At 43.1% G+C, this 144,179-nt stretch overlaps 2 protein-coding genes across 2 annotated transcripts in view; both read right to left on the reverse strand.

The window, feature by feature from the left end:
• C10H5orf47 (chromosome 10 C5orf47 homolog) overlaps positions 1–1,100 on the reverse strand; it is a gene marked incomplete at its 5' end in the record, with an annotated part of 6,595 nt that extends 5,495 nt beyond the window's left edge. The window contains one exon of the mRNA XM_090065027.1: positions 942–1,100. Within this exon, the coding sequence (XP_089921153.1) occupies positions 942–1,100 (159 nt within the window). The remainder of the gene's footprint in view (positions 1–941) is intronic.
• Positions 1,101–13,333: 12,233 nt separating this feature from the next.
• CPEB4 (cytoplasmic polyadenylation element binding protein 4) lies at positions 13,334–83,428 on the reverse strand. Its single transcript, XM_090064677.1, has 8 exons — positions 81,045–83,428; positions 67,675–67,756; positions 33,598–33,771; positions 24,127–24,216; positions 23,343–23,461; positions 22,277–22,391; positions 21,846–22,027; positions 13,334–17,772 (listed from the first exon to the last, which is right to left on the reverse strand). The coding sequence occupies exons 1-8, from the start codon at positions 82,167–82,169 to the stop codon at positions 17,545–17,547; spliced, it is 2,115 nt and encodes a 704-aa protein (XP_089920803.1). The 5' UTR covers positions 82,170–83,428; the 3' UTR covers positions 13,334–17,544.
• Positions 83,429–144,179: the final 60,751 nt, after the last annotated feature.

Below are 144,179 nucleotides of genomic sequence, written 5' to 3' on the forward strand. Positions count from 1 at the left end.
CTTTCCAAAATCTCATAATGGAGTTATCACTTTAATAAATATGTCTCTCTCTCTTTTTTTTTTTAACTTCAAGTACTAGGTGAACCATGAACACCGCATGCCCTGAAGGCTGGGAGGGCACGGTGAGCTCCTGCAGACAGTGGTGACACTGTTGGCGGCAGGAGTGTGGCAGCAGCAAGCGGGGAGCTCCTGCAGGTGGCCGCAGCACTGTCAGCAGCAGGGCGGGGGGAGTGGCAAGTGCCAACCAGTCGGTGACTACCTGCAAACACCATCGGCAGCAGCCAGTGGCGATTGTGAGCTACCCACAGATGCCTCCAGTGGTGATGGTGGCGGCAGGGGGTGGCGAGCGGTGACAGCCTGCAAGCAGTGTCGGCAGCACCTTTTTGCAGGGGGTGCACCAACACGCTAAGGGGGTGCATGTGCACCCACGTGCACTCCCTATGCATCGCCAGTGAGATGAACTACTCAACAGGACCAGAGAGATATTTGTGATACAAAATGTAATTTTGTATTTCTACTGGTCAACTACTCTTTTGTCAGGTTTTGCTCTTTGGAACCTCAGTGGCTAAAATTGATAAATGGCTACCAGATTTCATCCCTAAGAGCCATCTGAGCAAGAGCTTGTAGAAAACCCTGGCCCCAATCTTGAAAAGCAGATAAGCACAGAGTTTAATTCCATGGGTCTACTCATGTTCTTCAAGGTAAGCACAGGCATAAGGGTTTTGCTGGGTCCGAGCCAGAATTCTCAGGTTCTAAGGTAGTGCCGATAAGTATATTTTTCGTTCCTACAAGTAGAATTTCCTATACCAAAGTGCTGTTTCAGTCTTAGCAACCATCTCTCTCTCATGCTTTCTGACACATGCACACAATACAGACAGGAAACCATGTTCTTAAATGTAAAAATCAACTCTTCTGTTTAGATTAAATTCCATACTTTCTACCTTTTCCTTTTTCCTTTTTATTGCTTTGCCAACTTTTTGTGAAGGGACAGGGAAACCAAAGGGATCCACCTGATTCTCTTGAAGATCACCTGTGAGAAAAAAGCAAAAAAAATGAATAAATAAATAAAAAGGCTTGTATATTCTATGAAGTTGCAGGTATCAAACTAGTCAGCGTCTCCATCTTTCTAATGTTGTACTATATTTACTTCCGGTACTAACAGCCTATGAGATATCAGAATGTTCCTATCACATAATCCAGATTGCCATCTTGCTCACTTCCTTCATTACAATTACTTTGAGACTATAGCAGTTGATGTCTCATAAACCACTTAAGACAGAGATCAATATCTCATAATGTCTGGAAATGTAGACGTTAGGCTTTCAAGGTGGTACACTTACTTTCTACAACTTGATTTTTTTTTCTTAAGATGGTAGCCACCAAAATTCTATCCAAATTGAAGATTATAATGAGGATGTTATTTCAGTGTCTGATATTTCACCATTCCTGGTACTGAAATCACTTTTAAACAGCAGTACAAATGGCTTCAGCAAAGATTCCACTTTTATATTCAACCCACTGTGACTTTTTCACAAACTCTATTAACTGCAGGATGATTCAATGGTTAGAAAAATTGCAGACTGTGAATTCAAATAGAAGAACTAGTATCATGCTTAGGGAAATGATTTTCTACATTTGCTGAAGTTGACAGCATTTTCAAAACTCAGGATTAATAGTTAAGTGACAATAAGAAATTCATCTCCAGGAAAACACAGGTTCTCATTTCTAGACCCAAGTAAAATCCCATTTTGCATTTCATTCAATGGGCAGCATTAAGAGAGAGAGAGAGTGTGCACGCATGCATGTAGGGCCGGCCTTTTGGGTGGGAGACCGCTCAGGACACCATGGCCGGGGGGTGGGCCTGGTCAAGAGGTTGTAAAATGAAAAAATTCAAAATAAATCATGTAATGTGACATAGTGTGACAAATTTCTTGTAACTTAGCGGTTCTCTGGTTTTGTTATTTCATTAAACTTGGAAGGGAACAAAATGTCACAAGAACCTAAGATGTCAGATGTTATTTTTTTTTATATATTTATATAATTTATTATCTGAATAAAATTGAATTAAATTTAATTTGGTGTCATTTCCTCTTTTGTACTGTTTTAGTAAATTATAACAAACTTCTGAGATTACAGCTTAATTTCTAAACTTGTGGTAATACTACTACATACTTTACATACTTAAACAAAAAGCAAAGGTGCCAAAATGCAAGTTCACCCAGGGCTGGCTGTGTGCATGAGCGCGAAAGAGTGACACCATTTTTTTTTATTTGTTCTAAAAGTGGAAAACTGCCATAAGCAAAAAAAAAAAAAAAGCAAAAAAGGGCAGCCATTCCTGTCCACACTACATTCAGGCCCAGGCCCCAAGCGGGAGACTCTCATTTACCAGTGTATAAGATTTGAGGTAAAATTAGTGAATTTTTGACTTCCCAGGAACTTAGCCAAAATGCTATTTATACCAACTGTCAAACATTGTGGTCTGCTGCTTCTGCTGCAAACCATGTGCAAGGTCCCTCAAAGAAAATCAACCTGTGTACGTGCATTAGGGTGGCCATCAGGGAGGACAGTTTTGGTTTTCTGCTACTCTGTCCTCTATTGATACGAAACCCAACATCTTTATGTCCTCTATTTTTCTCTTGAAGATAGAAAGGCTTCCAGTTTTGTATCAATAGAGGACAGAGGACAACTAGATTGTCCTCTGTGATAGCCACCCTAGCGTGTGTGTGTGCACTTGCATGCACGTGCGTGTGCACTCACACAATCACACATGTATGGTGAGGACCTCAGTCCTCGAGCAAGCTGCATTAATATCACTGCCAATGCCCTGTGGCTAGGGGAGAGGGGCTTGTGGAGGCCTCAGATGTAGACCCTGGGGCCTCTGAGTTAAAGGAGCACAGGTTGTCAGACGCCCCCAACCGCAACCTACTTTCTGCATGTCCTCTTTTTCCAGGATAACACGTCCCACGTCCCTGGCTGAAGAGGCCTGTAGGAGCAGAGCTCTTGGACATTTTCCTGTTGCTCGATAGCAGCTCAGTCCCGTTCTCCCTGCACTTGACGGCTCCCCCCGCCTGACCCCTCGGTCTCTGGGCAACGGCACAGAAGCCAGCTCCCTCAGGACCTGCCCTAGATGGGAGGCCAGGCAATAGCTCGGGGCTACCCTTGCGCCCTCGCCTATGCCTGCTGGCAGCCAGGGCCTTGTCCCTAAACCTCAGGGCACTGGTGGGGACCTGCTGCCTTTTGTGAACACCAGCACCGGGGGACACGTGTCTGCCTAGGAGACTGGGAGTGGCAGCGGTCTCCTCATGGCATCTGCGGCCACCCCTGTATTGGATCACAGAGCCGCAACGGTGGGCACCAAAGCTGTTTACGTAAACCATCCGTATCCGCTCCTGGACAGAGCCAGAGCCAGGCTTCATGCTCAAGGCAGGCTGGATGAATCGTGGGGGAGGAGAGGGTGGCACCGGTTCTCCTCACACATGGGGGGTGTGCGTGTTGTGGGGGGGAAGCCACCAGATGGGGCATCATGGGAGAAACCACTGGGAGAGCCTCATGGAGGGTCTAGTGGAAGGAAGTGACCCCTCCCCCCCCCCAGCCTCCACCTTTAGCGCAGCCCATTGGGATTTGGGGGCAGGAGAGAGCCCACCATGACTGGAATGGGAAGTCTGCCACTGAGTGAATGGACACGAGAAGGGGCATGGAGGGCTGGCAATGGGCAGGAAAGGGGAGATGGAGAAGGGGCATCAGGTACTGGAGGATGTTTCCGCCATCATTTCCAACAGCTCTTCAGAGGTCTCCACTCTGAGTTCATTGTCCTACAGCAGGTGGGAGGCACAGGGACAGGGCAAGCCATTTGTGAGCTGTATATAGGAGCCACCACTCCAAGCTCTGCATGGCTGGGAGTTTGCAAGAACACGAACCGTTTCTGGGTCGTAGGGGAGCAACACGTTAAGAGACAGGAAAGTCAGGTCACTGCTAAACTGCAATGACAGCACCAGGAGTGTTGCAAACTGCTATGAAAACTTACCAGAACAAGGCCATTAATCTATTCACCCAAGCTTTGCCTTGCTGCTGATGGTGATGGAAAAGCTAGTCGTGACTTAACTTACCTGTCAAAAAAAATCGCTGGTCCTAGAAAAATAGTAAGATTCTTGTGTGTGTTAAGACTGGATTCAAAGTTCACCACCACATGCAGTTTGGTTCGCACTGTCACCATCATCTGGAGGCGTGGTCATTTATATTGTATACCTGTTTTGACTTGCAAGAATAGCAAATACTATTTTGGCTCTTTTTTTTTTTGCTTTTATAAATTGTTAAAAGTCACAATAGCAGTAGAATTCAAAACGGGCCCTAGCCTGCTTCAGTTATTAGGGCTAGAGCTGGGAGGCCGAGCTGCCAGTAGAAATACTAGTTTAACCAGTGTCAACGTGGATCCCTGAATTAATTAGTGCTTTTAAATTATTATATTCTCAGCCTTGGCAAAGCGTCAAAACGTTACATATCCTGTTCCTGAAAGAACGCCTATTACGTTCTAAATTCCTTATATTTGAAAAGTTTCTCACTATGCCAACAGGGTTTCAGTGCAACTCATCTGTTTCATAAACTTTTACGTAACATGGGACTTTCAAATGCATTTAAGAGTGAAAAAGTCCTAATGACATCTGCTTAGTCACATACGCACCATTAACAATTCCACTTGGGATTATTTCACAATGTTTCAAAGCCTTGATTTACCTGTCTGAAAGAACTAGCAGTGTTACAAGTTAACACTTGGGAAACGGCTCTTTTATTTTAATGCAGCGTGAGAGAATGTACTATTTTGGAGAATATATTTCCCTTGCAGACTGCTCTAGAACCAGGTGATGTTATAAGGGGTGCTTTTCCATATATTGGATTGGCTTTTGGATGAAGTCTATAACTATAAAAGTGGTTTTTTTTTCAAATGCCATTTTGAGTCCTTCCTCTTGAAATGGCACCGAGTATCGAAATATGAACAGCGCAGGTGGAAAGAGACTGTTGTTCACATATACTCCACAAGATGGCAGCCTTACCTATGGAAAAGACAGTATAATGTTGCAGAGCCTGACAGTTTGCCAGAAATATTATTTTTCAGTGAGAGAAGTACAGCTATGGTAGCCCCCAAATGCCTGCCCCATAAAAATAAGATTACATGTATATAATACAGCCATCACTTGAACCACATCCTGCAAAAGATAATGAAACGCTTACCTAGCCACAGTGCCAAACAAACCCGGAGTCCTCTCCTTCTTCCCAAAATGTCTGAGTAAATTAATAGGATTAGTAAAGAGACTTGTGTGCTAACGAACTCCAAGGAGGTGAGCCAATTCCAGATCCAAAAGCCATGATCCCAGAGTGTAAATTAAATAGTGTCACTTTAATCAGGTGAAAGTAATAAGGCACAGTGGCTCAACCCCTAAAAACACAGGCATTTTCTCCTGACATGAAAATAAGTAACCTCCATTTTGATTATCTAGCCATTTTACACTTCACATGGAAACCTGATGCTGTATATTTCTGATCAGGAGTCTGGTTTGCCAACTAGCAGACAGCTTCCCTCCTATGGCCCCTTCAGTAGTCTCTGTATTGACAGTCAGGAGAGTTGTGCCAAGCAGGTGGTATTGCTCCACATCTGTGCTGTAGTGTTCTCCTGCTCTTTGTCATTTCAAAGGCACAGCCCTCATGTGACAGGTTTTGTTCATCCTTCCCCTACCACTATGTTGCCAGAAGCAGACCTGATTTGGAAAGCAGCCTATGCCCAGCATCCCATTTTAGCATCTTGAAATGACAAGTAGATTTGCCACCATCTAAAAATCACAAGTATGTGGGTACAAAATGGCCATCTGCTTGCCAGGAACTCTAGAATTGGAAACTGTCTCATTTTAGACGTACAAATTTACTACTCCAGCACAACAAAAAGGGCCACCTCACTAACCTTTCTTCTAGCTGATTCAAAAGCAGTTATCAAAAAAAAATTAAAATATACAAATGGAGCAATTACTTCACTGATATATATCTATATCAACATTGATGGACAGATAACTATCAGTGAAATAATTGCTCCTTAGTTACTCCTCATTTTAGAATATATAGAGAAGTCCAGCACCACAACTGATTGACTTTTTTTGAAGGAGGAGTCCAAACACTGTGGAGAGGTCATATATGAGTCAACATCCATGCAAGCTCCAGCCTTTGTCCTTCTGCCCATACTGGACTCCGCATAGCAAGATGTTGGCAACAATTTTTGAACCAGCTGCTTCACTGTGCTCCTGCACCATCTTAAGGCTGGAAGCTTCATTGCCAAGCTGAAGAAGGGTCAGAGTAGTGACTCAGTTGCATATACAAAAGCTAAAGTTTAGGCTCACAACTACTTTTTGTATGTAATATATGTGTTGTAGAGGGAATGGCAGTCTTCATTCCATTTCTGAACTCAGGCCATGGTCTTCATCAAATATTAATTTCCAGCACTGGATGAATATTTTATTAACCCATGCAATATAAAGACATTTTGATCTAGCCCAGTGGTTTTTAGTCTGTGGTCCATGGAGACCTGGGGGTCCACAGACGATGTCTAAAGTATCCACAAAAGATGACTATAACCAAAAATATGTGAATACCCACACTTACAGTTCAAAGGGGTTCGCACCTCCATTTGAAACTTGCAAGGAGTCTGCGTGTCCATTCAATGTTTTTAGGCGGTCCGCAAATGAAAAAAATTGAAAACAACTCATTTAGCCTATCAGTATATTATAAGGCTTTCTTCCTTTGCTTTTGAGAAAATGATACCACATGAGGTAGCTGCTCATTCTGTAGATGGTCATTTAGAACCAGCATCTGCATTTCACTGGTGCTACAAATGTCAGGGTAAGATCAGATCTGATGCCTGCATCCAGTTTGCTCCTTTCTGGGTCATTAACTTTGTAGTCCAAAAAGTGAATCTGTTATTTAGGGATTTTCTAAGTTCATGTATTTGAGCTTTAAGTCAATTCTATTAAACCTATCCTCCTTGGATTATCTTTTAAAATATCACCTTGGAAATATTTTTGGCGGTGGAAGCAAAGGTGGAGGTGGCCACTATAGTAGCCACCCCAAATAAACTGTGCCAAAGAAGAGGAAGTAGTCAGAAGAAATGTTATTGCATGCATGCCGGGTGATTTATCTGCAATCCCTTCTTCTGATAAGAAATTTCATTCTCTTGTTTAAAAGTCTGCCATTTTCCTGAGAGGTTTCTTTGCAAATTTAGCAGACTTGGACAAAGTACCTACATGATTCAATATAGCTATGGGACAAAAAATGAAGTAATATTGAATAAGCAATTTCACCAGCTTGCTAACTTTAAAGTGCTTAACTCTGAAAATAGTCCTGTAACAGGGACTGGTGTGTGAAAAGCATGCTATTTGTAAAAACAGCTACAATCAAACTTCATTAATTACTGGTACACCCCCAACAATCAGCACATATGATAACATACCAGTAGCTCCTTACCGCTCCCAAAAGATTTACCAGTAAATCTTTGCAAAGTCACCATAGCTAGCCATTTTGCTAGGACTTGGTTGACTTACAAAATATGCTGGAAGTCATTTACTAGCGTAACTAGGATGCACTGTGAATAAAATAAAGACCATGGCTGATCAGTAAATCAAAGTGATGCACTATCCTTTGTTTAATTGTGTTTATTTAGTTACATGCTCATTTGCAAAATTCCATAATTCACTGTAGGTTTCCTAGCCAATAGCATACTTAACAAGGTTCTGCTGCAGAGCAAAATATTGTATATATTATACACAGACACCCATAGCCAACTCTGCCATTTTACTATCCCAGTATTCATATTCTTTTATCTGAAAGGCTACAAGAGAACCTTACAAACCAGACCTAAAGGAAATTATACCTCCACCACTTATTTAATGCATTTGCCCACTAAGTGATGACCTACATAAAGGTACTAAACAGATGGTAAATAACCACAGGCATATTTGATATATAAAAGCTTGAATTTCCCCAGAACCTTTGTGCATCTCTCCCAGTGTTAGCAGGCCCAGAATGAACACTGAAATTCAGCCCTCACCTTGCAATGAGTATGACACACCATGAAGTATTCTATATTTAGGTAGAAAGCAAGGTGTACCAACTACAGGTAATACTACAGGGGAATTTTGATGGACAAAATGGATTACTAAAACTGAAGATGGTGGAAGATCAGACTTAGCAGACCTATTGAGCGAAAGCGCTGTGATCTAGAAGACAGGATACAAGACTGACAGCCAGGACTTGGGTTCAGTTCCCAGTTTTGCCATTGATTGTGTACCCTTGACCAGTCTTGTAGTAGTAGTTCTCTTAGTCTCAAAGCAGAGCTAATGAGATCTTCCCTTGGCTGTTTTAGATTTGTGGCTGTGGAGGGTGGTGAGTTTTATTACTTTTCCTCTTGACAGTGTAACACACCCGTGCAAAAGGATACTACCATAACTTCCTAACACCTAGCTGGGGGCTGTGAGTAGACTCAAACAGGGAATCGCTACATTTATCAGGACCCTTGCATCCAATCACCAAAAACCTGACTTTTCAGAACCTTTGAGATATGACATGATAACAGCCCAGACTATGGGTGAAGGCTAATATAAAATAAAGGTCTGCATCATCAATACAGTTGACTGCGTACAAGAGACATATACTCCACCTACTCGTGAGACTAAGATTTCCTAGTATCTTTCCAAATCTACACAGTCACATTTTTCAGGAGACAGCGATGCTGCCAAAAGAGAGGAGCTTCTGTCTCAAGGGAACTCTGCAAAGAAAATTAAAGCAGTTGCCATTGTGTCCCCTCATCAACTTTTCTGAAAAACCAACCTTTGAACAACCTTTCTTACCAGTGCTTGAGAGCTAAGGCGATTCCACCAATGTGTACAGAGCAGCTGCCCTGCTGAAGCCAAGCCAGCAGTTACTTTAATGTAGTTTACGATAGAACTGATCCTAACAATACCATCTGAGTTATTTGACTATAAATATACTAATGGGCATTTTATGCCCGAATTCAGAAAAGCAGTTAAGAGCATACGTGTCCATCTATACACAGGACACTATTTAAGCACCTGCTTAGAAGTTAAGTCCTATTCTGAATGTGGGCTTTAATGTTCTTACATACACCACCAGATGCAACTATTACAAAGCACACTGATCTTTGGTCTATCACTCAGCAGTGCACTGGGGTGGAGGTTTAGACTGAGTATGTAGTTTAAATTAAAACTTGACCAGAGTTGATGGAGACTTAAAAATAAAAAATAAAATATATTTTGAAATGCATCACAGTGTGCATGAACTAATACCCTCTAAAGAGATTCCAAAACTACATCCCAGATAAAGTGATATGCAGCAGTATCTATTCTGCCCTATACACAGATTCAGTATTCTTCCTCAACCTAGCAGGGGAAAGCCATCAGATCCACTTCATTGCATGAATTCACTATCAAAAATACCAAATGACAAGTCTACAATTTCTTTATATAGAGTTCTTTATATGGAATTCTAATTGAAAAAACCACAGCAACAAAATTCATACAATTCTAATGTAAAAGGAGGGTGTGTGCGGTGGGAGGGGGAGAATGCACGTCTGAAAAGGCAGCAACAATGAAAAGCATTTATTTTAGAGACTGCATAGAAAATGTGTGCTAGGAACTGGATGGCCCTGGGAGCTGGTAATAAGACATGGAGACTTTCAGCCCCAGGTATTGGTTCAAGTCTGAGTTCAGATTGGTGTGACCAAAGCAGTTATTCTCCAATATCTGTTTAATGGTCCATGTGAAGTGAGCTGATAGTTTCAATCCATTTCCAAAGGGAGAAAGAACCCATTGACAAAACTGCCACAACCACCAGTCCCTTATTAACAGCCCCAGCAAAAGGGCCATGATTTGAAGTCTGAAATGTCCTTGATAATTGCCGTAGAAAAAAAAAATGAGGAACACTGTTCCTACACCCAGGCATGACCCGTGTTATTGTGTGTGCTGTGCGCTTAGGCTCTTAGAGGACTTCAGGCTTGGTGTAGCTGATCAGTATCTTTCATGATCATTAAAAATTAAGGGAAAAAACATCCAGTGCATGCGCACATCACTGATACAGCTACAGAGCTCACTACAATTTTAACCCCTTTTGTTTAATCTCTGGTGCTGGTTCACAGACACGTAGGCCTGCAGGATTCTGGGGGGAGTCTCTGTTGACATTTGCCACGAAACCGGCAAGGGGAGGACAATATTGTCAGCAATTCCACAGACAAAGTGAGTGCTGTGGGTCTCACCTATTTAAAAATATCCATTAGAAAGAAAACTAGCTATTTAGAACTTGGAAAACATCTACAAGCCCTAGACAGAAGCAAGCAACTTGTAGTGTTGGTATCACAGACACAGGTTATATTAGATAGGATTAACAGGTGTTTAGCATTTCAGTAAGAATCCAGCACCACCTCAGCAGGGATTTAAGATTGAATTTATTTAAACAACCAATTCAATCTTTTTTCAAATTAAATTTATCTGACTGAAAAGACAGCTGCATGTATATTCTCACCCCAGAGGCTGTTTTTCATACTGACAGACTGAATCAGCTTATTTTACAGAGGAAGAGATGTCAGTGTTTTTCCTCTCATCTATCCTTGCCGAGGCTCTTATTTGTCTTTGATTTCCTGTAGGCAAGCAATGTGCCTTTGGACTGGCCTGAGCCAGCTCTCCTAGCACTGAATAAATATCAGCCGAAGAGTCACAACATACATTTGCTGGATAGTTTCAACTAAGCAATCAAATCTGGAAGCAGAGAAAAACTCTTTAAAATACAGGATTTAATCTAAAGCTGTATTAAACAGGTTTTGCACCTTCAATCCAAAATGAATCTCTCCCAACTATCAGCTCAGGGAGTTAAAGTGGTACCCAACAGAAAACTCAGGCAATTCATTACTTATGCAGTCTACAAACAGCCTCTGCAGAAGGAAATATTTCACGATTGGTGTGCTGAGGAAATACTGGAGTTCTATTCATTGCTAACTTTTAGCATCTGCTCATGCTATTTCATTTCTAATAGCTTCAGGACAGAATCAGCCCTAGAAGTATGTTGGACATATCTTCTTTCCTAAAAAGTTCCTTCTGAGCAAGTCAGTCAGGAAATAGCAAAAAAAAAATCTATTCCATGTAGCAGGTGGTATAACCCTTTTGCAAGTAATTTTACCTCACCATACCACAGTTGCTTATTGCTCCTAATGCCTTCATACCTCAGGTGTGTCACGAGGGAGAATTCACAGCATAAAATATTTCACGATGCTCAAACGGAAGGCATTAGAGGGACAAAAGTATGTAATATCACAACTAAAATACCCATCCCAATACTAAAACAATTAACGTTTCCATTTGCATTCTAATAAATACCTTTTGGTTTAAGGCAATTAGGACTTCCTAAGGATCAGGTAGCAATTAGTTAGGAAGGAATACCATTGATACGGCATCAGAAGAGAACAAAATCCCACCTGCGGCAGCTACGTTTGCAGTCCAGAAACACATTAACAAATAAGTAAATAAAAATAGCAGTAGCTGATAATGCAACTTCTCTACAAACACCTGCTTTCTAAAAGATCATTACCTCTTCAAAACAGGTGTCAAAAATGTATTAGACTGGCATAAGCCAACACACCCCTAATTCACAATACCAACAGAAGGAAAGCCAAATCACATGTTGAAAAATGGTGAATGCTGTCTAGCACTGATTAGCTGGCACAAAATGCAGTGATGAAGAATTCATTACTAATGAGACAGATATGCACATTTCTATATCAACTGTGCTTCTGACCCAATTAGCTTGCTGACAGTTTTTTTTTTTTTAAATATCTGTTTTCAGAGACTGGGGGATAATTTAATGAGTTAAAGGATTCTTGGTGTTAGGACTAATAGTGAACATCGGTTAGCACACAATATTGTGCAAAAGAATTAACTTGTACTTTCCATTGTAAGAATATTCTCTATTTTGGGGAGTTCAATTTCTCATGAAATACACCTGTATTTCAGTGCATTTTTGACCAGCAAAACATCAACTTCCTTACTGGCCAATTCGGTTTCTCTAAAGTTGAGATATTCTTGTCAAGACACAAGTGCTTAAGTAGTTTGGGGAAATCCTGGGTGCCATGGAGACATTATTCTGAATCCTTTGTGCCTAGGCCTCCTCTAAATAGTCCCTGAAGGGTAAAAACAGAAGCAGCTAAAATTTAGACAGAAATTTAAGTGTCAAAAAAACCTCTATCTTATGGCTTATGACCTATCTAAGAATTGTTTCTTTAAAAAGGGAAGCTCAGTACAACACAGAAATAATGGGACTATTAGATGAAAATTAAAACTAATCGATCGAGCAGTGTCAGAAGCAGTTCTGAGCCACTGGAGATGCAGAGCCTCAATTATAAACCATCGCGTAGACTATGTCCAAAAAAATCTAGTTCCTCTAGGAACTACAAACCATACTTGTGAGACCCATGAGAAAAAAAAACCTGCAAGAGCCCTTGGATACTGCCCAGATTTGACCAAGTTGTTTTTGACGTGGTCTGCACAATGATTTCTAATTGAGACTCTGCATTGCTAGTGGCTCAGAACAGCTTCCAACATATTGCTCGATAGATTCATTCTAATTTTCATCTAACATTTCCATTATTTCTGCATTGTACCGAACTTCCTTCCCTTTGCCAGTTAATTAGTAAAAGAAGAGCAAATGGAAGCCGTGACTGAACATTTGGCGGCTGTACTTTGCAGCCTTCAGCACAGCAAATAGGCCATATATAAAAATAGATAGCAATGGTGCTGAATCTGCAGAAGGGTCACTCCAAAGCTATACGACACTCCACCCAGCAATATCAATCTTCCATAAGCACCAAATTCACAAGATATATAGTTAGCATGTACCTCTTCCCAAGGGTGACACGTGGACTACAAACAGTGGAAGACTGTTCTTCTCATAGCTTGCTGTTAGTGGGCAGCCTGACTCAACAGAGCTAAGTTCTTATCAAGCAACACCCCACCACCCATTTCTGGGTTTGAAATTACCATACTGAGTACTCAGCTCACTTCCATTTTGTTTCAGTCCCTACAGCACTTGGTATCTTCCAGGATCAATCTCCAAGTGAAGAGAAATTTTGACTTGAGCAGGCACTACAAAATCTGGCCTAGAGAATTTAAAGCACACTGTCTATGGCCAGACACTTGCAGGATACTTCACTGGGTCACACTGAAGGATAAACAGGCTTCAACCACTAAGAGCAACTACTGCTGCTTTGTGTTGTACAATAAATAGGTTAAGAAGGAAACTGAGTTAAAAGTTTTATTCATTCAACATCTCACATTACAAATATTTAAAAATTATATGCATACTGGTATAAATAGTCATTTGCAAACTATTTAATAACATTAATTTTCCACTAGCACTTCAACAAATGAACTCTTTAAAAAAAGTAACTTGTGTTATATAACTTAGAGTAGAACATACAAAAATATGAACTTAAACGTGAAAATGACTTTAATAAAAAATGAATTACCCTTATTTAAAATGCTATAATAAATACTACAACCTCCCCATACACAGTAAAAACTATATGGAAATTCAGCCAAGTAGTACAATTAACTGACATACTTAAATAACTTTTCCTTCTGATAATATGAGCAATACATTGGGGGAAAACATATTAGGGATTAGTAAAAACTAGACACCCACTTGCTAAAAGTTTCACTTCCAAAAAATATAACAAAAAATCTGATGAAAATTATAAAAACTAATTATACTTTAAAATTTAAAAATATAAAAAATAAAACAGTTGAATACAATATTGTCCCAATTCTTACAATGCTATCACAGTAGCTTTAAAATAAGATAATAAAATAAAGCAAATGACCAAAACCTCTTTTATTCCATTTTTTAAAAATAATCTCAAATTTACATTAGTAGAAAGATTGATTTCTGATTCTTTTCTTTAGAAACACCAGCAAGAAAGAGGATTTACTAGAACAGTAGAAAATGACATTTTTAAATGTCTGCAATTAAAAACAAAGAATTACACTGCAAAGATCTTCCAGAAGTCTGAAATAAGTATTGCACATAACTTGAAGTTAACTTGCCACAATTCATCACATTCAAGTTTTAAATCACCTTTTAACAGAAGGTTTCAACTCTTCAAAAAACAAAAAAGGGGTGAATTATCAAGTCTTTCCAACAGCATCCTTATAAAACGTTAAATTCACTCACTGCAAGTTTTAAATTTGCATTCTGCAGAGGTCTGTGTATGGAGAAGTATATACTATACCAAAAAGCACGGGGCAGTGGGGTTCCTTTACATATAAAATAATCAGAAACACTTTATTTTACATTGCAAAAATAACCATGTAATTACTCTGTAACTACATTGTAAATACATGGCCAGTGCCATGCTAGTAAGATAAAACTACATGCTTATTAACCCCTTTGCAAATTGAAGTGATACCCTAAGATTTGTAAACTAATTACATGTTAATTATTTTTGGAGTGACATGGTAACTCCAACTACAAATCCCATGTAATAGGAAAGACATGAAATCACTATTTAAGTACAGAGTAATGTATATAATTGTTTATGCCCTGTAAATTGAAGTGTAACCAAATAATCTGTAAACACGCTTGTCACACAATCACAAGTGAATATTAGTAGAATAACAATTTCTTACATTAGTCATGCATATTAACATTACATGCCTGCTACCTAGCAGGGTCTCTCTTACTTTTTTAAATATAATTTAAAAGAGCAGACATTTCTGCATCAAACATCTAACATCAATTTGTTATTAATATTAAAAATGGCTAAACATTCACCAAAAACGTCTGCATTTGTGTATAATTTTTAAAAACTTATTAAGAAGCGGTAGACAATTCTGATGTTTCTTTACTTTTAAATTCCTACACTATGTTGATGCGTTTAATTTGAGGGTCTAAAGACAAACAGTGTCATTTGTCACTTTCATGCTTTTTTCTTTAATTCTCAACTTTACATATACTATCTCTTAAATTATATGTACACCAAATATCTGGTGCTGGGCTAAGATGTTTAAGCAACATGCTTTCTTTTCTCTGCAGATTCTAAAATAGCATTGCCAGTGCACAACATCCATAATTCAAAATGTATGCAGAGCACTGAAATGTATAAAAAGCAGAATATAAGAAAATAAAATTTATTAAAATTATTTATATTAAAAAATGAAGTATATGAAGATCTCTCAGTAATAAAAGTACAAAAAGCTACTCTTTGCAATATGAAAAATTGAGGTATTGCATAAAGAGATATCCCGTCAGTGAAAAGTGTGCCTAAAAATGCTCACTGTTGGAAAAACAAGATATACAAAAGTAGTGCATAACAAATATACATTATGTGCATGACAAAATAAGTTAGCTACAAAAACACTGTACCGAAATTCAGCAGGTCATGTACAAAGGGAAAATTATTATTCAAAGCTAGTTCTCAAACAGTGTTATTTCTTGTAATGGTAACCCATCTCACCTGTTTACTGGGTAGGATCGGCACAATAGCACACCCCAAGCCACCTACAAGCATTAAAAAAATTAAAGGAACATTCCAACTATAATTATGTACTTCAGAGAAAAAAAAAGTCCCTGACAATCTACACAATAGCACTCTCCATTTGTGTTACTGTTGTCAATATTTTCAGGGATTTTGTTAAAAGCAGCTCCCAGTTCTAGACTTTCCTAGCAGACAGCAAATGTCTCCATTTTGACCTTTGGAACTTGATAAGGTATTGTTCATTAAAGCCTGTAATCAAAATAAAAACAGCTTCTCATAAAGATAATCTGGGGGAGGGGAGTTCACAGAGCAGATGTTTTCCACAGCAGTGCTGAGGCAAGTCTTTGGTTTGAGAGCATCTAGGATGGTACCATGCCAGTCAGTCAGTTCAGAAGATTGCCACTGAATTAGTCTTATTTTGCCCTCTGCTACACACACAAAAAATTTAGAAAGCTGACTGGGGCATTAGTTAAAATTCACTTTTTCAGAACTACTCTCCTTCAAGAGACTATTTCAGACTAAACCCCTGCCCCAACCCTCAGCATTCAGTTAACATGTACTGTGTTAATGCACCTCTAGGTAGAAGTGATTTACAATAAAGCATGCATTAACTCTGCAATGTTGGCACTTCAATTACTGTGATTCTTTTTTCCCCATACTAAGTTCTGAAGAAGAAAGCACTTGGTTAGGATTCTCTCTAGAGGAAGAATAAAAGACACGTACACCTTTGCACCTCTGTAGTTTTACACCTCTACTTCTTCAGCAAACAGTGTAAATCAGACTTGGAGACGAGTGATGCTTTCTATATTACAGCTAAATTAGAGGATATTAAAACTGACTTTACATCCAAGATGGAAACCAATTAGCAGCCAATTTTAGTTCGTGAGACATACTGGAATACCAGAACTTAGATAAAATCAGTGATATCCTTGAGGTATCTTTAGGTTTTTTTATTTTATTTTTAATGTCAAAATGGAGAGCAAAGGCTGACCCCTGATGAATGTTAGTAGATTAGGATATAGAGTTATATATAACCATCAAAAATAAATTCTATATATCTGTCCTTCAGGAGAGGATATGCCAGTTTACTAGTTGTCATTAAGCTAGCTTTGGTAGGATTTCTAGGGCTGTAACCAGACAATTGAGTTCTCTGTTTTAAGAAAAAATAAATAAGTGCACTCCCCCCTCCCCCCAACTCCAAAGAAGCTTTACCCAACTTACATTCGGGAATTTTTAAAATGCAGTAGTTTTGATGAAAAATAGAAGCTCTGCCTATCTGATTACTAATCTGGATGTGGTTGGAAGTCGGAGGCACGGTGAGATATATACTGTGCTAACAATTTAGCCTCAAAACCCCTAACAGATAAAAATAATCATTGTTATAATGCTGCTTCAACTTTGCTCATGCATTTTTGTTGCTTTAAACATGCTCTTTCCTGTTAATAGGTAATTGCTAACTTTTTCCATCGCTGTTAAGATTTCAAATTAAAAAACAAGAGGCAAAAAACAGGCTCACTGGGAGGGGTGGGGAAGAAAAGTGTCAGAATAGTCTGATAGTGTTATTGTTGCATGGTTATTTTAATAAAAGTATTCTTATGTTCTTTATTAACAATAATTTAATTAAAAACCAAAATACTCTATTGTTTCATTTCTCTTATCTTATTTTTCTCTCCTCTAAGAAAAGGTTGCATGAAGTAAGGGTCCTCTTGATGCCAAAGACAAGAGGCTGTAACTTCCTTGCAACACATTATCAATATGAAAAGGAGTACCCAATACAGTTTTCAATTACAAGATTCTACAAAATACCTATATTATAGGTCATTCTTTCATTATACTATTGTTAAATTACAGACCACTAGAAAAGGACATGCTATCTTGAATAAGAGGGGGGGCAGGGATGGGGAGGAGGGGCACAATCAGGATAACAGAAGAGTGCACTTATTTTGAGGCCTGCATATGAGCACTGCAGTAATCATTTAGTTCCAGCGGAATGAAATATGTCTTGGGCGATCTCCTCCCTCCTTCACCAGGGGCTTGTGGAATTCCCTGCCAGCGCGTGAATGGATAGCAGCCCAGCAATATTCACAGTAATACTGCAGACAGGTAACATTAGCACAGAAAAATGGAGCAAATTTTCCACCGCAACGGGCCCCCTGACATTCATCACACAGCTGATCATCCAAGACATATGGCTTAACTTCCACCTGCAGCCAGAAAACAAGAAGAAAGTTTATAATACTTGACGACCGTATGGGTGACATGCTCACTTTAGGTTATTTAATATTTGCATTATGGTACGGCTGTGAGGCCTGCTCAGGATTCAGTGGTGTTAAGCACTGTATACCCACACAATGAGAGGCAGTCTTCTCCTTCCATATTATATTTGCTTGTTGGCATTAAAGACTCTCAGAAAAAAAAGGTGCAGATGCTTTAGGCTGAAAGAACAACCCCACTTCATATATTTATGGAGGGAAGAAGCTAACTGCTATAACTTGGTGCTGGACAGGCATTTCACAGAGTCTAAATGAACTCCTGATTCTGGTTCACAACATGTGTGTACAGAGATTAATATCCTGGAGAACGCTGGGCTTTATTTAAATCGAGCTCACACTCAAAAAGCGTTACCGAATACCTTGTCAGTGAGCAACATGAACCGGTTCCACAGCACTGAAATTGCAGCTTGAGGTTGCAAATGTCTACAAATTTCAGTATGAATAACTCTTTTTTTTTTAATTTCAATTTCATTCACAGCCTTTACCAAGTTGGTAAGGGTAGTGCATTTCCTCCTCCTCTGGGCCTTAAATTTAGTGTGCTCAGTACACACACAAGTTATCTGGCCAACACCAAGGGAGAGGACTAAAATAGGTTCAATTCCAATTACACACCTGATACTACACAAGAGCACCGAGATGCAAACCAGCCTAATGCACATCACTAGCTGGCCCTACAAACAAGCTAGAAAGCAACTAAATCTTCCACAGCAAGGGAATCCTCAGCTAGGAAATAGTCTTCAGCTACTTTAGAACCATCTCATCTGGCTCGGAAATAATCCCAGACTATGCCCCGTGATATAGGGGAAGGAAGAGGAGAGGTGAGAGCATCCAGCATTCTTGGAAACTTACCTAGTAATGACCCACTGGAACCTACCAGCTGCATGTGTCAGAGCTGCTCATAGCACTGGTTCTCAACCTTTTTAGATTTGTTAGACTTTCTGGAAAATGCCAGCTCTTAGTTTTTACTTGGTTTTTGACTATGGAAAAATTTGACAGCAAATGGTCTATTGCAAAGAACTTGGAAAGACCGTAACATGCCAGGATGATTTTAACACTATGAATTCCCGTTAAAAAGAATCTCTGAGTTTATCTTGTGAATCAAGTTTGCACACTTAACAGTGCTAATGCTGCATGGCACCCTTGAAAGGTCTCAAGCTGGGAGGTGCAAATGCAGCATGAGAAAGTATATCCACTCTAGCTGTAATCTTGCTAGCTCAGGTACCAAAAGCAGCAAAGCTGTGAGAGCACAGGCTTCAGCATAGGCTGCACTGGCATGCCGAAAACTAGTGGCCCTGAACTCAGTTGCTGAAATCTTTTCCATAGCAGCTCCACTGTCCAACTGCTAACTTAAAACTAGCTTAGTTCTGCCTGTATGTGGTGAAATCACACTTCCCAACCACAGTGCAGAGCTGCTCAGCTACCTACATTTTGCTGGGGAGTAAGAGAGAGAGGAAGGAAGAGGAAGGAAAAGGGTGGGCAAAGGTGACAAGGGACTTCAACCCCCTCAGAGCAGCCCATGATTGTGAAGGCACTAAGTACCTGACATGCTTTTTTGTTTCTCCCTCCGCTTGGACTATGCAATATAAAACTACAGCTTGCCAGAATTCCCCTTTGCAGTGGAGGTTCCTGTTCTAGTTATACTTCCCCGTCTCCTCCAGTACCTGTTTAACTGATTGTTTCCTTAACTAACATTTCCTACTATCTGTGGTAAGCCTAGCATCTCCAACATTATCCCATTACCTATGTTTTGCTGGCTTAGCAATGGCCTTTTCTCACCTCTTCTCTCTCGGGAATGGAATGTCAATTGGTTCAAACCCCAAACATGTCAAAAATCGCTGTGTCCTTAACTTGGAGCAGTAGGACTTAAACAGCGCAAACACCATCATAAGCACAAGTAAGCAACCAAGTGACAGAGTGTTAGCTTGACCTCTGAACAATGGAAAGGAAGGAAATCAAGAATTAAAATTCTGTTCCTAACATCCTTCATATCAGCCAGACTGATGACCTGACTCCCCTGACCAGACAAAAAAGGCAAAGAATACCCTTAAGATCAATTCTCATTCCTCCCACCACATTTTCAAAAGTCAGCTTCTGGCTCTTTGGTCAGCTGTCTTCCATGTAACTCTAAATGGAATCAGCTTTTTAGCTGGTTACACTTAGGCAAGATTCTCGGTGGTGACTGGCTTTCACCAAATGCAGCTGAGAGTAGGAGCCACAAACATGCTGTTTTGTCCCTTTTCATATGGCATTGTCATATGTAGGCCCTATCACCTATGCAATTTAAACAGTATTGCTGGCTTCTGTGGGCCAGCAACCCAAATATGGGCTAGCAACCAGGGGTCATGGCCATATATAAATGTCAGTGCAGGCTATGTCACTTCCCTGATGTTGCTACTCATGCTAACCAGCCATCAATCCATAATTCAGTGAATCCAAATGCAGAATGGAACTAGCCTAAATTACAGCAAACACCCAAAACCTATTTTGGGTGGCTCGCTTTCTGTTGCTGGGTGCTGCAGCCCCATTATAGGCACAACTCTTAAACCAGCTGCTTTAGAAAGGTGCCCTAGAAAGAAGCACATGGCATCATTGTTGGAGGTCTCCCAGAGCATACAGTATTAGAAACTGGTACAACCTGTAGGGCATCTGGCTTTTTGTATTTCATAGTTAATTCATCACATACACTAAACAGAAACCGCTTGGCATTGTCTTCTCCTGCTCAGCATCAAACGAAGACTCACCCAGTGGGAACCACAGCATCTGGAGCCCTTTTTCCACCACTCTGCTCTTCTATAGTGGACAGAGACCAGGGCAGGGCAAAGGGTAAATGTTTGAAAGTATCCAACATTAAAAAAAAAAAAGAAAGCAAATCCTATGGCAGCCTGTGGCTTCCTTTCTCCCAGCCAAAGACATGTAGGGAACCTTGCTCCATTCCAGGGAAGGTGTGAGCATACTATGAACATAATCAAGACTGGATATCCAGAGGAATACAAGTTTTGATACAATTACCAGAGAAGAACAGCAGAGTTCCTTCTTGCATTTCTTTTTAATGCTACAACAATAGGGGGAAGGAGACAGAGATGGTTGTGCAATCCTTGCTCAAGCTATCAAGCACTTCAGTGACCAACCCCACTGACTTCAATGGGACTATTCATATACATGGCTGCTTATGCAAGCAGAGGTTACACAACTGGACCCCAAACGATTTGTTCAGAGCCACAAAGAGAGCCCATATCAGAGCCAGGACTGGAACAAAGGCATTCCCAATACCTGGCACCATGCTCCAAGCTTAAACTACAAAGCCTTTGAAGTCAGAGTGGAAGCTCCAGTCTGCCATCTAGCAGTAGTGAAGGGCTGAGGTGATGCAGTTTTTTTTCCCTAAGAGAAATATAAAATGAAGCTAACCAACAATTATAGCAGGAAGAACTTGAGATCACAGCACTAACTGGAGGGAGAGACCTGAAAACTTAAGTCAACACGGCAGAACACTAATACCTTATGGTGGGAAGGGTGACTGCAAAGTTATATGCCTAGCAGAAAATTTGCAAAGTGCTCCTATGATGCTGTTCTGGGAGTATGCAATACGGTACACATTAACAGAGAGGATCAGATTCTGCCTGCTTTTGCATAGACACATAGCAGAGAAGGAGAACGTAAAAACATTTTCTTCCTGAATAGCTGCCTTATTCTGTGTCTCTGCACCAGATCAGCCTTGATGTAAAGCACTTCATTTTTCCAAAGGGATATAGCAGCTGGCATGCTCCCTTAACATGCCAGGGAGGTAATCCAAATGCTTGCTTGAACTTCCAATGATCCTTGAGCTGCGGCTCTGCATTGGTGCTTATTCATATTTTGAGCTATACTTAAATAGCAAAATCTTGCCCTCGACATGCAGTGAGTGATGTCACATTTACAGTATTCAGTGACATTTATAAGGAAAAACATTTGTAAAGGCACCAAAAAACAAGAAAAAAAGAAAAACCAAGCACTTGCTTGGCACTTACCCGTTTATCTATCTCTCCATGCTGCAACTGAACAAAGCGGGCACTGATAGCAGCTATGTAACTTTGTTGATTAGAAAATGCAACCCGCCCAGCTCCTTTGGGGTACTTCAGCTCAGGATCTGTGTCAATTCCAGCATAGCACACACCTCCATACAGCCGGTCCATTATCATCGCAAGTTCCACTAGACCAGAAAGTAAACACAGACCATTGTATGGATTTTGAATTTTCTAAATCCCTTTTAAGCCTTACTAAGCAATAAATACACACATTGATTTGTACTTATGACTTCAGCTCCGCTTACAGTCATATAATGTCAGGAACAATTTAAATTTCCTCATAACATCAGGGTTTCCCCCTATCCCAGCTGTCCAAATGATATTACAGCATAAAAAACATCAGCATACCGAAAGGTGTAATACAAGCAACTCACCTGCTCTCAAGGGCCGAGGAACACCACCAACGAAAATGGTTTTTCGTGGGTCCAGAGGCTGCGAACCATCCATCACGAAGTCGCTATCGCTAAGATTCCAAGGCCGGATCTGAACCTACAGGCAGAAAGCTTTCATTTTTTTCTCCATTCCTAATTCAGACTGAGGTTAGCATTTTAGCAGTAGCAACAGTTACAACGTACCCCCTTAAGGATAAACTTAAACAGATTCAAAGTTGTTGTGCCGACTCCACTTGCAAACTGTACAAGCGCCACCAATTAGAAGTCAATATTAATAAGCTCTATTAACATGACCCATGCAGATCGGCTCTTTCTACTTGCTTGTTATTTAACTAGTATTATAACCAAAGATGCTTCCTGCTATGGCACTATATTATCAAAACTCATCTGTACTCTGCTAACTTCAGAGATGCACACGCAGCCAGGCCACTGGTGGTGTTTTCATACAGTCAACCGTCAGCATCAGGCTAGTCACTATCTCAACAAAACAGATTCTAATGGCGCAGTTTATTTACAAAGCAAAACTAGTTGTGGTGTTTGCCAAACAGCCTGATGTGAAGCACACAAATGGGAGTCTATTTACTTCAGTACGTTTTGAACTGGGCTCACAATTGCTGTAGTACAAGTATTTAACTCATTATCTAATAGCCCTTTTTCCAACGTTAGTTTTTTCTCTATAGAGAAATGTATTTTGAGAAATGCTTTGTATTCCACAGTGCGTAAATAATCTTAAAATATCTGATTATAAACATGCTGTGCACACTGCATCACTGCAGCTGAAATCTAGCAAATATTTTCCAAACAAAGGCTTGTGACAGATTACAAAACCCCCGATGAAAATACAAGGCATATGACTTATAAGGTGTTGCAGGTAAATGAAAGAATTTAGAAATGCCTGTCTACTAAACTGATCTTCCTTTGAGGACTCTCTTTACAAATACAATCAAAGCAAGTATGTCTGAAGCCTGCAAATACACATGCCAGCTGAAGTACACAATTGATAGTTTTCTTATACATCAGCTTTTGTAGCAGTGAAAATTCTACCTACTGGCTTGTCTTTGATAGTGGGGCTGGAGACACAAAGATAGAGTTTTCCATCCTCTTCAATACATGCATCAATCAGAGCCTGTACAGAGCTTTCATCTTGAAACAGCAAGAATGCATAGCCTTGGGAGCAGATAAAACACAGGACTTAAAACTGGGTTTCTCAGAAATTTAATTTTCAACTGGTTTTGGATCTTTCATGTAATTACTGAACCCCTGGCATGCTGACCCCAAATGGCAGGGACAAAATAAGGAGTAAACAATAAGACCCCAACAACCTTCCCTCCATCTCCACTAAGGCCAGAAGAAAAGTAGCATTGCTATGAATGAAGCATCTGCAAGTACAGTTGTGAATGAGGCCCAGTTCCTCCCCTGGCTACTGTGGGGAATCACACAGCCTCTTGAACAGGGCTGAACATGTGCAAAATGGCAAGGATAAAAAAGCCATACTGGGGCAGACTAAAGGAGAGAGGAATGAGAAAAAGCGCCATACTGAGGCAGACTAAAGGAGAGAGGAATGAGATGAAGGCAGGACTGAAGTCAAACACAGGAAACGAAGTAAAAATAGCTGAACAATCACAGAGAACGTGCTCCGCAGCCTACCACCTTACAACACCCAGGAAGATACAGAGGGAATTTAAAGGTTTTTCTCCACATTAGAGATGGGGGCAGTTCACAAAAAGATCTATTAAAAAATGTATACGTCACATCCTCAAATGGACAACTGGGACCACTAATACTGCAGTGGTCCTTAGGATAGTGCTTATGACACCAAAATCATGACTTACCTTTAGGAGGAAAATAGGATTTGCTTTCTGCCTTGTGAGGCCAGTCCACAATCAAAGGACCAAAGCGACGAAAACTAGCAGTGATCTCATCTGAAGGATGGAGAGAGAAAGAAACAAACACAAATGAAATAAAGAAGAATCCACTAAGCCTAAATCCCTGCAATATAACCAAATATTTTGCAGCCTGAAGTGGTTTAAGCAGTGATAACAATGTTTACAGGAGGAAGGGGGAAAACTTTTGACTCATCAGAACATACCTTAGACAAAAAGGCTGTTCAAAGATCGCGGGTTTGTCTCTATTAATGGTTACAAATCAAAGATTACAGCTGAGTCCCAAGAATGAAATCAGTGAATCTAAACAGTTACCATAACCTTGCTTCAGGCATTCTCCCACATAAAGAGTGCAGAGCCCATGAATTGCTGACCAGCTGCTGAGCAGTCACCTCTGCCAATCTGCCTTGCAACCGCTAAAGGTCTGGAGAACAGGGGAAGAGTCACAGGACTGTCATGCCTATTCACAGCACATGCTTGGGCCACATATGGACACATTATCTGAGCTTGACCTCAGACTAACTTATAGGAAAGCCTGCAGAACAGTTATGTAATAAATGCATCAGAGCAGGCAGGCAGCATGCTACTGCAAAACATAGCAATAGCTGCATCTATTATTTCAGATCTTCCTTCCATTACAAAATTTTGCTAAACATTTTACATTTTCTGGAGCTTGTGACAGTGACAGTCTTCTGCTAATTACAGCACTGACCTTTGAGCCTGGGCAATTTTTCTAACTTCTGGTAACAACAAGAAACACTTGCAGGAAAAACTCTCAACAAGAATAAAATGTCCTAATCCTGAAGTGGGATTGTTGGTTGTAGCTGCATTGGTCTAAGGATATAGGCAGACAAGATTCCCTAATCCTGAAGTGGTTTCTTTAGAAGTCTGTGCAATTTTGAGTAGCAAACTTCAACCACCTTGACACTGCACTGCCCAATCCTAAATCAATGTTATCTCAGATTTGGGGCACAGAGCCTTTTCCCCACATTAAAATCAAATTATTTTTGTCAGGAATTACTGCATAACCTCTCAGATTCCCCCACTGTCCCAACTCCTTCCTTCAGGGGCACTGGCATGAACTTGCCTGACAACTCAACTGTCAATATCACCATAAAAAACAATGGTCCTTTCAAGAGAGAGTATCAGCAACCGTGGATGACAGTCCTTGCACTGCAGGGTTCATTTTTAGTACTCAATTTTGAGTATTTTCCATATACACCTTAAACTCATTCTTAAAAGTCTGTGAAGATGTCACTAGTTTTGTCCTCCCTGAAAGCTGTCCTACATTTAACTGATCTCTACTGGGATGGAGACTGTACTCAGAATTGTAGCCCGCCCCTCTGTATTGGCAGTTTCTCTGTATTCTATGCTTTTCTGAATCAGGGTCAGGAGAACCTTAAAATTTTTCAGTGGGGAGACGGATATGAATGACATGGAATGCAATTCTTATTTGAGTTGGCAGGCATGTGCATTCAGCAGAAAAGATCTTGAGGGAACTGAATTAAAAAAATTAAGTCTTCCTGCATTAATTTAACCAAAAGACCCCCTACTGCGGTAACTAGGTCCCCACACAAGCTGAACTGTTCACATGCTCATCAACTCTTGGAACATCAAAAAAGAATCACTTAAAAAATCTATTAGACTATGGAGTAGTACATTCCCCATAAACGTTCTATTCAAAATGTCATGTTCCATTTGACCCTTTAAATGCTAAAAGCATAAGCCATAGAATCATAAAATCATAGAAATTAAGGGCTGAAAGGGACCTCAAAAGATAATTGAGTTCAACCCCCTTGCTCTGGTCAGGAATACTGCTGAGACCAAATGATCCCAGCAAGGTGTGCGTCCAGTCTTCTCTTGAAGACATCCAAGGCTGGGGACTGCACCACCTCCTTGGGAAATTTATTCCAGATTCTGGTCACCCTTACCATACAGAAGTTGTTCCTTACATCCAACCTGAAATCATCCCCTAACAGTTTAAGGCCATTGCTCCGTGTCCTCCCCTGGGGCACCCTAGTGAGCAGTTTTTCTCCCAGCTCCCAACATTCACCCCTTACATACTTTATATATGACCACCAAGTCACCCCTCAGTCTTCTCTTCCCCAGCCTGAACAGTCCCAGATCCCTTAGTCTTTCCTCACAGCCTTGTCCTCCAAGCCCTTAATAATTCTTGTGACCCTTCCCTGGACCCTTTCAAGATTCTCCACATCTTCTATGAAGTGCAGCACCCAGAACTGGACACAGTACTTCAGCTGGGGTCCGACCAACACAGAATAGAGAGGAAGTTTCACTTCCTTAGCCCTGCTCACAATGCATCAGCTAATGCATACCAGTATGCTTTTAGCTTTGACGACTACAACATCGCACTGTCAGCTCATGTTCAACCATAACCCCAAGGTCCCTTTCAGCCATTGTGCTGGCCAGGACACCGTCTCCTAATCTATATTCATGTTGCTTGTTACTTCTCCCCAGATGAAGCACTGTACACTTACTAAACACTTATCCTTACTAAACTGCTTCTGGTTCCGCTCCACCCACCTTTCCAGCTTCTCTGGATCCTCATGTATCTGCATCCTATTCCCCAACGTGACTGCTTTTCTTAGTATCCCCACAACTTAGTATCGTCCACAAACGGGCCAGCATGCTTTCCATCGTTGATAAAGGCGTTGAACAGCATGGGGCCAAGAACCAAACCCTACAGGAAACCACTGGCCACCTCCTGCCAGGATGATACAGACCCACATCCACTATAGGACCCATGGTAAAAGCAGCCCTTCTTTTGACAGGATATCAGGTTGTCATATCACAGTAGCTTACAATTCAATGTACTCTAACTTCTTTCACCAAAGCAAAAAAATTAAAAAATAGTGGATATTAAAACAACATTCTGGTCAGGAGAAAGCCACAGAATATGAATTTTCTAGATTGCAGTTGTCATAGATCTTTAGCTACAGCCCCTGCTACCTCCATATCACAAAACACAGAAGTCTGTGGTCAGAGGAACTCTGCCAGAGCTGCACACTTTGTAGGTGGGTTTTTTAATTGAACACTCCAGTGTTTTCCCCTTCGCAACATGCATGGTGGATCCACTACACATTCTTGGCTCCTCAAACATATATACCTCTGTATTGATTCTTAAACACTGCCAAAAGAAGCCACAGTGACACTTTATATGAGGAGTTGAACGAAGAACCAGAAGCTGCTAGGGCTTTAACAAACCTAATAAAATTACTGATAATGTAACAAGAACATAAGAACTGTCATTTACTGTGTCAGACCATAGGTCCAACTTGCCCAGTATCCTATTACACAGTGGCAGAGAGTGGATGCTGAAAGAGAGAGTGAACTGGGCATGACCACGGGGGGTTTTTTCCCCCCCACTGTTCCTCCCTCATTTGCAGCCTCCAGCATTTAAGGTCTAGAAATTCTAGTTCAGAGGCTGTATCCCTAACTCTTGTGCTCAATTACTACTGATGCTCTTTTCCTCCACGAATCTGTCCTACTCTTTTCAGTCTGGCTGTCAGCTTCCACCACATCTGGTGGCAATGAGTTCTATATTTTAATGAACAGCAGAAACTTCTTATGCCTAAAGAAGAGTGACTGCACCTGAAAGCTTGCTAAGAACTTTTTTCCACCTACTCAGTTAGTCTAATAAAAGATATCACATTAAAATGTCGGCTTGTTTGAGTGGATGACACACTGGGTGAAAAAGAACTTCCTTTTGTTAGTTTTAAACTTACTACCTACCAGTTTCATTTCTGACACCTAGTTCTTATATTGTGAGAGATGATAAATAATCAATCCCTATTAACTTTCTCTTCACCACTTAGTATTTTGCAAACCCTTATCATACTCCCCTCAAGCATCGTTTCTAAGCTGAACAGGCCTAGCTTCTTTAGGTTTCATCTCATATGAAAGTCCCTCCATACTAATCATTCTTTTTGCTCTTCTCTGTACCATCTCTAGCTCTTCTATGTCCTTTTTGACATGTAGGGACCAGAAATGGGCACAGAATTCAAGGGGTGGACACAGTATGATTTATAAAGGGGTATGATGATACTTCCAGTTTTGTTTACAATTCTCTTAATAATCCCTGGCATTTGCTTTGCCTTTTTGATGGCAGCTGCACGCTGAGCTTAGGTTTTCAGTAAAACTGTCCACAGTGATTCCAAGATCTCTTGCCAGTGTGGTAACAGCTAGGGTAGTTCCCATTATAGTGTAGGTAAAGTTTGGGTTATTTTTGTGAAGTGATGCACCGGCGCACTTACCCACATTAAATTTCATCTGCCATTTAGCTTCCAATTTGCTCAACCATGCCAGATCCTTCGCAGTACCTCACAGTCTGCCTCAGTCTTTACTAGGCCTGAGCAAAGCGGCTAGTATTTGCTTCGGATACGGCCGATTCAGGGGCGATTCAATTTGGAGATTCAACTCAGTGTCCTGAATCAATTCAGGACAGTGATTCAGTAGAGCCCCTCACACAGCATGAAGAAGTGGGGTGCAACAGGGATTGCACCCCTTCCCGCTTAGCAGGAGCTGGTGAGTTAAGCGTTTTGGTTTTGTTTTTTTAAAGAGTTGGAGGGTCAGGGGGTGCTCAGTGGGGCTGGGGGACCAGGCAGGAGATGGGTCCTGGCAGGGGTCCCCCCATGGTCGCCTTCCCCCTCCTTCAACCATACCCCCCACACACACTTACCGACACAAAGTCTGGGTCCAGCTCCCTGCAGCGGTGCATGGGGACTGCCCAAATCTCCGAAGCTCTCTGAATCGATTCGGAGAGGTTCGAATTGATTTGGACCTTTTTACTGGTCTCCTGATTCGATTCAGATTTGGAGATTCAGCCGCCGAATCGGGCTGAACCTCCTCTAAATCTAACTGGCACCTGAAGCTTCGCATGGCCCTAGTCTTTACCATTTTGACTAATTCCGTCATCTGCAAAAGTGGGCACCTTGCAAGTCTACCCTCATTTCCAGATCATTTATAAATAGGTTAAAACAGCACTGGTCCCGACACGGATCCTTAGGGGACTCCGCTGTTTACTTCGTTCCATCCTGAAACCTGACCATTTACACTCACTCTTTGATTTCTATCGTTAAAACAATTTCTAATCTACAAGAGGACATTCTCTGTAATCCTATAACTACCTAAAGGGGGACCATGTCAAAGACTTTTTGAAAGTCCAGATATACTGTGTCAACTGGATCATCTCGGTCCACCTCCTCACTGCCACACTCAGAGAACTTAAGTAGGTTGGTGAGATGTGATTTCCCTTTGACAAAGCCATGTGATTCTTCCTGAGCAAGTCACATTCATCCATGTGCTGAACACAGTTTTATTATGATGATTATTATTGTTGTTGTTGTTGTTTCTAGCCATTTTGCAGGAACTGAAATTAAGCAAACTGGCCTGCAGTTCCCCATGTCCCCTCTAGAACCTTTTTTAAATATTGGAGTCACATTGGCAACTCTCCAATCCTCTGGTACCAATGTTGGTTGTAGTTACACTATAGTTAAGAGGTTGGCATTTTCCAATTTAAGCTCCTTCAGAACACTAGGGTGAATGGTCTTCAGGTTCTGGTGATTTTCTACTGTTTAGTTTATCGGTTTCTTCTACAACCTCATCTACTGAAACCTCAGTTCGGGTCAGCTCCACTGGCTTGTCCTTAGTGAGGAGTGGATCTGGTGACAGAATTTACCTGATAACTTCCACAGCAAAACCAGATGCAAAAAATTAATGTAGTTTCTCAGCAATGGCCCTATCATCCTTTAGCATCCCGTTTACACCCTGATCATCCAAAGGCCCAAATGACTTCCTGGCAGGTTTTCAGCTCCTCAAATTCTTTCATAGCTTGTCTTATTACAGTTTTACATTTGATTTGCCAGAGTTTAGGCTTTTTATTTTCCTCATTAGGATGCGATTTCCACTTTTTGAAAAAAAATCTGTTTTTCTACTTATTGTCGCTTCAACTTTGCCATTAAATCATGCTGGTTTTCTTTTGGTCCACTTTTCTTTCTTTTTTTTTTTTGGATTTGCAGCATACATTTTTTCTGTGCCTCCAATATGGTTTTCTTAAGCAGTTCCCATGCTGCTCACATGTTCTTAGGGGCCCCTTTTACCGTATAACTAGCAGTCTCATTTTGGTATAATCTCCTTTTTTAAAATGAAAAAGTATTGTGCTAGATTTTCTTGTCGTTTCCCCTCTTACGTGGATGTCAAACCCAAATGTATTGTGGTCACTACTATACAGCATCTCAGTAACACTTATCCTTTGCATCAAATCCTGTGCACTACTTAGGACTAGGTCAAGAATGGCCTTTCTTTTGTAGATTCCAGGATTAATTACTCCAGGAAGCAGTCTTTTATAACTTCAAGAAATGTGGTCTCAGTCTATTTGTGGATAGTTGGAAGACACCCATTATTGCTGCGTTTTCTGCTGTCTCAGCCTCTCTCACCTCCCTTAGTATTTCTAGTTCACTGCTACTGTCCTGGTCTGGGGTCAACAGTCAAACCCAAGGGCTAGGGACAGAAGTTACACATAAACTGGTTTAAGTGATCAGAAACTGGTTTAAAACTGCAACAGAATGTAAGTTCAGGGCACATAAACCAGCTTCATAATGGCCAAAGCCAGTATGAGATAAACCTAGCTGAATGTAGTGTCAGACTTAACTGATTGAGGTCAAACACATTAATGAAACTTCAAACCATGAAGGGGTTTGGGACAAAGTTAAACCACAGCCCCCTCCAACATCCCAACATGCTCTGCAACCCTGGGCTGTGTTGTGCTCTCTGCTCCAGAAGAGCAGGGTTGGCCCTGGACCTCTGCTCCTTAGCCAGAGCAGGGAAGGGGCTGTGGGCAGGGAAGAGGATTATTCCCCCGGTACACAGCAGTCCCTGCTAGGCTGTTCTCCGCTCCCTGCTCCTGTGGTAGGGACACGGCCAGCCCCGACAGCAGCGTGAAGCAAATAAAGACAGGGGTTTAATCCCCCCTCTGTCCCCCATCAGTGGCACGGACTGTGTCAGGGCTCCCCCACTTGCTGCTACAGGGATACCAGCTCACATGGCTCCCTGAGGCAAAGGGGGCAGGGTGGGATTTATTCCCACCTCCATCCCCCTCTGCCCCCACAGGACCACAGCCTCCACCCATCAGTCCCTGCACAGGATAAACGGTGGAATAACCCCCCTCCCTGCTTTCTTCGCCTAAGGGAGTCATGCCAGCCGGCCTCTGGCCACTCTCCTGCCCCTGCCACTGGAGCAGCAAGAGGGGTAAGCACCCTGACAGGGCAGCAGCCCCTGTGATAGTGTCCCAGGAGCACAAGCCTCTTCCTGGAGGGAGTGCTGCACTGTGGGTGGAAGTGAGGTGGACAGAGCAGCTGCAGACTGCATGGGGCGAGTGGTGGTAGAGTGATAGGGATCTATGGCCACTCCCCCTCCAAGCCCTGGTGCTGCCACTTGCCCCAAGCAGTCTGCGGCAGCTCTGCTCAGATCCATGTCAGTGGGACAGGGAGCGGGGAATTAAACCCCCTCCCTGGCCAGTTCACTTGAGGCTACTGCTGGGACGGGTCATGCCACCCACCGCTCCAGCAGTGTGGGAGTGGGGGAGAAAGAGAACTGCCTGACAGGGGCTGCTCTGCCCCAGCTGGACCGACCCCAGCTAAGGTCCCAGGGAGAGAGAAAGGGTGGAAATAAACCCCCTCCCTGCCCCCTTCACCTCTGGGGGCCATGCTTGCCAGTGCCCAGCTACATCCCTACGGCAGCAAGGGGGGACCCTGGCACAGGCTGGTACACCCCAGCCAGGCAGATCCCAGCCGGGGTCTGTGCCACAGGGACAGGGGGCAGAGATGGGTATTAAACCCCCTGTCTCCATTTGCTTCATGCTGCTGCGGGGGCTGGTCATGCCCCTGTCGCTGAAGCCATGAGCACAGAAACAGGAAATGCCTGGCAGGGACTGCTTCGCCCTTGTCCCTCCAGGCACCCCTGGGCTGGGGTCCATGCAGGCCAGGGTGGGGGTTTAAACCCCTCCCCAATCATACTCAGGCCTGCCCAGGCCCGCCCCTCCCAGCATAGCTTCATTGCAGCCCAGGGCTTCCTCTAGCACCCCCTGGGTTCTGGCCTGAGCCACTGCAGGCATGTCAAAAATGAATGTCTATTTACATGCAAATTTGTTCAATCTATGCAGATTAGACTAACCTGCAAAGATTGAATCAATCCAGGCTCTGTCTTTTTTGAATGCGTGTCCCTAGCCAAGATGTACTACTTTTATTTTCTTTTTTTTATTCCTACTCTAAACTTCTGATTCCTGTCCAAAGTTTTAACGTGTTCTGAGGCAAAGGCAGGACTTTATCCCTTACTTCTGCCTTCTCACCTACTTCAAGTTCTGTCTTAAATGCGAGCAATATACAATTGAACAGTGTTCAAATACTAAAGTGTGGATGTTATCAAAGCTCACAGGGCTGCAAGACACTCAAGCAGCACAGTTCAGTGTGAAATGTTATACAGCTCAAGTGGGGGGAAAGCAGCTTTAAAACAGCTTTGTGAAAAGAAACTTTTGAAAGAGTAGGTTTTTACACATGCAATATCATCATGAGGCAGAGGGAAAACAAAAGAAACTGTTAAATTCCTCAAAGAGTAAACAGTAAATATTATCCATCTGATCTCTACTTTGCACCTAGATTCTCATCTAATGAAGGGATGACAGGCAAGATACTGCATCTATCGGTCAGGACATAGCTGCTGAACAAAGACCGTTTCAACAATAACACCTCAAATGTAAAGGTCTCCCTATGGCCAACTCCTTAAACAGATCAGTCTGGTTTTATGGTATATAGGACAGGGGTCAGGCATCTACACAGCCCACGGGCAGAATCCAGGCTGTGAAAATATCAGATCTGGCCCATGGCAGCTGAGGAAATAGGCAGCATGGTGCAGCTGAAACAGCAGAGGTGGTTTCCCCAGGATGGTACAGTTTGCCTTGTTCCATCTATTCCCTCAACAGTATTTGCTGACTGTCCAAGATGCAGAGATTTGTGGCCCCCAGCATGGAGCCAGGCCACAAGCAATGGCCCTTGGCAACAAAAAATTGCCAATCCCTAGCATAGGAAAACAAACAGCTGTCTCACTTCTATGTTATAGCTAATTAGCAGCTCCTTATTTGCAACTTCAGAGTCACAACATATTCTGCGTTAGGATATGCATTGCTTGTCTTCTAACAACAGTCATAGAAGCTAGGGCCCCACAAGTGCTGGGGCTCCTCAATACCACTTTGGGTTTGGCTCACAGTTTGTAACACAACAGTCAAACACAACCTCCTCTTCCCTTCCCTCTCACTACCTCTAACTCATAGACAAAAAGAGTACATGCCATCATTGGTTACTTAAGTCTGTCTATGCCAGTATTTTTGGTTGCATGCATTTCTAAGCATACCTTCATCAATATCTGGTGGCAATCCCCCAACGAACACCTTCCGGGAATACCGTTCCACCCTTTCTCCATTTTGGTGAGAAAAGCAGTGTGGTGATCCTAAGCCACTATGGAGAGTCTGGTCCCCACGCCCATCATCCAAGAACCCGTCTTCCATTGGAAACAACGAAGACTGACCTAAAAGAAAAAGAAGGAAAAAACAAACATACTAACAGAACAAAGCATACACCAAGATAGTAGTATGTGAGAAAAAAAAAAAAGCAAGCATTCACTACTTGCTGTATAAGCAGTACTGCTGCTTGCAGCCTTCTCCTTTATTGTAGTAATGGGGATACTGATCATTGATATGCCATTTATTTCACGTAACCTCACAGTTTCTAATATTCTACAAAGATCAAAGTGTACTATTACTTAAGGAGCTCAAAAGAGATCTTTTCTTGTATTCAATTTGTTACTAAAAATTTTAAAAAACTGTTATCAGGACCAGCAACACAGAATTTTCCCAAAAGCTACAGCTCATCTTAATTCCACTGCCTATTCCCCCTCCCCTCCACACACACACCCCCTAAGATTTTTTTTTTTTAAATATATGCCAGACACACATTATATAAGCTTATATAAGGGACTTCCCAACTGTAAATACAACGACGTCATGTTTCATTTCCCAAACAACCGCTTATGCATACAGAAGGTAATTTCATAGTACAGCAGGTAAAGGACACACCAGCTAAATATATTAATTTTCCATGTCACTCAGTATGAAAATATTTAAATCACAAGTCATCCACTTGTAGATAACCCAAAATACTTTGCTAAAAAAAAGTAAGGTCACTGCAATTTCCTGAAAGTGATGGCTAAAGAACGTTTAAGCAATACTGTCTCACTCCTGGAGTAGATGAAGTTTACTTAGATGTTACACAAGAAGATTCGTTAATGGCCTCATTCTAAGAAAACATTTTGCAAGCATTCTTTCCCTACTGAGACAGTAAGAGGTCCTTCTACAATAACAGTGCATAATTCTTAAGTAAGATTCTTTGATTTATAAATACAGTTGTATAGTAATTCAAACAAACTGATCCCTTGAACAATATTTGCCTTTTATATTTGGTTACAATATACAATAGCTGAAAAAAACCCGGAAGATAAATACTGGCCAGTTTTCTAATAATAAACGTATTGGAAAAACAAGCAACATCAATATGCAGAATGTGAAATGTTTCTAAAATAATTTGTTTTTCCACAGATTACTATGCTGCAGAAGGTCTTTCAAATTTCATTACGATGTCAAGGCAGAGGTATCCATTAAAATGGTGCATCATTGCTATACAAAAAATAAAAAAAGATATAAAATTTCCCCTCCTGATCTACAAGTGAATATATTCAGAACGTTAAAGAATACTGATCAAGTCTTAGTTTCACCATTCAATCTTTTTTCCTGTGTGCCTCTTTACTAAAGGAACCTTCTGAAAAACTGACAAAATGGAATCATATCAAATCTCCTGACTGTTTGCTTTATAGCTTAATAGCTTTCACAGTTATTACAGTATTCTCCCATTGATCATCTGATTATCTATTTGTAACTATTTTGTCTATTAAGACCAGAATCCTACAGATATGGATGGAGGCAATGCATAACTCTGCATGCCTATGTAGCCAAGATGAAACCAGGGACATTTCCACTGTATGCTACATGGCTCAATATGCATATCTTTGCAGGATCAGGGCCACCCAGTGGCATGCTTATATATATAGATATATATATAGATATGCATACGATGAGTCATGTTATGCCATGTCAGGAGAACTGTTAGCACTCAACTAAAAATAGAAGCAAATGTAACTTCTCTAATGGCATCAGTCATAAATATATAGAAGAAAAAGGACCATTTAGCTCTTCGGTGTAGTAATTCATGTAGAGGACACGTATGCTCAACTGAACCCTGGCAGTACTATTCTGGGGCAGCATTTAATTCAATTCAATTCAAATGTTTGTTGTGGCATGCAGAGAAACTAAGCAAGCTAAGCTTAAAATGATGATTTCAAATCCTATCTTTTTAGGTTTGCCTAGTTAGCAATTCCATGTTATTAGTGCCATGAGACATTGTCAACATTAGAAAATTAAATAGGAATGTTGTTACCTCGCCTTCTCCCATATGTCCTTGCTGCATGTCAAATGAGAAAGAAAACAGCCTTTCAAACATTGTTATAAAGGACCAAAAGCTCTTGTTTCATCTCCTTTATGCTAGCTCAGTGGTTCTGAAGCCTTTGCACACTGCAGACCACTCAAGATGGCCTCCACCACCCCCAACTTCCCTGTACGTGCTCTGTTGCTTGGTTATTCAAGTCAAGATCAGGCTTGCAAAAGATAAGAAAAGAGACTTGCTTTTTAATACACTTCTTTTGGCTCCTTGATTACATTCTCATTTTGCACCTGTGCTCTTTAGTGTCCTGCTAGACCTGGGATTTTAAAAGTAATGAATTGCACCTCATTGCCCTGGGCACTACGTCACTTGTCACTTTGATTCTGCTATCCAGCACATTTGCTACCCCTTCCCATTTTAGTAGCCTCTTATATTTTATTGTGGATTAATTTTATACCAGGAAAACATTTAAGAGATACAGGGTGCAAAGAAGTGCTTGGACTTTTAATTTTTGAGAACAGGATGTTGACAAGCTTCTACCGTGCAATTGCTAGGAGGAAGTGAGCTGGAAACACGACGTATAACCAAAATAATGCTGCATAACAGCTCTATGGGCCACTTGATCTGTTTTGCCAAGCTTCAGGGGTCTTCAGATGTCAGTTCAAGAATCCATACGCTACCTTATTATATTGATGCTACCTCCTGCATTCCCTCTTTTGCGTTCCTCTCCAGGGTGCCTGGGGAAACATTCTACCATCAAAATGGTTAAAATGATCCCTATATTAGCTTCCAGAAGCTGGTCTATGAGGATATGGTCAAACTCCCTACTGAAACTTGCACATTTTATTCATCCTAAAGATAACACAGTTCAAAATTCACATCTAACCAATGCTTGCCCAACACAAGTTTGGAACATACTCCTAATTCTCTTTTCTCTTCTCATTCACAATCTATCTTGCAGATGCACAAGCCATGAAAGCACCTAGATATTTTTAAATCCATTGCATGTATTTTCCCCTTTACAGGCAATATATCAAGCCAAATTCCTGCCTGTTCCCTTTACATGGAAGGATCATGCACACCACAGATCCTAGGCACACTCCCAGGCACTAGGAATGACAAAGCCCAGATCCACAGTTTAGAACATCTCTCCCAAGCTATTTGCAGATATTTTGCACAAAACTAACAGCATAAATTGAGGACTTAAGAACAGAAACGAAGTACAGTTCTTATAGATTATTACTATAGGTATTTTTTTTTAATTAAGAAATCCAAGATGCTCCTATAGATCCTGAAGAAGTGAAAAGTTTAAGTTTCTCTTCCAAGCAACAACCGACCAGTTGTTTGGCAAGCTGGCAAGCGATCAGAAGCCTTTATACATTTGGAGAATGTGAAGCATTTTCAGAGTGCCCATCCTATAAAGCCATAAAATATTGTTTGTGATCTAACAAAACCAACACACACACAGCCCTCCTTGTTTGGTGCCACAACTCCTGAAAACGAGCTACTCAACATAGCTGTAATTCCTGTCGAGGGCTTGCAACCACTAAGTCAGCAGGCTCCTTGCTCCTTTGCCACCTGTGTCACTAGAAGCCATTATCAATATGAAACGGCAACTAGCCAGGGGTATTTCTTGTGACAAATACTGCCAAACAAGTTTGGAGAACCAACCTCCAAGCTGACAAACAACTGCAATCCTTCTGTATTTCTCACACAGCAAGCCAAAAATAAAAAAAATAAAAAATAAATATAACCAGGACAAAGAGGAACTAAAAGATACAAGCAAGTCACCCTATGCTGCAATAGGACAATGTGTGTGGACATTTTAAATTTTTAATTCAAAATATGGTAGTTTGTCACATTTATTTTATCAAATCAGAGCCATCTGACATGTCAAAATATTCGCTACAAGCCAAAGATATCCCAGTGAAAGGCAGATGTTAACCATCTCTGCCTATTTGTTTCAGAGCCAATGACACTAGTATTTTGTGCAGCTTAATGTTGTATTTGGTAACTTCTAAAGTATGACATTAACGCAAACTGTATATGGTACCCATTTTCCATGTAAGACTGGAAAGTGGACAAAGAGTTTAAAAACAGGATGGTCCAGTACAAAACAGAACCAGTGGCCACCCTAAGTAAGTTACATCCTTAACTGTAATGTTTAATGGATCCTGATGGACTCATGCTCCATAACTTCTTCTAATTCTTTTTTGAACCTTGTTTAAAACTTCAACGAGCTAAGGAGGATAGTTGGAGAAGCGCTGAGGTCCCGGAGGGGAGGGGAGCCAGGTGTCCAAGGACAGTGGTCGCTCCTTAAGGAGATGATTCTCCAAGCCCAAAGGAAGGTAATCCCAATGAGGATCAAAGGGAGCAGGAGAGCACACAAGCCTCCATGGCTCACCAAAAGCATCCGGGAATGTCTCCTTGCTAAAAAGGAGCCTTACACCTAATGGAAAGAAGGGGTCATCACCAGGGAGGACTATTCTGTAGTTGCTTGGGGATATAGGGGGGTAGTCAGGAAGGCCAAGGCAGAGATGGAACTGGGACTAGCTTCCCAGATTAAGGACAATAATAAGTCCTTTTTTAAATACATAGGGGGTAAAAAGAAGGTCCCAGGTAATGTGGGGCCCTTGCAGGACGCATTGGGAAATGTGGTCGTCACACCAGACGGCAAAGCTAACATGTTTAACGATTTCTTTGCTTCCGTCTTCCTAAGTAGGGACCCGAACAGCCTCCTCCCTGCTGGGCCCCCCTCAGGCCCCGGGGGAGGCACACCTGGGCCACGGGTTAGCGAGGATTTAGTTAAGGAGCTTCTGGAGGGACTGGACGTATTCAAGTCAGCCGGCCCGGATGATCTCCACCCTAGAGTTCTAAAGGAACTGGCAGAGGTCATTGCAAGTCCCCTGGCGCGGCTTTACGAGCACTCGTGGTGCTCTGGTGAGGTACCGGAGGACTGGAAGAGGGCCAACGTGGTTCCTATCTTCAAAAAATGCAGGAAGGAGGACCCAGGAAACTATAGGCCGGTTAGTCTTACCTCGATCCTAGGCAAGCTGTTTGAGAAAATTATGCTGGCACACATCCAGGAGGGGCCAGCAGGGGACTGCATGCTTAGGGGCAACCAACACGGGTTCATCAGTGGCAGGTCCTGTCAGACCAACCTGGTGGCCTTTTACGATCAGATCACCAGGTCATTAGATGCAGGGGTAGCAGTGGATATAGTCTTCCTCGACTTTCGGAAGGCTTTTGACACAGTCTCTCACCCTGTTCTCATTAAGAAACTGGGGGGCTGTGGTGTAGACACCCACACAGTCAAATGGGTCACCAACTGGCTGGAGGGCCGCACCCAGAGGGTGCTAGTGAATGGGTCCTTCTCGGCCTGGAGGGACGTGGGCAGTGGGGTTCCGCAGGGCTCTGTCCTCGGGCCCGCACCGTTCAACATCTTCATCAGTGATTTGGACGAGGGGGTAAAAAGCACCCTGTTCAAATTTGCTGATGACACTAAGATGTGGGGGGACGTGGGCACACTGGAAGGATGCAACAGGCTACAATCACACCTAGACAGGTTACAAGGGTGGGCGGATGAGAATAGGATGGGTTTCAACACAGACAAGTGCAAGGTGATGCACCTGGGGAGGAACAATCGGCACCAGACCTACAGGTTAGGGAACTCCCCTCTTGTCAGCACGGAGGCGGAAAAGGATCTTGGGGTCATCATTGACTCCAAGATGAGCATGGGCCGGCAGTGTGGGGAGGCAGTTAGGAAGGCCAACCGCACCTTGGCATGCATCCACAGATGCATCTCGAGCAGGTCCAAAGAGGTGATCCTCCCCCTCTATGCGGCACTGGTCAGGCCGCAGTTGGAGTACTGCGTCCAGTTCTGGGCGCCACACTTCAAGAGGGATGTGGACAGCATGGAGAGGGTCCAGAGGAGGGCCACTCGCATGATCGGGGGCAGCAGGGCAGGCCCTACGAGGAGAGGCTACGGGACCTGAACCTGTTCAGCCTCCAAAAGAGAAGGCTGAGGCCTGTTATAAACTAGTCAGGGGGGACCAGCAGGCATTGGGGGAGTCACTGTTCCCCCGAGCACCGCCAGGAGTGACCAGGAATAACGGTCACAAGCTGACAGAGGGTAGATTTAGGCTTGACATCAGGAGGCGCTACTTCACGGTCAGGGTGGCTAGGGTCTGGAACCAACTTCCAAGAGAAGTGGTGCAGGCTTCTACCCTGGGGGTTTTTAAGAGGAGGTTAGATACACATCTTGCTGGGATCGTTTGACCCCAGTACTCTTTCCTGCCATGGCAGGGGGTCGGACTAGATGATCTGCTCAGGTCCCTTCTGACCCTATGAAACTATGAAACTAGCAGTTTCATCTCAAATAAAGCCTCTAAGGAAACATCTACCAGCCATGAAGTATATCTCCTGGATCTCAGACAAAAGAACAGCTGCCTACAGAGTTAAAACTGAGACTACATCAGTGCTCCTTTGTACACTTGTATCTTTATTGATCAACCTAGATCTTAATCCGGTATCACCCTAAACTTATGTGAAAAACACCCAAGGCGCAGCTCACACAGGAAAATTCAGTGAAGGCTTAAACTTTATCCCTAACTCACTTTATTGTACTGCTAGCGTGTACTATACTGTTATGCTGAATGGAAGGTGATCCATTATTCTGAGACCAACTAAGAAGGAGACTATACAAATCAGCATTGCTAGACATGCAGGATAAGTGAAGGTATATTATTCTATGAGGGGGTTTTAAATTTTCCCCAAGACCTTTACTAACAAGTTTTCAACGTTCAGATGGCAATTTCAACGTATTAACTCAGAAAAGGTCTTCCACAAAAACAATGGCTAAGAAACTGAAAAACACCAATCACTTGTATTCTGCCTTTGCAGCTTCCGATCCACGTAACCCACTCAACTAAAGAACCACACTAAAATGTATTTAACTAGAATACTTCACTTGCACAGTAGATTTTATAATTTCCTCTTATTCCAAGACACTCAGGGAAACACCTATCCTACCTAAACTCAACTCTTCCCCTGCCTTGGTCTCCCCTTCCCGCTGGAACTTCATGCCATCTCTCATACCTACGTTCCAGTCATGTGTCCACCTCTCCCTTCATTATGGAGATTACAAAGCTACCACCATACAAGAATAAATACATAATTCACTTAACTTCCACACTAGTCACAATATTTTGCCCATTTCTTTCAGCATAACAAACATTTGTTATCTGAGTATTATTTGTATGCATAAACCAGCCTCTTTTGATCCCACTACTCACTTTGCAATAGAAAAATACTCTGTTGAACTACAGCAGAAATGAAGAAGGGGAATTAGCTGCCAATGGGATGCCATTGAAAACCTCGAAATTGCCAAGAGACAGCCAGTTTCAAGGCTGCCAACAATGCAGCCCTCTCAGCACCCTGCAATTCATAAGGTGTTGCTTACAGTAAGTTTGGGTAAGTTCATAACCTTCTTCTCATTCCCAAGGTTATCCATTTAAGTGGAAAATGGTGCTATTTAAGGAGCAGACGGTATGCTTGTTCCTTCAACTACACTGACAGCTTGTGGCTGGCAAGACAAAGACCCTGGGGGAAATGGGAGGAAAGGACTGCCTTAGAATTGTTTAAATTCCTTAAGCCATGAACCTCAAATAACCTGTGTGTATGGGAGAATTCTTGCACCTGTGCAGAGCCTCTGTGATTTGTGGATATGAACCACACGCAGGATCACAGCCTTAATAAACAGCATTGCAAAGGCAAGATAAGATGGCTGGGGAAGATGGAAGGCTGTTCTTTGCTTAAAGGCCAGCATATAAAAGAAACAGATACCAGAAATTATTCTCCTGTTAGTATGTTCCCATTTCAGTGAACAAACACCATCCTAACTTCCTGAGGCCCTAAACTAGACAAAAGACTTATCAGTCTTTAAATAGAACACTTGTTAAATCCTTGCTTCAACAGGGCAAGCATACCATAGTTCACATATACCAAAACACAGTTCCTACTCCTTGGCTGCCACTCCAAATACACATCTTTTACTAGATATTAGTTATTAATATGCTCTCTTATTTCTCTCAGCTTCGACACCTAAAAATAAAATAAATAAATAGGTGAGCTTCATTAGTCAGTTTCAATTAATTTCAGACTGCCATGTTCTAGCAGAATGGTGAGCCTGCAGGAAAAAGTATTTATTTTAAAAATAAGGGACAAATGTTCCTACTGAGTTTGGATTCCACAATCAAGCTGCTTTTACATAGCAGTCACTGTAGTCAGACTGTAATCCAACTGCATCCTTAACAAGCATTTTGACCACTGCAAAGAAAACGAACAGTCCATAAATGTACCTCACTAGCTAGTTTTTAATTCCCTCTCAACCTATACTAGAAACACAGCCAGAAATAAAGTGACAAATCAAAACACTTGCCACTCTGAAGACACTCATAAATTCTGAATACTGCTGTGGCAGGGTTAGGGGAATCTGGAAATAGTAACTAGGAATGCAAAAAGGTTTGCCAATGATGTCCAACAACTTCTTTTTATAATAAGTAAATAAGAATAAAACAATTGAATAAGACAACATTTATTATGTAGAACATGCCAACCAGGGTCCTGAAATCACTGATACAGTCCCCTATATGAACATCTCTCTGAAGTTATTGTCTTGTTTTCCAGAAGCTTAACTCCTATAAAATAAATGAGTCTCCACCTGACTTCTAGGGGTGTGCAAAGCGGACCCTATTCAATTCAGGGACAGTGATTCAGTTCGTTTATTTGGGTCACTGTCCCTGACTCAATTCAGCTGAATCCAAATCTGAAGATTCGATACTGATTCATGGAATCAGCAATTCAGACAAAAACAGCTTTAAAGCTTGAAGTAGCAGACACAGCTTGTGATGGCTGCGAAGCTGGGGCACAAGGAGTGTCCCCCAGGAGTGCAAGGGGACCCTGCACATGCTCAGCAGCAAACCCGGAAGTGGACCAGAACTTCTTTCGGTCCACTTCCAGGTCTGCCAGGGAGTGTGCTGGGGCCCCCCCGCGGCCACCCCCAGCTTGGAAATCAGTCACAGGGAGACCCCGGATGCCCCCCCCCAGACCAGGAGACACCAGTTACAGAGCCAGGGGTGCGGCGGGAGGGGGCTGCATGCTCCCCAGCAGTGGACTGGAAGTGCTTCTGGTCCACTTCTGGGTCTCCTGCACTCGGGAGCCCCCCCATGCTTCTGTGGGACACTCCATGTGCCCCAATATCACAACACTCATAAGACCCTGCTACCCAGAGGTATTTAGAAAAAACATTTAAAGCTGTGTCTATTTCAGAATCGCCAAATCTTTCCGAATCGACTTGGAGGGTTCCGATTCGATTCGGAGAGATTAAGCGGTCCTCTGATTCAATTCAGATTCAAAGATTCAGCCACCGAATCAGAAAAGATCTCGATCATATCGAATCAGGGACCAAAGCTTTGCAAAGCCCTACTGACTTCAGGAAGGAATTGTTTACTTTAAAGCACCAGATGCAGGTAGGTCATCAGGAGGCTGCAGGGAGCCTGGAACACTGGCTTCAAAGGTATGAATAAGAGTTCAGTCAACTGCCAAATTATTTCACTAAGGAGTTAACCAAGGTGTCCGGGAGTAGTTATTAACATTGATGACATACATTCTCTCACTTCTCATGGAAGGGGAGATCACAGAGTGGCCATTTAGGAGCAATTTATCTTTTTTGTAGCCACAGTAGATGCCATTTCAGAGATGTCACCACTTTTCCCTGTCCTACTGAAACCAAGGCAGAGCTAAGCCCAATGGAGTCTATAGATATACTGAACCCTATCATTCTGCTAGCCCAGTAGAAGTCAGGGATCACACATTATCAGACTTTTAACACCTCCACACTCTTCTGAGTAGCAATTAGTTCTAGTAATTTGTGCAGGTAGAGCTTATTTTGTTGGCAAAGCTCCTCCCCCACCAACTGACCCTAGAAGACAATCAATCATGTTGCACCATTCATAGCTGAAAGCTGGAACAGAATCACCCAGTGAAAGGGAGAGGGAAGATATACCATTGGCAGTCATTAAAACATATTAGAGACATGGACATAAACACAAGAGTTCAAAATCACCACATGCAGAAGAGGAGACAGCATTACACCATCTTACTATCAAACCTTAAAATGGCTGATCCCCTCTCACCAATCCCATTGTACAGTACAAGTTACACTGTACGTTTAATCCACTTAGTTTTTTCACTTACTCCTCTTCAAGGTTTTTAGACAGTATTAAAGGTCCTGTGCACTGGCTAGCCAGTTTCATTTCTATTTAAAATGTAAAGCAATTGTAAATGCCTTTTGAAATTTTACAGGATTGTTTCTAAAAGTGAAGTACTATTTTTTTTATGTTATATGAAAGATGTATAACTTCAAGGACATTCTATTTAAGTAGCTGAATTTATCCACTTTTTTCTGCAAAGCACCATACTGACAGCAAAGGCCTGCTTTTAAAACATGAGGTGTAAAACTGTACATGTGCTTTTTGTGATTGTGCACATAAGGGACCACCATGGGCCATAAGGCACAGCAAGAGACCATTAAAAACATGAACTGTAGTAAATGTATGTGCAAGTTGGACATCCAATATTTTTCAAAAACAGGCCATAAAGCAGGCTATGATAGCAAGAATTCACTGTGTGCCTGACTGTCTGCAACAGCAGAAAATCGGTTTTACTAGTTTCACAACTAAAACCTATTTCTGCAGCTTTTTAAGTCTTATTATAGACTTGGGCTTTGACTGATAACAAACAACTTATGCATGCTAAAGTGACTAGAATTTTATTGGTAGTGTTGAGGTGATGCTGTTGCTGTGATAATATGCAAGAGGCAAGGATTCTTGCAAGTAACATCTTTTATTGGACCAACTGCATGGTTGGGGTAGACACAGGCAAGCTTTAAAATATCACAGTACCCTTACTCAGGTCTCAGAGAGAAAGATGTAGCCAACCATTTCACTCCCAGAAGCCTGAGGAAGGGCACTGTGTGTGATACCTGAGAGCTTGTCTATGTGCACAGTTGGCTCAATAAAAGATATCACACAAAAGAATTCTTGCCTCTAGAATTTCACTGTCATTTATATTTTTTCCTTTTCCTTGGAAGACAAGGAAGATTACAATTTAAAAGCCAGATTCAGCCACTCATTGTAGCTCATTGCTGCAAGACTGGATCCACTGGATTCAGACACAAAAACGGTGGTACTCAGAGCATGTCTTCATAGTACAATGCAACATCATGTTGAGCTATCCAAGCAGGCTTCAGAACCAGAAAACACAGCCATGTCAGCAGAGCAGTCTGCCTAGTTTGTTAGCCAACACAGGCTGCACCAGTGCTGGAACCTGAACTGATATCTCTGCCCAGTGCACAGAGTCATTCAGACATACAGGTACTCCTCACTTAACATCGTCCTGGTTAACATTGTCCTGTTATTATAGTTTCATAGTTAGTAGGGTTGGAAGGGACCTGAGCAGATCATCAAGTCCGACCCCCTGCCATGGCAGGAAAGGGTACTGGGGTCACACAACCCCAGCAAGGAGATTGTCTAGCCTTGTCTTAAAGACCCCCCAGGATAGGAGCCAGCACCACTTTGCTTAGAAGTTGGTTCCAGATCCTATTACGTCGCTGATCTATTAGAGAACATACTTGTTTCAAGTCACGCAATGTTTGGTTATAACATCGTTTGGCCACCACCTGCTAGTACATAACTACTATGACGTAACCAATTCACTTAAAGTGGCACTTTTCAAGAACGTAACTACAACATTAAGTGAGGAGTAGCTGTACCAGCTTGTTCAGAGATAGCATGGTCAGCTCTGCACAGCACAACATGGTATTGTGCGGGCACAACTTTCCTCATGTTATATGGCATCTTATACCAAGAATAGGACTTCACAAATAGTCTCCCATGGGACGAGAGTAATATGCTCAAAAACCCACTGCCAAGGTCTTTTTTATTTTCCTAGAGGTCGGGGTGGGAGGGGGTTAAGAATAACTGACTCACAACAAAATTAGCAGTACAAAAAAACCCTGAAAGTTCAAGTACCAGCCACTGTTCCCAATAGGCTTCCCACACTTCTGAATATTCAGAGCACCATTTTCCTTCAGAAAGCTGTCCTGTCCTGAAAAGAAGTTTGCTTCTACAACTCAAGGGCTGAATACAAGGACAGTGTTATATGTAAATTATAGAATATGAAATTATGTGTAAATGCTTTGGAGAGGACAGGAAAAATAGTTTTTTGCTGGTTAGAAATTTGTCCAATCCATTATTGGAACATTCAGATCACTCAAACTCCTCTAATAATAGCAGTGAGCATGCATTTTGAAAACACTGCACACATGGGCTGAAAATTCCTGTCTCAGTCCATCATATATGTAGGAATAGGTGTGCATATGTATTTTTAAACAAAACACCACAATTGCGTACAATTTAAAACCAAGAGCTCCCTCCACCATACACAATCAGGAATAGATAATTAGCACAGATGCTGGTGTGAAAAACAGGTATACACCCTTTTCAGAGGTATTTTGCTGTAGGTACTGAAAACAATAGCCTTTTAATGCATCAGGATGTAATGAATGCAGCCGATCAGGATATACTGTGAATGCCTGTTTTGCTCTCTGAATGCATTCTATCTGCTGCAGCATCACTGAAAACAATGGGTTTTATGTTAACAGGTGTGGCCCTGGAGACTCACTCCAAGCTGGCTTGGGAAACAGCAAGCATGAATCAGATGAGAATACTGCACTTGTTTATTACTAAGAACCATTCATATTCACATTCAAGAGTTTTACAAGAAGGAGCCAAATTTGCTACCACAGCACTTCAGGGAATCAAAATCAGGGAAATGATCCTGCTCTTTCTGTATAGTGAGCAAAAAGGATTCTTCATATCTAAGCAAAAAGAACCATATCCATGGAAATGGGTGGTCCATCAAACTAGCCTCTCTCAAGGCCAAAAAGCAAGCTGGAAAGTACTACACCTACCCAGTATTAACTGAAAGGCTAAAAGAATTAGTCTGAAAAAAAAGTAAAGCCACAACATACTTAAGAGTGAAAATATAGGACACATTACATGACAGACTTCCCTCTTAGAAGTATGAAAAAAGAGTCAATCTAGCAAAGTAAATACTAGCATAAAATTCAGACAGCATCTGAAAACCCACTGACACCTACAGGAGGTATCCATGCATATATTAAATGTAATGTCAAATATGCCATAAACCCCAAAAGTACAGTTCATTTGACTCAGCACAAACAACACAACTGCCTTTCAGATATACTGCAATCAATCTTGCAGAATCCTAAAATCCAAAACAAGCATGCTGCAACATTTTTTCCCTTTCAGCTATTTTAGGAGGAACACAATGTAATATAAAAATCCCTGTGGCTGCAGCCAACACCCTGCTTTGGTAGGTCTGCAGATTAAGACATTACTGGATATTTTTCCCATGGAAAGTTGCACGCTAACTAATTAGATAAGTCTACAGTAACACACAGGCTGCTTTTCAGACAACACTAGCCATTCATAAACTGAAAAGGAAATAAGAGGTCACATGCTGGAAGTTTGAAAGAAATAAATGGGTACGAAATCTCCTAATGTGAAAGACTGTATCCCAAATTTTAAAAATGATTCTCCCAGACTTGTCCAGGGGAAAACAGCCGTGCTTGAGATTAAAAACTTGCCGTATAAAACTAAGGTAAACTGGAACAAATAGGTTGGAAAATGGCTGCTATTCATCAAGCATTTAGTCGCCAGTGAGTAGGAAAACCAAGTCCATCTACTTAGCATTACTGGAAAAGGTTATACTAGCACAGCACACATCTGACACTTGCTCATCTAATACTCAGTGCTTATTTATGGAAGCCAGATCAAATGCTGGAACATGAGAAAGATTAAAGAGAACTGTATATATGGCTAAGATATGAACCCCATTCAATTTAACTTCATCGTCTGTAGTGAATCTTTTCAAGCATCACACACTTTGGGTCTTGGAGATACACATGCTCAAGTGAGCCTATGGTTCAATGCAACTGAACCTGCACGAACGTTCTAGTAAAAAAAAGCTTCCAGGTTTTATCCAGACTCCTCACACCTGTAAAACGTGGCACACTGGCCTGTCTGTAACAACCATTTCTAAAAACTTGCTAAGCTTCTAACAATACTGATAAACAGGAGAGCAGTGGGTGCATCTACACATGCAATTAGTGAGATGCAACAAACTCCGGGGCAGTTTGGTGCCAGAGTTTATTGCTCCCAGGAGCAGCATTTACATGTGCACCTAGACCACAACATGTTGAGCTGTGGCAAAGCAGCCACAGTTGGAAGGGGAACACAGGGACTCAGCCTGCCAGTCTGAAGCTGCTCTGCCCTGGCTCAACAGGCTGCAGAGGGGCTAGCTTGGACACAAAGGTGCTACAGTGCGAGACTAGCTGGCAGGCAGCCCCCCGCACTGTAGCATCCTCATGCACCACCCAGCCCCAGTCACCGTCTACACATTTCAGTGCACTATATAAATCCACCATAGGATAATACTTGTCCCAAACAATACTACCTTACAGTCAAGCTAATTAAATTTACTGCACCCTTATAGGGGCTCACATGTAGACAGTGACTCTTTACTGAGGAGCTAATTAGTCAACTCTGCAATAAAGTGATGCACCCAGTTTTAACAACTACTCACACTATGCTTTAGTACCTTGAAGGGCCAGAGAGAACTGGTTACCCTGTTTCACATCTATGCTTTGTGGCCATGTATAAAAAGACCAGGACTTTACTGAACTTTTACAATACAAGGCTGCAAGTCTGATTAGGATAACTTATTTTACATTCAAAGGTAGCAATACTCTACAGTTAGTTTTTTTAGTTTGACATTAAGCAACCTCCTCTCTCTCCTAAACCCTGCTGAGGAAAACTTCAACAAAGACTTTCGGCACTGAATCTTTTGAAGACATCCACACTGATGCACAATGATTTCTACCAATATACCCGCGCTGACTAGTTGGACTGGTTTCATGGGGTAAAGAAAAAGAGGCCAACTGATCATAGCAGACTGATGGCATAATATTCTCTAATGGACAGGTTCGATCATACCGGGCATTTTATGTGCACAAATTTGAAGGTAAAGCTCTTAGAGAATGGATACCTATCATTTAATGTTAATTACAAAGGTTCTGGTAAAGCTGAAAGGAGCTCACTTTTTAGGTCTTTAAACTGCCAATGCATAACAGTTTCTCAATAATGAAAAGATTCCATGCTGCTGTTTCAACACACCATTTATCCAGGCAGAAACACTCATCCTCTTTTATACTCCTGCCATCAGGGATATTATGATATCCTGCTTCATGCAACCACGGCACTATTTTATGGACTAAGCCCACAAAAACTGATCCTGGACACACCGTAGTCACTTCTCAGCTACACATGACAATGAACCAAATCCTGGTCAAACTTAGAGGAAAGCTTTCTGCTGTAAACTAAGGAGTGCACTTGAAACCACTTCAGAACTGTACTCCCATTAGTAAATCTATACACTACACAATATACCCCATCTCCTCAAATCCAAAACAAGGTTGTTCCCCTGCCCGCATTCGACATGGGGGGGAGGGCCCTTGTCTTGGACTGAGTATAAGATGCACAGCTGCCGCAGCTCTGACTCCAAACCCAACCCAGGCTCAAGGCTGGAACTGAAGCTGGAGCAACCGCCTCCCTCCTCACCAATTGTAGATGCAGCAGCACAAGAGCTGCTACAGGGCTAGCTCAGGGTCAGAACTACCCTATGCTCTGTGACCCAGGCCAGAAAGGGACCAGAGCCACACCTGACAGTAGCAGCAGGGGGGTCAAGGATGCCAAGAGCTGCTGGTGGGGAGAGAGAGGAAGGAGTGGCACCACAGGGCAGAGGGGGCAAGCACTTGCTCTTCCCCCCGCCCCCCACTCCCTACCCCCTCTGCAGCTGTGCACAGGCTGAATTCAAGACAACCCTTCATTAATTAGATTCTATACATGGAAAATTATAACAGACAGTATACATTTTCCATGTATGGAAGCTAATTACTAACGGGGAGGTATCATCTCACATTTAAAGTAGTTTTGGATTCGGGTAATTCAGTAGATTGTTGTTTCACAATTCCACATTTACTAGCTATTCTGATTGACTGAAGTAAGGCACCAATGTTAAGCAGATCCAAGATGCATTTCTCTGGTGATTCTCTATGTGATAAGCTAGCACTTAATGGCAAGGTGCTATTTGATCCTGAATGTAAATGGAGTAAAAAGTGGCTGAAATGGCAATCTGGAATGTTATGTGAGGTCTTTGTTCCTTTTTTAGGCATCCTCTTGCTTCACTCCTGAAGCCCAAAGGATATAGGTATAGGTCATAAACCTACATAACTGTAAAGTCATTTTAAAGTAATTTCTATGTGGAATGGATGGACTTCCTGGCAAGAGAGAAAAAACAAGGAGCTCACACACCCCTCTTGGCCAAATACTTTTGGCAAGGCATTATTTGAACCTGTACTTAGCTTTTGGGGAGGAAGAAAGGGAAGACATCTGAAGAAACTGTGAAGCTTCTTCACAAACCTTACATTCATAGCCCACGATTACATTCACTGTTCTTAGTGTCTTTATGTGGAGCATTTCCCCTCAAGCAGATGTTGGTCTCTTCCTATACCAACTACTAAACAATTTAAAGAGAGGCAGGCTGTACTCTTCCCGTGCTTTAATGAATAACTGGAAGTGCAGTTCCTGCACATGATTCATGGCAAAGGCTGGTTTTACATCAACATGTACTAGCAGGCTGCAGGATTTAAACAAGTATGGCGTTTTATGGACAATAATAGGTTCAAAGTAACTTACTATTGCCTGTGAAAAGAATTATCATATGCCCATTTGGAATATTACATGAAGTCTTTGTTCCTTTTTTAAGCATCCTCTTGCTTCACTCCCAAAGCAACAAGGAAACAGCAGTACAAGCAAAGCTAATATCAAATACTCAGCTCTTTGCAGCAAAAGCTTCCCCATTTCTCATTTTCACAATAACGGGTACAGATAAGAGGGCTGCTATTTTACAAGCATTAATTCATGCGGAAACTGCCTGCCTCACACACACTTCCTTCTACACACAACAGTATCATAAACACGGATTCTCTCTCTGCACTGCCTATGTTCTGAATGGCATTTATTAGACTTTTGGTAAAAGCTTAATCCTAGTGAGGCCAATCATGACATCCTGTTGAGTGCTTTTCCTGGCAAGTCACAGAGTAGTACCCACCTGAAGAGGTGCCTTTTAACCTCTCCTACAACAGATATTACTTGACAGTGTTTTAAATGCTGTCACTGTATTTGGCAACAGAAGTTTCCTTTGTTCCAAGAGTCAAATTTACCCTTTCTCACTGTAAATAAAATTTAGCCTGATATCTAAAACTGAACATCTGCAGTTTCCAATGACTTCAGCTAGAGCTGCAAGTGTGCCACACATCTGAAAGTAAGGCCATCAGTGGTAGATTTAAACAAAGAAGAAAAAAAGAAAGAAAAAGAGAAAAAAAAAAAGAGAGAACAAGAAAAAAGAATTCAAACCAATCAATTTGGTTTATTTTACTGTTTAAGGCACCATGCTAGGAAGATAACATATAAATACATTAAATAGGTGTGTTTAGATTGCTCTCCTCAAAATTATTTTCACTTCCAGCTAAAGTCAATGATAAAGCTTGTTCCTCAACACTCAAATTCTAGTCTTCTGAAATCTTTCAAGGGACTTTAAATAAATAAACCAACCTGTCAAATTTAAACGTGATGAGCAGTCACTCTTTACACACAACCTATTTGGGCCCATCTCGGTATGCAATCAGAATTAGTTTGCATTATGTTTTTAGAGGCAAACGAAGCCATGGAAAGAGACTGAACGAGCTTTTGCCACTGGCTGTCATGTACATGCTGCCAAATTTAAGTAGTATGAGGTCTCAATCTCACCAAGGCAGGGCTAGACTTTCTTTTTAAACTTACAAATGATGGGAGAGTTTTACATGTATTCAATGTGAAAAAGTTGACACGGATGACACAAAAACTATTTATCAATTTAAAAATGTTTGGAGTTCTTTAACCCTGACAGCCAAAATACAGCAAAACCAGGGCTATACAAATATTTTTAGGAATGCATAAGTGCATTTTCCTAGTAGAAAAGAGAATTCACAGTAAAAGCAAGCATCTTAACAGGAAAGGAATTCAGTCAATATATACTGTGACATCATGTTTCTGAATCGCTATTTCTGTTCTAAGCACTGTTACTCAGTGTTTAAAACTTGTTTTCATCTTTTTTCCTTTTAGGACTGCCAGACATTAACTTCTTTAAAAGATTTAGTTTGCAAAGTCAAGCAAAGTTAGGCAATGCCAGCTTTTACGCTTCCTTGCACAACCTTAATTTGACCTTTGTGTCTATCCATTATGGTGCTGCCTTTAATTATGTGATCACACAGTGGAAAAAAAGACAAACTGTGCAGAGGATGAAAAGTGTCCAGAAGCCCTTATGACCACTGTGAAGACATACCCATATTTTAATCAGCTGTTTGGAGAAACTACAAATGATTTGACAGAGCACTCTTGCTATCATCCTAGAAGCCAAGAAACAACCCCATATTACAGGGCTACATTTGTGCCTGTATGAGAATACTTTGCGCAACTTGGCCAACTTCACGTTCCAGTCAGGAAACAAATAGTTGAAGATGCATCTAGGTATACAGAAATCGTCCAGATCGTAGAACCAGCGTGCATCATGCCTGTAATGTAACCAGCCTGGACTCTGTTATTCTGAAGAGGATATCTACAACATCCCCTCAAAAGAACTGCACTCCTGCAATCAAGAGGAACACAGAGGCCTCCTCTTTAGGTAATGTAGACCCTGGTTCCTTTTATATATGCCGCTAATGCACACTGCGTTCTTGCCCTTCTGTCCTTACTACCTTTTCTGCAGCACTGAGCAAGTTAAAAAGTAGAAAGCAAATCAACCCCTTCCTTGAAGAGCTTCCAATCTAAGAGAAAAAGCTGATCCTACAAGAAAAAAGGCATACGTAAATAATTGCAAAATAGGGGAGGGGGTTTGAAAGCAGGGAGGAAAACATGTCAAATAATACTCAGGGTGCTGCTTAAGGTTGACTGATTGAAAGATAACCCAGAAGGGGCAACGACTCTCAAGGAAGTTAGGCAAGCTATAGGCAAGAAAATTATATGAAGCCTGCAAGGAAAAGGGAAGTGTGGATTTAACCTAATACAGTAAAGATGTCTGACACGATCCCAGACAAGATTTTCAACATTACTTCCACTGACTTCACTGGCACGTGATGGGTATTTGACATATCTGGGGGAAAGGGGAGGGGGTGGCGGGGTGAAGAGGAGGAAATCAAACCACTTATTTAGTATTAATACCATTCCTGAGTATCGTCAGCTTAGAAAAAGAATATTTTAGATAGACTGGAAGTTTAGGTTGATGAAATACACGTGAAGGTCTAGGATTGCTAGATCACCTGGAGATTTTGCATTAAGAGGAAAAACTATCATACCTGAACCAAACAATGGAATGCATTACATTTCACCTAGTACACTGGAAAAAATGGCAGCTATTAGAGATGCTTCAGAGAAGGGTTAAATAATCTCAGATGACAAGAACCTCCAGGCAAGTTAATAGGAACCTTCTGCATTGACTTCAATGAGAGCCAGGCCTTTAATGCCCTGGGCAAATTTTACTGTTCCACAGCAGTATGGGAACGAATTTCTTACCCTTAAATGGCAGCCTGTTCATGCCCTGAAGCATGGGACTGGATGATCCTTAAGTTTTAGGTCAGATAGCATAAATGCAGGTGTTATTCTTGCTTAGGTGGATAATTCCATTCATTCTCAATATCTTAGAGTAGGAAGTTAACAAATGCTTAAGTAATGTTTACTGACACTTTGCCATGAGACTGAATCTCTGGTTGGTTTGAGGTTTGCATTTTCGAAAACTCTTCAACGTCTGCATTTTTAGAGGAATGAAAGCTTCAAATGAAGTATTTTTAATTAAAAATACCACAGCAAATGCTGCCAGACATAATTATCTTCCTTTACTTGTCAACCTTAATTTCATTCTGACATGCACTTGGCACAAGCCAGACCAAAACTCCAAATGTGGTCCTAAACTAAGCCAGAATGTCAACATATGGACAAAGGCCAAAAACTCTCAGATTAACACTTCCTTCTAAGAGACTTACCGTACCCTAAAACCTAAGTTCAGTACTGACATATATTAAGGAATTAATTTAGCATACATGGCAATTTACCTCATATAACTAGGAATTTAAAAAATAAAACAATAACTGGTTCATTTTCAAATCATTTTGATTTGGACTACATTACAGTAGTCTCTAAGTCTGCTTATACCCATGCTCGGGGGGGGGGGGGGGGACATTTTAATTAGAGCTGTTCCTGGACAGCCACTCTAATAAAATGGCTCACTGTCACATGTATTAAGCCCCTGCGTGTTTTAAAATGGCTGCAGAACACATTATCTGAACTCAATCAACAAGGTTTAGATAAAACACCCCTGTGGCCATTTTAAAACACACCCGGGCTAAATACACCTGATGGTGAGCTAACACTGCTGCGTTCCAATTAGAATACGAACAAGGACACGTACAAGTGACCTAAATATTGGCTAACTGCAAACCAATTTTAATCATAAAGATAATGTCTTAAGTGTCAAATTCCTGGGATTTTTATAATGGTCTCAGGGTCAGGAAGCAAAACTGTGGAAAGGAGGCTCAGATATCACTGAGATGGGCATTCTTTAAAAAATGAATGAAGAGCTTCAGTTTTCATATGGTAAGGCTCATTTTCTGAAAAATTAAGTTTAATTGACTTTATCTCAAGTTGGGTAACCCAAAGCTTAAAAGATACCAGCTCCACCACCATCCTCCTCCTCCCAGTCCCAAACTTCAACGTCTCCTAAGTCCTGAACTAAGTCTTACACAATAGAGTTTCTTGGGGTAACTGGAAATTTCTAGTCCATATTTCTTTTCTAGATTAAGGGATACATTTGGATTACATTTCATCCACACAAACTCCACTTGTTCCAAAGTTACACAATTCTAAATTAAAACAAATGTTGTCCTTTTGTTTTCCTAAGGCCACAAATGTATAGTATAGGGCTGGCCAAAAAAGTCAATCATCACAACATGAATTATATTTCAATTTTATCTTTAAATGATTTTTTAAGCCCTGATTAGAAAATGGGGAAACTAGCTCTTAAACAGATTCGAAGCCTTTTGAGAGTTCTCACGATCTCTCTTCTTCCCTAAGTATCTGGATTGTGAAGTATGCCAGTTTTGTGTGCACGCCAGTTTTACACGTACGTTATAAGTAAAGCATCTTAATTATGCAAAAGGCTGATGGGGCCTGCATGTGGCCTCAAGCATACAGTACAGCCATTTTTCCAGTCTCCATTTTTGCTCACTACTTGCATCACAGCAACTGACGTAAACAGCAGTCCAGACTCCAGCGTGCTACCAGGAAGTAGAAAACAAACTGCAGCCATTAAACAAAGACTCAAAGGAGCCTCAAACAGGCTGCAGTGATCTATTTCTGTATAAACTAATGAAGAGGTTCCCCACCCCATTCCCAGGGGGAATCTTGTCAATTTGCAGCCGCTTGAGAATAAGGCAGAAGAATTGCTAGTTCAGTAATGATGCATGCCAAAGGCCAGTAACCATGCGAGAAACCACAGCGCAAGCACTACTATTCCCTCCCCAGCCCCAACCTCAGCCTCCCCCATAAGTTACCTTGTGCTGGAAAACCTTCATGCACATACAGGACTGCAGCTTCTGCTGCAGGCACTTAAGAAAATAGCAGCAAGAAGACGAGGAGAGGCAGGGAGAGCAACAGTATTTGGGTCATTCCATCAGAGTAGTCCCTGCAGGGGGGACTTATACGTTTTTTTTCTTTCTGCTTCCTGCCCTTCTAGGCAGATCCTGTCCACAGAAACTAAAGTTGGCTGTCACACTGACTATGTTACCCATATTTCAGTATACAGCAAAACTTACAAGGACTTCTCCACTTCTCTGTGCGTTTAAAATGCCCTCTCACCTGCATTGCACAGGACTTGGTATCACCCAAGCAGCTCGGGGAAAGTGAGCATTGAACAAGCAAAGATACTTTCTTCCATGGGAATTTTTTGCAATCAGTAAATACTGTAGGCTCAGAAGCCAGAAAAGGAGGTTCTGTTTTCTTGTTTTCTTTTAGGAAAACCCAGTGACATTCATCCCACCCCCCGGCCCAGTCAGCTCTGATATTTTTCAGAGGGAATTTGACACATCATTGATTTTTCTAGCTAAAATTATTCATAGCAAAGCCAAGCTGCATCGTGTTCCATGTCTCTTCCATGCAGATCTAATGTTGAGCCCGAACAACCAGATTCTACTGCAGCTACACTTCGGAGGCCTTCCGAGGAAATTTAGGCAGGGCCAATTTAGGGAAGGCTGTAACAGCAGTCTGTCCTGATCCTGCATCTCTGAGTAGTCCATATGTGGGCTGCACCAACCTGCCTGCCATCTTCATAGAAGGATCAGAAGCAGCCAGTATATTAATTTAGTGTCAGAATTTAAAGTCTTCCTGAACTATCCATCTTACATGAAGTATATAGAAACAGTCCAAATAGTTTGGGTACCAGAAGCAGCAAAGCTACATTTGGGCTACAGGAAAAATCCAATAAAACATGTAAGAGGGATGAGAAGTGAGTGCATGTGCATACAGAATAAAAATGAGTGTGATGTAAAAATAAAGCAATTAGAATAAAAGCTTGCAAAGCAAGAAAGCAAGGGACTGGGAGTTCAGCTACACTTGGTGAGAGATCGCATGCTCTGTCACAAAAAGCCCCCTAACTTCATTAAAGCAATGGATAATTATAGGACAGGCAACTTCTAATTGCCAAATCAGAGTTCATACAACCTGGCAGAGCTGAGGTAGCATAAGTCCTACTTCATTTATTTCAGAACATAACTTAGCTCTACTAGATTGCCGTACGTTTTAGAAATGTTTCAACTGGTTGTAATTTCTATTCAGTTCTCAACTCAACTTGAAGATCCCACAGGGCTCTCCATGACTATGCAAAAGTATGAGTTCAAGGACTCCACAATTTACCATGCGTAGCCATCATTTAATACAGTAATCCACCAACACTTTGCAATCAGAGTTTGATCCAGCTGTCCCAGCGCAACAATGATGTAGTTCATTTGCAAGTATTAAATTTGATCTACTTATGTTTCAAATGAGTCATTTTTTTTTATTTTTTTTTACAAACTGTTCAGGCAAGAAGAGGCTCAGAGTGAACTGGTCATTCTGCTTGTTCATAAACAAAATTGGAGGTTGTAGCGTGCCAGCCTTTTAGTGCACACTGCTGTACAATACAAAAGGTATGTGGTCAGGAAGCCATGTTGCATGGCGCAGAACACCACACAAAGCAAAGGTCTGCATACCCTCTGAGCCCTGGAAGGATAGTTTCTAGCTCCCAGAGTAAGTCCAGGGGACAGCTGCTTCTAACCATTAAGTCTGACATCGCTTTGTACAACAAAGCTGGACTCGATGATCTTCCAAGGTCCCTTCCAGCCCTAATGTCTATGAAATCTATGTAACAAACAAAACACCCCTCCCACTTCCCCCCCTAAAAAAAAATTAATAACCAGGTTTTTGTATCAAAGATGCCAAAGGTACACACCCATCTAATCCAAACTATAGTCTTAATCATTTGGCAGCCATAGGCCTGGGATGATCATGTGTCTCATTTGCACCGGGACAACCTCATTTTAAACATTTGTACTAGGGGACCGGTCAGTATCTGCAAACTGATGCTTTCACTAGTTTCCTCCCATTTTCAGACACTCCCCTAGGCCCCCAAAATAGCTGTATATGCCAGAGTGCAACGGGAAGTTCAACAAATACGGTTCCTCTAAAAGTCTCACCCAGGAATAAGGTCTACTGTACTAAATTTTTCCCAAATTTAGTATTTTGGGAATACTAAAATTCTAAGTACTAAAAGCCTGTGACCAGGGAACAGGGACTGCCAACAGGGGAGCAGTTTGCAGGCAGTTCCCAGTCCAATTCACAGGCAGGAGTACATACCGTGTAGAAGTACACAGGAACCTCAGACAGACTTCAGATAAATGAACAAGGAGGGGGGCTACTATGGGAGTGATGAAACAGAGCACAGCCAGGGACCCTGCCCTGCTGCTGCCTTTGGCCTGGAGCTCCTGTGAGGCCTCAACCCAGACAGGCCCCTTGGATGGGTCAGCAGTGCCCTGGCCTCACGTCTGCAGGGGTTGCCTGCCAGGAGCTCTGAGGCCTGGGGTAGAGTGGGGGCTGGGGGTTCCCTTGCCTGTCCCACATGTGCCCAGATTGAGGCCCTGGAATGGCAAATGAGGGAACGCCAGGAAGAGGTGAGCAGGCTGCGGGGGATCAGGGCTGCAGAAGATGAGATTGATGGATACTTTCATTCTTTGCAGGATCAAGCACCCAGCACAGAGACATCATGGGAGAGTCCCAGGACAGCTGAATGGAGGACAGTCACCTCCAGAGCTAGACAGCGTGCGGCTGTGACTGCTTCCCCAACGCAACTGGGGAACAGATACAAAACCCTGACAGCACTGGAGGATGATGCAGCAAAGGAAGCCGCAGGGGAAGACATCCACAACAAACAGCAGGCAGGCTGAGCAACAATTGAGCAGCTGGAGGAAGAGACACCAGGTCATCATTATGGGCGACTCCCTCCTGAGAAGCATGGAGGGGCCTCTCTGTCAACTGGATCCCACAGCATGGGAGATTTGATGGTTACCCAGCACCAGGATCCAAGACATCCCTGCGAGGATTACCAACCTCATCCAGCCCTCTGATTGCTATCCCATGGTCCTCATCCATGTGGGCATGAATGATGCGACCAGGAGTAGTCTAGACCATGTCATGAGTGACTACAAGGCTCTGGGGGCCAGGCTTAGGAAGTCAGGGGCACAGGTGGTCTTCTTGTCCATCCTTCTTGTCAGCGGTTGCCATCAGCATCAGGATGCCTGCATCAGGGAAGTCAACCTGTGGCTCTGGAGTTGGTGCCCTCATGCATGTTTTGGCTTCTACAACCATGATCTGCACTTCCATAAGAGACACATCCTGGGATGAGATGGTCTTCATCTCTCTTCTAAAGGTAAGAGTCTGTTCTCTTACAGGCTGACTGATCTCTTATGAAGGGCTTTAAACTAGGTTGGTTGGAGGACAGGGAAGCAGAGGATAAGGAGACCCTAGGATCAGCAAGTCACAAGCAATGCACTGGATCATCCCAGGTAAGCACTTAGGGGCTCGACAGATATCAGGACAGGGCACCCATCATCAGGCTTAGATGTCTCTACACTAATGCTAGGAGCATGGGGAACAAGCAGGAGGAACTTGCACTCCTGATTGCAAGCAACAACTTTGACCTGGTTGAACTGAAACCTGGTGCGACCCTAACTCACAACTGGGCAGTAGGCATTGAGGGTTACAGGTTGTACAGATAGGATAGAGTGGGGAAAAAAAACAAGGGGGTGTGTTGCTCTCTATGGTAAGGAACAATATACATCCTCTATAATCAAGATGGGGTCAGAGGAGGGCCAAACTGAGGTACTGTGTTTCAGGATACAAGAGAGCTGGGAGAAAAGGGACTTGGTAGTGGGGGTCTACTATAAGACCATCACACCAGGAGGATGAGCTAGACCTGGAATTCTCCAGACAGCTCTCAGAGGCTGTACAGTCAAGACATGGGTGACCTAAACTACCCTGACATCTGCTGGGAGGAGCAGTCAGCCAAATCTGACTCAAGGAGGTTCTTAACCTGCATACAGGACCTCCACCTAATGCAGGAGGTATACAATCCCACTAGAAGAAACACCTTGCTGGACTTGATGTTAGCTACAGGGGATGACCTGGTGGGGAATCTGCAGGTACAAAGTAACCTAGGGGATAGTGACCATCGATTGATTGAATTCACTATCCAGAGAAGGGTGGGTAAACTAACCAGCAGGGCTGAAGTGCTAGACTTCAGAAAGGCTAACTTCAACGTGCTCAGATTGGTCAGCGAGACATTGAAGCTCAAGAGCATTGGCAAAATGGGGGTCCAGGAAAGGTGGTCAATTCCTCAACAAAGCGATCCTTACAAACACAGAAAGAGACAATTCCATTGCACATAAAAGGGGGCAAAGGGGCTAGGAAGCCCTCTTGGCTGAACAGAGAAGTCCCAGAAAGCCTAAGGGCAAAGAAAGAGGTATACAGGCTGTAGAAACAGGGGGTAGCTACCAAGGAGGAGTATACCTCCCTGGCTCGCACTTGCAGGGATCAGTTAGGAAGGCCAAAGCAGGATTAGAATTTAAGCTGGGGACAACAATTAAGGACCACAAAAAGTCCTGCTTTAGGTATACAGGGAGCAAAAGGAAGGTGCAGGGTAGCATAGGACCCCTACAGGACAAACATGGGCAATTAATAACAGAGAGGGAGACAAAGCTGAGCTCTTCAATGAGTTCTTTTTATCTGTATTTCTAGACATGGACCAAGACAAATCTCCCAACTGTATCATAGATAGACACAGGAGGGACACCAGCCCACCAACTGTTAGCACAGACTTAGTGAAGGGGCACTTGGAGGGGCTGGAGGTGTCAGATCAGTGGGCCCAGATGAACTTCATCCAAAGATGCTGAAAGAATTGGCTAGTGTCATAGCAGAGCTGCTGGCACAGCTGTTTGAGCACTCATGGTGCTCCAGTCAGGTCACAGAGGAAAAGGGCCAATGTGATTCCTATTTTCAAGAAGGGGAGGAGGGAGGAACCAGGAAACTATAGGTCAGTTAGTCTCACCTCTATCCTTGGGAAAACTCTGGAAAAAATCATTAAGGAATACATTTGTGGGAGCCCAGCAGGGGAAATAATACTGAAAGGAAATCTGCACAGATTCATTAGAGGTAGATCCTGCCTGATTAACCTTGTTTCCTTTTATGACCAGGTCAGAAAATGCTTAGACACAGGAGTTGAGGTATATGTCATCTACCTAGACTTTAAGAAGGCCTTTGATACAGTATCTCATTCTGTTCTCATAAATAAACTGACAGGCTGTGATGTAGACGATTACACAGTCAGGTGAGTGGCAAATTGGCTTAGGGGTCACATCAGAGAGTGGTGGTGGACAGGTCAGTATCGACTTGAAAAGATATGGGTAGTGGAGTCCCGCAAGGCTCAGTCCTTGGACCAGTGCTATTCAATGTCTTCATGACTTGGAAAAGGGCGTGGAGAGCACCCTGTCCAAGTTTGCAGATGATACCACATTATGGGGCAAAGTTAACACACCAGAGGGTAGGGAACGGATCCAGGCAGATCCGGACAGGATGGAAAAATGGGCAGAACGAAATAGGATGCAGTTCAACAAAGACAAGCGCAAAGTGCTGCACCTAGGCAAAAAGAACCACCAACACACTTACAAGCTGGGGGATGACCTTCTCAACAGCACAGCAGCAGAAAGGGATCTTGGAGTCATAGTTGACTCCAAGATGAACATGAGTCGTCAATTTGACAAAGTGATCAATAAGGCTAACTGCACTTAATCCTGAATTAGCAGATGCATGGGAAACAGGTCCAGGGAGGTGATGCTTCCCCTCTATGCGGCACTGGTGAGGCTGCAGTTGGAATACTGCATCCAGTTTTGGATGCCACTCTTCAACAGGGAATCTTGAGAGGGTGCAGAGGAGGGCCACTCATATGGACAGAGGCCTGCAGGCAAGGGTCTATGAGGAGAGACTGTGGGATGTAGATCTCTTCAACCTTCGCAAGAGAAGGCCTAGCTGGGGTCAAACTGGGGGACTGTGGTGTCAACACCCACACAGTCAACTGGGTTGCCAACTGGCTGGAGGGCTAACGCAGAGAGTGGTGGTGGATGGGTCATTTTCACCCTGGAGGGATGTGGGCAGTGGGGTCCCGCAGGGCTCTGTCCTCGGGCCTGCAATGTTCAACATCTTCATCAGCGACTTGGACGAGGGGATAAAAAGCACCCTGTTCAAATTTGCTGATGACACTAAGATGTGGGGGGATGCAGGCACACTAGAAGGGAGCAATAGGCTACAGTCGGACCTAGACAGGTTACAAGGGTGGGCGGATGAGAACAAGATGGGACTCAACACTGACAAGTGCAAAGTGCTGCACCTGGGGAGGAACAACCAGCACCATATCTACACGTTGGGGATCTCCCTTCTTGTCGGTACAGAGGCAGAAAAGGATCTTGGAGTCATCATTGACTGTGGGGAAGCAGTCAGGAAGGCCAAACATACCTTGTCATGCATCCACAGATGCATCTCGAGCAGGTCCAAGGAGGTGATCCTCCCCATCTATGCGGCACTGGTCAGGCCGTAGCTGGAGTACTGCGTCCAGTTCTGGGCGCCACACTTCAAGAGGGATGTGGACAACATAGAGAGGGTCCAGAGGAGGGCCACTTGTATGATCAGGGGGCAGCAGGACAGGCCTTATGAGGAGAGGCTACAGGACCTGAACCTGTTCAGCCTCCAGAAGAGAAGGCTGAGGGGGGATCTAGTGGCCGGTTACAAACTAGTCAGGGGGGATCAGCAGGCACTGGGGAAGTCCCTGTTCCCCCGAGCACTGCCAGGAATGACCAGGAATAATGGTCACAAGCCAGTAGAGGGTAGATTTAGGCTAGATATCAGGAGGAGCTACTTCACGGTCAGGGTGGCTAGGGTCTGGAACCAACTTCCAAGAGAAGTGGTGCTGGCCCCTACCCTGGGGGTCTTTAAGAGGAGGATGAACACCTTGCTGGGGTGGTTTGACCCCAGTACTCTTTCCTGCCATGGCAGGGGGTCAGACTAGATGATCTACTGAGGTCCCTTCTGACCCTAGAAACTATGAAACTATGACCCCAGCTCTCTTTCCTGCCCAGGGCAGGGGATCAGACTCAATGACCTGCTGAGGTCCCTTCTGACCCAAACATCTATGAATCAATGAATAACTTATCTGGGCATGTATCTTTGGAAGCCAGGTAGGGTGTGAGTAAACAAAATTCCCATGTTGCTTAAGAACTACCACCAGTTAATTTTTTTCCCCCAAGCATTCAGAGGATGCTTGCACAAGACCCCTGTACAAGCCATTGCATTCTCTGATGCAAACAGATTTCTTATAAAGAACACAGTGGGATCATCACCCAAGTTCTTCAGGCCACTAGTAGACTTCAGATGAATGTTTTCAGGCTTAGTGTTTCAGTAATACTACTGATTGTATCAGCTAAGTCAAAGAAATCCAAAAGTTTAACTACTGAGGAACATTTAGTCCTTGAATTCTGTTTCTCAGCAGGCTGATTTTTCTCCCACAAGTTTCTGGGCATCATTCATCACTTCTTCAGCTCACCTCATTCCCCCATCCTTCCCCCCTTTCAATTTAGCTTTTTGCAGCATCCAAGCCTGAACAACTGTTCACCAGAATCATCTTCTGTCTCCTTTCCCACCATGTGTCCCTCCTGCAGTTATTAAGCTGCTTTGGAGTCTTTTACCATGGCTGCTTTCAGTCAGGCTCTTTTACAAGAGTGTTTTGCAGTACTGGAAGCAGATGTGTCAGCCTACTCTTTTAATCCATTTAAACTTGCACCACTTCCAAGAAATAAACATCAATTCTTGAGCATGGATTGAAGAGAGAGACAGCAACAAGTCTGCCAGTATGTAAAGATATTCAGTCTAGGTGATCAAGGAAATGTTTAGTCAGCCTACTAGTATTATGGCAATGCTCAAATTGCCATCTGGAAAGCCCAGATTCAAAAATCAGTCTCTGGATCTGAGGCTCAGCTCACGAAGGCTGCACACATTGTAATGAAGATGCAATTAGTCTCCAGAGAAAGGCTTCTGCAGATTGTCATTGACTATGCAGAAGGCAGCTCACTCACTCTTGTGGATAAAAATAACATACTGAAATGGCAGCTGCTCAGCAAACGAGATGGGGACAGCATTCAAAAAGGAGAAAAAATAGAAACTACAAAATATATTCTTGACAAAATAACTTGCTACAAATTCTCATAAGGCAACACTGAACCATAGCCAGTCTGTGGTATTTAGCATGCACCTCTTAATCATGTACCAAAACAGTATAATCCCTCGTTTGCCTAATATTGCAACCAGTCCAAGAATGTAATTGTTATTTATGCATAAAGAAATCCAGAACTATTACATATCAGCATTTTGATCAATAAGTATGTTCAGGGGTAGTGGTTTTGTTTAGTTTCAGAGAAGTGTTATTGATATTACAGGGTAAACTGCCAAACCAAACTCCACTACTCTGTTTATACACAGCCTGTCACCTGAACATGTAAAGGGATACCACCAGGCTAAGTACAGACAGCCAAAAAGCCCAGGCTGAATCGATTTAATCTTTGTAGGTTAGTCTAAGCCACTTAGATTGAACTGATAAGCAAGCAAATGGACATTCACTTTGGTTCCAGAAATGCAGCCACATGCCTGCAGTGGCCGAAGCCAGAAGCTGCGGGGTGCTAGAGCATGCCTTTGTTCATGCACAGAGCTTGGGCTAAGGCTAGCTCACATCCACCCTGCAAGGGGGATTTTGGACTAAGTTAAACTGAATCTGGAGTGGATCCGTGACAGAAGTTCAATAAACTGATTTAACCTGAATCAGTTAAGTCTGATATTACATCCATCTAAGGTTTATCTTAAACTAGTTTCAGCCATTTTGGAAGTAGGTTATGTGCACTGAACTTCTGTTGTGTTATAGATTTGGTTATAAAATACAATCAAAGGTTTCTGATTATGTATACACTGATATCACTTATATCTCACTTATGTGGGTTTTCTGTCCCTAGCCTCAAAACCCACACAGACTGCAGCCCAAATACTGACTGCTGATCCCTAATCTTCTCTTGCCCCATCCCAAACTGGTTTAAAGACATTAGAAGTCTTCCATGGTTTATTTTAAGCCCATCTCCTTACTTCTGGAGTTCACTGTGGTGCAAATGGGAGAGATGACAGGATTTAGTAAAATGCCAACACTTAAGTCATGGGCATTGTGAGGTGTAGGGGGTACACAGGCACCCCCAAAGATTGACAGTGCACCTCTTGCAAAAAGCTCTGCCTACACTGTCGGCAGTGCCTGCAGGAGGTCGCCACTCGCCACCACCCCCATTTTGCTGCCAACACCGCTGGCAGCATCTGTGGGTGGTCCCCAATTGCCGCTGGCCACTGCCAACAGCATCTGCAGGTGGTTGCCGACCACCAGTCAGCACTCACCATGGCTGCCAATCACTGCTGGAGCTCCTCATTTGGGCCACCCCTGCAGTTACCTGCAGGAGCTCCCCGTTTGCCACCACCACACCCCTGCCACCGACACCACCTGTGAGCAGTCGCCATGCCTGCCCCCAGCCTCCAGGGGCATGCGGCATTCATGGTCACAGGTAGAGTTCATCAGAGACTCGCAAATCAGCAGTGAGATTCATCAGATCATCTCAGTTCAACTCCCCGTCAGTACCAGATAGTTCTTCCCAGTAGATTTTAGAGTGTTTTGGATAGTCTGTTTTTAAAAGTTTCAAACAATAGAGCTTTTTTCCCCCCTCAGGACACTATTCAATATTTGTTTGGAAGCATTACCCATGAAAAATAGCCCAAATAAAAACAAATGTAATAACCATTTTTATACATCTGCTTACATAATAAGTGCAGGTATTTAAAAAAAAGAGCAAGACTACAAACTAACAACTATTAGTGGTCATATGTTAAGATTCTTACCTTATGATTTTATGATATTCACACTGTATCTTGTAAAAGTCACATTCCATAAAGAACCAAAACAAATAAGCCGTTGCACAAACTTGCCGTAACAGTAAGAGTACAGAGATTTACTATACTGCACATTTCATTACACCCAGCTTAAAATTTCAGCCCAGTAAATACTCCAAAATACGTAGTGTCTTTACAGCAAAGAATTTAAGATAGGACTACTGTCAAAGTCGGTACACGTTTGGAACTGTGAGTCTTGAAACACCAAAACAGGCATGTTATAGTTTATAAAAATATAAGTCAATTCAGACTGAAGCACCTAACAAAAAGAAAGCAGAAAAGTTTCCCAAAATCTAACTGATCTTGCTGCATTCTGATCATTATGATGCAACGCATACAAAGCATTATACAAAATGGAGATGACTGCAACTGGGGATTAACAATCAAGCTCAAGCAAGAATTAGTATGTGTCAGAACTAAACACGTTCTTTGCTGACATACTTTCTCCATCACTCTTTGAAAGCCTTTCACATTAAAATAAAGTAAAAAGCTATTTCAAACCCAAACGATTTTTTCAGAGCACTTAAACTAATCAGTGCTCTCCTTGTTTGGCTGCCAAATGAAAATATAGCAACCGTACTTCGTTAGAAAACTCTGCTTTAAAGAAAAATTTAATTTGGGCTGCAGCCATATTACCCTGGGCTGTTATCTTGTCAGATTTATCAGCTGAAAGCTGGGTTGGACTGGTCTTATAACTGACTAAAAGGCCTCCAAGCAAAACCCAGGTGCTCAGCTTAAAATGGCATTTGACAGTCAATATGGAACTAATATCTTCTATATAAGTAATGTGCATGGGATGTTGCCATATTTCAAACAGCATGTGGAAAAAAAAATATTAAAGCCCTTAACTACAGAGCTCATGGCACTAGTCCTCTTCCCCTGAGGGGGAGGTGTTTTATTTTGTTTTGTTCTGTTTAATTCAGTTGGAATTTAACCTACCTGAAACTCTCCTGTAGTTTCAGTTGGAAAGTATCTCCTGCCCTAAATTGTTGCACAGTGTTATTAACAGTAGCTGTATTTCACCCCAGAAGTAGATGCAATAAGCATTCCACATACCAGTCTGCCAGGTACTTTGGGTTTCATCTAGATGAGAAGTGCTATTAACATCATTTTCATTAACAACACAAGCCTTGACATTAAGGGACATTATTTAAGGAAGACCATAAATCTGTTTGAGTGGCCTCAAGGTCAGTAACAAGACTGAGCAAAAACCTTGGCTAATCAGATAGCCAGACAACTGCAACCCTGAGACTGTAACTGTAAGATTATTGTTTAGCACTGATCGACAATAAAGTAAGCAAAATCTGAGGTTTTATAACGTGCTGCTTGGCATTTTACTTCTATGGGCCCTTTTTTTTGGTATTAAAACTATTTCAGAGAACAGTGCTGTTTAAATAATCAACATTTTGAAACTGTAAGCCCCCAAATTTAAGTCTTTTACTTGAAATATACTGTGCCTAGCCAGTAAAGCATTTCTCATTCCTGTCAAGAGAGCACAAGTCTGTTCAATCTTTCCCCTCAAAATTACTATATTTTTATCTGAAGAACTTTGCAATTTGAAAGGGAAACTGTACTATAATCAAGGTGACAGTACCAAACAGTTGTGAAATAGCTCCATGTTTCCATTAGAACTGAGCTAGTTACCTCAGGGCCCCAAATGTATTTTTGCAGATGGAAAGAAATGTTGCGTAAGGAGAAAAATGCTATCAAGTGGGTAGGTATTTTCTATTTACCTGAATAGGGTGCCTGATGCTAATTAATTTAATTTTTACATATCACTTATTTAAAATATAGTCAGAGCAATTCAAGGCCTTTAATGGATACAAGAATGGCTTATACTTCCATTTCTTACTGCTTTGGATAAAAAACAGAACTTAGACCTAGGTGTTCACATGTAACTACAAAAGGCCTGGCTGATGACCAGCATGCATTACTTGAATGATATAACCTTTGTTGTTCTAATCAAACAAAGTGTCTTATTTTGAGGAAACATACCATCCTAATTATTTATTGCAGGAAATGCAGCATGTTTCTAAATTTACCTTTCAGTGAATCATTTTCAGCTCTCATTATGTCAATTAGTGAGTTCTCCAGTGAATGCATGTCAAAAGTCCTTGTGCGATCCTGCAAGTAAACACAAATAGAGCCAGTTTAGACAACACAATGTTACCCAAAGCTACAAGCATGCAAAAACTTCAATTGGAACCTATAACACTGAACCAGAATTAAACATACGTTGGGAAATCCTATTTCAACTAAAGCTTCATGCAGGCTTTTTAACTTTTACTGGGTAAAATTAAATTCACAGCAGAAGCTTCAGTTTGCCATAATGACACCATAAATGAATATCTGAAAACAAATGAAACCTAAAAAGGTTTCCATTTCCATTGCAATAAATGCTTTGCAAAATACCTAATTAAAATGAAACACTGCATGAAAGAATGACTGCAAAGGAACCTTTCTTCTTTTTTTTTTTTAATAATACATTTTTCATACTAAACATTTGATATTTATTTTGCAGCTACACATATTCAGTGTGAACTGATACCGTAAAGACATCAAACCTATTTGCCTTCCCTTGCCCCACTTTTCCTTTTAAAAAAAGCAGCAGCATTACAGGATATTTTAGAGGTGGTGAGGAGAGAAGGGTTAGGGTAAGGAGGACAGAAACAAAAAAAACCTGTCCTTTTTCATAAGTTTAGTTTTCCATTTTACAGACAGCTACAGCATTTGACCCAACATACGGACTACTCCAAAACCTATTTGCCAAATTTAATATTCTCCACCTTCCAATAAATCCAATAAAATAGTTCAGGAAAGTACATGAGCACACATTTAAAACCCACAGAAATCAATAGGATTTAATCACATACTCAAGACTAAGCATATGCTTAAGTACTTGCCTAACAGAGATGTGATTAAAAGCCCCAATTCAAAGAGGACCAGACCAGCCTTTGCTATTTTCCTTCTATATTAGTGACTATTTTTTGTAATCTATTTTCTACTATATTCAAGGGATACATCATTTGTATTGCATAATACATTTTGTTACATTTAAACATTTAACAGCATTACAATGCTTAACAATCAGGAAGTAAAAATTACATTTTGGAATATAAAATCCCAAGATAAGCACCTGGAATCAAGGCTTTTGCTCAGACCACTGCAAATCCACATTGTGAAAACAGAGTGTAGTCCTTCACCATAGCAATACAACCTTTGCCACTACAGCATAACTGCATCAATCCAGTTTTACACAGAGTCATTTCAGGCTCTGCAGAAATAAAATTGAAGCTTGCAAGAATATTCACTTTACAAGTTTGGTGCTCCAAATAGACTCAGTTTCTAGGAGAAAAGTTACCTTTGATATTTAATTAATTAGAGCCAGAATTCCAAGATTTTAACAAAATTAATTACCAATAAAATTAAGGACTAATGCTAGAGGCATGACAACTTTCAGCTCAGTTGACTTGAGATGATGAGATGGTAACACACATACTTTCCAAGGCCTTCTCCTCCAAAATAGCCAAGGCCAACTTTTAGCACATTCATTATTCATCCTTTCCTTACCAAAACAGCAGGATGAGTGCCCACAAAGCCACCTGACTTATTACTTGAATGCTCCGATACCAGATTGTCTGGGAACAAGTTAAGATGTTCAATTTCCTGACTTAAGCAATGTAACTTTGTTTCCTTAAAGAGCATTGATCAGGAAATATCCCAAAAGTCACTAGTACAGGCACAAAAAATGTGTTCTCCCATAACAATAATTTGCTCATCCACCCAAAAGATTTCTCATGCATACACAGAAAGAGGCAAACAGAATTTTGCTAAACAGCATTAACTGACTTTGAATTTCATTTCCAGGAATATATTCCAAAGGGACACCGGCAGTGATCCCAGATGTTAAGTTTTGTTTACTTGCCAAGAGATTCACCTTTGAACTAGAGACCAAGCATGGAAAGTGCATAACTTTTTACTCCCTCTCTAGCTGTGAAGCTGAAGTTTCCCAAGATAAGTCAAGCCAGACTTGATCAGTATTTTTTGATGGGAAATGGAGCAAATGGTATCAAATATACAGTTTAAATATATATGCTTTCCCTTCTCCCCTCAAATAAACAATACCTTCAGCTGCCTCCAACACTGAAATTCTAGTGCAGTCTTGGTTCAAGAAATGAGGCATCATTCAAGCCCATTTGCAGTTATGAAATGACATGTGTTTTAAGGAGTGTGTTAGTTGTAGTGTCCTGGCTTTATTCAAATTTGATAAAAGTGCATTACTGCTACTAAATATATATATCTGCTAGTAATTTAAGTCAAAATAATTCCTCATGTCTTTAGAAGGTTCCAACCACAAAATAATTAAGGTACCCCTACCCAGAGATTGCTGCATTTCAGTAGCATGTGGCTGATTCTTAGAGGGCTTGGTATAAAGTATGAAGTTAACAATCCTGTGTTTGGTCACTGAGAGCAGAAACATTTACCATACTTGTCTAGCCCAAATTTCTAAATCAAGAGTAGAAGTATGTAGCTATCTCATCTTTTCACAGCTTTTACTTCTCCCTGATCTGTATTAGAAAAGAACAGATGTGTCTAGTGAGAAATACCAGTTTAGGAACATTTTGTTCCTTCATTTTTTCAGCTTCAGAAGTTTTCCCTTCCTACTTTTTTCTTCCTTTAGTGGTTATATTTGGTGTCTTGGTCTGATATGTCTGTTCACAGTTCCTATCTGCTTCAAATTCTAGCTATTTTCTTAAACTTTCAGTGAGAGAACTTTTGTTTTGCTTACAGAGCCACAAGATGCAGCTAAACCCATAGCTTGGTTAAATCATGGCCCATAAAGTCAATGCAGTGCACAAACACAGGCTTACAGACATCCTTTAAATGTTCAGTCTCTGCACTCAGAGGATCATAGGGAATTAGGGCTGGGAGGAACCTCACAAGGTTACCTAATCCAGTCCTCTGCTCACAGCAGAATCATCCCCAACTAAACCATCCCAGCCAAGCATGGGTCTAACCTGCTCTTGCAAATTTCCAAGGATAGAGATTTCACAATTTCTCTAGGTACAGGTTTCCCCCGCTTTATGCGAGTTCTGTATGTACAAATTTACTCTTATGTGATGACCCTTCTTATACCAAACATTTGCTATATTCAAGATCACTTTTATATGATTGGTGTAGTGGAAGCCCAGTCAGCTGCTTTGTGCAGTGCATTGTGGGAGTGATGCACACCAAAATACAGTCTCCCGTGTGGATCTGTGCTCCTCGCTCGTTATCTGTGACATGTGTTTCTGTAGTTAGCATTATGGTAACAGTCACCACCACCCTGTGCTTGTGTGTACTGTCTGCTGTTGGCAAGTACCAAAATAGTCTTGTAAGAGTGGTAGATATGGGTCTGGGGGGTCAGACAGTTGAGGTCCTGGAACATATCTTTATTCGTTACATTGTAAAGTGGGTTCCCTTTATGCAAATTCAATTCATGCACCATTTTCCAGGCATGTGTATACAGCATAAAGCAAAGGCAACCTGTAGTCTATAGTCTAATCACTCTTCAGGTATTTGAAGACTGTTATCAAATCCCCCCCTCGGTCTTCTCTTCTTCTCCAGACTATTGCTTTCATTGAGTGTTTTGAGACCATTTCTGTTGCATTATCCCCATATCTCAACATCTCAGCATGCTTCTTTTTGCATTATATCCTTTATTTTCTATTGCAATTCCCTTTTCAGAAACAGATCAGGAATTTGGCAAAACTGAAACAATTTTAAACTTCACGTTGCATGCATCTACCATGGTCCTTAGGTCTCACAGCAAAGGGAGCAAGCAATCTCAGGAGTCTGCTGACTCTTCAGCTGTCACCCTGTCAATGACCTGTTAGTCATCTGACAAACATCTGACAGGAAGAATAATGCCAGGAAGCCTCTCTATATTATTTTGTATGTAATGCTGGCAAAAAGCTGTAGAACAAGCCCCAAAATAATTTCTCAACCCTAAATATTGTGTTGTTCTGAGATGGTCAATTAATGGATTGTACAGGGACAGTTCTTCACACAGCACCTGAAAGGTGAACAAGGGGCCAGTTTTCAGCATTCACCTCGTTGGCAGACAACAAATGAGAGGAACAGAAAGAAGGAATTACCTGAAACAGTACACCACCTTCTCTACTAGTAGGGGGTAGTCTCTAAGGGTGAGTCTACACATGCACTTTATTGAACATTAGCCTATTTTAATGCACACTAAAGCACCATGTAAAAAATGTGGTTCATTAATTAATATGCATTAAGCCTCACTTTAGAAGTGTTCGCTTTAATTAAATGGACATTAAGCCAGGCTAACATGCATTTTTCTAGTACCTCACAATGGAAGGTATGAAATTTAACGCACATTAACTGAAGTACCTTAACACACATGTAGATGCACCCCAAGGTGCCACCTTGTCCTAACTGGTTCAGGAAGGTGCAAGGCTTCTTAGGCAACAACCTAATGATGAAGTGGGGTTTTCCCTAAGATAGTTCCAGCCTCCCTAAACTAGTTTGCCTCCAAGGTGTCACTCACCCTACCTTCTGCCTTATTTCAGGCAAATATAGATAACCACCTCTTTCCCTTCTTCAATGGAAGCTCTCCCACAGGACTCTCATTTTCTACTTATAAATGACATGCTCTGTTTACTCTCACTTATGATACATGCCACATCTGTTTCTGATGAGGTTGCCTAAGCTCAACTGACCAAGGGCCAATTCTTACAGTTCCAAGCCATGCTTATCATGGTTACAGAAAAGATTAAGTTCCCATTTCCCAGATAGTAGTCATTATCAATACCAAAATAACAACAAGGGGAGAGTGAGTGCTGTCCATTCCAAACCATGAAACAGCTCAACCTCTCCACTCCCTAGCGGCTCCAGTAACATCTAAACAACGGATGGAGTCTGTGTGATGGTAAGAAATGCTGAATCCCATAAGGCCTCTACCATTCAAATTCAAGTATGTCAAAAAGGGATTTCCACAGACAGCAGGGCTGCCCAACTTCTAAACAGCCGGGGAACAAACTCCCCGCCACTGCACTGTTCAAATTCCCCACCCTGCCACAAATGCTGCACCATAAGCCCCCCGTCCCCCCCCCTACACACACACACTGATGGAGGCCTCGGCTCACCCTCAGCTCCCCTAGATGTGTCATGCCCCTTTGGGGAAAGGGCAAGCAACGGAAGCCAGAACAGGAAGGGAGAGCCTGGAGTTTCTATTCTAACTGAAGCAATGGGGAAAACAGGGCCAGGCAGGAACCCGAGGCCCACAACTTAACCCATTGAAGATCACATGCAGCCCATGAGCTGACAGTTGGACAGCCCTGATGCACAGCATCCTCAATATGTGGCTATGTGAGAAGTCTTTCTTTTCAGGTAGACCCTGCAGGTGTTTTCCATTCCAAAACAGTATCAGGAGCTTCAGCCTCAACAGATGGGAAGTTTCAAACACTTTGTTCCTCCATATCCCATCTCATTAAAGTCATGCATTTTTAGGCAAAAAAACCCAGGCTAAGGTTCTTAACATCATGCCCTTCCCACAAAACAGGAACAGAAGTTAAAGTAATAGCTTCCTATGGTTATGATAATCTTTGTAAGCTGCTCAGTTACTATGGTGGTGAACACTGTAGAAACGCTTCATTTCAGATTGCATCTGACACTATTTTCTACCTAGGGAATTTAAGCAGGGTATGTTCTTGTTTATGCTGTTACACTCTCACAACAATAGCCCACATTTCATGGTCATGAGTGCTAGTTCACTGCAACTCCCTTCTAACAAAACTTTGCCATTATTTGTACAATGTTCAAAATGTAGTAGCCTATTATACACCAGTCCAAGTGATCATGAACATTTTACATAGTATGGATGCTAACCAGCACAGTGTAAGCTGAATGACCTCAGACCATAAAGCAGATACAAATAGCCCTGAAGTGACCAGGGCGGAAAACCAGCACCTGACTTATCTGGCCTATTCTGAATGTGTATGTTCCAAGGAAATCCAGATCTGTGAAAGCTATTCAGCTTACCGCAGGCTCAACCCCCTGTTAATTACAATGAAACTCCAGTAATTCAAATAGGGCTGCACAGTATTCAAGTGAACATATTTGGTTACTTGGGCAGAGAATTCCATTAACAAGTTGGCCAGCTAAATATCATGATAGTGCACAAACCCATGCATTGAAAAAGAAAGGCACTAGGAAGGTATCTTTGTTTCAGTATTTCTTTGAATTCAAGAATTGTTTTCTTGAAATCTCTCTTTTTTTTTAAAAAAGGATCACCAAGTTCTGCTCTATTCTAAGGGCTTCCTCAATAGTAAAAAATTCCTACCAGGCAAACCCAGGTCTGCTTTAGCAGACAATAAATAACTGACAACTGAGCATAGTAATGGTTTCCATTTTTCTGAGGAGACATGTGAATATACATTTAACAGTATTAAATTCTTCTCAAGGTTAACATGGTAACCAAAAATGGGAAGAAGTTAACGTTTTCTGATTTCAAGTCCATTCATGAACATACAATGTTTTGGATTAGGCTGTACTCAGCAAAAAAATGAGTACTGTTTTTTTCAAAGAACAGTAAGTGAAAAGATTAATTCCACCAAATGATGCTGTTTTCCAAGTGGCACATTTCACCAAGTGACAGCACTTTTTGGGTTTGTTTGGTCCTTTGGGACCATTGTCTCAGTGTAGGTGCAATGTATGTTCTTACACACTCACAACAACTGCCCACATTTCATACAGATATATATATATATACACACACATAATAAAATAAATTAGAAAGAAAGAATGGAGGAGAATGACTATGCAGAAATAAGGTAAATTATGTGCATGGCTATAACAAAATTAAGTTAACTGGGGGCTGATATTGTTTACGCAAGTCAACCACAAGAAGAACTTTGCTTTACAAGAGTTTGTTTTAGTGTAGCAAATTTGGTTTTATCAGACAGCTTAAAAGCGAGAGCGCGATGCCCCCCTAATAAGAATCTAGTGGTAGCTCAACACACAAGACTACTGCTAAATACTAATGCATGTTTACATTTTGTAAGAAATACATTAGAAACCACTGACATTAAAAACCATTTATACAAAAACAGCTTTAGATAAACGAAAGCTGAAAGAAGTAATACAAAACTGGCAACATTTGATTAATATAGAGCTACGGGGACTGTCAGTAGTCTAGAGAAGTAAACTTTATGCAATACATTTTGAGGTAAGCTCTGACCAGCTCACTCTAAAGGGAAATCAAATTGCTGGCCCATTTCCTTCATACTGCCTAGGAATCATTTCAAAATATGTACAGTTATGTGACAATGCAGCATAATAGTTAAAAGACTTGAAAGCAGAAGTCTTAGCAGGAGTTAATGTCTCAACTTTGCAGCCAACTCATGAACTGGGAAAGTCACATAACTTCCATGCCTTCCATGTTCTCCCCACTTGTGTCTGTAAAGCAGAGATAAGTGCTTGAGAACCTTGTGGTTAGAATGCTTTATTAGGGCAAAATATAAAGTAGAGATGCTTATAAGTAGGAAAGCATAAAATCATATCATTCAAATTCCACAAGATCATGTCTCCATTGAAAGTGTAAAGGGTCTGGAATTGATTATAGAAAAAAAAAAGTAACTCAGCATTAGCTGCAGACAGTATGTACTGAAATACTTGCACATGCTGGAAGTTTAATATTCTGCATGGGCCTGAACCAAAACTCAAGTCTTGACTTTCTTACACATTATAAATATTTAGGCCTAGATGTAACCATTGAAATACAGGTTTGACCGTATTTGGTCTGTCCTCACAGCCTCAGTATCACCTGAAAAATAAAGACTCCAGAAACAGAGTTTCTATTCCACACTCCCCAAGATGAGGCAATCTAAGCCAGAGACTGCCCACATTAGGCAAGCTAAAGAGTATAAAATTAAAGCCCGTCTGGGTGTGAGAGTTTGCTTGTAGCAAAGGCTGTGCCTAACCTTATAAAATTCCTTGAAGAATGAGGCACCAGTAATGATGCAAAGTACACTGGCAATTTAAGCAATTTATGGCAGGTGATGAAGCAGTATTTTTGGGGCAGGAGGAGTTGCATACATCATACTTACAACTGGAGATTAACCATTTTATTCAATAAATATGTTCATTTCTTTGCAGATTCTATGCACTCCTGAAATACTGTAGCTGTGGAAGGCTTGTCTCCAGTTTCTTCTGTACCTGCTCTGGAGGTCTGAAGCTTCCTGAAACCTTATGTACCATAATTAAAAAATCCTGCCATCAAAACTTTAAAGTATTTAAACTAAATCCTGCTCATCTCCTTAGGTTTGCCCAAACTGACACCATAAGTACAATGTATCTAGTGGTCCCTAATCAGGCTCACTTAAGTGGCTGTATAGTTTTAGCAAGACCATAAATTACATATTTTTATTTAATTCTCAAGTTGATTTTTTTTTCAGCTATGTTATTCTTCCTCCACTGCCAAAAAATTGAGTCTTCCAAGTCCCAATCCAGTAACTGGTGAATGAAAGACTTTGCATAAACAGGTTTTTCCTGAAAGGATGTTGCTTTATGCTGCCCTAATCAACTTTTATAGTTTCACAAGTAAGATGAAACTGGAAAACTTAAAATTAAACAGAGCTGTTGTGGGAGCAAGCACTTCTGGTTTGTCAAATGGAAAGATTTTAAATATTAGAAGTGACCGTCCTTCATGCAGCTTCCCAGAAACGTGCCTAAGCCTGTTTCTGTTGCATACAGAATTCTTTATATATCTAGCATATATTATAGTCCCATAACATCCTATGCTCTCTTCATTGCCAGCCTGTAAAGATTGTAGCTCATTTTCAAAACAAAATGCTAATAAGATTCCTTTTTTTTTTCTTCAAAATACAAATATGATTCAAATCGTTGCTAACAAAGGCGCCCTTTAAAAAGAACAAAAAAACCTAAGGTCAGCTCCAGCTTTCCTGTGTATTTCTCAAGTGCAAACATCAGTAGCAAGTTTATAAAACAAAACAGTTAACTTCCACAGAACTTAAATTGTATATGCCCTGCCATATTAGAGAGCTTCTAATTCCACAGATCAATAGCTGTGAGATGCATACAAGAGTAGTTACTACAGACAAAGCTGATGTAGTTATAAAAAAAAACAAAAACAAAAAAACCCCACAAGAACTGTGAATAGGCATTAAAAACCCCTACATACTGACTCTAAAATGATACCTCCAAACACCCTCATCCACCCACCAATGTATTCTACAGGACAAGTAATCTCATCTTTTTATCAGCTCACAAAATATATCAAACAGCAACAAAGAGCAAATATTAGTCATAATTCTGCAGTAAGCACTGTGAGAAGAACTGATTTGCAAAAACTCCTTTCTTAGGAAAAGTTGGCAAATGCATTTAAAGGAGAATTTATTTAATTCTAAAATTCCTGAATGAATGAGCTTGCTTTAAGACACGTATCAATAGACAGGATTTTTCTGTGTACAAACAGATCATTACTGTAGCTTGGAATTAAAAACTCCCTTCTGTAGTCATGTATGTGTTTTCACAAACATTCCACATCTGCCCAAGGGAAGAAAAAGCCCTGCTGGCACAGACCCTCAGTGGATTTGGATGGGGTTAAATGTCTGGAGATCAGCCACTGGAGGGGGAAAAAAACATTTTGAACAAGTGAATTCAGTGAACTGCCCACAAATGTAAAAATTATATGAAATACGCACTTTGTATTATTTTCAAGCCCTACTAAAATGTGTTTTTAAAGTATTTTTGTAAAAGAACTGCAAACTATTGCTCAACTTGTTTGTGGAATCAGTCCTTGAAGGCACTAACATCCTCATATGTTTGAAGGGGAAAGCTCAAAACCTGGAAATGCCTATCAAAGCAAGGTTTATGTATTGCATAACAGCCAGGGTGTTACACTGCCACAAGGAAGTGCAAGTACTTAGCAGGAAGAAAGCCCATACAATCTTGAGAGCAGTGCTGCAGTAAAGCTCAGTTACTAGCATATCAACACTGGGCTGCTAAGGTCTTGTCCATGCCGTAGGGGGGCCAAAATGGAGGAGAGGTGGGGAATGATGTTAAAAAGTCCTAACTGCAAGAGATGGTCCTATTTACTCGTGTTCAGATGGCCAGGAAGGTTCATATAGCTAAAAACATTCCAGTTCTGCGTTCAAGAGCACAGTTTGTTCTATGGAAAAGCAGCTACTTTCCAAACAAGATCTATAAACAAGACAAGTGATGGCTTTGCTCTTTTGAGACACTCCCAAAAAATGATACTTTTGAGGAAGCAAGTTGATTAAATCTGCTATTTCAGATGTGTAATCTGAGGGGGAGGTGATCCAGTAGTCCAAGCATAAAAATCAGAAGTCAGACGCTTGCCAGTGGAGAAAAGGAAGGGGTTGAGGCTCTGTCCTTGACTTTCCCTACCTTTGACAAATCACCCAAACTCTTATACTTGTTTTCATCTGTAAAAAGAAAAGTTGGAACTCCACAACCTCCTCCCAGTCCTCCTCTACACACATACTTCAAAGGTGAAGCAAGAGAGATCCTCCGATGAAAGACACTATAGAATTGAGGCATAAGTGCTCTGTACATCACTCTGATAAAAAACAAATTAGTTACCACCACTATTACAAAATTCCCAAGCAAACGCAGCAGTCATATTTTACCTGTAAAAATGTGGATCGTCTCACTGCAAATGCCTAAAAGCCATGGGGCAGATGGTTCTAAAAATCAGCAGTCATTTGCATTAGTGATTTACATGGACATTATGCAACATTCTCCTCTTCAGTAAGAAATGAGCACTTACATATGCCTCCTATAGGATCTCCGCAAGATATAGTTCTGTATTTCATTAATCTAAACAGTAAAAATATCCTTGCTAAAACGCGGATTTTCCACTGCGTGCATTTGTTGTTTCACCACCTTGCCTTCTAAATAAACTAATTCTTATGATGTTAGGGCAACGGCCATGAATAAATTTGAAAAATATTTAAATGTTAAATGAGAGAGAACTGAAAACAGAGGTCTATGAAATTCACCCATTTTGTTGTTGCGGCAAAGAGCTTTTTCCATCTTGCCAAACAAGCGTCTAGGAAGATTCCACTAATAAATCAGTCATCTCTTCAAGGACATTTCATATATGTTCAAAAACATACTTTTATTTTATCATGAAGCAGACATGAGGGTTTTTGCTCGTCAAGAATACAGCCACAATCCTAGCTTTCGGGTAAAATAAAAGGCCAATTTTGGTGTAATTTGTTTTCAGTGTCTCAGGGATTAAGCACTCCCAGAACTCAAGCAAGTTCTCTTTTTTCCTTAAATAAAAAAAAAAGGGGGGGGGGGAAGGTCAGGAGATGGGAGGAAATCAGAAGGCATCAGGGATTTCACATCATAAAAGTTAAAAGCAACTGCCCAAGATGGCTTCAAAATTCATCAGCATCTTCTCAGATCCGCAGTGCTCAGATCTGCTCCTTTGCTGCCCTGCCCTTTTCTTGCTCTGTTCAGAACATAAGTGATAGCAACAGACTGGAAAGCATTTCACTCTAACACTTTCCTTTTCTTGGCATGAAGAAGTGTCAGACTTGGTCTTGACACATACGGCTTCATCCTACTGTTTATGTAAACAGATACCAACATGCCACATAAAAATTATTTCTGACCATGATAAAAATATGAGACAGACAGTTTGATATTTAGAAAATAATCTGAAAGAAAAATTAAGGAATGACGTGGCTTTGCTGATTTCCTGAAATGTCATCAAATTAAGTGCATTTCACCACTGTTCAATGGGCTTGGGCCTTAAACATAGCAGCAAGAACACACTTGATCTTTCTGTCACTCTGTACTTTGTACATCATCTACGTGTCAGGGTACAGAATGAATTAAAACCACAAGCCAAGTCTTGCTGCAGTGAGGCTGAAGGAGGAAAAAAAAAAAAGAGAGAGACCGACTCCAGCTGTGTCCCTTTCCTAATGGTTTTGATGTATAAATTTGGTGTGCTGGACACACGTTCTTTATATTACTTCCAGCTCTTAAAATTAAAATCCATTATTACCATGCATTCCAAGGCTATACAGAGTCTACCTGATGTCTCAGCTCTGCAGGAAAAAAACCCCTTAATAGAAAGTTATTGCCAACAGCTGCTCTGTTGTCAGGAGGCTGCATAGGCCCTGCAAACCAAACAGAAATTGAATAATCCACCTAGGAGAACAGAACTGGTCCTTCCTCTGATGCCACCAAGTCATTATAAACTATAGGTAAATTGCTTTGGGGATGCGTTAAGCCACAAATAATATGATCATCTTATCTACTGATCTTTCAAATTACTTAAAAGTAGGTCACCCTGCTACTTCTTACACCATGGCTAAAAATATTGCAATCATGCCAAAAGCTTTACTTTTGCCCTCCTTTGAAGAGCCTGAAAAACAGACCACTAAATACGAAAGAATCCCCTGTGTTGTGCGCACTTAAAAAAAAAAAAAAATTTTTTTTTTTTTAAAAAGGTATCAAAGGCTCCCAAACTGGATCTGTAACTAATAATCATATGGGGGGGGAAAAAACCCCTCGATTCTGACTGCTTAGCAGAATCAATATTATATACGTGCTTTTAAACCTCTGCAATCTAGATCTGTTTCTCATGAATGTGAAATGTCAGACAACCTGCCTCCTGACAGGATAAGGCCATGTTAGAATGCAGGAGGCAAACAACTGACATTAGTCCAGATCTATTTTTAGTAATGATTTAGTGGTCTACAACCAAAATTTGTCACCATTGCTGGTGAAAAAATGTGATGCCATTTGCTGTGGGAAAAAAAAAAAAAAAATCAGAACAATCATTTCCAGTGCACAGAAAAACTCTACAAAAATATGTAAATAACATTACACAGCAAATCCACGAACTGTAAACTTCCTTGCACAACAAGGCAGAAAGAAGGATTATCAAATCCCTTATTCTCGGCATGTAGTACATTACTATTTCCAAATGGTTTAAATGCCTCAGATCCTTTAGCATTAGTCAAACACTTATTTTTTCGTTCAGCCCTTCATATAGCGGTATTTGAAAACTTGTAACAAACATTTGTTCACCAACTGTCCTTTCTTCATATATAATTAAACATGAAGGAAACTGATCTACAATAGGTGCCCTATATGGCTATAAATAGATATCTATCTGACAAGCATTGTTGGGGGGGAAGTCCACGATTCACAGCTCAGATCATGAAGACTAAGATTCAGTTCACAGGGTGAATTACAAATTAAATATTCTTTTTTCCAACATAAGGTTGGCATCAAATACCCGAGGCCGACCACTGAAGCACACTGCACACAAATAAATCTATCCTCTAAAAAATCAATTATGCATTGCTTTTTACACACAGTATGAATATGAGTAGACTCTCACCTGAAAAGGAAAAATGTTGTTGTCAGCTCGATTCAAACTGTCTTCCATCCAAGATTTTGGAGCAAAAGCAGAGCTGGGCCGAGCATACTTCTGTAACTGCATATGATTACTTGCAAAATTCTTCTTCAGGGGGGAGATGGAGTTCAGGGGTGTTATCCCTCCATTCAGTCCCCTACGGTGGTCTCGACCTTGGGACCCTCCCCACCCACCATATCCACCGCCACCAGGGCTCCATGAAGATGGTGTAGGTGATGGGCTTTGGTAGCTGCTCCATGGAGAAGGTGGTTTGTTAAGATTATTAGCCAAATGAGGCAGTTGATTAAAAGCAGCATTTCTATGTGGAAATGGAGGTGGATGAGGGCTTGCAGGAGACCTCCTCTGTTGCTGATGCTGATTGTGATGATGCTGAAAATGGGGGTGATGAGGGTGGTGTTGAGAGAGGGGTCCAATCTGGGGGGAAAAGCTACCTCCAAAGCCAGGGCTGACATGATGTGGAAAATTCTGAAACAGCAGAGCACCATTATTCGCTGAGGCAGCAGGGACCCCTCCCTGGTGAAAAAAACTTGCATCTTCATTGATTATTGTCGAAGACGAAGGAGCTATCGCTGCAGACCAGTTACTAAAACCAGTCAGAGAAGATGCAGTGGATGTTAAGGGCTGAGTTGAAGTGCCTAGCCCTGAAGCTTCTTGATAATCAAATCCTGTTAACACTGGTGATTCTATTCTTATTTTCTCCTTCCCGTTGCCATTCTCTGATGAATTATCTCCCTGATTCTCTTCAGATTTTGCTTTCTCAGGTTCAGGCAGCATGCCTGCTTCCTGACTCTGACTAGGGGAAAGCTGCTGTTTTTCTAGGGACTCTTGCTTTTCCTGTTGCTGACTTTTAGATTTTTCTGACCCCAGAATCTCATCCTGAATGTTATGGGCAGCTGGAGCAGGAAAGAGCCAAGCTGACCCAGCACTACTGCCATTGGCAGCTGTGTTATTATTTATAAAAGCAGCAGGGCTGGGGGTTGCATTTTGATGATGGTGCGGAGGCTGCAGATGTGGATGAAATCTGACTGGAAAAGCTGACTTATTCCCAGTGTTGTTTTGCACTAACACTCCAAACCCGTAATCCCCCATTTATTATATTTAGGATCTGAATTCTTCCTGTAAGAACAAGTGGATGTTTAGTGTTTACCTCTTCTCCCCCCCACCCCCAAGGGAGGCTAACAGATACCTTGCTTTAACCTAGATATTTCCAGTTTCTCCCTCAGCCCAGGCCGTCTCCGATTTGGATACAAATTCTACTTTCTTAGAAGATAAATCTCTCAGACTATTTTAGAAGTGGGGTGGGGGGGTCGATTTGTATTCGCTTCCTTCCTTTGGCTAGGAGGAAGGGAAAAATAAATCTTTGGTTTGCAAAATAAGAGGTTTCCTTTTCCAAAAGAAATGCACAGCAACAAGGAAGAAAAAAAGAAGGGGGTGGGGGAGCTTCTGGAGGAATAGGAAGAGGTTTTGCTATTCTGTTCTTCTCCTCCTCAGCAGCCTTGACGTGCCCATAAATGAGTTAAGAGGCAGGAGTGGGGAGGAGGTGGTGGTGGGGCGGGGTGGAAAAAAAAAAAAAGAAAAAAAGAGAGAAGATACGATGACGCCTGGTCCCCTTTCCCCTCGGCAGCAAAAAAATATAGATTTAAATCTGGAATAATTTAATAAACGCTCTATAATCTAATATATATCTGCGTCCTGTTCGGAAGTCCTTGCAGGGGAGGAGGATTTCAGCATTCAGGGGGGCGGTGCGGGGGCGGGCGGAGGCTCGGTGCCCTGCTGCAGCCGCCGGTGCCGGCCGTGCACGGTCTCGGAGCAGTGCTGGGGCAGGAGGGGGCGGCCGCACGGGCGGGCGAGGGGTGTCCGAGGAGCGTCACGCCAGTCCCGCCGGGCCGAGGAGGAAGGTCGGCATCGCAGAGATGAGCCGGGGGGAGCGGGGCGGGCGGGAGGGCGGGAAAGGAGGGGCCTGACTCCCTGCAGCGGCAGGAGCGGGGCGGGGAGGGCCCTCAGGGACGCGGCATCCAGCCGGCCGGTGTCCCAGCGTCTGGGGAGCCCCCACTCCCGTCTCACGAGTCCTGGCGGTGGTGGTGGTGGCGGCGGCGGCGGCGACGGGGGGAGGTTTACCTCAGCAGAGCAGCGGCCTCCTTGAGGGCGGCGGGGCGGGCTCGGCTCTGCCCCATGGAAGGTGCCGGCCCGGCTGCCCGGGGGTGGCGGGGCACGGGCAGGGCCGGCAGCCGCTCCCCCCTCATGTAAGACACCGCCGGCAGGGCGGGGCGGGGCCTCGGCGGCCGCTTCGAAGTCTCCGGCCGGTGCCTCCCTCCTCGTCCCCGGCCGCGCCGCCGAGCCCGTCTCCTCAGCGCGGAGCCGCCGAGCGAAATGACAACCAGCTGGAGCGAGCGGCGCGGCACTTCCGGTTGGGGCGGGGCCAACCCGCCCCGCCCCTCTGCCGCCTCCGGCGCAGGTCCCGCCCCCTCCGCGGCCTCCAGCCTCTTCCAGGACGTGGGAAGCCATGATTGTTTGGGGTACGTCGGGGGTAGTGTCTTTTCGGTAGCCATCTTGGGTTAGGGCAGGAGGCTGGTCGGCTAACACGGGGAGTGAAGCCGCCGCTGTGCAGCCACCTTTGGTTGGGGCAAAGTTATTTCTAGATACGATGTGGCCGCGACCTCTGCGGCTCCCCGGGAAGCTCAGTGCTGCGCACCAAGTTTAGGGGACAGCTTCAGATTTCAGCCTCAGCTTGAGCAGTTGGGTGGGGCTTGCAATTTGCAAACTGAGCCATGGCTCAGGCCCCAAAACTGAGGAGCGGCTTCAGGCCACGGGCCTGGCTGAGTCCACTGACCCGTCATGGCTGCAAGTCATCTGTGGAGCTGGGTTTTCTCCAGGCGGTCACTTCACCCTGAGGGCCAAGGCCTGTTGCAAACCCACCTGAAAGCCGAGGGCTACGGCCTGTTGCAAGCGCTACCAAACAGCGTCGCCACAGCTCCTTGAGGCCCCTTTCCTCCGTGTCAGACCTCACTGCCTTCGGATCTGAGATTCACTTGTTCAACCTCCCGGTGGAGATACTGGGTGAGCAGGAGTGAGACGACTGAATAATAATAAGAAAAGTAAGGCAAAAGGAACCTGCATAATATATACTGACATTTTACGCCAAACTTTACCCATCTCATCACCAAGATACCTAACGGTCCCAAACAGTGTAGTGTTCACGCAGGCTGCATCAGATATTGGACTGTTCATACGTATCTATAGTGATACATTTTTGTAAGGTTTTGTTTTTGTATTTTTTTTTCTGTTTGTTTCTTTTTTCTTGTTTTTTGCTTGTTTTTCTTTTTCCAGGCTTCTTAATGATTCAGAGAATCACTTATTTGGAGAAAGTGTCATTAGATCCAATGTTGCAGTGTTTTTGGTTGTAGCCGTGTTGGCCTAAGGACATAGGCAGGCAAGTTTCTTTGGGTAGGTGTGATATCTTTTATTAGACCAACTGAGTCGCTGGAAAAAAAGTTCTTTGCAAGCTTTCAGGCACAAGCATGCTTCAAGCTTTTTCCCAACAACTCAGTTGCTCTAATAAAAGATATCACATCTACCCAAAGAAGCTTGTCTGCCATTAGATCCAATGTGACATTATCTTTTATTTCTTAGAGTGTAGAAATGAGACACAGAGACAAGTGATACCATTTTTAAAAACTCCTAAATGACATAAGAACCAAAGTCCCATTAAAAAAAAAAGATGTAGGCATTTATGATTATAAGTCTCATTGAAGTTTTCTTTAGAAAGTACTTTCAAAAGACAGTGTTTTCTTTTGTGTTTTTTTTAAATCTCAAAAGAAAGAAGTGGTAGCTTTGCAGTTTTTCCCTGAGGCAAAATTAGTTGGCAGAAGACATAAACACGGATATGAACGAACAGAGGTACAATAAATTTGATTACAGAAACTAGGTATTGAACAGTTCTGCTAATAATAAAAAATTAAAATAGTTAAGTTTAACGTTAAGGGCTTTAAAATGTTTACCGTCATTACTCCCACTGAAGGCAAATGAGTTAGAGACAGAAATACAGCAGTAGAGTGAAACAAGGAGAAAGGTCTCAATGTAAAATGAAGCCAAAGTAGTCCTATTTTGTGCTCATTAAATATGGCAGCTCACTGTGACAGAGTCACATGCTTTTTCTCTTATGCTCCCCACCCTGTTGCCCTTCTAACACAAGCTCACCCAGAACATACAGCAAAGTCATCTGGACAGCCGCAGTGGTGCCTGGTAAGCATGACTTGAAAGGTCAGCTGGATGCTTTCAGCTGCAAGTTTCACCCCTCCTCCCCTGCTTCTAGACTGATAAACAGAGTGTGTGACAGATGTTCTGGTATCGAATGCAAATGGAAATCACCATGTACAGCATTGGCTAACATGGAAGTTTTGTAATTCTTAGCTAAATTTGTAAAGGAAGGGAGAGGAGGTTTAAATTGTGACATCCAGTAAATCTGATCTCTCAGGATGATGAGATGAAGCCATTATAACATCTGAGAGCTATAAATAGGAGTGTTTATAGACAGATGAAAAAATCCTCCTGAGCCACATATATACCAGGATACACTTAATGCCAGAATGCAAGTGTCAAGGTTGGGATGATGGGAGAAGACCTTTTTTCCATTAATCTACCCTCAAGCATTACCTGATTTCTTCTTAAACTACCGTGTGAGGGCAACAGCATAAGGAAGCCTATATAAAACCAGAAGTGGTACACAATATTGTGCAACCTTAGGCTCAGACACTTCTGTAAAGTTTTCACAGAACATGCACTACAGGATCAGGCCCTTGGTTTCTAAAATGCTTTAGAAAGCTTTGGAATAAAAGGCAATAAATGTATATATATTTATATATACACAGCTTTGTGTCTGTGTGTGTGTCTATTTTATATATATCCACATACATACATACACATACTCACATATATTGCCCATAAAATTCTGCAGATATTAATAATTATGAAAAGTATCAATAAAATTGTAATAATATAGTGTGTGTATTAATAATATATCTTATTAATGTACACACTATATTATTACATATTACATTGTAACATACTATTATATTTACATATATTAGAAAATAGACGTGCTTAATAAACAAAAAGTTAAATGACAAGCATTTAACTATAATGGATAATAACATTATAATTTATGCATTGATGTATACTAAATGTTGATGTGCTGTTATCAGTTAATAATAGCTATTAAAGTATATGTTGCCTTTAGCTTTCTATATTTATTGAATGTTTATTAACTATTATTTTTCCTTGTGAAACAACCTTCATGCAAACCATGAGCCTGATTTGATGGTTATTAGGCATGCATTATGAACTTCCATGCTTAATTTGAGTGTGATTACCAAATGAGTAGGAGCATGCATAATACATCTGAATAGTTTTGGAGTCATCTGGTCTGTATGAACATAAGTCACAACCTCATGACTGACATTGTTGCACACCTAATGTTTCTGAAAATCCCTCCTTGCAGTACAGTATGGAATATATGGATATAGGGGCAGGAACAGATCCAGTTGCACCCCCGTTTGATTTCTGCTTCATTCTGCACACTAAATTCAACCCTCTCTCCTTTTTTTAATGGCCATTTGTTCAAACTATTTTTTCTTCTGCAATTGTGCTGTTTGTTAGCCATCCCTGATAATTTCTTATTTCACAGCCCTGCACACTGTTTGCAAGCCGCAAACGGTAGTCTTGTGGCTACACCAGACAAGAAAGCTGATATTTTTAACAGTTTCTTTGCCTCTATTTTCTTGAACAGGGACCACCTACAAGAGATAGGGACAATTTTGGGGATAGTTCTGTCAGGTCTTCAGTCAGTACAGATGTAGTCAGGGATTTTCTGGAAGAGCTAGACATTTTTAAATCCCCAGGTCCAGATGCCCTCCATCCAAGAGCGTTGAGGGAACTGACAGGGGTCATCACGGAGCCCTTGGCCTAGCTGTATGAGCATTCATGGTCATCTGGCCAGGTGCTGGGGGATTGGAAACTGGCTAATGTGGTCCCAATCTTCAATAAAGGGAGGAAAGTGGACCCAAGTAACTATAGGCCTGTAAGCCTCACCTTGGTGCTTGGGAAGATCTTGGAAAGAATCATCAAGAAGCACATCTGTGGGGGGCCTTCAGGGGAGATCATGCTCAGTGGCAATCAGCGTGGGTTCATCAAAGGCAGGTCCTGCCTGACCAACCTGATTGCCTTTTATGACCAAGTTACTAAATCCTTGGATGATGGTGGCACCGTGGACATAGTCTTTCTAGACTTTAAGAAGTCCTTTGAAACTGTCTCTCACCCCATTCTCATCAATAAATTAAGCAACTGTAGCATTGATGCCTGCACAGTTGGATGGGTAAAAAATTGGCTGATGGGGTGCACCCAAAGAGTAGTGATGGACGGGTTGTACTCAACCTGGCAAGATGTGAGCAGTGGGGTACCCCAGGGCTCAGTCCTCGGGCCCGCACTGTTTAACATCTTCATCAGTGACTTGGACAAGGGGGTGGAAAGCACGCTGTCTAAGTTTGCTGATGACACTAAGATGTAGGGCAAGGTGGACACACTTGAAGGGGGAGAGAGGCTGCAAACAGATTTAGACACACTACAAAAGTGGGCAGATGAGAATAGGATGGGGTTCAACGTAGATAAATGCAGGGTGCTGCACCTTGGGAGAACGAATCCACAGGTACATACAGGCTGGAGAGTTTCCTCCTTGAAAGCACAGAGGTGGAAAGGGATCTTGCGAGTCATTATTGACTCCAAGATGAATACGAGCCACCAATGCCAGACCACAGCCAGCAAGGCCAGCCATACCCTGTCATGCATCCAAAGGTGCATCTCAGGCTGGTCCAGAAAGGCGACACTCCCCCTCTATGCGACTTTGGTCAGGCCGCAGTTGGAGTACTGCATCCAGTACTGGGCGCCACACTTCAAAAGGGATGTGGCCAGCCTGGAGAGGGTTCAGAGGAGGGCCACCCGCTTGGTAAGGGGGCAGCAGGACAGGCCCTATGAGGAGCGACTGGGGAACCTGAACCTGTTCAGCCGCAGCAAGAGGAGGCTGAGGGGGGACCTAGTGGCTGCCTACAAACTCATCAGGGGAGATCAACAACAAGTAGGTAGAGCCCTTTTCTCCCCAGCACCACCTGGGGTGAGAAGAAATGATAGTAATAAGCTGATGGAGAATAGGTTTAGGTTAGAGATCAGAAGGCAATATTTTACAGTTAGGATGGCCAAAATCTGGAACCAACTTCCCAGGGAAGTGGTCCTTTCCCCTACCTTGGGCAAATTCAAGAGGAGGTTGGATGATCACCTGTCTGGGGTCTTGTGAACCCAGCATTCATTCCTGCCTGTTGCAGGGGGTCAGGCTAGATGATCTGTTCAGGTCCCTCCTGATCCTAGCTACTATGAAACTATGAAACTGTTTTTAGCTCTAGCTAAAAAACTTAACTCAGGTGTGACGATATTTACTGAGGTGTAGGAATGACTGACAATGAAGTGTTGGAGGCACTGTCAAGATGCTCAAGGTGGCTAGTTTTTGTTTTATGAGTCTGAATAAGACATGTGCATTTAACTATAGTGAGTATGGCAAAAACTAATGACAATATCGTTCAAGTATTCTGACTCTTTTTTGCCTAGTTTGTTGTGGTTTTTTAAATTTAGTGTATAATTGTGCAAATTAATGCACATTCAAATAGTTATATTTCTAGCCCCCTAATATATTAATAAAACTTCTAGCTTCCCTTTAAATAAAGAAAAATGTGTTATAAGTGATGATGTACCACACCATCTGCACCCCCATTTTCAAAATCCTATGTTGCCCATGCATGAGGCCCATTGTTTTTTGCCCACTGTAAGTGGAACTTAGTATTTAGTTTATTTTGAGCAAGAGGGAGAAGGGAACCTTTGCTCTTTATTATCTTTTAAAAGTCATCTTGGCTGCTTGCAGATGTTAAAAAAAAATGAACAGCGCTTTAAACTTGGCACGCTTCCGCACCAAGCCCAGTGCAAGCCCAGAAGAGGCAGCACATTAGTTGGACCTAGCTTGTCCAACATCTGTATAGGTCAGGCACATTAGAGGGGCTTTTTTGGTGCTTTTATCTAATAGCTGATTGAGTCAGCTATTAGATAAAAGCATCAAAAAGTTCTGCTGAAGCACTTAATCTATACAGATGCTGCAGAGCCCGGTTGAAGTAATGCATTGCTCCTTCCGGTAAAGTGTGTTGGGTTGTTTTTGTTGTTTAACCTCTGCAAGCAGACCTTGTACTTAATATTACGAATGCACCAGAAACACTCTATTATACATTTGTTAGAAATGAAAAATAAATAGACCTGTCATATTTACAGGGCTAACTGAATCTCTCTCCTTTTCATATTCTCCCTCAGATTAGAGGCCTTGCACCTTAGTGTCTCTAAGTGGAATCTTGGGATTCTTCCATTGTTAGACTGGGCCCTGGGCCCTATATATATTGTACTTACCCAGCAGGTCAAACAGTGGTTCTTGCTTGGAGAGTGTCAGCTGTAGTGTACAATAAGCAAAGTGCATTCTTAAAGGATTGATTTTATTTTACCAGCAAGAATATAGCATTTGGAAAGAAAATAAGATGTTAAACTGACAAACATTCCACGTACATGACTATCCTACTGTCCTGTGATAGGGACCAAGGCAGGCCTGGCTTCTTCAGGCACCCCAGCAGGTGGCTATATCTGTCTGATTCCCCCAAAAACTCCCCCAGCACTGATCTTGTCTTTTGAAATAATCAAGCCCCTTATTAATCCAGCCAGAACCCATTTGTTCTTGTCAATGCCAAGGCTGTAGGAATTCCAATCCTTGTCAATTCCAGTTGAATAGGCTCAGCAGATCAAACAAGACACCTTAGAGCCAATGCCTCTGCCATCGTCCTGAAACAACCCTCAAGTTTTCACTGAATGGTAACTTATTTTGAAAAAATCTTCTCTTACCTCTCATCTCCTTATAATTGCTACTAAACTGAATCAGTATATTCCTACAGTTAACATAAAAAAAATCATGTCAACACATAGGATTAATAAATTATTATAGACTAGCTCCAGATCCATCACAAGACCTATCCATCTAAACATGAAAGGCCACTTCCCCCACCTCTCTCCATGCCATACTGACATGCTTGAGATCAGCTGAGGCTCTCAAGTTGGAAATTCGTTGGTAAACGAGTGAAGCATTATGCAAGATGTTCCCTGTGAGTGTCCCATGGCTTTGGACTACATTCCTCCATGATCTGAAATAACTGGAGTCTGATGAATTTCAGGTCATTCCACAAGGCTCATTTTTCCCCTCAGGCATTTAAAAACAGGGGAAGGGTGCAGGATTGTAAGTGGACAGATGGGGAAATGACTGTGGAGGATATGTGGTGTGCTGAATGTACTACACTTGCGACTGCAGTTATATCAGGAGTGCCCGGAGCAGGGATAGGCAATGTTTTTGGGCTGGAGTGCCGAAAAAACCACAATGCCTACCTTGGAAGGTGCCTGAGTGCCAGCATGCCAGAAAAGCAAAATGTGGGGAGTATACATAGCAAGATGCACTGCATATTAGTATATTTAATAATCATAAATGTTACCTTTGGTGTTGTGTATTCCTTTTTTGTTAAGCATGTTGCAATGAGAGAGAGAGAAAAATAAGAGAAAGGGGAAAAAGAAAAAGAGGGAAAGAGAAACAAAAAAGAGAAAAGGAAAGAAAAAAACGTGCACAAACACAGAGAATGAGAACACACCCCAAACAGACACATGAGCACACATCCAGAACCAGGCACATGTACGCATGCACACAGAACCAGTTGTGCAGGCACACAGAACCAGGCTGCTGGACCACCGGACAAAGTCTGACCCAACGATGCCCTGGCCCTGCCGGAGCCCCTGTGCTTCCCCAGGGAGCCAGTCCCCAGGCTGCAGTATGTCCGGCCAAGGCCCTGGCCCACAGCCTGCCCATCAGCCCAACCACCCATCCACCCTGCACAGCTAAATCCGCAAAGGTGTGGCACTCCCGGCAAGGGGCGGTGCCAGCCTCATCTTGGTGGGGGTGTGGGCCTGGGCTGGGCTTGGAGCGGGTGGGAGTCAGGTGGGCTCAGCTGCAAGGCCTGGGCTCCATGGTTAGCAGCAGCTACCCAGAGCCTGATCTGGCTGCAGCCAGGAGGCTGCAAACAGCTGCTCCAGGCTCTGGCATCAGCTTCGTCCTGGCAAGTGCGTGTGCACCTTGGAGTGGACAGTGGGGACAGGGCCTGAAGCAGCACAACCCTCCCGCACAGTCGCTGCCAGCATGGAGCTGATGCCAGGGCTGCGGAGCCCGGCGCAGCTATTTGCAGCCTGCCCACTGCCTGCACTGGGAGCAGCCCGGGCTCTGTGGCTGGCAGCTGCTACCAGAGCCGGGGCTGGTGGTAGTGTGCCGAGCAAAATGGCCTTGAGTACCATGCTTGGCACACATGGCGGGGTTGCTCATAAAGATGAGTGCCAATTTTTACACTTGCATAAATTAAAATCAACACAACATTTTTCAGAGTTAAATGACCACAAAAGGAGAAAGAAATCATGAGGATGTGTACATTCGGGGGGGGGGGCCAAGATGGCATTCCCATTCAGCAACATTTGTCAAAAAGTTTCAATCAACAGTTGGGCGTGTATAACCACCTCCATACTCCAAGCTATTTTAAACCTGTAAAGTCACTAGTTTTTTTTCAACAAACCCCAAATTGCATACACATGTTAAGTAAGCTCTTTCCTCTGCAATCCTATATCCTCTGTTTCCACCTGTGAAAATGGATTTGTTTACATAAAGTGAAAAGCATCATTGTTTCTGACCTAGTAATTACAGGGTTACCGTTGCCCCTTTTGTTTATCATTTTGCAACCTATGCAAGCCTGTCTGAATTTTAAACACTATTTTCCTCTGTACTTTATGAGTCACTCTATTATTATTATTATTATCCTTATCATCAGATTCAAAGTTAACAAGCACTTCTGTCAAGAAGTGACAGACCTGCCTCTAATGTATGGCTGTTGAATAAATAGGTTGGAAAGGATAGCATCAACAGCCTGATTTTCATGCAGGCACACCCTGCAATGCAAAAGGACAAGTGCAGCTCAATGAGTGGGTTGTGAGCAGAACTTCCAAATGCTAGCATCAGTCCTTGGGCATGACAGACATGGTTTGCTGTTATTAGCTGTCCAATGAAGGCTTCTCCCCAGGTGATATATTGATGGTGTCAGCTGCCCAGGAGGACTGGGATCATTTTATACAGCCTCTTTAAGCTAAAACTGCCAGATAATACACAGAGATTGCAATAATGACATCTAATTGCAAGGAAGAGTAGTTCACTACACAAAATTAGTAGTGTCTATAAATATGAGTGTTTAACTACTGGAAAGGAAGCTGCTAGCTTGTTGGGTTGCTGGAGGTAAATCAAGAGCAAGCAGTTGGGTTCTGTAGTTCCCAACAGGAGTGATTTCTTTGAATTGCATCCTAAGTTTTGTGGATCTTTGCAAGAGATTAAGGAAGGAGGTATGCCAGCATTTTAAAAACCAATCACTTTTAGCCATGAGAGAATTTCAAATGACTTTGAAAATCTTTATCCTCCCCAAATGTCCAAAACGGAGATGCCATCTCTGTGTCCTACACATCATCAGCCTCAAGTTCCTGCTAAGAAATACCAGTACAGAAACAGCATCCACTGCAAGACAAAAGATATTACTTACTATGGTTTCCAGCGATAGACAGACTGGAATTATGACAGGTATTTCTAGAGCTCTTCAACATATATATCCTTATTGCACAGATTAAATATTTACCTATGGGTTTAGCAGGGCATTTGTAATATCTAGACTTACTCAAACCACAAACCTAAATATTTGCAGGTTTAAGTCAGTTCTTCATCCTCCAGCAATAGATAAAGTGAGTACCAGCAGCTTATTTCATAGAGGTCTTTTGGACACAAACTTTAAAAGTCTATATTTTAAAAGTTTTAGGTGCCAAATTCCATCTTCAGATATCTAACTACCTTTTAAAATCCAACACAAAGTTCCTGTCTACTCTGCTTTGACATTAAACTTCCCATGATACTTTGTACAAAAGTGAGGATTTATGCTAATATTCTTTCTTGTTCCTTTCTCCACATCTCCAAGGGTACAAGATTCAATGTGCCAATTTTCTCTACCAAGGATATAGCTGCAGTTCAGTGGTTAGGTATATATCTAGTACTTTATCCTGAAAAAGCCTTAGAAGGAAATTACATTTTAACTGTATAAAGTATCATAAATAATCATTAACATATAATGGGTTCATCTATGGAGATAGCTAACTTAAAAGGAGGAATTCCATGAGCCATCTCTCCTGGCACTTTTAGACAATGCTAGCTGGTGATCTTCAGGGGCACTTTCTATAGGGGAGGACCACCTTAGAATCAATCCTCAGGGGCACAAGCCCCTTGACAAGCTCCTTACTGCTAAGCTAAAACATGAGGGGGAATGTGCAGCTCTCTTCAGAGGATTAGATTTCCTACCCGGCTTTCTAAAATCCTTCTTCTGACAGTTCTGACTGCAACACATCACCCAATAAATGTTAGATTGTGACTCAGGTCACAGTAAAAATTGAGAGCAGCTGGGGTAGCGTAAAAAAATCTGTTTGCTTACTTTACTGAGTCAAAAATAACCTTAAGATTTGTGGTTTATTTGGATTTAATAAAGCACCTATCCAAATTTGTGTTGCTGTATAAATGATAAAGCGCAACAAAGGGTAGATAACTTCAATGCAGATGGCAAGAGCTCTGCCAAGCAGCACATATTCTCCAAATAACAATACAAGAGAGTATATGACAAACATAACATCAAAATAAAACAGTAACTTAATGTGATCAGCCCACATTAACAAAAACCCAGGATCTCATAACTAGCCATCTTCTAATCTTTTACCCCACTCATCCTAGAAATGCTCAGGCAATTAGATGTGCCTTGCAATATGGCCTGAAAGTTAACAAATGAGGACACTGTTGAGCCAATGGGGGTAATGAGTTACAGAGCTGAAAACAAACCCGGATGGAAAATGCCTTGCATTCAGCTCCTTCTTTTAAACCATGGGACTGTCAATTCTAGAACGTCTGCTGACTGCAGCTGTCATGGTATCATCTAGGAAGAAAGGTGAGCCCTCTATGAGTCAGCACAGAAGCTTTAACTGTTGACACTGTGCAGCATTGTCCCTAACCTTAGGGGAAACATCAGGCTGATGCTCCTGTTTATTAGTGTTGGAGGTGCTGGCAGATACCAGGGTGTAGGAACAAAAAAATGTGGGGTATCAAAGGTGTACAAACCACTTGCTTCTCACAGACTATTCCTGTGAGATGGTTATGTCTTGTCCATAAAGAGTCTGCAACCCCACTAAAAATGTAAATATCTGAAATAACATGAAATTAATCAATTTACATTTGAAGATTAAAATAACAGTATCATGATAGAAGTGATAATTTAGAGATACTTCCTTACTTAGAAGACTACAGAAGTTGGGAATTGAGAGATGGTCCCTCAGTTAGGGTACTCAGTGAGAAAGAGAGACAAAGGGTCTGCAGAGGTTGCCTGCTGTTCCACAATTAAAGTTTGTTTAGTTCTTCTTATTCATGTACGCCTACATTTATTTAACCCGCTGATCACCACACCTACTGTGTGAGGAGTGGTATGTCTGTTAGACTGAACTGAGAAGGGATCGGAGAAGGTAAATGAATGAGGTCCATATGGGTCTCTGCACAATAATTTGGGCCTAATGAGATACAAGGCTACTGATGTTCAACATTGCTAGAGGCAACAGAAAAATCTGAAGAGAATCAGTATCAACATTTTTCTCCCAACCCTTGCTTCAAAAATGGCTGTGCTTCAAAAATGGCTGAGCTAATATCTCTAGGCAACATAGGAGCAGTGTATTTTACAAGAAGAGAAAATTCTGTTTTCAGAACAATTTTCAAAGAGCACACAAAGTATTTTCTAGGTCGCTGAGAAAACCCAAGAATTCATTTCTATCCTGGTGCAGCTGCAATTGCTGTTTGCTAGCTCATATCTCAGATCCATCACTGCAACAGGAAAGTGTGATTTTATAAACTCAGTAAACCATTTAAATCTTGTGTAAAACACATTATACATGTTAATAGTTTCATTTGGCAAGACTGCCTTCACCATTTTTCTGTGATTGCGTTAAGGTACTGTATATTGATATCTTCTCATATGTTAAGCAACCCCTTAATGGACTGCATTGCCTGAGAGCGTTAAGTCTGTAAGAAAAAAAGCATCACTGCCCAAAAAACTATTTCACATATAGTAATTTTCTAATATTAATGAACACTATAACGTACCACTGTATTTGCCAACCTTGAAATGTAGCAGAATATATTATTTGTATGTAATTTGCTTTAGAATGATCTGACACTGCAAAAATGCCTCCAGGTTCCACAGCTCATGTAAAATATAATAAAGACATAAATAATTTAGAAGAAGAAATAGGTAGTATTATGACAGTGGTGTTGTTCATGCTGCTATACTTAAAAGTCTGGCTGTGCAGCTGTTAGAAACTCTTATTTTCACTTGGGAATAGCATTTTTCTTTGGAATCAAACTGGGCAAGGGAAAATCCCATCAAAATTCAGATTTTTTAAATGTAAATTTGAAGAAAGTCAGCTGCATGTTCAGAGATGAAATGACAAAGCAAAGAGTGCTCTACTTATCTTCGGTGTTTCTATGACTCCTATCATCTCACTGTCTTATCTAACCATCATTGTTTGCACTGGGTCCCCCAAGCACAGAATCTCTTGATTTCTAATTCTAGCTGAGATACCATGCCTCCTAGTAGGCATGGGTTTTTTTTGTTTTGTTTTGTTTGGGGGATTTTTTGGGGGTGGGGCGGAGATTTTAGCAAAAAAAACCTAAATGAAGGGAAGGTGAATGGGAGAGTTTTTAACCATGTTCCATTCGGTAAAGTTAATGGGAGTTGAGCCCTTTTATGCAAATAGAGAACTAGATCCTCAGTCTTCCTGTTTCCCCACCTACCAAACATGAATAATTAGTTATTTAATTCCTGTTAATAAGACAGAAATGCAGCACGGGTGTTGTGAGACTCAATTAGTCAATTTTTGTAAAGTGCTAGAGTGCCTAGGTGCTAAGTATAATTGCTAATTCAGTAATATCTTCGTTTCTCAAAATAAGAAATCGTTGGAGCCCAATCCATTATAAAGTGGGATAGTGCCTTTGGGTATTTTAGAAGGGCAAAAAGACAAATTGAAAAGCACCAAGTCATTCATTTCAAAGTGCATTAAAGCATGCACTACCATGTATTCTGATGAAAATGTTCATCAGTTTTTTTACTCAAAAAAAGATTGAATGTATTCCTGGATTCTATGTTCTCAAAATATTCACTAATGTTAGACAGGAGAACAGCAATGGCTTCTTGCTCTGAATGATCCCCACCAATGTGTTCGGGCCACTGTGGTAAATCTATTTGAAACTACCAAACACTAGTAGAAGTGGGAGACTGAAAAAACAATTCAGAAAAAAGCAGGAAGAAAAATAATAGTAAACATCCACTGCAGGGGAACCAAAATTCACTTGACATGGTCTCACAATGGGGCCTGTGGGTATTTTGCTTCAGAGGTACAAATGCTCTATCGTAATCTTAGTGACCAGGCTGCTCAGTGTAAAATGGAGCACTGCTTGCTGGAATCTGCAGTGTCCAGGCTGCATCTCCGTATTCAAAATGAGAGCCATCACAATCTGCTCCATTTTATGCAAATTAGGTGCAGCTCTTTGGCTCTTGGCATGTTCCCAATGCAGCCCTCAGATGAGCATAATTCCACAAAAACTGAGTTAACTCTCAGATTGCAGTCATTCCTTCTTCCCCAGGACTCATGGGTGATATAGACTAGAGTCCTCTATTGGGGGACTTCACAGAGAACAAGCATACCTGTACATACCTAATAACCAGCAGTACATATTTGCAGCAGAGAATATGTGAAGAACAGCCATTCAGCCTTAAACTCTCAATTCACTGGCTTTTGGGTTTGATGCTTTCTAGGCTAGAGCAGGGGATAGAGATGTTGCATATTTAATGCTCCCCTCTTTCTTCCTTGCAGGGGAAAAGAGGGTGTGTATCTATTGGCATAGCAGAATGAACTCGTGCTTTCCAGTTTTTCCCCATGTTAGGAAATAGGTCCTGTCTCATTACTGGTGACAGCACATATTGGTAGGTCATAGAGCAAAGGGAGAGCCTTGCGTAGAACAGCTGGGGCCCAGAGCCAGAAATCTCATTAAAGTAAGCTGCTGCTATTTCCAGCCTGTAATAGAGCTTTGCAGCTTGATTATATTCAGTGAAAGCAGGTCATTACAAACACAGTGCTTTTTGCATATTATCTAAATTGAAATAATAATATGTTCCCTCCTTTCATGTGCTATATTGATAAATCCCAACTTATGAATGAAACATGTTGATTAGTTAGTTAAAAATAATTAGTTCCATATTATGCCTCCAAGTTTAAGTCTTGATTAGTGCAAACAAATAACTTTTCTTGATAATAAGTCATTTACAGATTATTCTTTTAAATGGAACACACAAGCATAAGAACTATCTAGTGAGGGAAATTATGATGCCACTGGATTTCTTTCCTTGCTCTTTCAGCTGAAATGAAATGTTATTTTTAGAACCTGATAGGAAAACGAAATCTACATAGGACTAAATTCTGATCTTATTTACTGCAGCATAAATCCAGATTGACTCTACTGGTAATGGTGTAGACAGAACAGAATCAGGTCTGCAAACCTCCTTTTGAATCCCTCTTTTTAGACCACCGTTCACGAAGAGCGATTATGACACATTCACTGCATATATTGGCTGAAACTCCTTCTGCTTTAGCTGCTTATTACTTAACTGTCATTGAAATATCTTCTGATCTGAGCTGTAGAGTGGGAAATACACAAGGATTGCTTTTTCTTTTTTAATTGTGATAGCCTTAAGCAGCTCTTTCAATGATTTATTCTTTCTTTTTAAATAAGGAAAAAAAACCCAGCATCAACATTTTTCTTAGGTCACAGTTGAAAAAAGCACTTAACCACATGCTTAAGTCCCATTGAAGTCAACAGGATTTAAACAAGTGTCTAAAGCTTAAGCAGTGTCCTGAATACTGATGCTTTCTGAAGTGGAGCCTAAGTCTGTCATGCCTAACTCTCCCAGGCATTTCTCATCCTAGAAAAATAAAGACCCATAAATATCCACCAGTGTAGTTCCACTGGTGCCAGGTTATAATGTTGATAAGACTCTGGCATTTTTACTGCCACAGAATGAGACACAGATTTGCCTGTGCCACAGATCTGCCTCTGCTGTTGCTCCCAACTGTGAAGCTCCACCAATGGAAAATGATGGGCCTCAATTACCCTGGTGTACAGAAGTAGCTTTATTTCGGGACTGCACATTAATGTTCAGCAGTTTGCCAGAGTGTGAAAAGCCAAACTCGTACAGAACGTGAACTTCAGCATCCACGTCAGACCATGGTGATTCTGAGATCGGTACATAATCTGCCATTTCTAAATGCATTCTTAGGTGGTTGACAAGAAAATCTTCCAAAGACAAAAACAATATATGGAGGTGTCAGTTTGTTTAAATGAATGTGTGCAAGTGAAAAAAGTTGGACTGAAAGGCTGGAAGAGTGAAATGTTGGGTTGGACTTCATGACATATATGACAGGCCCATTGCTTCTGTTCAGACAGCCAACAAGTGGGGTGTGACAGTAGCACTTGTGCTGTGAACACCCATTTGCTAAGATTTGAGACCCTCGACTTACTGTTCACATATACTGAACAACCCGAAGGCAGAAATGACTTTCAGTCGCTGCTGAACTGCGAGGGAGTTGAACCAGTGACTAACTGGTTAAAAGCTCCTTAAACCATTGCCAGTCTTCTCTCAAGGCGCTTACAGAGCTTTGGCAATGGGACCATAATATCTAAATGCTTTTAAAGCATTCAGTCCTTTTTTAAAAAAAATGCCTTTATAAAAGCAGATATTTTGGGCCTATTTATGACGCCACATGCAAATCAAGATTCACCTCACTGAAGTACATAAAACTGCACCAGTGTAGACCCACATGATATTAGAATTATGCCCGTATGCCAGGCAATTAAACAACCTGGCAAAAAATGCTTTATTTACCCCAAGAATTAAATGATCTGAAGGAGTCCATATGATTGAGGAGGAATGTTTGAATTTCTTAGAGGTTAAAATGGCATGTCAGGTAATCAATAAGTAGATGACATAAATCTGTCTAAACTGCAAGTCATTCATAGGTCAGGGGAACTGAAATCACTTTATGTATTGGCCTGGAAAAGCAACTTTATTTGCAATAACAGCATTATGAAACACTTGCACAAGCTATATGCTAATGTGGAGCCTGCTTTAATAGTGAGGTGCATAATGGATGTTTTATTATTCTATGCGTTTTCCTTTTCAAAATTAACAATAAAACCAAGTGCAAAATTAGAGCTTGATCCTACTGAGAACTTTGACTCCAATTTCCCTTGAACACAACAGTAACAAGTGCGTGGGCTTGTACCTACTTCTTTCTACCCAAACCATAGCACTGCATTTGGATCACATCATTATGATGTTTTTTGATTTCAAGCTGCAAAAACCAGGATTCTGGGGACAAAATTCTCCTTTGTTGAAACCTGCAATAGAAATCTCTCATTTACATGGGCAGAGATCCCATTAATGGTAGGAAATTCTAGTTGCAAAAATGCAAAATACACAGTGCAGGACCCTGGGGTAAATTGGAGAAAACTCCTAGGTTATAAAAATAGGTAGGGATTTCCTTATTGAGTTCAGACCACTAACAATAAAAGACTGCTTGATGGAGCTCAGACTCAGAAAGGTGAGCCTTGAGGTAGGGACTTTTCTACAGTAAAAACAAATGCTTTCAAGTGTAAATCAACTGCACAAAAGTTGCGTGCCTTGAGTCACTCCCGGGCAATGTACGGTGGCCTTTGAGACTGCTCACAGGCCCTGCTAGAGGAGAGTACAGGCAGAACTGAAAGTAGGAGAGAAAGGAGGAAGAAAAGATTTCCTCATATTGTCCTCTCCTCATGGGGTATAAAATAGACCCAGACCTTCTGCCACTCAGGTAAGGGGGTCCTAAAACTGCTCTGGATAACCATCAGGCATAAGTTAAAGACACTGATTTAATCAGACTGTAATTGTGAATAGCTCAATTTGACTTCAATGAAGTCTCCCATTTGTGCCACCTTAATCTTGCTTTATGCACGTTCGCACTGGCATCGAAAGGAGTTATACGACTGTAGAGTGAGGGGAATGAAGCCCCTCAGTGTCAGCTTCAGTTCTGAGTGAGTGGGTTGATTTTATCAGGTTGTCGCATCCCTTTAGTTTCCAAACCCTTGCCTTTGATTTGTAGGATGGCATGCTATAAATATCTGTAATGGAACAGATTACATCAGACATGATAGTGTTGCCAATCTTAATACTAAACTCTGCAGCAGTCAGAAGTATTGCTCAAAGGACTATGACAAGAATTCAGCACAGTTTATGTTTGTATTACGAGGCATAGAATAAACCAGGATGGTTTCTGGTAACTACTACTACTTGTCAGAAAAGAATGGCACAGAGGAAAGCAGCGTCACAGTGTCAAGGTTGTTTGTTCTCAAAACTGAGAGCTGAGCAGTGCTTCCTCCACGTGGTACTGATGGCTGCTTTAATGGTGGAGTCACAGAAAACAGAGATGGAAGGAATTAGGAGAGGTCATCTAAGTTCATCTCCTGCCCAAGGCTGGATTGACTATACCTAGAGCAAGAAAGCTTTTAAAAATATCAGTTTGCCTCTTCCATACCTCACTGACACTGCTTCAAAGACATTTTCCATTACTCCGCTAAGAGCCTGAGAGGTCTTTGTGCATCTTTGAGGGACTGGAGTTTCAGGAGAAAGTGTCCAACTACAGAACTCACTCCATTGTGTGCCCCACCAGGACCTGAGCAGCCACCTTCCAGGCACAATGCAAGATACATATTTGCGATCGAGCATATACTGGATGACGAACTGTCGATAAATTATTTACTGTAGTTGGCTGAGCTAATCCAAGGGCTGTTAAAAGTTTTGTTGGGATCATACAATGATGAAAGAATGCTGAAGGTCTTAACGCTGTCATTTTTTCTATGGTGAGGAGTTCAAACAAATGTATGGGTATAATTCATTAACTTCCAGATGCCATGGCAGTGATTGCTTCTTACAAAAAGATCAGTATATTAGCACAGGTTTCCCTTGCTTTATGCTGTACATGTGTTCCTAACTCGAATTCACATAAAGGGAACCCACTTTACAATGTAACAAATAGGGATACATTCCAAGACCTTGACTGTACTAACCCCCAGACCCATGTCTACCACTTTTACAAGACAATTTTGGTGCTCATCAAAAGCTGACCGTGCACACAAGCACAGGGCACTGTTATAATGGGGATGGCAACTACAAAAACATGTGTTGCAGACAACGAGCAAGGAGTACAGATCCACACAGGAGACTATATTTTGGTGCATGTCACTCCCACAAAGCACCTGACAGCGGGCTTCCACCACACTGACCACATAAGAGTGAATATAACTCGCATATAATGAATTTTTGGTATAAAAAGGGTCATCGCACATACAGAACCCACATAAAGCGAGGGAAACCTGTATAAGATAAAAATTCATATAGAGAGAAAAATGTAGGTAATGTTAGGGAAAGATAAATCTGTCTGAGCAAAAGATGAACCACCCCAAATTTTCATTTAGCATGAGTAAAGCAAAACACATCGGACACTTTTTAAAGGCTAAATAGATACAGTTAGCTTTTCCAACTACTTTTCATGAATCTTGTCAGTTCAGACTCCTAATTGATCATTCTAGGTCACTGCACAGTTCTCAATGCAAATCCAGGCCAACTAGGACCTAGGTTATCCTGGAGATGACAAAGAAAAGTGTGCTTTTGTTTGATTTTTCAAAATGAGATGCAGGTAAATTTAAGCAAAACTTCAAAATCACTGAATATTCATCTGACCCTCTTTCTGCTGCACCTGCCCCTAGCAAACGTTCCTCAAGAAGATTGCTCTGAGATCAGCACATCAGATTTGAAATAACTAGATTCAGTGGAACACAACCTGGCTGGCAGGAGTCAGCCCTCCATCTTTCCCAGATGGAATACTCGGCGGTTTATTGTTGTGGAGATAGTCAAATAAAAATTGAAATCAGAGAGCTGACTTCTCTATGCAGGAATTAGAGATTCCACACCACTGAGAGAGGATCAGGAAAGCTCAAGTCTCTTTGACCAGAATTTCCTTTTCCTTCACCCGCCACGGTATAGTTTACCTGACTACTGCCTCCTACCCAGAGATGGTTGCTTTTCGGTAGCACTGAATGCATGTAATTTGCAAAGTGCTCTGGGATCCTGTAGATGAAAGAGCTAGGACTATGTAGTATATTTTAACATTTACAGTTTCTGATGTATATTTTGATATGTGGGAGCAGATCTACAGGTTTTGCAGCTTTACATCAGCTGAAGATCTGACACACAGTTTTTATTTAAAAATTGGTTCCCATAGTGGCATCTACCACCCTGCTGAAAATTGACCCTGTCCCTGTGACCAAGTGCAAATGGCAACCTTATGTTTACACCTACCTTTAACACAGGAGCAACGCTAGAATAGAGCCTTGCTGTTTACTCTTTGAAGGGCAAACAGGTTGCTTAAACATATGCATTCTTCCTGCTGCTAGACCCAAATGGAGGAGGACAGCAATGAGTTTAACAGGTCGGACTGAAGATCTTTCAAGCACAAGGGGAGCCACAGGCTGAAACTCCATGCTCAAAATGAGCCTCCCCCTGGGAGTACATTGTTGTGCTGTCTTGACTTTGCTGCAACAGGTGGAATTTATGACAGGTCTCAGGATTAATGCTTTCAGATTGACAGGACAGCTCAGCGTTACATTCAGCCCTGCCTGCATAACAGCTTATGTCTTGCATCTGTAGCAAGTCTTAGCCATTAGGCTCCTAGGGATGCAGCACTGCCCGTGATCCCATTAGTCAGTGGCATGGTAGCCACCAGCAGGGGACCCGAAAATGTCAGTGAACAATACAGCTGAGTCAAGAAGACACTGCTTATACTGCTTTACTTCAGGTTTCAGATCCAGATTCAGGCTGAGGGACAAATAAGCCTTTGGACTCAGGTTCGACCGTGCCAGAACCTCACAAAAGAAACGATTACCTGGGCCCCACCTGGAATGGACTTTTTAAGCACATGGTTGGAGATTAAAACCCAAGCAAAGGGGTTGGGATTCAGGTGCCAGCTTTGCTCAGCTGCTAAAGTATATGTGATTTGAAACATTATGGCCAATAATGGGAATGTAAGGTTAACACATCCCCTGTACAAAAACAGTCAGTTAGATCTGCACCCTAAGCAAAGCCAGGGGAAACTTGACAAGGCAGAATAGGGTTTGCTATGCTGAGCTGACACAGGTGCACTTGTGTTGGTCTGCCTTTATCCATACTGGGAAACCCACATGGCTAGTGTGTGGGTAAAGAGCTGGATGGAACCCAAGAGCAGCTATGAGCAGTAACAACAACCATTGTTCTGGTCACAGCATTGAAGAAGCCCTATAGTGAGGGTCAACACAGCATTTAGCCTTTGGCAAATAATGTTCCCCGAGTGGAATGCCTGCATATTTCTTGCTTTATGGTTTAGGAACAAAAAGCTGCACAGTCCTCTCTCCCTATGGTGCAGACTGTATTTCAGCTGATGTGTGTGCATTGCTGATTCTGCTGAGCAAAAGAGAGATCTGCTGAGTAAGAAATTATTAAAGGGAAGCAAGAGCCTCATTGTCTTCGGGTGATGTCAGTAGGGCCCTTATCAATAATGGAACAGCTTTTCCAGGAACACAATCTAGAGAGACCAGAGCCTGTGCTGCAGTGTTGCCTTTTTAGTGTAATGTTCCAGGAAGGGCTGCTCTCCAATGAGGCATTATTGTGCCATTGCTTTATACTGCAGGCTCATGTAACTGAGAGCTGCGCTAGTGCCGCATCTGATACAGAGCCTCCCTCCCACACATTGTCACACTTGGAAGCATCACAGGCTTGAAATAGGGACACTTTTGGAAAGGGAGCTTGTTTGGGAGTGCTGCAGAGACTCACTCCCAGCAGGGAGGCTGAAAAGAGAGAGATGGATCTTTCTGACACTCCCTGAGACCCTCGGCACTGACCTCTTGAGAGGGAATAAAGTGGGAGGTGGGAGTCTCACCCCATTATTGTCACAAGGGGTTGGCTCAAGGAACAGTGGTAATGCCACAAGCTGCCAAGGCAGTGAACCCTGAATATGCACTTAGAGGTGCTTGGAAGGTTCCTTAGAGCGCTTGGCAAAAATCCCACCAGCTAATGGATAAGTCAAAGTGATTTTGTTCTTTCCCTGAATTGCTTCTGCCAGAGATCAGTTTTCTCAGGAGTCATAAAAATCCATTTCCCTCAGGAATGGATCAGATCCCATCCCATCAGATCAGAGGAATGAACAGGCCTTACCCCACATGTACATGCACATTCCAAATGATATAAGCTCATTGCTGTGATCTCCTAGCAACAGACTCAGTGGGAGAGATTTCATCCCCCACTACAGACCTAATGCACTGCTTTATTTCACAGAGGGGAGGCATCAAACTGTACCACAAGGATCCAGGGAGCATCCTTGCAGTGTGGGTACAGCACGAGGCTACCACAAGCATCTCTACATTGCCCCCTTCTCAAGACCTCACACAGGGGCCATGCTAGAGGGCAGGAGGGGGTATTTTGGGGAGCAGGAGGAAGAGTCTCCATAGGTAATACCTCTAGACAGTTTAGGCTGCTCCAAATTAAAGTAGCCCATAGGCAGGAACCTGAGTTGCTGCCATGAATAAGGGCATCACAAGAGTTGCTTTAATTGATGCTGGGGCGTTTCAGCTTGTAGAGCAGCCCATGATCTTTAGGATGCAAAGCAATCAAGATGGAGGCAGGGCTCAGAACAACTCTCATGGAAATGAAGCACAATTGCAAGAATCCTCTAAAATGATGAGACCTCCAGCCGTCAAATCTCAGGCTTTCTTGGTCCCTCCACTTCAGCCTCACTGAAAACTTCTGTTGCCTCTGCTTCCCACCCCTTACCTACAACGGCTCCTGTCCCATCCCTCTCAATATCTCTTCTCCCTTCCTTGGCTTTTCCTTAAAGCTAATCCTCCCCCAGCTAATGGCTTTCTCATCTACTACTGTTGTATTTAGACTGTGAGCCCTGAAGACAGGGATTGTCACTTACTCCATGTTTGTACAGCATCCAGCACAGTGAGGCCTCAGTTGTGACTTGCGCCTGAAGAGCCAGTGGCACAAAAATCAATAAAGCCCCCAACTGTACAAAAATTACTTCAGCTCTTTCAGAGAGTGACTGCAGTGTTGAACTGCTAAGAACTAGGCTGTGTGCTCCAAGAAATCATGAACACCAGCTGTGACATTCAGTTATTCACCTCTAAACAGGGTTTGAATTACAGGGTGGGGACTCGGGGAGGCTGAGCCCCCCCATAAGAGACGAGAGGCCCCCTAGCAGCCGGGCAGAAACTGCTGTTTAGCATGGCAGAAAAGCAGCCACTCCCTGTCATCGCTGCCAGGCACTTTTTGCTGTAGCCACCCAGAGCCTGTGCCCAGGCTGCCCTGCAGCTTCTCTCTGCCACTGCCTCTGCTCTCCCCAGGAGTCAAAGTGTAATTTGAACCCTTCCCCTAAATTTTATGCACATTAAGAACCAATTATAGTCTCACTTATGCCCGTTTTCTCCAAGTATAACTCAGTTGACCCCAGTGCATTACTTCTAATATACACCAGTATAAGTAAAAGGAGAACTGATCCCCAAAATAACCTTTCAGTGTATGATTCAGGAATGAACTGGTCCTGATTCTGGATAATGCTGTGCTACAGAGCTCCATATCTGGATCTGAACTTTGCAGCTCAGCTCTGTTTCCAATGGCAATGAAAGATTCCATATCCTCTGGACCCTTTGTACGCTGTATCTTGTTTCCAGGTTAAATTACAGAGAGCATTGCTCTATTGGCTTTTGTGGCCAGACTCTTCTTCCTCTGCTAGCTAGGTTTTCAGCTTCAGAATATAACTAATTTATCAGCTACACAGAAAGTAGCAGTTCTCTGTAGAGAGCTGTTTAAAAATTTGGTAGAAGGATATGTCAATTTATTTGGAAGCACCAATGCCTATTCATATTGTCAGTACTGGAAATGTTATCATTAAGGTTCAGAGTTAACATTAGGTGCATTGACTGGAGCAGTTTGATCCTCCCTGATGTCTGGGTTCCAGACTTACCCAGGCAGATGTCATTGCATTGAATATACTCCGCTGATACTGTGAAAACTGTTTTGCATCTGCCAGGCTACACACCTATTTTTAAAAGAAAATTTAGATTTCAGAACACAAGACCCAGCCACTAAGTAGAGGAGCAACATTCCAAGCTGTGATGACCCAGCCCATTTCATCCCTTTGTGCTGAGATTTTATAATACGATTATTATAAACTAAACAGAAACATAATTATAAGCTAAAAAGATCTGGTTTACAAAACACGCTGCTATCTGTAGTGGTCAGATAGCCCCCTTCCTATAGTATCTGACTCTCTCAGAATCCCTAATCTGATGATACAGTTGTGATCTACAGAAGTACTACTGTGGCCATTTTACAGCTGAATCTTTGAGGCACATACCATATTAGCAGTATACCCAGGGGCTGGGGTGACATGGGTGCTAAGGTATGTGGTTGATAGCCCAGAAGTTACAAGTTCAAGGCCGTAACAGAAGCGTTCATGCTGCGGCCCTGTCAAATTTCAATGAATCTGCAAATTCTGCTAAATATCTGGTCACAAGGACATGAAAAAGGAAAGCAGCATACCCAGAAAGGATGGGGCTGAGTGTACCCCATCCACCCAAGTCTGCTTATATGGTCCAGATCCAGAAGTTCACTCATATACTTTCTGCTCCAGGCTCATCCCCAGCACCCTATCTCAAGTCCTTGGACTCCAGGGAGCCTAAGAGCAACTAATGGGAATGATCTCAGAACTGTCCCACTGATGAACTTCCAGGTTTGAAGCACATCAGCAAACTTAGGTGGGTCAGAGATGCACAAGATGTACTTGGATCCAGCCTCCCTGGCCACGTCCAGACAAGCATGGCCATGCGGTATGTGGCAGCGCAGACATGTCTGCGGCACCACATACCACACATTCAGCTGTTCTCCATGGTGCAAGGGAGAAAGGGATATCCAGAGGTCAAAAAAACCTATGCAAAAAAAAAAAAATGCAGAGTGGTGCACGCAGGGGCAGCCACTCAGAACCGGAGCCTAGCAGGCGGGAGCCATGCTCCAGCAGCTGGCAAGGCTCCAAGCAGCATGATTGCTTCTGCTGCTGCAGCCCCAAGGGGCCCCCAGAACCCCAGATAAGGCTGCTAGGGCCAGCCCAGTGCTGGCCCCCACCAAGGATAAGCTGCCCTGTGCCAGAGGACGCAAGGCACAGGCATTCCCTGGAGACAACAAGTGGCAGCACAAGGTATCCCACTGTTAGCTGTCCCCAGGGAACCAAATGTCAATGCTCCTGTGGTTGTGGCCCCTTTGACTGGGCAAGTCCACACATGCAGGCACATGCACTTGCAGCAGCTCAAGTAGCAGCAGACAAATCTGTGCCAGATATTTGTGCTTCAGCACACATGCCTGAGCATGCACTTTGGTGTGGGGCCAATTATGCCACTTGGGGCAAACTGACCCTGCCCATCTCCTCCCAGATCTCCAGCCAGGGGGAACTAGAACTGTGCTGGCCCCAGAAGTAAAAGAAGCTGCCCTGGCAAGCTGCAGCAGCTTTGCCCTAGAGTGCCTCTGCACCCTCTACCCACTGCAGCAGTCTGGCAGTCCAACAGCATCCACCCTCTTGGACTTGTGGCCCCATGGCTTTGTGCCTTCCAGACCCAGATGGGGACAACATGGCCACCTGGGCTGTAGCATAGGCATTGCAGCAGAGCCACCTGCCACCTCTGGGTCAGCTGCAGTGGGCCGTGGCTGCATAGGCAGCTGACCCAGAGGTGGCAGGTGGCTCTGCTGCAATGCCCAGAGGAGTGGTGCATGCTGCCACCACGTGCACTGCTCCGCTTTTTTCTTTTTCGTGTGACACTGCTGTCATTCTTCCAGTGTCATCTGGGCAGCTTTGCCATCTGGGCAGCTATCGCCCAGAAGATGTGCTCATTGCAGTGGCCTGCTTTGAACTATCAAAGTGTGTCCCCCTGGTCCCAAATTGCAAATTCTCTGATAAAAATCCCAAATTCTCGTAATACCTAAAATCCCCATTTTTCCAAGATTAAAATGAAATGCCATTATATATATAGGTATCAGTAGGGCAATGTTTTATTGATATATTTACAGTTACAAAGCAATTTGGAAGCCTACCAGTGCCTTAATCATTATAATAAAATAAATTCTAAATAACTATATACTTTGGCTTTTGCTTTTGTTTTTTCTCATAGAAAATCAGAGCTCCCCCTGCCCCCTTTGCTCACTAGGATGCTGATTTAGCTGCAGCTATCCCCAGAGCAGCTTTGTGGTGCTAAGCAGCACTGTATGCTGGTGCCCTGCCCCTGCCCATGCTCTTGCCCCTCACTCCCAGCCCACAGCCCTGCCAGTGCCCCTCATTCCTGACCTGCAGCCTCTGCCCCACCCCTTGCTCCCTCCTCACAGCAGCTCCCTCCCTGCACCAGGACATGAGTCCAGCTGCAGCTGTCCCACCTGCTGCTTTGTGGCTCTGAGCAGTGCCAGCCCTTGCTGTTCTGCTCTCTAAGCCTGTGCCCAGGCCCCAGCAATCCCCATGCCCTTCCTGGGAAGCCCTTGACTGGAGCTCAGGGACTGGGCTAGGCAAGCCCCTTTCCTTCCAGTCCAGCCTACCCCTGCACAGGCTACCCTACAGGGGCAGGGGGTTTCCAAGCCCTGCTTTGGCAGCAGCTCCTACACAGAGCACCTCCACTGCCCTTCACATATCTCTCTCTCACAAACACACCTCTGCTGCCACCCCTGGCCCATCACATACACCCACAGAGCCCACTGCCACCTCCACCCCTCCCAGCAGCCCATCACACCCCCAAAGTGGTTCCCAGGACCAGGAGCCCCCCTGCCCCCCTCAAGCCAGGGTCACATGTCCCAGTACAGGCATGGGCACAGGGCCCATGTGGTTGCAGCTCCCACCAGCAGGTCCTGTCCCATCTGGTGGCTGGGCACGCAGGGTGTGAGATTTGTGAGGGGAATGTGGGGTTTGGGGAGAGGGGGATTGTGATTGGGTATGTGGGCAGGTGTGAGTGAATGTGTGGGGTTTGTTGAGGGATGGGTTGTGGGGGGGAGGGTGTAGATATGTGTTTGGGTTTGTGGGTTTGTGCCTGAAGAGCCAGTGGCACAAAAACCAATAAACCCCACAACTGTACAAAATGTGTTCAGGTTTGTGCACATTCTGCAATTGATTTTTGTGCCACTAGCTCTTTAGGCACCTCAACCACCCTCCCCCCCTTGGCACAGTCTCCACTGGCCACAGCAACAGCCAGCAGTGGGCCCTCAGGGTGCTCACGGCCCACTGCACACAGACCACCCCCCAGCCTAAGTCCCAGGGGCTACATGTGGTGCATGGAGCCCTCCCGGCCCAATGTCATGCAAGTCCCCCAGGTTCCCCACAGTGATCCTAATTCCTCACACATGCCCAGACGTCACCACAGCTTAACACACAGAATCATCTCCAGCCACAGCTGAAGTCTGAAACAGGCCCAGGTTTCTGTAGTTCTTCAAGGCAAACTCTGCTTTGTGTGTAAAATATGTGGTAACAGTCAGCTCCTGCTGGGAACCAGAAACCTGCTTGTGAATTACAGCTGTAAGAGTTAGGGCTGGTGACAGGATGCTTTACTGGGGCTGGGAACAGGAACACCAACCTGCAGAGATAATTAGGCAGTTGTTGCTAGGAGGCTTCAGAGCTGCTTTCTAAAGTTATCCTAAAGTGATGGCTGCTTTGTTTTGATTTTTAAAAAAAATTTATAGCTGGGTGCAGCTGGCTCAAAATCAGCCTCAAAAGGAACTAGATATTGTTAATCCCCAATTTCTGCTTTTCCGAACAGGGAGACAGAACAGCTACTTTGCTTTGCCTTTAAAATTCAGTAATGAACACAATATATTTGCTGCTCTTTAACATCACTAACATTGGAATAACTTCACTAAAGCCATGGAGTCTATATTTGTATGCATGTCTTCATCTTTAGACCTATATGGATCTACACACTAAAATTATGTAACCTTCTTCTTTTCCTTCATCCCTCTGCACGTGTACCAACATGGCAAGTTTGGTTTTTATATTCCTTGGTTCCCAAGCAAATAAACACTGTTTATTATGTTCAACATTATTATGTCTGTGCTACAATTTAGATCAGTGACACTCAGTCCTGGCATCTTAGAAGTCAAGTGATCAGACAGTGTGAGTCAAAAAGCCACAACAACATGCAAACCTCTAGGGGAATTGTGCCAGACATAGTCCTATTCACAAGAAAAAAATACAGTACATCAGTTGAGGGAGAGAGACTGTCTGTGACTCCAGGAGAGGTATGCCCAATACATGGGATAAAATAAAAATTGATAACGTTTTCTGTGAAGAACCTCAGGTAATAAGTTGAAGCACCCAGGAGTATCGCTAATGTAGGTCACTTATTGTCATGCTATAGTTACATACATTTGTTCAATCTCTTCCTACACCATGCTGGACTTCTGCTAAAATAGTAGGAACTAAAGGCTAAACCCCATTTCTCAGTTAAGGAAAATGAGGGAGAAAGACCAATTTCCTCAGAATCAATGCTGATGGGAGGTATTTAACTCACACTGCGTCTTCCTTGCAAAAACTCCCTGTGTTTTTGTACTGTGGGAGTTAAGAGAAGCAGAAATGAAGCACTGCATTTTTCCCTCAATACCAACTATTTCCATGCTGATAATTTTAGCAGAGAAATTATGGAAGAGATGAGAGTAAATCTCACTGAGGGAAGGGAACTGGAGTGACTGTCGAGATAAATGTAAAGGGTAGCAAGGCAAAGAAACATAAAGACAGGGAAATGAGAGACAAAGATGGAAAGGAGGATGGAAAAAGTCCTCAAAGTAATTCCCCACAGAGGGAGGCTGAGTGTAACAGTCAGGTGCTTAAATAGTAATGACAATATCTAAAAGTTGAGTTATTACAGAAGGGCCATATCCTCCCTTTGCTCTTTGTGCAAAGTCTTTGGCATCAGCAAGAGATCTGCCGAGTAAAAAGGTGAATGAGTTTCTTACATATAAAATCCAGGCTACAGACCTTAATTAGGAGTCATTTTGGCCTCCTTCATGGAATAAGTCAGTGGGACAAGTAGATAGTATTTTAATGCCAGAGGAAGCAATGGTGAATGTACTGCCAGCTAAGCTGAAAATTTAAGTCATCTTCAGCCACCTGGGACCTACCTTTCTCTCTGTTCTGGCCCAAATACTATAGAGAGGAAGTAGAAGTCACTGGGGCTGGAAAGCAGAGTTGACTCATTTTTCCCCAATGACTTCAAGCACAGTTTGTATGTTTGATGTGTTTCAGCAGCAGAAAAATCATTAAGACACATTCAAAGAACAACACTGAAAGCAGACGTGCAAAGGGAGTGAAATCTAATTACTGTAACTGGCCTGGGAAGAGGTGGGAGTGTCCAGTCTGGTGAGGAGCTGGCCCAGATTCTATGCTCCACAAGGCATCACCTATTTAACATGGCTGAAGCATCTGCACTTGACAGAGATCCTCTCCTTGCCTACAAAAAGGACAATTCATCAATGAGAACAAAAGACCTTGGAGCATCCCTCTTTGGCCTTTATTTCCTGAGAGCAGGAGTCGTGAATGATGAGGATGCTGAGGGTTAAAGTAAAAATAAAAAATAAAATCACTGTCTAGGAAAACATAGAGGAACAGGGCAGCTAAATCTCTGGCAAATGAGAATACTCTCGGCATTTGGAGTCCTGATTTACTTTATCTGGAGGGAGAGATAAGGACTCCACAGTACAGCAGCATCTAATAAACGATGCCTGCAGCGCAATAACAAGAGAGAGCTCTTCACTTTATTTATTTATTTTGTTGTTAATTTAGTGCTCCTGAAAGCACGGGGCTTTTTACGCAGCCTATAGCTGACACAGCCGTGTGCTGAACAGGCTGCTCTCTGTGCACAGCTCTGCTAACTAGGTAGATGATCTTCTTCAGCCCTTTCCTGTGGTGTCCAGTGTTTTAATTGTCCTGCCCTTGCCTTTCCCTTTGTACCTCAGCACAGTTAACACCAGGCAGGGAGGCAGTGTTACTTAGTGCATATAGCACTGGTACGGGACTCATACCTCTATTCTGTTCCTGACTCTGCCATGGAATAATCTATGGATGAAAAGGGCTAGTTAAAACCCAGGTAGGATGATAACAACAACAGCAATGGCATTCTGGCTCATAGCATGCATGGTTTAGAGACTTTGGACATGTCTACACATTCATTAATGCATTTTTGCTTACGTGTATTAAACTGAGTACCTCCAATGTGAGGATGCCTGTATACGTGCTGTGGGGCTGCTTTGATGCACTCTAGTTACAGTGCGTCAGAGCAGACTTGATTAATCAAGTCCTCTGGAGCATGATAATTACCGCACTCCAGCCAGCCTCTGTTTTGTGTATTAGCATCCCCATACTTCAAAATGGCAACAGGGTGCTTGAACTAAAGTTCATTCAATGAGCTTTAGTTCAAGTGCCCCCTACCACCATTTTGAAGCACGGGGACACTAAGACACAAAACACTGCAGCACTTTAATTAGAGCGGCTCTCAGAGCCACTCTATTTAAAGAGCCCCTCTCCACCCCTGGAGCATGTGTAAAAGTGCCTGAGGTACTAGAAAAAGGCACTTTAGCCTATTTTAATGTGTGTTAGTGAAAGCACATTTTCTGTGATACTTTAATGTGCATTAAAATAGGTTAATGAGCATTAAAGCACACCTGTAGACGTGCCCAGTGTATTGTTATAAGACCTGCCATGGACTCCCTGAGTCGCTCTGGGAAGGTCACTTAGGTCTAATCCTCAGAGATATTTAGGCACATAAAGACCTATTAGAATTTGTGCCTTGGTGTTTTTGCACCTCATTTCCCCATCTGTAATATGGAGGTCATAGTACTGTCCTGCCCTAACTCATAGTGTAACCACATAAAAGGGGTGAGGTGCTCAAATGGTACAATAAAAGGCACTCTATGAGTACTTAGGAGAAAAGGGTCATTTCTGTCGATGGAGACTTGCACTGCTGTTCCTCTCCCATGCCTAGACACACAGCTCTGTGTGGCGGAGCACTAGCAGGGTGCTCACCACTCTGGGGCTGTTACAAGCTCTGTAGGAGCATTCTCATGGAGCAGCAGGGAAAAGCCTCCCCCAGGAACCATTTTAAGGGGGAAGGTGGGTGGCAGAGCACATCTGGTGTCTGCCACTTTAAGAGCTGGTAGCAGGTGATACCCCATCTCTGATGAGCAGCCTTTTTAGATCCAGGACAGCAGAGGAAGGAACATCTCCTGGTGGAGCTCCTGCAACAACTAGGAGGTAAGGACAGGAGCTTATGGGGATGGCTTTTAAGCTCTTGGTCCTGGGCATGACTTAAAACTGTACCCTGCTGGGGAAGGGTGGCTTGGTGGTGCTCCTAGTGGCACTGGAGCCCCCAGGAAATGTCAGGCCAGTTACCTCCCCGGTGAAAGGTGAGGAGGGGTGCCTTAACCCCAGCCCCTGCCTTTGGGTGGGTTATTTAACATCAGAGACCATAGAGGGTCAGGCATGTCCTGGGGTGGCACCCGAGCCCTGTGGGGTATAAGACCCCAGAGTGTGGGTAGTGAGGACAGGCACAGCTGCAGCCACCTGAGCCCATGTGGGGTGCAAGACCCCAGAGAGGGAGAGTTGTGGGCCAGGCATGCCGATGATTGGCACCTCAGCCTGCAGGGGTGTCCAACCCAGGCCCCAGAGTAGGGGGCAGAGTACATGCCTCAGTGGAGGTGGAGGTGCAGAGTGGGGTGCAGAGGGGCACCTAAAGGGCTGCACAAGGGTAGCAGTTGTAAGGTCCTGGAGAGAGAGGCAAGTAGAGAACAGTAGTTGAGAGGCCCTGTGAACACAGGGGCGTGAGGTAAGGCCTTGCAAGTAAGGGGTGTAAGTTGGGTCCCTGTGAGCAGGGGCTTGAGGATAGGTCCTGCTAGCATGAGGGCCGAGTTAGGTCCAGGTAAGCCTCTGGGCACCTGAGGTTGCAGGTGGGCCTAAGGCCAATTTAGGGGGAGGGCAGAGGAGGAGCCTCAGGTAAACAATGGGGCAAGTTAGGAGCCCCTTGACTGAGAGCAGCTGGGTGAGTGACCCAGCGAGAGACCATAGGCTGAGTCAGACCAGTGTTCTGTAAACCTCCCAGCATTCACTCAGATAAGGGTAGCGGGAGATGCCCAAAAGGCTGCGTGCTTGCTGGCCAGAGAGTGATGGGAATCAAGCCTGAGGACTCACTCCCCTAGGATAGGGCAAGATGAATGTGGCCCCAGGGAAAGGGGGGTGATATGAGTGAGGCCGAGGAAAGACAGTATGAAAGAGAGTGGGTGAGAGTCAGTGGAGTGAGAGAGGCCTCAGTGAGAGGGAGGTGGTACAAGTGTGGCCCGTAATAGGGCAGAATACAAGAGGCCTAACACTGTGCTGAGTTAGACCCGGCCTCAGGCCAGAACAGAGCACAGCTGTTAAAAAGATCTGCGAGGCCTGGGACACATTAATGAAAGGTAGGAGCATGTACTTTTGGCCCTTAGACATCAGGGCTCTCGAAGGGCAGCCTCCTGCCTAATTACCAACTAATTACTTGACATCAAGGTGTGGCAGGCGAGAGAGGCGGGCAGCATGCCCAGAGGAGGTGGGAGACCAGCACTGGCTGATTGGAGACCTCCCACATTGTCACACTCTAACCTGCAAATACAGTACTGGAGAGCCTGTTGTTCATACCTGGTCTTACTACAGCAGAAATTATCAAGTGAGCCAGGAGCCTGAGATGTGGATATGTAAAAAACAATGCTGACACCACTATACTCATTTTCAGCTGTGATATCTAGTGCAATAATTTAATCTGAATTCTTAAAGGTGAAAGATAGAAAAATTGGAAAAACACCATGTTGTTGAAACATGGTTGTTTTTTTGCAAAAGTTTAAAAAAAATATCCACTAGTTGCTCAATCCAAAAGCGCCCCCCTTCCCCCGCTGTCTCTCTTGAGGGCTTCAGTGCAATAGAAGAGGTGGCACATCCCCTTACTAGATAATACTTTACTGCACTGGCTTTCCTCATTCCTGCCCCCATGTCAATCATTCTCTCCAAGCTGTCCCCAATTCCATTAGTCACGTTGGGGCAATACTCAGGTACTTGGCTTAGATTTTGCCCTTCCCAGTACAGCACATGATTGAATTTCTTCTCAGTGGGACCAATCTGCTTTCTTTAAAATCACCTGTCTGAATCCACCTGTTGATGCCACTGTCTAAAAAACTGCAAGAAACCAGCCAACCTACTAGAATCCAATCTAAAGAAACATGGGAAACCAATACCATTCGAAAGCTTGGCATTCCACCTTCTGTATGATCAGCATCAGTTTTTATTTGTAGAAGCAAATGAACTTTCAGCTAACCATAACATGGTTCAAATGGGTCAGAACAAGATGGCAACTAAAAAAACTAGTTTATGAGATCTCTTATTGTGTGACCTGAAAGAGAAAGGACTTCTGTTAATTTTCGCAAGAAATAGATCTGCCTGTTCACATGTACTGTGCCAGTGCCTCAAGACTTCAGTAATGGGCAAAGACCTTGTTAGGTGTTATTTCAACACATAAGAAACAAGGCATTCTCTTTCTCAAAGAGGTTACAATTTGCTGGCAATTACAACAAATTTAAAACAATCATTTGGTTGACCCTAAATGAAACTTACCTTTACATTTTTCAGAGACAAGAAAAAACTGATTTGGACTCATTTTCTTTTAGATTTGAGCATTGTTTTAACATTTTTTTCAAACAAAATTTAAAAACTTTTTAAAACGAGAACATGGTTTCAATTCTAAAAATCAAAGTGTTTCATTTTGAAAATGCTTAGACTTTTTCAGTCAATTCAGTAAAGTGGAAATCCATTGGCAAAGCATTTTAAACATTGCCCTATCTGCATTTTTCATAGTTTCATAATTTCATAGTTTCTAGGATCGGAAGGGACCTGAGTAGATCAGCGAGTCCGACCCGCTGCCATGGCAGGAAAAAGTACTGGGGTCAAATGACCCCAGCAAGGTGTTCATCCAGCCTCCTGTTAAAGACCCCCAGGGTAGGAGCCAGCACCATTTCTCTTGGAAGTTGGTTCCAGACCCTAGCCACCCTGACCGTGAAGTGGCGCCTCCTGATGTCTAACCTGAATTTACCCTCTGCCAGCTTGTGACCGTTATTACTCCTGGTAGTGCTCAGGGAAACAGGGACTTCCCCAATGCCTGCTGGTCCCCTCTGACTAGTTTGTAACAGGCCACTAGATCCCCCTTCAGCCTTCTCTTTTGGAGGCTGAAGAGGTTCAGGTCCCATAGCCTCTCCTCGTAGGACCTGCCTTGCTGCCCCCTGACCACGTAGGTGGCCCTCCTTGGGACCCTCTCCATGTTGTCCACATACCTCTTGAAGTGCGGCGCCCAGAACTGGACACAGTACCAGCTGCGGCCTGACCAGTGCCGCATAAAGTGAGGATATCACCTCCCTGGACCTACATAAGATGCATCTATGGATGCATGACAAGGTGCAGTTGGCCTTCCTGACTGGATCCCCACACTGCCAGCCCATATTCATTTTGGCATCAATAATAACTCCAAGATCCTTTTCTGCCTCTGCACTGATGAGAAGGAAGTTCCCCAGCCTGTAGGTATGGTGCTGGTTCTTCCTCCCCAGGTGCATTACCTTGCACTTGTCAGTGTTGAAACCCATCTTGTCCTCATCCGCCCACCCTGTCCCCGCCCCCAAGCATCAACTGAAACAATTCACCTGACACAATAGGAGGAAACATGATGAAGCAATTCTGGTTATCCTGACAGCACACCAGCTGCCTAACCATTGTTGATGCAAAGCATGGAAGCAGAGGTGAGTTTTAAATGATTTGAAGGAGGACGATGAAGTGGAGATGCCTGCAGGGAGCAACCTTGAAAAAGTCTGAAAGTTCTTGTGCAGAAGATGATAAAAGCTGGCATCTAAGGCAAAGCAGAGGTGGGATTTGACAGCTTAATAGCACGTGAAGGATGACAGATAGACTGGAGGTAGACCAAAAAGGGCAAGAAATGTGGAAGCAAGTCATTTGTGTTCAATGGTACTGAGATAGGGAGAGATGCAAAGAAAGAGATGCTGGGAATCAACACAAGACAAGAAAATGAGGCAGGAAATTGATCCCTCTATTTGTTTCAACACTGTTATGTACAAGCCTCAGAAAACGAAGAGACTAAACATGGTTTAAAACATTAATGATAGCACCAACTGGCAGTGCATACTGTGTGACTCATGCTAAGTGATGACCTGCCAGAAGCTGGTGAGGTTGACATGGAAAGTATTATATTGACATAGAGTTAGAAAGCTGGCAGTTGGCTACTGCCGTGGGCATTCGCTGTAAGCAAAGCAAGAAGGCACTGGCTTCCTTGACCAAATGTTTGCTTATGGCTTAGAAAAAGGGATGGTTGACACTGTCACCAGAGCTTTTGGGGGAACACAGGAAGGTGACATTGGGTTCTTGTCATAGATGTTAGGTGGAGTGCAGAGTTACTAGAGGAACAAGGTTTCTTTGCACAGCTGAGCAAATAATTTGTGACAAAATATTTATGAGGTAAATATACTTCTTCAGCGGCTGATGGTAAGAATGCAATGCCCTCAGAAATAGGCACTAGTGCTGCCTCTAGAGCTGAGAGTAGGGTGGCCATCACAGAGGACAGTCTGGTTATCCTCTGTCCTCTACTGATATGAAACCCGATGCCTTTATGTCCTCTATTTTTCTCTTCAAGAAAAATCATCAGTAGAGGACAGAGGACAGAGTAGCAGAAACCAGGAATGTCCTCTATGATGGCCACCCTAGCTGAGAGTCAAAATGTGACCCCAGAGATAGGGTCAGGTTAGCAGATTACTTCTCCCTCTGCACGTGCATTAGGCCTGAAGTCAAGGATTTGCCCATTTCCCATCAGCCCACTCATTCCCTGGCTATCTACCCAAGAAAGGAATAGAGGCCTGAATGCAGCAAAGCAGCTAAGAAAAGGTACCTTTGATACGTGACCCAGCAACAGCTTTAGGGAAAGGACTCATCCTCTTTCCAGTGTGCCAAGGGAAGCTGGGGGAAAATCTGCAACTTGGTTGTTTTGTTTCTGTGGTACCTGTGAAGTTTTGTGCCCTAATAAACTGTGCCTTGGGCAATGGGTGGAAATGGGCATTCATGCACTGGTTCCTTCCTAGGATGGTAAGAAAATGTACCAGTTTACACACAGCCCTACAGAGGTGGGGACCTGTGATGTGGGTGGCTGGCATGGACATGTAGGCAAACAACAGTCTTGCTCTTTGTCAACAAAAGATGAGCAGATGGCATTTTTGTCATCTATATATTTGGTGTTCAAAATCATTTGACAGTTTGTTTTTTTTCTTTTAATCTGTCTTGCTATTTGATCCTCATTCCAGTTGTGATTGGTCTCATCAATCATGTGGTACCACTTCTGCTCTGCTGACTGGATGAGAAAAAATTCTTGGTGACTTTTCTAATTCACATGCTTGTGGAAAGCCCATTTAAAGCTGACTTTTCTGGGGGCCCTCGAGTATGTGAGCCTAGCACTCACTTTTCACCAACACCTGTGCTAGCAATACTTAATTGCACAGGAATGACCACAGAAGGGCTTTGAAGATGGCCCGATCAAACTGGAACTTCAGTCTGAATTAATAGCAGCACAACTTGTCACTGGTATTATTCATCCAGCTGGATTCTCATATCACGTTTGCTGGAGACAAGAGCTCTCTCACGTACCTTTGTGAATCATCACATGGAAAATGAACATGGGACTGGGGTGAAATTCATTTGGGCTTTTCTTAGTTGAGTAGCAACACACACTTCACCAGTCCCCGGCCCAGTGCCAGCAGGGGGGTGTTGCACGGCCTCTGCCACACCTGCCATTCCCTGAGGGCTGAAATACCCAGTCACAGCCATACACAGCTAATTATACAAAGGGTGACTAGTTCTGTTTCAGCACATAAAAAGGGTGCCTGCACCTTGGACCACCTTTGAGGCGGTCTTTTGCACAAGCAGGTGCCTCACCATAACCCATATGTAGGGTTTAAACAGTGCGGAGAAATTTTCAGTAGCTCACATTTAGGCAAATGATACTTCATGGCCCCCAGAGCCCTACCTTGCACTACCAGAATAAGGGGAGAGCAAATGTGCCTGCAGTCACCTTCACTTTCTCTCAGAGTAGCTGGGGGAAGCCTGCTACGGAGCAGTGGAACTAGGTAACTAAAGGAAGGAAAAGACAACTTTGTTTGATCCCCTTGGGCATTAATTCATTTGACTTAATATCCCTTTGCCATGCAAGGTCCTCGCCATGTTTTCTGTTTAACAAAGCCTCCAACCATCCATTGCTGCCAGCACCCATTGGTTATTATTACTGCAGCAAAAGCTAATCAGAGCTATGATCAACTCATTACCCAGAGAAATTGCATCTCTCAGACAAAGCAGCAATTTAGTCTGAGTCATTGCAGCATCTCTGAGTATATCCAAAACCATAAAACCTGGGTAAACCAGATTAGTGACAGAACTGCCACATTCTCTTTCTTGAGGACAGGCTTGAGAGGCTGAATATACGCTGCCTAATCTAAACGTGGTATGAAGTAGGAAAGGCTCCTGCCTTTTTTTGTTCTATTAATAAAGAATTCAGAGAAATTCAATGGCTCACTTATGTGTTTTCTCTGCATTTTAAGTCTTCAAAGGGACATGGAGAGTTTTCACTGTTATGGGGCAAGCTGACAAAGTGCTGAGGGCAATTATAAATGATAAATATGGAGAAAGATAAACCCCACCTCATGCTTGTGTACACAGAGCAACACAAATAGCACATGCATGGCATCCATTGTTACATCAGTAGGTAGGATACTGTTGAATACAGTTTGAGAAACCAATCCTGCAGCAGTGTGTGGCAGGGAGCATATGTATGGGGGTGCGTTGTCTTATGTTCAGATCGAGTCTGCTGGAGCTTTCTAAGCAGAACGCTCCAGAGTGCTGCAGCACCTTGTGTATTCCATGTCCCCGCATTTCATAATTCAGCATTTGTTCCAGATTCCCCTTCACACAGTCAGCTATAATCCCAGTATGATGTTCACAAATCCAGGTTTGCTGTGGAAAAAAATGTGGATTTTCTCCTCTGAAGGAGAAAAACACAGGAAATGGTAGATTTCCCCTTGCAGGCTGGCAGAGTTCCAGCCTGAAAGGGGCTGCTTTGGGCTGCGGGGAGTGGGACACAGGGGATATGTGGCAGGGCACTGTTGGTCCCTGTCACTTCAAAGGCTGGAGCAGGCAGCAGCCAGGTGCTTGAGTACGGCGGCCTTTTTGAGACCCAGGACACATATAGGGTGAAGCAGCAGTTTGCTTTTGGCAGCTGTGAGAGAGACGTCAACAGTCAGAGCTCTGGCTCCGGAACAGCTTGGAGGTAATGGCAGGAACTTATGGGGATGCTCTGGAGGCTCCTGGTCCTGGGCATGACCTAAAACTGCACCCTACCTGGGATGGGTGGCCTGGTGGGGCTCCTGGTGCTGTGGGAGCCCCCAGGAAATGCCAGGCCAGTTACCACCCTGCTGAAAGATGGGTTGGGGTCCCTTAATAACCCCAGCCCCCACAACCGGGTGAATAACCCCACAGTAGGTGCTGAAAAGGCGGATCCACATCAGAGAGAGTGGGATAGTTGCTCAGAAGCCTGACTTGAGGTGCCCTTGACTGCTCAATGCTGGGGCCAGGACCAGAAGGGTCAAAAGGGCCAGATGCCCACTGCAAGTGATGCTCAGAGTCGAGAGCCAGCGGTTCCGACTGGCCTTGGAGGTGAGGCCAGGTCCTGTGTGCCCAAAGGTCCCGGGGGGGTCACACCCAAGAGGGGGAAGAGGGCAGGGAACTAGGCAGCCCAGAGTGAAGTAGGCCACCTGATTAGGAGCGATCTAGCTGGGGTCCAGACTGGAGGGTTATAGGGCCCAGTGTGGGGCTAGAGATGTTAAGAGCTTAGATGCCATCTACAAGGCATGGGCTGCGGTGTAGGGAAGGTTCAGAGCCACAGACAACACCCCCTGGCATCAGGGTGCAAACATGGGCAGCCTCTGGCCTAATTAACACCATAATTACGTATCATCAAGGCATGGCAGGAGAAAGAGGTGGGTCGTTAGCCCAGAAACAGGTGGGCAGGAAGTCCCCCCCATTACAAAGTGCCATGTGCATGTGTGTGTGTGTGTGCACACATGCGCATGGCCAGAAATATAGCCAGGCAGCAGAGAGCAGGTCCCTCAGCTGCCTACAGGTAAGTGTGTGAGGGGAATGGGGCATACGGGGGCAGGGAGAGGAGAGTGGGAGAGCAGGTTGAGGCCCCCTCAGTGAGGGAGGAAGTGGGGCAGGATTGGGGGCTGGGGTTGGGGCTAGATTGGTGGCTAGGGGTGCTGCCCAGGTAGGGCGGTGCCAGGGATGGGGCAGGAATGCCTCTGTACAAATCTGGGGGTGGGGGTGGGGGCGGAGCAGGGCAGGGAGGCTTGGTGGTGCTGCCACCACTGGCAGCCCCATGCCAGCCATGCCACCATGGTGAGGTACCCCCTCCCCACCTGGCAGCAGTCAGGGGACACTCCATGCTGCCGCCACTGCCCCCACTGCTGCTGGGTGGGCAGGGGTGCCTCACTTTTGTGGCACTGCTGGTGCAGGGCTCCCAGCAGTGGCTGCAGCACCAATCCCCTCCACCCTCCAACACCAGGTCCTGCCCTCTGGCCTGTGGAGACCACTGGGGGGGAGGGCAGCAGAGTGGGCAGTCTTGAGACCCTCAGTGGGCAGCCTGCATCCTCTCCCACCCCCCACAGGCTCCGCTCAGCTCTGCTCTGGCTATGCCACCTGGAGGGGAGGGGTCATGTGTCTCACCTTCGCATTTTGAAAAGGTGGTCACTCTAGTTCTGTCTGGGCTGGCAGGGCAAAGCAAGACACCTGAAATAGGACTGCAATGAGCTGCAGTAAGCAATATGACCCCTTTATGAAGAGATTTTCAAAGGCACAAAGGGATGTAGGGGAAGGACTCCACTGAGAGTTGGGTAGCTAAGTTTCCTTTGTGACATACAGCTGCAAGGAGACATCATGGGCAATACATTTTGTGCAATACATTTTTACAGCTCCTCTGTTTTAGGTATTTGGTGGAGGGGGGGTTGTTATGTTGTTTTGTTTTTTGAAGTCCCCAGTTCAGGAATCTTCCAATTAACTGAAAATCACGTCTTTTGTTTTTTCTAGATCTCATGATTGCAAAAAAACTCATGATTTTTGCATGCTTTGAGTTAGCATTAATAAACATACATCACCTCTAACTGGAGAGACCACCAGAAGTCTCCGAGGAAAGTTCAGTATCTGAACATAGCCTGCCAACCAAGTGGAAGACTGTGGCAAGAACCATAAGGCAAAGTTCACAAGCATTTGTAAGGTGTTCAGAACAAGCAACTCAAAAAAAATACATTTTGCTGGTTACAACTTTCAGTCAAGAGAAGCTATTGTTGACCAATGGCCAGGAAGTTTGCAAATCACTCTGTAAAATCTCTCGGTGTCACACATGACAGAAGCCTCAGCCTCCCACGTGACACAAGCAAAGAACAGCACACAGGAGTTTTGTTGTGTGCCTGTCATTATGTTGCCCCAGTAAATGATTCCTCTTGATCCAGATTTAATCCAATAAAGAAGACAGAATAAGACTGTAAATCTCAAATTTAGTTCAGAAATCTGACCCGTCAGTTATACAAACAGCTTAATCTAATTAGAGCGACTTACCAGAATAAAATAAAATACCCGTTGTATTAAGACTCATAAACAAGTGTGTTAAGATAACATGAAGGAAAGGGAATCCTAACTGAAATTGTCAAAATCTAGAAAATTCAGGGCCATTCTTGCATCAGCAATTTAGAGAAAACCAATGAAAAAGTTGGGTACAATAAGAGTATTTCCAAGTCATGCAGCACTTTTTATTAAGGCTATGAAAGGCCATTATAGCACAGTTTATTTAAGTCCCATAATAACCCAGTGAGGCTGGTACTACTACCCACTTTTAGCAATAAAGAAATTGTGGCATAGGCTGGTAATGGATGATTTACCAAAGTGAATCAGTGGCAATGCTGGGACAGAACATAGGAGTTCCTCACCTTCTGGTGCTTTTCTCTATCAACATCCTTTCATGAGAGGTGACAAGGAGGGGGGTTAAACAAAGTGCCATAGTTCTCAGAAGAAATGTATTCTATTCTGTGTCAATTTAAGTTAGATTTTAATCTCTTACCTTTTCAAATTACTGTATAGAGAATTTGGGCTGTGTCAGTTCCCCATTGGCTTTAAGAAGTAGCATAGCTAACACCCCCATGAAGTGTTTTGAATGTTCAAAGACTGACATTACTTTAATGAATCAAGTCTTTCATAGTCTTTCAGGTCTAGCACTTTGATTGAAGCCCATCTCTAGAAAACAGTAAATCTGGACATATGATACCAAGAGGAAACTGTGTAAGGAGAAGCTAAGGGGAGAGAAGAAAAGCAAGAGAAAATTAATTCCCTTCTAAGCCCCCAGTTAGAGGAACTGAAGCAACGAGTACAGAGCACAGGGGTGCAGACCACAACAAGCAGAGAAAGCCATGGGATACCAAGACATGGCTTCTACCCAAGAATTCTACAAATACAGCACAAGCAAAAGCAGATAAAGACATTTTTAAACAACGCTTAAACACACAACTTAACAGAAGGAACTGAGCTAGAGAAAGCACACATCGAATTCCAGAGCAGATGGATTGTAAATCTCTGAAACAGAAGGTCTCACCCACAGAAGATCCTATCCTTCCACAGCATACTAGAGACAACAAAAGCAATATTTATAGGGGGAGGGGCGGCATGTGCGTGTGCATGTGTGTACACACGTGTATGTGCGTATGCATGTGTGTTTTCATTCACCCTCAGCTGATTGTGAGTCTCAAGCCAGACTGGTTCTCAACTTCTTAAGGTTCCCCTAGACAGACCTGAGGCACTCCTTGTTAGACTCAGAGCACCCCTCAGAAAATGCCACCTCTTAGTTTTCACATGTTTTTTTACTGCAGAAGAATAACAGAATGCATCTTCGGTTACAAAAGGAATCAAAACTTGTGGTAGAGTGATATCTTTTATTAGCTCTTCTGTTACAAAAAAATCAGAAAGACCACAACAGGCCAGAATGTTTAAATGCTATACATTCCTGTTTGAAATCTCTGAGTTTATCCTATGAATTATACATCCACACCTAACAGTGCAAACATTGCATGGCATTGCACTCCACAGTACCCTTGACAGGATCGCTGTGGCACCCCAGGGTGCTGTGGCACCCTTGTTGAGAATCACTGTGCAAGGGTTCAGTTCTACAAGGGGCAGAATTCTCTGGCTTTAATCCATTAAAATATTTAAGTATATTCTTAATTTTAACCAAATTCAGTTTTATTACTTATACTAAAGACATGCTTAATAAAGGACTCCCCCTTCCCACCCCAGGTAGCATGGTGTACACTTTACACCTGTCCATAAATGACAGTTCAGAACTGTGAAGTTTGGATCTAACTCCAAAGTCCATTGGTGCATGGAATTGGAGTTGTGGCACACATGCATGCACACACACACAACTTTACTATTCCCCTAATTAGTTTGCTATCAATACAGAACATCACTTTCCTTTTCCACTAACTCATATTTTTATAGCTCTCCCCACACACCTGTGTCGTCAAATTAAAGAGCCCTGACTTGTGACCCCAGGGGAAATTCCTGTGCTGACAAGAGAAGATTATGGCAGGTAGAGGATAGGTTAAGAGACAGAGACACTGCTCTGGCCCCACTTGGAAAGCACAAGTTTGGCAGCAGATGCTAAAGACATAGGTAGGTGAAAGAGCTCAGCGCTGCAACTCGGCCTTGGCATAAAGGCCCTCCACAGAGGCTCAGACTCCAAAAGGTCTAATAAAAACAAGTGCTCTCATTCAATCCAGTCTGTTCCAAGCCTTGGGGGCTCAGACAGTAAAGATGTTCTTCCTTATGTCCAGCTTGAAATAGTCTTGGAGGAGTTTGTGACCATTTGACCTTGTTGTCCCTTGGGACGCTCTGGTGAACAGGTGTTCCCCCAGATCCCGATGTACATCTTTTATATGCTTATAGGAAGCCACCAAGTCCCCCCTGAGCCTGCACAGTTCACTAAGGACAGACTATGTCCAAGACCTCGTGGGATCACACTTTAAAAGACAAGTGAAAACCAGTGGCCCCTTTCCTATCAGCACCAGGAAGTTGACTGGAAGCATGGCACAAGCCAAATCTTAACCATGGTTTGCAGGATGGAGGGGGAAGTTTTCCATTGAGATGGAGATGTGTCCATCGGGAGGGTCCTTCCAGCACAGCCAACCTGCCTGAACAAGAGTATCTCATGTCTAGGGGCAGAATAGCAGATAACTAGATCACAACGGATGGCTGAAGTAGCTAAGAAACCATGGCAGAAGCAACAATTTAGCAGGAAACAGACTGGGCTCTACCATAGCAGAAGGCCTCTTGCAGTGGGACCAGAAAACAGAAACTGCAGGCTCCCTTTACACCTTTGTATGCAATGGCCAGATTTGCAAAAGGAGCTTGGCATCAGTTTTTTTCACCACTCGGGATCCTCAGTTGGAGACAGCCCAGCTTCCATCTAGGTACCTCAGTAAGTAGAGCTACTCTCAGCCATTACGCAGAGCTCCTCCTGCGGTAATATTAAGCCTGCCCTCTAGGAAGTGCTGCTCAGGCTGGTACCTTCCCTCGGCAGCTGCAACAAAAGCATTTAAAGACATCTCCTACATAAACCAAAGATTTACTTCATTTATGCAGCAGAAAACTGACCACTGATCACAATTACTCCAGTTCCATATGGCCTTCCTGCCTACAACACGGCTAGAAAGTCGCTACAGGGGAGAATTCAAGCCACTGCCAATAATTTCCCAGCCTCCCACTGCCAATAATAAATAAATAAATAACCAGGGGAAAAATGCAAATGAAGATGACACTTAAAACATCCAAACGAAATTCAGGACACATTACAAAAAGAGCATAGTCTGGCCAGAGCCGCTTTCCAGTCCTGTCCATAGTTGGGCCCAGAACAGTAATGCCTTGTTTGCAGCCTGCTCTGTTAGAAGCTAAGTGTGATTGCAACTGAAGTACATTGATTAACCCAAAATAACTTCCCTCAATTTGCTGGCTGCTCAAGAATACTCAGGAGACCTGCTTTTGTTCTGAGCAAGTCATTCAGGAGCCCTGGCTCCAGTCCTTATGTATCTATTGAAACTGAGTGAACCAGAAAAACGCCAGGAACTACACAAGGACACATAGTACAGTTTAATTAGTTTAGAGAAGGAAGTTTATTTTTTCCAAGCGTCACTTAGGCAAATTGTTGCTGTTGTTGTTGTTGTTTTATGGTCTTGTTAAAATAATTTCATGGTTGCAGTTTTTGTTCCTGTGCTCAGCAAAGCAAACCATAGCTGTTATAGATGAGAGAGGCTTGGCGGGGAGCAATGGGACAGTGTCTCCCCTAGTGCAAAAAGAGTGAAGCATTTTATCACGTTGCTTGCAAAATGATGCGTTTAAAGGGCAGAACTGTCAATGTCAGAAGCAAGCCTGAGGTACCTATTAATAAACAGCCCCTGCATAGGAAATTCTTTGCAGGCTTTAATCAGGAATTTTCCATAGTAACGCCTTGTTCCTATGGTTAGCTAAGCAACGAGGTTTAAATTCCACCCAATGGACTTTGAGTTCATCTTTGCAAGCAGAATAATACATAGGAGATCACAGGTGCACAATGCTCTTCGTCGGAAGTTAACATTTAATGAGATCTTTTTGTTTCTCTGCATTGCTCCCTGTATACATGTAGACCAAAGAGAGAGAGTTCAGGACCAGATTCATTTTAGGCTAGACTTTGAAGCTCAGGTCAGAAACCCAAGCTGAGTTAGGATTCAGATTTTCTTTCAATTATGTCAAAACCTTAAGAGCTGTTCAACGAGGTTGTCTTACCAGGTGCTGGATATCTTGTGCAAGAAGTTGATCTTATGAGGCCTCCTATAGCCTGAGTCAAACTTGTACAGGAATGATTATTGTTACAAGATTTTAGCCACAGCTGAACAAGAAAATAGGCCCCCTTCTGTTTTTTGGACCTAATCCAGAGATGAAAAAATAAGCTAGGGACAGACATTACACATAAACTGGTTTAAGTGATCAGAAACTGGCTTAAACCTGTAACAGAACAGATGTTCATTGCACGTAAACCAGTTTGAAAATGGCTTAAACTAGTTTGAGATAAACCTGGCTGAATGTAGTATCAGACTTAACTGATCTGGGTCAAACCAGTTTATGCAATGTCTGTCCCAGCCTGCTTCCTGGTTTAAGTTAAAATAGAATCCCCCAGCATGCTCTCTGCTCCACAGCAGGGCTGGCCCCTGACCTCTGCTCCCTGGCTGCAGCTCCAGCAGAGACTTGCAGGCACAGCAGTGTCTGCCTGGCTTCCTGCTCTGTAACTCCCCTCACCACTCCCTAAGCAGGGGTCCCCTGTCCCCTCTGCCTTACAAAGACACATAGCATTAGCTAGCAGACCACATGCTAGCTACAGTCTATGTTGTGGCAGACAGCAGTGTCGGCTTAGGGCTTTTCAGAGCTAATCAACAGCTCACCTGGTAATGTCCATCCATTCCTTCTTTGTTTAAGAGGAGCTTGAACTAATGAGAGAGGCAGTTTGTTTTCTGATGGGGTGATAAATGCTGATAACAGAGTTGATAAATGCTCTGTTATCAAGCGAGGGTGGGGGAGGGAGGCTGGCCATGCCCCCTCAGCTCAGCTCTGTGGAAGGCGGGGGAGGGGGGAGGGCCCCCCCCAGCTTCTAGACTGAGCCACTGAAGGCATGTGCCTGCATTTCTGGGATGTCTGTGCAGTTTACAAACTGGTTTAGCCTAGCCAGGTTAGACTAACCTGTAAAGACTGAATCAATTCAGGCTCAGGCTTTTTGAATGTCTGTCCCTAGCCATAAGGATAGATTCAGATCTCATGATTCCAATAAAAATAATTCCTTTGCTCTTAATTGGAAGGGTTAATTTTCAAGGCTTGGGATATGTTCTATCCCCAACTGTAACACGCAGCTGCTGAACAACAGAAGATACATCCTGTAGCCCAAGACTGCCTATGAAAATCAAAGAAAGGCAAGGATATTTTGGGGAGAAGCCAGCTTGTCTAAAAGCTCTCCCAGACACGCAGTTGGTCCAATAAAATCCTGAAAATGTCCTTGTCATCACTCCAACAATACTAGGAAAAGCCAGCTCTTCCACCAATGGTTTTCTACCCCAAGGTCCCTCTTGGTTTCCTCATAATGATTCCATAATACAGTCGTCCTGAATGTATGGGACATCATATACTTGCCTTCCACATTATTAGGGGTGTCATGGGAAAGGAAAGTCCCCCTTTGAGTTCTCTGAAGTTCTTAGTTACTATGATCAAAACACAACAACATGGCCATGCAGTCCCTTTTACAGCCATGACTTCCAAGCAGCTGTTGGAATTGCAATCCAGGGCCCTGATTCTGCACCTGACATGAAATGGGCAGAGCTCTGCACCGCACTGAGCCCCATTACGTGCATGATGATGTTCCATCTGTTCCCAGTTGTCATGTTGCCCACCAATTGCAGGATGAGGGTCCAGATCATCAGCCCATTCCAGTGCCACGCATCTGATTCCCAGAGTAACATACATCACCATGAAGGTAATGTGAGCATTCTCAGCAGCTCTCTTTCTCAGATGCTCAACTGCTGTTCTGCTCAGACATCTCTCTACTCTATTTTTGCTCTGAATTTTACAAACCAACATATGGTCTCAACTGTTACGGACTTGTGTTTATACCAAAACCATGGGATGTGGTCTGACTGCAGATAAACCCAGTGGCCCAAACTGCCAGCCATGTCACAGGCTGGGGAGACACTGGAAAAGGATTTCTGTAGCAACTGCCCTATCAAGGACTCTTAGGTTCTGCATCTTATCTCATCTGCCAGTTTCAGTGCACCTGAAACAAACCAGAAATAATTCCCATAGGAGAAAACAGAATTCAAGCACTAGGCAGTCCCAGTTGATTTCTTTCTTTTTCAATAGTGAGTCCTAATGAATTTGGGGACAGAGCTGGACTCAGTGCTTAGTTAAACTTTCATTTGCAGCTTAAGGAATGATTGATCTGTAATTTTCCAGATCTCAAAAACAGTAAGAACAACAACAAAATGAAAGAACCAACAGTACTTTTGTGTAGTAAAATTTAATGGCTCACTGTCCTATTGTGACGATTGTTCTCTTGGCCTGTGGTGAGAGCCAGTTTTAATCAATGGAGCCCTTTGGAATCAAATGCAGGTATTTACTAGAATGCGATACACAGAACAGTGTTTGTCCAGCCAGCAGTCTGCCTGTGTCAGCTAATGCGCTGTTTGGAAGAGGTTTCTGATTCTGACAAAGACATAAATAACCAGACATTTCCTCATCATCACAACTGAAACCTGGGAGTGGACTGAGTGTATGAATGACAGGAGGGACTTTTTTCAACCACTTTAAATCCATAAGGCTAATTGCTGAGTCTAAAAATAAATTTCATAATTCTACCCCAGCCTTCAGATTTTCAGTAATTTGGGGATGCAAATAAACAAAGTGAAGAGGTTTGTTTTTTTCTGTAGTCAGCTGCCTGCTTCCCAGTTCTCCTGGCTCCCATGTGAGTTAGGCTGGAAGTAAAGGTTGGAAGGAGGGAATGTTACAATGGCAGGGGGCAGCCCTGAGAAGTTGGTGAGGAATATCTGTAGCATTATTATTACAAATGCAAAGCTCTTTGCAAGCAGATTCACATAGCAATATCTACATTCAACAGATGGGGAACTTGGGCACATAGGCAAGTCAGTGAGTGACAGAGCCACCCCCAGCCTTCTGAAGGCATGTTATATCCATTATAAATGATTTACATACCGTGTGATTCATTATTGCCCTTTGGCCCTGCTTCACCAGCTCAGCTGGGTGTGGGTAAGTCACTCCCACCCAGAGGCGCACCTTGCCTATAGTCCAAGCCTAGAACTGGTTTCACCAGCTTCTTGCCCGTTCTACAGTAATTCAGCTTGCAAGGTACATTGCAGGGATAAGGAAGGGACAGCCAGCTTGGGCCAATGTGGACCTGCAGCTGACTTCTGCATGTCTGCAGAGGCTGACAGGGGCCACTGACTCAGACATGCAACTGTGGGCAGCTGTAGGCCCGTACTAAGGTCTAGACCAGCACCACAACATGGAATAAGAGAGCTGTAAACTTCACTCTGTAAACTTGTATCCAGGTAGAGGTGAATGTGACTTGTAGGCTCTCCATAGATTGGCACAATATTACTAACTAACATTGTTATAAAATGCTTGCTAGAGACATGATCATACTGTATTTATAAGGTGCCTGTGGCTGTGGCTACCTTATGAAATATAACTAAATAATTAACTAATTTAAAATGAAAGAGAGAGGCAACCTGACCCAATCACAACTGTTCTTCCTGGGTGTTTCAGCTATACTGAAAACCTGCATTGCTGCGACTGAAGACAGTATTATAAACCTAAGATTCCAGGGCTGTGAAGTCCTTTCTATTTGAACAGCTTCTGCCAAAAGTGCTTTATTAGCAGGTTACAAAGTCTCGCAGGCTGGAATTTCTGCAGTAAATTGTATCCAGGCCAAGCTCACAAATCATTAGCCATGCAATCTTGTTTATCCTACTCGGACTTGGAGTTTGGCCTATTACAAAATCAAAGCAGCAAGGTTGAATGGTTCCAAGCAAAAAGCCTAATGAGTGAGTAAATTCCTTGGAGGAGGGGTGGGGAGTTTGGAGGGATGCTGATTTAATATAGCAGAGCCCGGGAACACGCCGTTAAAGGTAGAAACCCCACTGAATAGCTAGCAATGTGCACAACAGTTATTAAGGTCCAATCCTTCCTAAGTTCACTTCAGTGGGAACTTTGCCATGGATTCCAGTGGCAACAGGGGCAGGCTAAATGCTCTTTCCATGAATCCCCTTTCCAAACACAGGGCACAAGAGGTGTGTGAATATTAATTGGGAAATTAATGAGCTTGCCATTTGGGGAGTCCCTTGCCATTTGAGGTAGTGGGAAAGGAATTGGGGGAAAAGGCCCGTTAGCTAATCCACAGTAGTAAAAGTACCAGAAAAATACAGCAACAAGGGCTCTGTCCTGGTGGCAGCGATTCTCAGCCTGTGATCCACATCTTGCCAGAACTGAACACTGTTCATCCTGAGAAGCCCACACAGTGACTTGTTTTGTGAATAAAAGGGATGGGTATATGAGGAGGGTAGGGAGGAAGCTCCCAGGAAAGCTATTTGCATCTGGATAGTTCCCAAGATGAACCGCTGGCTACAGAAGGGCTGCTGGCTTCAGGGAAGTCTCTCCTACTTCTATAACGGAGATGTGTGAAACTTGTCAAATAATAAAATGATTCACCAATGCTTTGAAAATAGACAGGCAAGCTGATGCCTCTATCATGTAAGGTTGAATCATTCATTGCTGATAAAGTCAGACAATCGCCAATTTGTTCATAAAAGTTCGGGCTGATCGTTGGCTGGGGCTCCTGAGACCACTATGATTGTGAATACTAATGTACACCACAGCACCTGTCTTTCCCTTTCCCTTTGTCCTCCCACACCACTACTTTTGCCTGCTGATTCATCTGTTGCATATAATCAAAATCCTACATGATGAGCTCTCTGGAGAAGAGATTATCTTTAGTGCTACCTGTTTACACAGTGCCAGGTACTGGGAGGTGTTGATCCCTGCCTGGGCTCGTTGCAGTGTAAATCAGAATGAAAACAGTTACCAGGATCTCTGCATTTCAGACACTTCAGCACCAATACCTAATCTGCTGAAAACCTGCTTTTAAAAATGTGTTGCGGCTAAACAGCATTGTCTTGTTGAAAATATTGAAATGTCCAGTCAGGTAGCCACGCAAATGCCATGTGACCGGCAAAATACCATGCACTACAAAAAGTCAGAAGCAGACAAATGACAACTAATTTTCAGGCCGCAATGTGTTTGCATACATCCTGCAGCAAACTCTCCTGAACTCTCTCCTCTGTGGGAAGAGGGGCTGGGTCCAGCGTGCTTTGCCAGCAGAACTAAGGACTAAATTAAATCAGATAACTTATTTACAAAACATAATTTGACCAGCTCTACTACAGCATCTTGTTAGCTCAGACTAACTCTGCAGAACCCAGGAAATCACCAAGGAGACACTAAATGCCATGATTGGCTAACAGCAAACAAGCCGTTGCTGTACTGTTCACGTGGATAGCACCACACTATCCCTTTGCAGTCTGTGTTCAGTGCAAACCATATATGGCCTCCTATTACTTTCAATAGTAATTGTAAAGAAAAGCACGTGCTCTCCCCTCAGCCAAAAATCAGCTGGGAATTCTGGCACAGCAAATATCAGGCCAAGGGGGTCAGAAATCAGGTTAAATGACATATGTGATATCAACGTGATTTCAAGTGAAAAGTAGCTGGGATCACACAGGTGCTTCCTTTCACTGCAGCATGTATCTGTGCATTGTATTCTCCTCGTGAAGAAAGATGTGTGTGTCTTACGTGTAGATAGCACACCATTCTTGTGCTGCACACTCAGTGTCTATGGGTTGTAATATGTCAAAGCAACCATATTTGATATCAGCTCAGCTAGGAATCAGTAAGTGATATCTGGTGAGTTCGATTTGCGCAATGTATCTGTGATTGTTATATAATTTGCATACAAATGATAGAAGTTTTTGTTCAAGATCGGTACATACAGGGCTGTCTCCAGGTCCCAGATGTCCTAGGCAGAACAGCCAACATACCAGTCACCTGCACGGGCCAGCGGGGAATATTCTGCCTTGGTTGGCTACTTTGTACATCGGGAACCTTGTGTATTCTTAGTATTCTCTCCTGTGTGTTGTATAAAAACAGGTTTTGGCCTACATGCAGCCTTTGCATCTTGTTGCCAACAACCTACCTCATCTTCCACTCCTACATATACATCCAACGTATTCCTAAGGATTCTGGGTATCAGAGTTTAAAGAGGAGAGCTATAATTAGAACTACTGCTCCTGGGCCATTAAAAATCTGCCAAGTTTTTCTCTCTCATACTGCTGCAGTCTATTCAGATCACTGCATTACTTAGCTCTGTGCGTGATAGAGCTCTGTGCTGCGGATCATGAATTGTGGGATGAAATCTTGACCTACAGCTCCAAAACATCATTTAACCTAAAGGAGACCAGTTTTACCTAATAATAGCATAAATGTCCTGTCCATCCTGTGGCTTTCACAGACCCGTGTGAAATTGCCCTAATGATCAGGATAAAGCCCTAATATATAAACTTCTTATTATGTCACTACAGGAAAAATTAAGACTAATGGGCAATTGGCATTAGCAGGATTTTGGGGGGAGGGCTCAAAGCTTTTTGTGCACCCAAGCTTTGAATTGCTTTACATGCTAAACAGCAGCATAGAGCAGCATGGTTCATCAAATGCCAGCATCAGGTAGGGCAGCACCATTACATATCTGTGACAAACAGGCTTGGGAAGGACACGCTTCCAAGAAAGCCATTCCTTCAGGGAGTTGGAGGCAATGGTGTCCCAAGGAGGTGTCCAGCGAAACCTGGCAGAAATTATACCTTATTCCCCCCCCTCACCCCGCCCCATGCACCAAATTCAGACACAGAGGCAGCAAAAAGCAAGCATGGGAAAATGTCCGGGCAAGGGAAAGGTGAAAGACAGAGAGTGAGAGAGAAAGGAATTATTAACAGGAATCCTACAGACAACAGCAATGAGGCAGAGACAGCAGCAAAACACGTTCCATAGAAATGACTGATGTTAGCTCCTGATCTCTGAGAGAGAAACCAGCACAGGTGCCCAGAGCTGACAGTTGTGTCTGCCTGTGGGGCGGTGCTCTGCGCCCCAGCCTACAGCCCAACTAGTCTGTCACCAGCTCTGCAGCAGCATGAGACCCCAGAAACACCCACATGTATTGCCTGCTCTGTGATGCATAGGGTTAACTCTTCAAATCCAGAAACTGGTGGGAGGCCAGTTCAGCCTTGCAGCTTCCCTGAGCTTTGTGCAAAGATTGAGGTGGAGGGCTGAGGTGACTTTGAACCTCCTTTCCACTGGGTCTGCTGAAGGCTAGTTTAGCTTACCACACAATTTAGAGCACCCAGAACTTGTCTCTCAGCTGCAGTGGCTGTAGGGACCCTTTGGGGAGTTAGAAACAGCTCAAGTACAGGGGAGAGCCACATCCTCTCCCACCTCACTGACATACCCCAGGCATGACTCCAGTAGCATAACTAAGGCAGAAAAACCAGAGAAGCTGCCCTGGGCACTAGCTTGGGGGATGGAGAGATGAAACTGCTACAGCCACCCACTCACACTGGTGGCATAGTGACAGCCAGAAGTCATTGCTGCCTCTCTGCGCCTCCATGTGTCATTGCTGCCCTGTGCCTTGTGATGCCTCTGCAATAATACTTATTCTCTGTTTTCCTCTGGGGGGGAGGAATTGTTCCAGAAAGGCTGTATCGGCTTTTGTCATGCCCTGACCTTCCCCATACACGGGAGAAATTGCCCAACGAGCTAATGCAGTAGTTTTGATGCATACAAGAGCACAGGTTTGTGTAAATGAGGGACATTTGATTAAGCACATGCTGCAAAGGCAGCCAGCCGGTGCTCACCAAGTTTCCAGGATTCCCTGCTGAAGTGGGAATCGATTGCCATCTATTTGGCTGTTCCACAGGCAGAAACATGGAGGAGAGGCCACAAACCACACATATTAGATCTGCTTTCCCTTGTGCCTGTGCTGAGTGCACACAACCGAGGAGGAGAGCCCAAGACTCCTATCCTTTCCTTGCATTTTTGTGAATCCCAGGGGTACCAACAACCCATCAATAGTCTGGCCCTGCAGAGACAAGATGGGATGTGGGGGGTACAACTGTGCTACCCATTTTCCGGACCTAGCTTCCTGCCAGAGCTTTATTTAATTACCTAAATTCTTGTAACCTGTGCCCTAGCATCTGAGTATGGCCTGTGAAAGGAAGGATTTTTCAGTGCCAGTTATACCAATGTGACAATGTTAATACTGCAGCTGTAAAGAAGCATGAAGTATTGATTGGCCTGTGTTTTTTAAATGACTTGAAACTGTGATAGGATTCTGCCTTAAAGCAAAAACCTGGCCTCTATTTCATCACTAGAGAGGGGGAGAGCGAGATTCCTGCAGAGATTATTGTATTTGTGAGAGTGGGGTTTTTTTTTCCTCTTTGCACATGAACAGTCCATGTGAGACTAAGTACTTTCCATGTGACTAGCTCATTCCCATGCTTGCAGTGTAACAGGGCATTTAAAGCAACAACAGGCAAGGTCAGTGCCTGTTTGTTGATGCTAATGTGAGAACAAACGTTGCAGAAAAGATTAGGATTATACAAGTACATGTTTGTTGCCCAGGTGGGCGGGGGGGTCCATGCCTTTCTGGGAGAACAGGCTGGGATTGCCAGGGATTCACTTCCTCTCTCTCTCTCTAATGTTATCTAATGCCAGAGGAGAAAGGATGTCCTACTGGGTTGAGGAAAGGAGGTATGTGCTGAGTCATCATGCCTGTGTGGCATAAAGGGCACTTGATTTCACAATTGCCAATATTTATAGCAGGGCACAGGCCTCCTATATAATTTCCTGCTTCCTTCAGCAGCTGCAGCATGCATCCCATCTATCCTCTTGCTTTAAAGCAGTACGGTATCACTACTGGGCAGAGAGCATCTTGAGGTACAGCTTTATCACTGTTATTTTGTGTGATCACAGCTCTGCTGTTCACATGGTGCTGGCCCTTTCTCCACCCAATCCTTTGCTCTGACTGGCAGCCCTACCAGGGGTTTCGCCATGCAGCACCCCCCATTCTTGAAACTGGTGAAGGTGACCGTGAAGTTACGTCCCAGGAATGCCACTGTGAAGCACACCCCCCTCACTTGCCCTTACTCCACCAGCGCCAAGAAGGAGGCAATGTATCTACAGAAGTGCAGCCATGAACATGTGCCAATAAGCACATCAGAGACAAAGAGCCTCAAAGGGCTGTGGACACGGGCTTCAAGTCACTCTGTGGTAGTTACATGGCCTGGTTTTGAAGTGTTGGCAGATGCAAAGCAAGAAGAGGTCAAGGTATGCTTACAGTGGTAATTCAAGGCACGGGAGAGACCCTTCATGTCCTGTGTGTCAAGTTAAGTATGTTCCAGTATGACCTAAATCCCAAAATGTTGCACAGTGTATTATGGGCCAAATCAAGGGGTTCAAATCCAGAGGAGGATACTAACAACAAGAAAATAGGTGGTGGATGTTAGATTTTTATCTGAAGCTTGCTAGTCATTTCCGGCTGAACTCTTAGCCAACTGCAGGACCAGAACAGCAGGAAAGAAGCCCTAAAGATAGGTTTAGCACTAAATACAAAATCCCACAGTTGAAACGGGGAGGTGGAAAAGAGGGGAGCAAGGTGCTCTGAAGCCCATATTGAGCACCTGCTGGTTTTACATTGTTATTAAGCAGTACTCAAACAGCACTGGTTCTCAGACACTTCCAGGCCTTTATTTTCAGGCTCTTTTAGAGCCCAGTTGGTAAAGCCTGCTGCAAGCTCTCACTTGGTACAACAGCTGCGTAGCTTTAAGCACAGGTGAAAGAGGCTCTACAGACAGATGTGAATCTCCAAGTACTTTTTATTCACAGAGCAGGTACAGCACAGGCAGCAATTTAGAATAAGCCTCCCCCATACGCTGCTAACATACAGGGCTGCCTCGGTCCTGAACTGGCAGGGCTACCTCTCAGGCCAACAGGGAAATCCAGGCTGAAGTCTGACTGGTTCAGGTTGCTGTCATAACAGCTTCAAAGCATTGCTCCTCAGGTGGAATGTGCTTTTTATTGCTCCTAGAGATATACTGAACTGATAGCACCGGTGTTATTTACAGTTCCTCCTATGTGTTTGTCATTGGCCAGGGAAGGACTTGGCTGTGGGCAAGGGTTCTTGTGAATTCTGTGCAGCTGTGAAGAAGTCCTCAGGTGACCAGTTCCAATGCAGTTATTCCAGAGAAGGGAAAAATGATTGGAAGGAGGATGAAAGGGAGAGAGGAAAACATTTGTTAATTTGCCCATAGAGGAATGTATGGAGTTTTAGTGGCAATAAAAGTGAGGTGCTGACTGTGCTGTTTAGCATAAGGCCTGTGTGGGCAGGCACCGTTCAAACTCCCCTGCCAGGCACTGCTCCAATGCGGGAATAGCCTCAAACCCCACAGCAACAGCAGATCCTGACCTGCGGCATCTGCACTGATTAATAAGTAGCTACGGCATACGTTGTGCAGCATAGTGTTAAAACACCAGCTTCGACTGCACTGGCTGGCACATATATGGAAAAATCTGGCCAGGCCAATGATTTGACTGTCACTCAGCCTGTTCCTGCTGCTTGTGTATACAGCAAGATAAGACCAGCTATCATGTCCTAGAATCATAGAGAAGTGGGGCTGGAAGGGACCTCCAGAGGTCATCTAGTCCGACCCCTGCCTGAGGCAGGATCATCCCATACACATCCATTAGCTAATGTCCACACAGTCAACCCTGACACAACCACAAGTCATAACACCTTAATCTGCCACAGAGGTAATGCGGGGGGACCACCATGGCCAACATCCTGCTGCTGCAAAGGTTGTTAAAATATGTTTGAGAGGTCTAAGGAAGAAGGCCACGTGCCCTACTACAGAAGAAGGTGATCAGTCTGACCGTGAGAGGAGGGGCAAGACCCTCTAGCCAGGAACCACTGCATTTAAGTCTCAGCAGAAGCATGGTGTGTTTCATAGTCCAGCAGTGCAGGGTAGACTCCAGCGAAAGTCACACATCATCATTTAGGGGTACCTAGGTTGGGTGACAAGGACAACGCTGAATGAAGTATGTTTCTGTGGAATATGGGGAGCTACACAGGCACTCCCCATCATTGCAGGGGTGAACAGATGAGCTGTTGAATCCTGGTAATTCTCATTTTTATGCACAGGCTAAACATGATCTAATATAAGGTAAGGGAATAATCATTCTCCTTGCAAGTTAGGTGCCAAAAACAGTTTATCACTGCATCTAAAATACAGGGAAGAGGGAGCAGGCTGCCCTCCAGCTCCTGGGCTTTTGATACTCTATGCTACCTACCACAACATGTTAAACTAGAATGAGCCTCTCTTGCCAGGGCACTGGCCAATCTGAATGCCGTCCTCTTCGGACTGCTGTAAACTATGATCATCCAGATAACAGCAGAAACTGCAGGACACTATTTACCAGGATTGTGCTTCCCTGCTTCACAATGCCCTTGAAATCTATTTGCATCTCTTAGCAAAAGGAATCAAACTGAAACCAACAAAGGAGTTAAAGTACAAGCTGGCAAATAAACTGGATGCAAAATTAAGAAATGCTCACTCTTTGACCCTCAAATGCATTGGCTGTGGCTAGGGAAAGGTGAAGTTACTTGGCAAGCCCAGAACAAAATGAGTGGCAGTTGAAAGACAGGATTTTGATGGGCACTAATTATTAAACAGTAATTAGCACAAGGATGCAGTGATCTGTTCAAGTCCCAGCTATGCAAGCAGTAAAGGTTAAAGACAAAAGCAACTGAAAAGTGGTACATGCCAACCTCATAGCTGTAGATGCTCAGGAGACACTGCAAAGAGGGAGAGAGAGCTTGTGATAATCTCCCTCATTTTATGCCATGATGCTCTGGGGCTGTGTCATGTCAGCTGATGCAATCCAGGGAAGAAACTGCAAATAGGTTACTTTGGAAAGAATACAGTATCTTACAAGTCCCGCAGTTAAAAAAAGAAAAAGAGGTGGGTGGGTGGGTGGGTGTTGGGGGAGAAGGAAATGGTTTGGTAAAATAAGCATAAAATAAGGAAGAACCTGGGATGGGGAAAGACTGAAGGAGAGTGGGCAGGACACTGACGTTTCAATTCAGATCACTACTGGGTTGCCCTGAACTTCCTCCATCTGTTGTGGCCTATGGTAAATTGCCCCAGCTACAGAATGGGTTGGAGAGATGGATCCTGCCACAGAGTACAGCACCACTGATAATCAAGTCCCAGCTGTCCAAAACTGGGCACCCAAAATTAATGGGATCACAACTGTCACAAAAGTAGCTGGGATCACACAGGTGTTTCCTTTCATTGGAATATGTAGCTACTGGGTTGCCCCAAATATTGTGACATGCACTCACAATTAGCGGCACAATATGGGGCTTTATTAATAGCAAAACAAGGAGGGCAATGTCGTGGGGTTGGGGCCATAGTGCTGAAGAAGTGTAGCCCATAGTTCTACAAACACGTCCTCGGAGCTGGTGTGGGGCCAAGAGCAACTTGTTTCTTCCTTGAGGTCAACCTGTTACTGGCTCTAAAAATAAACTGCAGTGTATTGATTAACCCAGCTGTAGCAGGCAACTATGAATCATAGACAAGAAACTGAAACCAAGCAAAGCTCTGAGAGTATTTTTGACAGCCAAATAGTCGGGTCAGAGCTAGGAATAACATCATATCCCACATTCCTGCTTCTAATGACTGATCATTACTTTAAAATACCCAGGGATTTGGTTCTTACGCTAAAATCATCTTCTCTACAAATGGTTTCCTAACAAGGTAAGACAACAAGCAACATTTCTGTCCAATGATTTGTTTGTGGCTCATTGTTAATATTTTTGTAAATACACCAGATGACCCTTTATCTAACTTGAATCAAGGGAGCTCAGTTTGCAAGCCAGCATTTATCTGTGTGGACTTCAGCATATAAACCTAGAAAATGTATCCCTCTGATTATTGAACAGAGTTCTATGAGATCGGACAAAATCACTTTCTGGAGCAAAAATGCTAAATTCTTATTCAAATTATTGAAAAAAACAACGAAAATACTATCAAATAATACAATTATGCTCTTTGCTTCTTATTATCGTTCCCAGGTTTTATATGAGGTCACAAATTGAGTCTAAGTACTGGAATTAGCAAAATTCCCATAGCTCTCACTAATGTTAATGAAAGTTTCATTGCAGATCAAAGGTGGTACATGACCCTCAATGCAAAACATAGAGGTGCAGAGCCAAGTGTGGATTCAGCTGTAAACACTCCTGTATTTCCATAAGAAATCCAGTTGCAATGGGCCTAAATACTTACAATCCCATCAACTTCATGATAGCTCCTACTCCTGTATTTCCAGTATCTAGCAATTAAACAGTGAGCACTGTGTGTAAACAGCAATGATGATTAAGCTCTGTTATTATGACCTTTCTCTTTGATCTAATCTCATCTGCCCTCAAAAGTGATGATAACTGCTAGATTAGATTAGCTCTCACATATTATACTGTGTACCTCATGGATACATTTCCCAATTACATTCTCCTATAGAATTGACTGAAAATACTCTCTACAACAGCTGAGCTGAGCTGAGATCTAAGCATTAGGTGTACACCAGAAAGGAAAAATTCCCAGATTATCAAAGCTGTAATAAAGGGTAAATTCCATGGTTTCTCTCAAGCTGCCTTCAGTTGCCTTACCAGACCGAGGGCGCGCCTACCCCAGCATCTTAATGTGATGAATGAACACCAGTGCTTACAGTGCCAGAGTTTATTGCTCACAGGCACTGTGTTTACACATGTGCCTGGGAGCTCAGCGCATTGAGCCAGGTTGGAGCAGTCCCAGCTGACAGGGAGCCTGGGGGGTCAGCCTGCCAGTCCAAGGCTGCTCCAACGTGGTTCAACAAGCCACAGAGGGTACAAGGGTGCTTCAATGTAGGGCTAACTAGCAGGCAGCTCCCACATTGAAATACCTTCATGCCCCAGCCAGCCAGATCAGTGCCTACACACACATTGCTGTGCAGTAAAAAACTCCACAGCAGGACAGTACTTGTATTTACAAGTACTACTATTATTAGTTCACTCCAGCTAATAGCCCTGCATGTGTTGATACCACGATATTTACTGTGGAGCATATTCCACAGTAAATGTCTCATGTAGAGATGCCCAGAGTGTCTTGAACTGCAGGTGGCAAACTGAAAAGTCATTAAGCCATCAGAAACAGAAGTGTCCACACAGAGAAAAAGTTTGAAAATGGTGAAGACCTCAACAATGGGAAAACTTCCCGTTATTATTATAGTGGCTTATTATACTAAGGAAATACCCTGGCATGTGTCAGTAATTTGAACCTAGCCAAGATTGAAAAGAAAAAAAAATAACTGCACAATGTAACACAAATCAGTGCACTCCCCCAATGCCGCAACACCAATGGGCCTCTACTCCGATCACTACTGTACTCTGATGTAGAGACCACCGATAGCTGTCTCTCCCTAAACTGTTCATTACTTTGCTTGTTGGCTGAGTCTGTCAAGAAAAGTTTCTGATCTAAGGACTCTTCTTTTTTTTATGAACACATCAGATACTAAACTGAGACTGAACTTGTTTCACACAGAGCCACCAAACAGAAGTTGGGTTCTGCTGAACCAGATCATATTCCTAGTGATCAGTCAGGTAAGACTTTTTTATTACAAGATACATGTTTCCAGGGTCCATGCTGGCAAAAGTTGGAACGAGATGGTGTGTGAATATAGCCATAAGTGTTCTTATTTTCTATTACCCTGATTTATTTAATAGTTTAATTTGTACAGATGCCAATTGAAAAAAATACATCCAACCTTTTCATCTGTTTGTCCCGTTTATTCAAAAATGGTGTGTCATTTAATTGTGCTTTGATAAGGACCCATCAAGTGTGAAAGAAACGTTTGTTGGAGACTGTCAGATGTAAAAGAAACCCACAATTTTAGTGGTCAGAAGCAAATTTCCAAATATTTACAAACAGATCAATTAAATGTACAGTATCATGACTAGAATAGCATGGCCAGGGGTTCTACTACATGAGATGTTTGCTATAGTAGGACCCATTCCAGCTTGCTCTTTATTGAGCACACTAGAACACTCTCTTAAAGTGACTAAAATAGGAACGGTCAGCAGAACTGTCTTGCAGTGCTTTGAAAATAAAATGGCAATGAGTTAATTGCTGGTCAGATAATATTTTCTGTTTTTTCTAGGACTTTATCTCCATGTCTCAAAGCACTTTTCAGTGATAACTGAACCAAATAGTCTGATCCCTTGGGCACATCTACATGTGCAATTAATGCAGAGCAATAAACTCTGGAGCAATAAACTCCTGGGATCCCAGAACATTGAGCCAGGTTGGAGCAGCCCCACCTGGCGGGGGCACCAGGGGTCGGCCTGCCAGCCCGGGGCTGCTCCCCCCCAGCTCAACATGCTGCAGAGGGGCTGGCTGGGGCACAAGGGTGTTGCAGTGTAGAGCTAGCCATCGGGCAGCCCCTGCACTGAAGCACCCTTGTGGCCCAGCCAGCTGGGTCAGTGCATGTCTATACATGCACTGCTGTGCAGTAAAAAATTCTGCAGCAGGATTGTAGTTGAATTTACAAGTATTAACCTGCTGCAGAATTAATTGGTTTACTCCAGCCTAATAGGAGTGCATCATATATAGATATACAATGTTTACTGTAGAGCTAATTAGTCTATTCAACAGTAAATACCTCAAGTAGATGCACCCCCCTGGGTACATCTACACAAGACACTTAATGCACATTGGACTAACTCTACTACACATTAGCATGACTGGCAAAACCCATGCTAATGTGCTAACGCATAGTAGATTTAATCCAGTGCGCATTGTCACACAAAAGGTTTTCATTTTCACTAATATGCAGTACCAATTACAGTGCATTACAGGTACTAAACTTAATGTGCCATAATTACAGCACATTAATGAACATGTAGACATGCCCCCTTTGAAGTGAATAGTAGCATTATCTTTATTTCACAAATGAAAAAGTGAGGCACCAAGAGGGAAATCATGGCCATATTGGACAATGGTAAAACTTTAGCGTAGCCATGACTTCACCCCAAGAGGTTAAAATGCTGTTCCCAGGGTCTTCACTCTGTGACACAGCTAAGAAAAGAAACCAGGCAGCCTGACTTTAAGCTATAACCTCCAGAGTAGCAATGGCACCATCATGTTAACAGATAGTCTCTGCTTTTTCTAAGGATATTTTTCCTCACCAGCAAAAGGACATCTAATCTAAACCAAGTGTCTACAAGCACACTGAGGGAAACTTGTTGCTTCTCCCTTATATTACTCTCTTTCTATTTTCACATGCTCGTGGGAATCCCAAAAGGCTGTGTAGGAATTAGCCTCTTTTGCCTTCAAAACTCACTCAGCTTCTCTCAAACTCTCCCTCTCTGAAGGCTTCATCCTGTTTTCTTACACACAATACCCCTGGAAGTGTCTGCAGTAGTTTTTTGTGCTTCATGTCCTCAGAGAAACCTATCCTTAGGCCTCCTGCAACACATCCTTAACATCTGACACAGGATAATGGAGCCTTGCAAGTTGCTGAGTGCATGCACAGTTAACAAGGCTTTGGTTGGTTTTCCCCAGTCAGTGCCTAGCCTACCCAGCTATTTGACATGAAAAGGGAGCAGGGATAGGAATTCAATTTAAATACCAGTCTCTGTAGCACCTAAATTTATAGCACCTGATGACAGCATTCAATAAATACATACATTATGTGGCTCTT

The sequence above is a fragment of the Crocodylus siamensis genome, chromosome 10 (genome assembly GCF_052110815.1).
Source record: "Crocodylus siamensis isolate JL-2025a chromosome 10, ASM5211081v1, whole genome shotgun sequence".
Lineage (NCBI taxonomy): Eukaryota > Metazoa > Chordata > Crocodylia > Crocodylidae > Crocodylus > Crocodylus siamensis.

Bases quoted from the DNA above. Each gene is read 5' to 3' on its own strand.
- CPEB4 (XM_090064677.1), bottom strand. From the start codon at position 82,169: ATGGGGGATTACGGGTTTGGAGTGTTAGTGCAAAACAACACTGGGAAT. The intron at 67,757-81,044 runs GTGAGAGTCTAC...GTTTACTTGCAG, and splicing joins ACAACATTTTTCCTTTTCAG to GATCGCACAAGGACTTTTGA. The intron at 17,773-21,845 runs GTAAGTGCCAAG...TTCTGGCTGCAG, and splicing joins ATGGAGAGATAGATAAACGG to GTGGAAGTTAAGCCATATGT.